Source organism: Vidua macroura, chromosome 7 (genome assembly GCF_024509145.1).
Source record: "Vidua macroura isolate BioBank_ID:100142 chromosome 7, ASM2450914v1, whole genome shotgun sequence".
Classification (NCBI taxonomy): Eukaryota; Metazoa; Chordata; class Aves; order Passeriformes; family Viduidae; genus Vidua; species Vidua macroura.
The window spans coordinates 16811122-16955300 of NC_071577.1; the positions used below are offsets into that span (position 1 = coordinate 16811122).

The 144179-nt window shown below is 38.2% G+C and overlaps 3 protein-coding genes across 6 annotated transcripts; 2 read left to right on the forward strand and 1 right to left on the reverse strand.

The window, feature by feature from the left end:
- Positions 1 to 1020: 1020 nt before the first annotated feature.
- NEUROD1 (neuronal differentiation 1) lies at positions 1021 to 3455 on the forward strand. Of its 2 annotated transcripts, XM_053982279.1 has the most exons (2): positions 1021 to 1180; positions 2283 to 3455. In XM_053982279.1, the coding sequence occupies exon 2, from the start codon at positions 2292 to 2294 to the stop codon at positions 3375 to 3377; it is 1086 nt and encodes a 361-aa protein (XP_053838254.1). In that variant the 5' UTR covers positions 1021 to 1180; positions 2283 to 2291; the 3' UTR covers positions 3378 to 3455. The 2 variants fall into 2 exon arrangements, with proteins under 2 accessions (XP_053838254.1, XP_053838253.1); XM_053982278.1 differs by lacking the exon at positions 1021 to 1180 and having other exon boundaries at positions 2277 to 3455.
- A 9224-nt stretch (positions 3456 to 12679) lies between these two features.
- CERKL (ceramide kinase like) lies at positions 12680 to 64654 on the forward strand. 3 transcript variants are annotated; one of them, XR_008437882.1, is made up of 14 exons: positions 12680 to 12902; positions 33597 to 33839; positions 41735 to 41866; positions 46869 to 46932; positions 49553 to 49695; positions 55731 to 55805; positions 56864 to 57041; positions 57302 to 57370; positions 57699 to 57724; positions 57808 to 57916; positions 60840 to 60936; positions 62136 to 62302; positions 63120 to 63308; positions 63873 to 64654. XR_008437882.1 is itself a non-coding variant. In XM_053982475.1 (13 exons), exons 1-13 carry the CDS (start codon positions 12680 to 12682, stop codon positions 63199 to 63201), a joined length of 1608 nt encoding a protein of 535 aa, XP_053838450.1. In that variant the 3' UTR covers positions 63202 to 64654. The 3 variants fall into 3 exon arrangements, 2 of the variants coding, with proteins under 2 accessions (XP_053838450.1, XP_053838451.1); XM_053982475.1 differs by having other exon boundaries at positions 63120 to 64654; XM_053982476.1 differs by lacking the exons at positions 12680 to 12902; positions 57302 to 57370 and having other exon boundaries at positions 33555 to 33839; positions 63120 to 64654.
- ITGA4 (integrin subunit alpha 4) lies at positions 64600 to 99660 on the reverse strand. The gene is made up of 28 exons (XM_053982474.1): positions 99476 to 99660; positions 99267 to 99388; positions 93282 to 93388; positions 93062 to 93191; positions 91716 to 91783; positions 90929 to 91061; positions 87468 to 87553; positions 87087 to 87146; positions 86856 to 86993; positions 86093 to 86204; positions 84376 to 84470; positions 83976 to 84066; positions 82608 to 82653; positions 82089 to 82243; positions 80587 to 80741; positions 77389 to 77538; positions 75889 to 75965; positions 73474 to 73624; positions 72671 to 72769; positions 72178 to 72257; positions 71760 to 71846; positions 71080 to 71170; positions 70283 to 70390; positions 69959 to 70078; positions 68454 to 68573; positions 67837 to 67935; positions 67509 to 67628; positions 64600 to 66646 (listed from the first exon to the last, which is right to left on the reverse strand). The coding sequence occupies exons 1-28, from the start codon at positions 99658 to 99660 to the stop codon at positions 66554 to 66556; spliced, it is 3078 nt and encodes a 1025-aa protein (XP_053838449.1). The 3' UTR covers positions 64600 to 66553.
- Between the last annotated feature and the right edge of the window lie 44519 nt (positions 99661 to 144179).

A 144179-nucleotide genomic window follows, 5' to 3' on the forward strand; every position in this document is an offset into this window, starting at 1 on the left:
GCTTCCCACGGAGTACTGGCTGGCTTTGACATAACAAAACGTAGCCGGCTGCCCTCCGTATTTGATTACCGGGAAGGCGAACATCCCCGGAGTCCCCTCCTGCTGCCCCGCCGGCCCCGGGCTATGTAGGTCACCAGCAGGAGAGAAACATTTTAGAAATAACCCGACCTGGAAAGTTATCTTGCAAATCCATCTCCTCAGGGTGGAATGATTTGTTTCGCATTTAAAGACTCAAGAGGTGAAAATAATTTTATTTTTATTGAATAAATATCCGGATGCTGCGAGCCGGTAGCACAGCTATAATGCGAGGGGGCTATCTCCCTCCTTAAAGCGCATCCCTAAGGTTTGGCGGCGTTTGCAAACTCCGCCGAGGCGTTTAAAGGCTCTAAAGCCACCCTACCCGGCGTCTTTCTTCCAAACTTTCCGTTAACCGACAGTATTCCCACCGAAAACCCGGGAAAAGCGAACCGGCAGGTGTGTGTGTGTGTGTGTGTGTGTGTGTGTGTGTGTGTGCGTGTGTCACAACAGCCCCGGGACGTCCGTTTTCCCCAGCACCGGCGAAAACCGGGGAAAGAGGAGGGGGCCTGTGGCGGCGAGAGGGCGAAGAGGACTGGGACAGGGAGTCTCGGGGGGTCGGAGGCGCCCGTTAGATGTAAGGGGGGGCTGCGGGGACCCCCGGTGGCCGCACCCCAGAACAATGGGAACAATGCGGCTCCGCGGGCCAGCGGCTCGGCGGTGGCGAGCGCGGAGCAGAGCGGAGCGGAGCGGCGCGGTGGCAGGGCCGGCGGCGGGCGCGGTGACAGATGGCGCGGCCCGCGGGTCAGCGCGGGCGTGGCGGCTCCGCGGGCGGGCGCGCGGCCGCATACAAATAAGGGGCGTCACGTGGGGGGGGGGGCGCCGCGCGCCTGACGTGGGCGGCCATATGGCGCGTGCCACCGGGCGGGGCGGGGCGCGGGGCGGGGCGCAGGCGCGCGGGGCGCGGCGGCCGCGCGGTGGCCGGGTCCCGGTGCCGGCCCCCCGCCGCGCATCCTCCGTCCCGCTATATAACGGGGGGAGCCCGGCGCTGGGCAACCTCGGGAAAAAAAAAAACACCACACGCACACAGGCGCGGCGCCCCCGCACGGAGAGCTGTGCCGGGGTTATGAGACCGTCACCGCGCAGGAGAGGCTGAGCAACGGAGGTAACGGGAAACCGTGTTTTACCCCCGCGGGACAAGGGTTCGCGGCGGCTGCCGGGGTGGGAGAGGATCCTGCGACGTCGGGGCGGACGGGATATGCCTCTGCCGGAACGGCTTCAGGTTTTATTGTCACTTGCGGTCGTTCCTGCTGGTGTGTGCGGGCACACCTGTATCCATCCATATCCGCACTCGTACGTGTGTGTATACATATATATATATATAAATGTAAATGTGTATGTGCGTCCATACACACATATAAATGTGTATCTGTGGCATATTGCATACGTTAATGTGCTTCCACCGATGCGCCTCCGAACTTTCGGCTCTCTTTCCTCCGCGGAGCGCGATCGGCACGGTCCCAGCGCAGGCGGTGCCTCGGCGGCCGTGCGGCATTGTTTCTTCCCGGTGCGCCCGACGCTAACGGGGGGCGGTCGCAACCCCACACGGGAAGCGGGGGAACCGATGCCCGTTTGCAACAGAGGGGACGACGGAGACGGGAAGCCGGGGCCAGTCCCGCACCTGTTACCACGGGCAGGGGCCGCGCAGCCCCGCTGCGGCACCCAGTGACAGTCCTGTGGACGAAAGCGGGACCGGGGAGCAGGTGCTCGGCGCCCGCTGGGGCGGCACAAGCCCCACGCAAGGAGGAGGCAAGGGGCAGCCGCGGAGAGCGGCGGGGACAGGCGTCACAGGCGCCATCCGTCCCTGCAGGTGCCCTGTCCGTGCGTGTGTCCCCCTTCCCCTATTCGATAAAAATATCTGAAGATTTTTTTTTAAAGCAAAACAAAACAAAACAACCCACGCTTGGTCCACTTGCGTCGTGCCGCCCGAGTTGGCTCCCGCACGCATAATCTGCTTATATTCCCCGCTAATATCGGCGAGTTACATAATGGTATTTGAACATATGTCAACTTAATTACAAGGCAGAAATGCGGAGACAATTAAAAGTTTGCCCTGGCACGGTGGGGAATCCAGGGCTTCCCTTGGGAGGGGACGGCGGGACCGGGGAGCGAGGCGCGGGTAACTTCTCCCCGCGGGTGGTCGCACGGGGCCACGGCCGCTGCTCCGGGTGCTGACACGTCTCTTTCCTGTCTCCTCCGCCATGCAGAGGCTCACCATGACCAAGTCGTACAGCGAGAGCGGGCTGATGGGCGAGCCCCAGCCGCAGGGCCCCCCGAGCTGGACGGACGAGTGCCTCAGCTCCCAAGACGAGGAGCACGAGCTGGACAAGAAGGAGGAGGACCTGGAGGGTCTGCACGCCGAGGCCGAGGAGGACTCCCTGCGGAACGGAGAGGAGGAGGACGAGGAAGACGACTTGGACGAAGAGGAGGAGGAAGAGGAGGAGGAGGAAGACGACGACCAGAAGCCCAAGAGGCGGGGCCCCAAGAAGAAGAAGATGACCAAGGCGCGCATGGAGCGGTTCAAGCTGCGGCGCATGAAGGCCAACGCCCGGGAGCGCAACCGCATGCACGGGCTGAACGCGGCCCTGGACAACCTGCGCAAGGTGGTGCCCTGCTACTCCAAGACGCAGAAGCTCTCCAAGATCGAGACCCTGCGCCTGGCCAAGAACTACATCTGGGCCCTCTCCGAGATCCTCCGCTCGGGCAAGAGCCCGGACCTGGTGTCCTTCGTGCAGACCCTCTGCAAGGGCCTGTCGCAGCCCACCACCAACTTGGTGGCCGGCTGTCTGCAGCTCAACCCGCGGACTTTCCTCCCCGAGCAGAGCCAGGAGGTGCCGCCGCACGTGGCGGCGGCGGCGGCGGGCGCGCCCTTCCCGGCGCATCCCTACCCCTACCAGTCGCCGGGCTTGCCCAGCCCGCCCTACGGCACCATGGACAGCTCCCACCTCTTCCACCTCAAGCCGCCGCACGCCTACGGCGCCGCGCTGGAGCCCTTCTTCGAGAGCGGGCTGGCGGAGGGCGCCAGCCCCGCCTTCGACGGGCCGCTCAGCCCGCCCCTCAGCGTGAACGGCAACTTCTCCTTCAAGCACGAGCCGGCCGCCGACTTCGACAAGAGCTACGCCTTCTCCATGCACTACCCCGCCGCCGCCGCCGCGCTGGCCGCCGCGCCCGCCCACGCCGCCATCTTCCCGCCCGCCGCCTCCCGCTGCGAGATCCCGGTGGACGGGCTGGCGCCCTACGAGGGCCACCCGCACCACGAGCGCGTCCTCAGCGCCCAGCTCAACGCCATCTTCCACGACTGAGCCTCCCCGCGCCGCAGGGAGGGCCGGGGGAGCCGCGCCCCGCCGCCCGCCACCGCCTTGTTTACAGCGGGCGGCCCGGCGGGTCCCGCCGCCGCCTCGGGGCCGCCGCGGCCCCGCTCACCCGCTGTCTTTGCTTCCGCTCCTCGGAGCGACGCTGTAAATTGGGGTAGGGGCATTGGGATCGCGTCAATTACCTGATCGGGATAACAAAATCACAAGCAATAATTAGGATCTATGCAATTTTTAAACTAGCGATGGGCCAATTACAAAATATATATGAAATCTATATTTTTCAACCAACGTTTTACTACTTGTTACCTTTCCCATGCTGAATTATTTTGTTGTGATTTTGTACAGAATTTTTAATGACTTTTTATAACGTGAATTTCCTATTTTAAACCATGCAGCTTCATCAATTTTTATACATATTGGAAAGGTAGAATTATATCTAATTTATACAAAATGATTTAACTAATTTAAACCAGCAGAAAAGTGCTTAGAGAAGTTATGTTGCCTTAGCACTTCTTTCCTTTTCAAATAGATTAAGAAGAAGAAAAAAATGCACAATCCGGGCAATTTCTTTCCCATCCAAATCTCTTTTTCCATTTTTTTTCTTTTTCTTTATTTCTTTTTCCTTTACCCCGTACAATAAGAACCAGATCCCCTAGGTCTTGAGAAGATATAAGAACGATAGACTTATTTTCTATTAAAACATATCATTTCAACACATTACTTGCACAAACTTGTATATAAAGATTATAAGCAAATGCCAACACCCTTTTTAAATCGAAAGCTGCTTGACTATCACATACAATTTGCACTGTTTCTTTTAGTCTTTGAACCCCTTGGCATTCCGTGTTTTTGGTTTATTGGATTTTTTGTTTGTTTTGGTTTTTCTTTTTTTTAAAGATAACTGGAAGATGTTAATGTTTCCAGGCGCTATAAATGCATGATTTTATACATGTTCACACAATCCATGGTTGTCATATGCTCATTTTATAAATCTGAACCGAAATCTAATCAGGTTGTTAAAGTCGGGCTATATACCTATTGTAGTCGATTAGTACGGTAGCTTGAAACAAATTCAAACCATTTAATCCGTAATTAGAACAATAGCTATTGCATGTACAATGCAGTCCAGAATAAGTGCTGTTTGAAATGTAACGCTGGTTCAACTGGAATCAATCTGTACTGTAATTTTGTTTGTAATCCTGTATATTATGGTGTAATGCACACTGGGATTTTAGAAAAAAACATCCATCCTTTGGCAACAACATAGTATTGAACATTTGGTCGAATGTTGCATTTTTCCTTAAATGTGATTTTTTTTTTTTTCTTAGTGTAAGTAATTCCTATGGGATTATTGTTTTATTCGGATAGCTCATGAAAGGTGCAACACTTATTATTTGTAGAATAAAATTGGACTAAAAAAAGGACACGCATTCTTTGCTTACCTTGAGAAAACTCGAAGTGGGGGTGGGGGGGCGGGGGTGTTCGTTTGTTTACAGCGAACCCGGCTATTTGCAATGCTGATTTGTTGAATGAGGGGAACGGGGCAACAGCGCAGTTCGCCTGGGAGCTGCGGCTGCCAGGTCCCGCACTCGCCCCGGCAGCTCAGCCCGGCCCTGCCGCCCGCGGCTCTCCCCTCCCGGCCGCGGGATGTCCGCAGCCGGCCCCGGCCCGCGGCTCTCCCCTCCCGGCCGCGGGATGTCCGCAGCCGGCCCCGGCCCGCGGCTCTCCCCTCCCGGCCGCGGGATGTCCGCAGCCGGCCCCGGCCGGGACCCGCACACCGCGAGCGGGCGCCTCGGTCCCGGCGTGGCGGCAGCAGGTGCGCCTTCCCCCCGGCAAGGCAGACCTGAACCCGCGCTATCGATTCATCGTCCCCTCCTCTTCCCAGACGGGAAATGTATTCCTTTAATCTTCACTGATTATTCTGAGGCTTAAGATACCCGGAGATACAACCTGCGGGAGAGCAATTCCCCTAATGACCAGGAACAATTATCAACAGGTCTTTGCCTCCGACCATCAGAAACAGATTTAAGACGTTACCTGAAATACTGTATATGAAGCCTGTCACAAAGCGGAGGTATTTCATAAATATTTCAGCTAAACCCAGCAGAAAGTAAACAAGCTTTCCTATGGATGAGGGCATTTTCTTTCCCCCAGGAGAAATCAAGCTTCTGGCGTCTATTTTAAAGGTGTTTGTACCTCTGGAAATCCAACGTGTAAGCATGGCAAACCTGTCTTAGCAGTTCAGCAGCCCCCGCTGCCAGGCTTCCCCGTTAAAAACATGCTAAAATTTAATTATGATGCCGACTGATGCATTTTGCAGCATCTCTCTGCATTTTGCCAGAGCCTGCAGCTCCACACTAGAAAACTGTTGCTGAATCTGAAATGAAAGAACACAAAAGGCAACTTTTCAAGCACCCATTAACCTTTCACAATCAGTGGCGATACAGGTAAGAGTACCTCAGATAACCCGAGGGGGATAAATGATGATTTTTCAGATAAAATTGAAAAAAACTGACCCAGGCTTGCTTGCCTTTTGGTTATGTGCCTTCTTCCTAAATACAAGGATTCTTCTAGTCAGTCAAGGGGCAACTCACATGCCACCATCTTTTATTCAAAGGCAGGCACAGATGTTCCTTCTGCAGGGGAGGTTTTAATTTATGAAAATGATATTGTTTATGCATGAATGCACTCTGCATAACACACAGTACTTCCATCTGATGAGAGAAATACCACAGAACCAGTGCCAATGTCAGGAACATATTCTGCAAATTTAGTCGCTTAAATGTTTAATGAATATTTGGAAGGCATTTCCAAAGCACAAGAAACCTTTTCGATTACCTTTTCTTTTTCCACTGTTGATAACAAAATTCAACTCCTCCAGCCAACACAACCTACTTAAAAGATCTACCTAGGCTACCTCAGTATTTGCTACTGTGATACTTCAGAGAAAGTAATATTTTAATGTTATGAGCAATCTAATAAGGAAAATTAATTAGGCATTTTCATAACTAGAGGCTCTATTTTACAATTCACTTGCGAGTTTTCTTATTTCAATTAGTTTTGGGTGGTTTTTTCCCCACTACCACCCTTATAAAATACTGGAGACCTTCCCCCCTCCCCCATTTTGCTGATGCTTCTAATGTCTCCATGGTATTTCTTTCATACTATTAACATCAAGCCAAATGTTGAAATTTCTGCTCCTGACTCCCACAGGAAGATCTATCAAGGTCTCTTTTAATGGAAAGAATTACTCACACTGTTCCTGTCCTATGAACATATCGCTAATTAACTACGGCTATAGTGGGATTATCCAACTTCCGCATGCAGAGAAAACTCTGGGGTTGATTTGTACCCACACACACACCGGGTCAGCCAGCACAGGCCTAAAACTCTATTTCTAGGGCTGGTTGTGACCAATGGCCTTTCCCTTCTTCTTTATGACATACTTCTGACAGCAGAAATTGCTCTGCCACCAGTGCATGCTTGAGGTTAAATGGGCAGGTACGGTATACAAGAAACAGTCACGACTTGCAGCTGTTCCCTTCTTGGTGTTCTGGAACAACAGAAGAGGATCCGTGGAGGTTGCGGACCCATTGTTGGCTGTGACAGACACAGCTGAGGAGTCTGAAATGGTGGAATTCCAGGATACGTCCACAAGATGCCTGGGAGACTGAACCCTCTGGTTTTACCTAGCCCAAATGAAAAATGTGCCTGAACAACATCAGACCTTGGTCCAGTGCACTCAGAAGGACACTCCAGGTGAAGGGAAGCAGGTTGAGAAAAACCAAGATTCCTGAATTCACCAGAAGAAAACAGAGAGCCACTTTCTCCAAAAGATACTGTTACAGAATTTTAATAAACTCACATGGAAAAGCAACACGCAATTCCAGAGGTAATAAGGATTAATAGAAATCTTAACTAAGTGCTGAGAGCAAATAAAACAATTCTTTTCTATCTTCTGTTACAGTAAAGAAATCTTGCAATTATTTCAATATTGTAACTGATTAAAACTAGATCCACCATGACCTTATCAATTGCTTTTGGCATATTAAAAACATGAGTCTCTTTTTTTAAAAAATACAATACTTCTGGTCAGAGAACCATCCTTTCAAATAGTTTTAAAAACTACAGAGTTACATTTAATTCTCTTTTATATATATAAAAGATATCTTAAGATTAAAAAAATCAAACAAAACCCACTCATTTCTCACTCATTTCTATTGAGGAAGAACAGAAATGAAACTTGGAGTTCTGCCTGGTGCTGTATCAGGGAAAATATGCAGAAATTGGTCTTTGTTTTTATTGACCAAGATGGGTTCTATGGTAATTATTTCAGAAATTATAAATCATCTACACTCTTTCCTTAGCTGAAAATCCCATATTATAAAAAATTCTTGAAAAACATAGTACATAAATATGTACTGAAACAGTGAGCTGAAGATCTACAAATACACTAATATCTACATAAGTGTTTTTTAAATAATTCATATATGTGTTTAACAAACTGTGAGAAGCTATGCAATACAAAATTAAAACTGACAATACTCTCAAAGCATTCTCTTAAGTATTTAGGTTGCCTACAGGGTATGTAAAACATAGAATATCAGCCCTAGTTTTCAGTTCCCTAGTTTCTAGTAGTTTGTAGCATAGACTTAACTGCATTTTGCATGAAATACAAGCAACTAATATTCACATGTGTACCAACACTGTGACAGAGCAATAGAAAATAAGATTCAGAGGGAAAAAATTACCTTAAAAAGATAGAATACCAACCTTAATGCAAAGAAAAGACGATATACTCTGATCAATACATTCTCATTTCATATTTTTCCTAACACCACATTTTTCTCTATTGTTCTGATTAAGAATAATTTCAGTTCATTGTATCAGGGAATATCCAGGAATGGCTGCAACTTCAGACTGCATTTCTGCAGCTTCTTATACCTGCATAATAATTTCACTTGTCTTTGTTCTCTTTGCAAAGGTTTGTCCATTTCCTTACCTACTTTTCTTTCTCTGTTCTTTAAGGCTTTCCTTCTTTTGAAAATTTGAAGATGTTTAGCAATAGTAATGCTCTCTTCTACAGACCATTTATACCATTTTCCTTCAGAATAATTTATGGCTTTGCTTATCATGCAAAAAATTTGGTGTTCTGCTTAATGTCACTTCTTCATGGTAAATCAATTCAGAGCTGAATTAATATTAAGAGGTACAAAAGATTATTTTCTAAAGTAGAAATGTACGAAAGGAGCATACTTAGGAGAGCTAATATCTGTGAATGAACAGCTGAAGTATAACTGACTATACACTAAACTCTCATTGTATAAACACATACTGTAGCCAGAAAAACATACAAGCCAAGGGTATGCTGCCAACTTCAAAATTCAGGTTTCTCCAGAAGGAAATATCCATTAGCTACAGAAAACAAGTCAGCTACCAGAAATGTTCAGTCAAAAGCTCTGAAATGAGGATAAGATATTGTCCCCAGACAATATCTTATCAGTTCTTGTCTAAATTCCTGTTCCTTAACTTAAACATCACATTTCTTATGAATCCAAAACTGGCCTACTTACCTCATTGCATTTTTACAGACACTTTTTTTGAGGTGGGAGGACATATTTTCCAATAGCAAGTTTTACCTGCTTGCTGTCCTTCAGTTAACACTAGCTGTACTTCCCTCACTCACTATTTCTGTCACAGGTTGTCCTACCTCTTTCTTCACTTCACAAGGTTCTTCTGGAAAAGAGTTCTGAGGCTCTCACTACTTAGCATCTAGAGAGCAAGGGATGATTTCCAGAAAGAGACACTGTTAGTTAAGGAGAGCTTAGCTCCTCTCCTCTCCTACAACCTCTTGGTCCGGAGGATGCTTCCTTCTCCTAGGCCATCTGGTTGTGCTCAAGGCCAGCACCCTGACCTGGGACAAAACCTCCCCTGGGTCCAGACTGCTGAGAACAAACTCTAAGAAACCACAAGGGAGATGTCCCCTCCCTCATGCAAGATCTGTGACTTAGAAGAGGCTCTTAAGGGTGGTGTCTGCCTTCATCTTATTGCAGAGCCATGTCTGTGCCATATCCAGGTCCTGACCCACAAACTTGATATTCTTGTCTGACTTTGGACCTGCCTTGATAACACAAGCTTCCCTGGTGGTTGCTGGGCTAGTACGTGGCTACTGTCACCTGACCTCACCTGATGACTCTGCTTTTCAGCTTAATGCTGGACCTACCTTGACACAAGGGGTTTGTCTGGCTATCTGGGCTCTTGTTGAATTTAGCTACACACCGTTCTGTTTGCCTTGGTCAGGTATATGGGATCCTACCTGACTTGTAATCACTCTAAACCCCATTTCCTTTATGAAGCAGCCTGCTCCTACTGTTCCTCAGAATTTTTCCTCTTGTGCTTCTGGCTGCAAGGCCCATGAGGTTACTACTGAGCCTTAAAAACCTTGAATATCCACACCTATAACCCCCTCACCGACCTTACACATGAGCTTGGAGCTCTATTCAAGTTCAGTCTGGGACTACAACTTTTTCAATTACAGATGCTGTGTGATGCTGGTCTGCAGCTCAGCCACAGTCCTGATCTGGCTTTGGACCCTGCTGATCCAGACCTGCCTCATCATTATAAACTTGGCTGATGATTTGGGTCTTTGATGGATTCTAACACCCTCCCCAGACTTCCTTGCTTAGGTACCATTGCATGTAGGCTCAGTGCTCCATGCTCTTGAATACCTACTATACAATTCCTACTGATTGTCTTGCATCTTCTTTCTCTGATACAAGAAAATCACAGAGGATACTACATTAGATCATCAATACACACAACCATTTCTTACAAGAAAGTTAAAGGGAGTTTTATGTGTGAGAGTTCCAGACATAGCCTAGAAAAACTGATAAAATTTTATTGCTGGACTATTCCATGCATTTCTAAATTCTGTGTGCAAATCTGAAATTTGTGATAACTAAAAATAAAAGTCTGTTAGAATAGACTTGTTTGGAACCTTTCCCCCAGGAAAAAAGTGTCTGTCTAAGATTTACAAAGAATTGTGGACATTGAGGATTTGTGAACATCAGCAAAACACAATGAACAGAATTTTATTGTTTTTGTTACTATGTAGAGTTCTCTTACTATTTTATGTTCTTATCTAATATATTTAGTACCTTAACTGTTACTGTTTTAATAGACTTTTCAAGTAATGACTATAAGAAGGTGTTAGAAGTTTTAATTACATCAGTTGAAGGATATTACAAGTCTCTTAGGAACTGCAGTAGTTTCCCACTGGTGGTGCTGAAAACACTATTATTTTAGGGTTCTAAGCCAGTTATCAGTTTATCCTTTCCTCTACCTTAAGAGAAATTATCTGGTCATAATATATAACATACACTAAGTGGTATAGGCTAATAAATTGTCCCAGAAACAAATACAAATGACTGCAGGGAATTATACAGGGCATACGGCCTCAAAAGAGATTTGACTACAGCTTCATATTATGCTTTATCTTCCAGTTAATGATTTAACTTTCCTCTTGAATGACATCAGGGCAAACACATAAAGATCACTAGCATCAAATAACAGTAACAGATGAACTGGTTCATCTACTGCTGTATCAGAATGATAAATGTTAAGGCAAGCTTGTTTGGCTCACAGTTTTTCCTGCCTCATCACTCATTTCTTTTGCACAAAACTTCTACACTCCACACATAATTTCAATTATTTATACCTTATTCTATCTAATTACTTTGCAGTTGAGATATTTATATCCCAACAAAGAAGACCTAAGGGACAAAACAAAAACTGACATAATTACTAAAAGCTTTAAGCAAACATAAACCTTATGTGGTCATGTGATTGAGAAATCCAAATTGGTGATACCTGCATTTCAGCAAAAGCTGTATTAATGGCTTGATGCAAATTGAAAATTGATTGCATATTTAACAAATATTCAGAATATACTTTAAACATGGCAAAGTAATAGATGGAAATAAGTATCAAAAAGTTGTACCATGATAACTTTTAAAATGTGTCTTAAACCTGTCTTCTCAGCTACATAATAAGTAGCTTGGTACTGGTTTTTTATGGAATTATGAAAGAAGGCAACATGCCTTGAGAACATGCATCATCTCGTGAGCTCTTGGCTGGTTTGATTGCAACCAACATTTCTCTTCTACAAGGCTAAACATCACAGGATACTCCAACATGTGGCTTAAACTGTATCTTGTATCCATCAGAAAAGGGCAATGTTTTCAATGTATTGTTTTATTTCTCAGAAGGACAATTACATTTGTATTGTTACAAACATTAAAAATAGAATTACTGAACTTCTTGTTCGAGAACATCCTTTTACGGCCTAGCAAGCCACTATGACATTATAAAACTTCATAAATGTACAAATTTAGCCCTTACAGGCTCAGGGAGTTGGCTCTGCACTCTAACGTGATTGTCATCAGTGAATCTTACAGCAGCTGTGAGTAAAGCTGTTGTACTTCCAAGCAGTAAAGTCTATAATTTACAGAGCAAGAGTAAAGTGGTCTTCCTCCCCTGCATTCAAGCTTTGAGGATGAGGGATGACTATGCAACCCCTCTGGGTATTCTTTCTTCATCGGCCCACTTGATAGCGGATCTGTTCTAGTATGAGTCAGTATCAGACTTCGAGTCACTGTTTTAGTCGGTCATTACGAATGAAGGGTATAGCTGGGTGATGCCTCCACACGGGTTTATGGCAATAAATAATCTGTTTTGCAGCAGGAATGCCAACATGGTATTTACATTAAGGCTCTGTCAGAGTCACAACTTGTGAAAGACTCAGCCTTTTTAGTATGGAAGGGCTATTAGAACTTCACGTCGTAGTTTTCTGAAGCTAAGTAATAGCAATATTGTTAATGATAACAGAAAAGTGGAAGACATGGGACTCTGACAAAGAAAATGAATTTCTGTAGTGGGAGCGTTCCTTCCTTGGAGAAGTAACTGAGGAGAGCACAGCGCTGAGATGCCCGAGTACCTTCGGGCCGCTGCTCCCCGTGGGCAGCGCACCAGACGCGGGTCCGGCCGGTGCCGCCCTGCGCTCTGCCAGGTCCCGGCAGCCGAGCCCCCTGTCCCGCCGCTGCCGGCGAGGCACGGGAGCTGCACCGGTGCCGGCCGAGGACGCGCCCTCGACTCCGGCCCGGGCCGGGCGCCCTCCCGCCGGCCCCCGGGCGGTCCGGCCCCGCCTGCGGGGCGGGGCGGGCGCTGCTCGGCCCGGCGGGCCGCGGGCGGTGCGGCGGGGCCGGAGCGGAGCGGGGGGTGCCGCCGCCGCCATGCCGGACGCCGCCGCCCCGCTCCCCCGCCCGCAGGGCCGCGCCCGGGCCGCGCCCCAGGAGCGGCGGCGGAGGGTGGCCCCGCTGGCCGTGGCCCGGCCGGCCCGGGACGGGGACGAGCCACTGCTCAGGGGCATCTTCGAGATCGGCAAGAGGAGCTGCGACGTGGTTCTGAGTGCCCGGCGGCTCCGCTGGAGCCCCATCCTGCCCGAGAGCCCCACAGGTGGGACGGGGCAGGGCGGCGTGGCCCGGGGCGAGCTGGGCTCCCCGCGGCGAGCGGGGAGAGGCGGCCGGGGCTCTCCGGGCAGCGCGGGGCAGAGTCACCCTAAACCGGGATTGCGCTAAAGTGCTTAAAGGCAGTGCTGTCGGGCGCCTCTTTTCCCTTCGAAGTTACTTTGCTGACTGAAAAAAAAAGAAATTGTTCATAACGCTTTGAGTGTCTTGTACCTGAAGCAGCTCTCTGTGGCAAGAGTCTTGTCTTCTTGGTGGGTCATACGAAAGGGACAGAAGATAGAGAGCATGTTTTTATGGCCTCTTAGCCCCAGGCAGAGCAGTAAGAGGATTTGATTTTGTTTCTGCGGCATCAACTTTTCCTGGCTTATACTCTTTGGCAGGTACATAAACTAGAGCGCAGAGAGGAGAGTATGGTTTTGCGGGATGTGCCTGAGTTTTGTGATGAGGCTTCTGTTGCCACGTCGTTGCTTTGTGATGTTCACACGGCGACACGCTGAGAAAGTGGTTACAGAATTTGATCAAGTGAAATAAATTATGTACAAAAGTTTAAGAAGCAAAGAAATGCTGCTTGAATGTATCCAAATAGATATTTTTCTCCTAGAAACTGTGAAAACATATACGTAGTTGTAAAACTGCATACACACTCCTAAACGTGCTTGTTTATTTCAGTGACCTTCCAGTGTTTGCATGAAAGAGGAGTCAAAGTTGTATTCAGGAATGCAGTTTCCAGGCAGCCTGTTTGCCTTCCGGGATTGCATGGTTAGGTTGTCCGGGCTTAAAATACCACGTTTATTTTAGAAGCGTATTGGACAGAACTTAAAAGTTCCTCTAGGTAAGATCTCATAGCCATAGAGTCAGCATTTAGAGAAGTAAAGAAGTTCAGATGCTTGCAGATTAAGTCATTATGGTTCATTTAATGTAAGCATGTTGGGACACCAGAGCTACCGAAATTGAACAAATACACAGTCATGCCCTGCTGTTGACTCCTCTCCTCTGCATAGTGTAACCGCGTTAATGCAGTGCTGCCCTCACACTTAAATAGCTGCTTTTCAGCCGGACCGCTGAGTTGCGATTGCCCCTGCAGCCGGTGTGGGGACACAGTCCTTCCTCTTGGGGAGCCAGTCTGGGTGCCTCAAGTAATGCTGTTACTTAATGCTGAAGGCTCTCTTCCTTCTCATTTGGGACTATCTACAGGTCTCTGTGTATGTGATCTGTAATGTGGTTTATTAATTATTTACTTCTGTGTGTAGAGCTCTGAGTGTCACTTTATGTTCTACCTCCTTTAATGTAAGCTGAATTGCCATATATCAGGAACTAGGGTCTGTACTTGTAAATGTCTTGTAATTGTCATCATTGAAGGATATTAAGGCTCAGACAGGAAGAATAAATTCTGGTGTATATTGCTCCATGCTTCCAGAGATGGGGAGTATATTCTGTGGTTTGGGATTTGTGTGTTTTTTTATTTTGTTTAGCTGATTTGGTTTGTTTGTTTTCCTAGGAAAAATTCATCCATCTCAGTTGCTACTTTCATACAGACATCAGAAACTTTTCATAGCTCCTGAAAGGTAATGAAGTACGCAGTGCCTACAGCCAGACCTATAGCAGATGACAGGACTTCAGGAGTCCTATGGAAAGCAGCACTGAAAAGCTGCTGCCAATTTTATCAGAATTTGGGCTTTTGCTGCACATGTATTAAATATATGCTGATACTTCTTTCTCTGACAATTTGGTTTTATACTGTGTGGCATTGAGCTGCTGAATAGTTTAATTTTTGAGAGGCTGCAGTTGCAACAGTCAAAAGCAGATTCTGGAGCTTGAATGTTTTTTCTCTCCCTCATTCTTGCCTCCCAGTAGCACTTACCCTGGGGTGTTCTGTACTGGTGCTGGGACGAGCCATCTGTGGTAGGGTCTCATTCATAGACAAGTACAGCAGTGGAGTGTTCAGAGATGGCTAGTGGCTCTCTGGGCAAGTCTTTCCACAGGGATTTGGCTTATGCATGTTCTCTCCAACCCAAAAGCTTCCTAATGTAGTTTGCCTGAGGCTCTAGGAGGTCAAGCCAGGTCTTCACACTTTGCAGGTGCTGCTGGATGTCTCTTGCTTGGACTCACATTTAGTAATTCTTCCTATTTTAGGGAAAGGTCTTCTATGGCAATTGCTATAGTCTGTCAAAATCAGAGAACTATAAGGTAGTTGCTTTGTTCCCTTTTTCCTAATCTCCCATCCCCCATAGTTCTCTAGATGAATTCCTGTCTTGCTGAAGTTGTCATTTGTCATCTGCAGCTCTGCGGTTCCAATTGTTTGTTCTTACACGTGGTAGTTTGTGCAGCCTTGGCTCCTCCAGATTCTACCAGAGCTCAAAGCTGCAGCTCAAAGTTCCCAAGCAGGGAACATCTGCTGTGCCTGGGCCCAGTCATGTCACAGTGATGTATGTGTAGTTCTGCTCCACTGTGCTGTTCCTGGGGGGCTCTAGGCAGCCTGATTATCAGGAGGACTTCCTTCTTTACTCTGTCCTGGAGTTCCGCAGCTTCCATCTCCAAGAGGTTTTTGGCTACCCATGCTTGCTGATGATTTTTGATGGCTTCCTTCGTTGTTCACTCTACAGCAAAGTTGCTACCTCTGAAATAAGCAGGACCCATTATGAATTTTGTGTGTTATTCTCATAACAAAGCTTATGGCAGAAGTGAGTCTTGGGCAGGTGTGAATGTGCCTGAGGGAGTGAATGTGTCAGGTGGGAACGTGGACAAGTGTGAGGCATGTCTCAGCTGCCCCCTTGGAAAGGCTGCAGCTCCAGCCTGGGTGTGGGGCTCAGCTGAGCATGTTCTCCTCCCTGGAGGCACAACCCCTCTGACCCATAGCTGGTTGCTTGCTTTTAACAGTGCCCTGGGTGCCCCAAGGAGAAGCAGAGCTCACAGTTAGTAGTTGGTAGTTTTTTTCTCTAACTTCTTTCAATGTGGCATTCCTATGCTATAATCATGGAAATTAAGAAAAAGGCAAGACTTCTCTATTAATATTCCAGCCGTGAACTGTGGAGGTTCTCATTTTGAGTGCTTCAAAACTATAGCAGAGAAAACTATCTTAAGTACAGATTTGAATATTATATGTGATTTTTCTAAGTTCCTGGAAGATCATTTGTATCCTCTTTTTGCATATGATTTTTTTTTGTTGCTAAATAAAGTCTTTAATTTTGATAATTTTTAAAGCCTCTAGCATGCTTTTAAAGTTTGCTACAGAGTTTCTCAATTAACAATAATTGTAGTTTTTCGGCAGATTTCTGTCAGGAAGTATAACAAAACTGGCAATTGTCCAGTGCTTTACCAGTATGTGAAGCCTGGAGGATTTTGATCATCCTGAAAAACTTTTAAAGTGAATTTCTTGTGTGTTTAGTGTACTAAACTGAACGGTATATGAAGTTATTCTCCGACTGACAGCTTGCAGGTGGGGCTGACTAAATAGTCAGGATAATAATAGTAATAATCTGGATAAAACTTGCTTTTTAAGTATAAGTAATTGAACATAATTTCTAAATTAATTAATGAACACGAAAATAAGATCTTGGAGCAGTCCAGCAGTTAATGTACTGTTGAATATATATTTCACAATGAATAAGATAAAAATAAAAAATATATACTTTATAATGAATTAAAACTAATCAATATATTGTTTAAGTATGCTATTCTTATCTATAGTATGCTATAGTTCTTGTTGATATTAATCTAAAATATAGATTTACAGATATTCTATGTAAGTGCAGCAATAGGGAAAAAGAATCACTGGTGTATTTCAACAGTGAAAGAGTCAGCAATAAAGGACTTAAAATTAATTCCGAGTGCATAGTGGCCTGTTGCCAAGGCTATTTAGGAGCAGATGTGGCTGAAATAGATACCAATAGTCTGTTTGGGATCGCTAAAGTAAGACATCTGTCAGTCTATCGGTCAGTCAGGAATAATGGCAATGGAAACTGGCTGTTACAAAAAGTGAATTACTGAAGTTCCAAGAGGACCGAATTCAAAGCTTTTGGTTCTACTTCTGACACGTAGAGAACATATTTTCTCTAAGTGGCTTATCTACTATCCAAACAGAAGAACTATTTTTAAGGAAGGGACGTAAAAAATATGAAGCGTAACTGAAAGTGAGGTATTCATGTGCCACATTAATACATGGATTAAAGCATGCAGTTTTAAACAATCCCATGGTGTCTGAACTTATAAGACACTCAAATATTTTCCCAGGAAGTCTGTAAAATTAATGTATTTTAGAAAAATGCTGCATGAAGCTGCAAAGTAATTTACTAATCTACAATTTATTGTGGAAATTAAAAAATATTTATGGAAATAGGATACACTAATTAAAGGAGTCTTAAAATTTGTTCTTTATTTCAGGGGACTTTTGAACATACTATCTTGATTGTCCATGTGGGTTTTTTTTCCTTTATCAGAAGATCAGTTCACATGTTTGTGGTACAATTTATGTTGTTTCTTTCTGTTCTTTCTTGTATTTGACACATTTATGCACCTCTTTGCTTACATTGAAAATGGCTAACATCCTCTGGAGCTTTAGGCTTGGATTAAGGTGATGGGCTTTGCTTTTGTGGTTGGGTTTTTCTCCTTTGTTTCTCCTGTAGCACTGTGTAATAATTAGGGCTTTGCCATGTTCTGTTATTACAGATAAGACTGTGCTTTGCTTTATTCCTCTCCTCTTCCTGCCTGGGGAGCGAGGCTGGTGCCTGGCTGGGTGCTTGGCACATCGTGCATCATCGGGCATTGGCACACCGGGAACAAGCCAGGCGTGGCTGGTGCTGGGCTTTGGCTGCTGAGCAGGAGGATTGAAGGAAGATAGGTGGGGATCAGGGGGCAGCCAGGAGCGCTGTGTGGGGGTGAGCTGATGTTTTATGGGAGTGTAGGGGCTTTGGGGCAGTGCCCTGTGGCTGTGGGAGGGATCTGTGGGTACTGTGCAGAGGGCTGTGAGCGAACAGAGGGGACGCTGGAGCTGTTGCTGGTCAGACAGGGAGACATGCAGGGTGATGCTGTGGTGTGAGGGTGTGTGCTACAGGGTGGGGAATCACTGAGGAGTTAGAGGAGACATAATAAGGTAATGAGGAGTAAAATGTGAATTTATTTCAAAAAAAGGTAACAAGGTTCCGTAATTTTCTTGTTCACAGAGTAGTTGACAACTCTTGACTATGCCTTTTGGGCAAAGGTGTGCAACAGTCAATTGATGGTCCTTCTTATGTAACATGATGAAGAGAATCCAAAGGTGTATATTAAAAAAAAAGTTGATATGTTAACCAATCTTTGATACCCATGCTAGGGATATTTTCATATCCCCAATAGTGCTGTAACACTGAGTCTCTTTCTCAGTGTAAATTAGGGTTATTTTTAAATTATTAAAGAATATGCAGTCAAATCCCTTAACTAAGTAGAAGTCTCTTATCTCAGTTTCTTAATTATCCTGGTTTTTGGCCCTACAGAAACACTAACTTTTTTCACCCTTCTTTCAGATCCTAGATGCTGTTGTATTCTTTCTTTGATTATCATTTTATCATATCATCCCTGAATCTGTACCCCTCTATTATGCACCTTTGTCTTTTTCTATTGCATCAAATGTTGCCTGCTTATCTTAACTTTTAAGCGTAATTAATTGGAAAATGCATGAAAATGCATTTTTTTCTGCAGTTGCAAAATAGAAATAAAAGCAGGGAAGTGTGTCACCTGCTTTTGTTGGAATCAATAAAATTAAACTTAGAGAAACAATTTTTCTCTCCTTGTAAATGTCTTGTTAACTACGTATATCACAGAAGCAGCAAGTAAATAATAGATACTGTTTCAATTATGTAAAACCCAAACAAATAGATATTGGATAGAAGAAATCCCTTTTTGTTTGCTGTTTCATTTAGGTATATCTGGCTATATTATGCACTGCCTTTAGAAGGAAGTTTTTATTTAGCACATGCAGTACTCCAAAGGTATTTTTATCCTACTAAGACAATTTATTAAAAAGCTTAAGTGGTTGAAAATCTGAGAACATAACCTGAAGAACAGAATAATCTGTGTACCTTAACATTTGTGGGTTGTGGAATTAATGTTTTCCTTTTGAGGAAATCAGTGGTCCTGGTTTTTATGACTTATGTTGTAACAGTATGTGCAGACAAAAAACCATAATGTGTTGAGTATCTGATACATGTATTACCATATTGCCATAAGGAACTGCTATTATGTTAGACACCAACTGATTTTGTGATAGTGTTGGATTTCTCTCACATATGCTTATGTTTTTGTACAGATGATCCTTTAGGAACATCTGCTAGTTTTGTGTTGGTATCTGCTGTTTCCTTTCAAAATTTGACCTTTTCGCCATTTAGTGCTGTGACTGCTATAGAATTGTGTTTTACCAGGATCATTTTCTAAATTGATTCCTGTCTCATAGACATTAACTGTCAGTTTTTTGGGTTGTAATTTTTTTTTTAACTTTTTAAACTGCCGGCTTGAAGTAAGTGACTGGAATACCTTCCTTTCAGTTGTTCAGGTTGTTTCAAAAATGCTGGTGTCTGTGGACTAAAGGTGTGGATGGTACATCTCAAACTGTTTCTCTAGGGAAGTAATTTTGGAACTCTTGTCCTGTGATTTAGGAACCCTTCCCTCTTTAGTTGAAGAGCAGATTTGAACAGTGAACCCAGATGTTATAAAAAAAAAAAAAAGGAAATTGTAAGCCTGAATTTTTGTGTGAGACTTGATGTCTGGTAGCCTGCCTGTAAGGGATTTGATGAAACACAATTCACTTATGTTTAAGATCTGGTGCAACTTCCTTCTTCCCCAGTTTCTCACTTAGTTGTCATAGGAATATGTTAAATCACTGACAACAAATTTTTCAATGGCTTGATGTAACTCACAGGTCTCTAGTCCAGCATGTGGCTATTTTTCACCTGTGTGTTGCAAGTTTAAATAAATGGTCAGTTCATTAACAGAATTCAGCGCTGAACTCTGAATTTCCTGGCTTTTGCCTGTTTGAGCAATGTCAGATGGTAGTTGGATGCTTTTCAGTACTGAATAGTTGCTGTAGTTGTCAGTTTATTTGAACTGTGACAATATATATCTGTTCTGCCTATATACACTCAAGTGAATATAGGAAAGTATTCTTTGTGAGGCTCTCAAAATGCAAAGCAACAGATGTTATGTACTGCACAATTATAGGTATCCTGGAAACAGATCTTTACACAGAGCAGACAGTCTTGGAAAAACAGAATTTGACACGTGAATGATCAAGTTAAAGGTAACAGCAATAAATCCTTACGACTAAGTATAATGCTGTTTTGCACATACTGATCTGAGTTTGGGTAGTTAAGTACTCATTGTTATATCACCCTCCTGTCATTTGACAAAAGTTAAAAAATTATCTTGTAGTTATATTTTTCTGCGTTGTTTTAGTACAGCATAGTAGAAATAGAACAAATATTCTCACTTAAAAATAACATATGAAAATGGCTTTTGAAGAAAGCCCTATGTAATTCTAAGGAGTGAAAATTCTTGTAAATAGGTTGCTAACAGTAAATAGGAAAAAAATCAAGGTGATTTGCTGGGTTTCTATGTGAAAATAGCACATATTTGCCTGGCTGATCTGTTGACTGTTCTGAAGATGGTTCAAAATGACACTGCTCCTGTCCAAGTCCTCTCTGTGCTCTCCTGTTTGTTGCATGGCCTTTTGGAGACTTGTCAAAATGCTCTGTCAAGAAAGGTACTGAAAGATTTCACACTTGGATGGTTTTGGGTTTCCCAAAGGCCTGCTCTGTCATATCTATGTAATTTCACTTGGAGTGAGGTGATTAGCTAGGGATCAAAATTATCGTGGTGCCAGTGAATAATACTCTAACAGTTTGATGGCTGTATGTGGTGGTAACTCATGTCAACTTCAAACTTCGAACAGATTTGTGGTTTCATTCCGTGGATTCTGCAGCTGACATTCTCTGGTAAACCTAAGTGTATTGTATGTTACCATGATTGGGAAAAGATTGTATATAGATGTCTGTTTTTAATTTTATATTGTTTTTATTTAAGGAAAAAGAATACTATGAGTATTTAATGTCAAATGTAATGTTTCTTGGTCACTTGACTGCAGCACACTCATTAAACAGGGCTAATAGTAACTGGAGTTGGTTTGGAAAACAATGCTTAGCAGAGAAATGAGTACCTGATCAATGTTTGTTTCTTTTTTTAACTGTAGTACAAGTTAAAATTAAATAAGAGCTTTTTTGTAGTTAATTATTTTAAAATATGATGGTGCTTTTGAAATTTTGTCCCTAGGTCTCACTTGTTTTATGGAAACCGTTTGGGGAAGGTACACACAGAAATTCAGTACTGAATGTATCATGATTTATATAGACACAAATGTTTGTCTTGCTTAAAGCAGATGCTGGTTTTTTTCATTAGCATTCAACAATACTGATTTTATGCGGGAGCAGAGCAATAAAGTAAGTTCTTTCCTACAGCACAACTTCAAAGGCATGGCAGTTTTACAGATTTGACTAGACAACAGGACAGTGAGTCCAAGAGTGGGAATAATTACACATAGTGTAATTATTAGTGTATCAATCTCTTACTTGAATGCCATCAGCTTGGAATAAAGATCAGCTATACCGTTCCTAATGTGCATGATTATAGGTTTATCATGTGGAAAATGTCATCTGTCACTTAAACAGTTGTTAGGATTATTATGTTAAGGATAATTCGAATGTAAGTAGAGACTAAAGCAGATGTTTGTATGCTCTATAAACCAGCAGTTATTTAACCACATCTTGGATATTGTGTGCAGTTCTGGTGTCCTCAGCAAAGGCGATGTGGGACTGGAGAAGGTTCAAGGGGTGACAATGCTAAAGGTACATAATGGCTTCTGGATGAGAGTGACAGACCAGGCTGGCACTTTTTGGTCTGAAAGGAAAGTACTTGAGATGGAGTCTGGACCAAGTAGGTGGCAGTTTTGCAGCATAAGAAATAAGTTGCTTCTAATAAGGCTGAGCAGAACCAGGCTGAAAACCAAATGAATAGATAAGAGAACTGTAAAACTTACTGCCAAAAGATTGTTAATGCTAAAAGATTTTGTGGATTCAGATGAAGATAGAAGGCCTCATTTTACTGCTCTTAAATGTGTAGAAACCACAGTCAGTTCAGGGTGTCCCAAATGAAAACAGGTGGGGAATGGAAAAGTACTAATGGGAAACAGAATAAATGCTTCCTTTATTCCTTCTCTTCTCTTAGCATCTGCTTATGGCTATGGTTTGATATAAGATACTGGGACAGATGGATGTTTGCTCTGTCCTGGTATTGCTGCTCTTACATACCAGAAACCATTTAAATTATATTTAAATGATATTTTGAGTGAAAGCACACACATCACTAGTCTGCAATTCCACCAGTGTCTGCAGTGCCAAGCAAGATTTGATGATAAAATTTGAACTGCAGCATGCCTAGCCTTCCATTTGCAAGGTACTTCTTTTTATTGGTGGAACAGTACCATTTAAAGAAAGTATGTTCTTTGCCTAACAAAATACCAAGGGATTAATTTTATTAAATGTTGGTTAAGAATTACAGTGCAGGAGCAGACTGTATAGGAAACTTGAATTTCTTACCCATAATTCCCTTGAAAATATTGTTCATATGACTGCTTCCAATTATTATAGTATTGGGGTTTTTTAATAGATTTATTTTTGTTGTGGAGAAAGGAAGGTAAATTCCAAAGACATAGGATAGGATAGGATAAGAGTCTGAAAGAGTCTCTTGTATAGGATAAGAGTCTGAAACAATTGCAATTGATTTAGTTTGATCAACTTCAGATAGGGAAAAAGTGTAACTTCAATATGCTTTGATGGTATTTTTCCATAAATATATTTATGGAAAAAAATATTTATTTAAATAATTATTTATGGGAAAATTTATATTTATTTATACACAAATATATTTGAGAAGATTTCTGATGTTCACAGAAGAAAACCCTTAATATAAAACATCCATTCCCATTTGTTATGTCAGCCACTTAAAGATGTGTGCCAAGATATCAATACTGATTATTTCTTGAACACAGGTGGTGATAATTTTCTTGCACTAATTCACTTTATGGCTAAATCAGAGATTATTGTATGATGTGTAATGTGCTGCTGGATATGTGTAAAAACGAATATTTCTTAAATTTACTTTTAAATGAGGAAAAATAGGTTTAATATTGTGATAAAGTAAAATATGCATGGAATAGTAACAATAACACACTGTGCAAGTGCGTGCTGAAGAGTCTGAAGATGCATCTTGCTGTTTGGGTGCTCTGAATGGGAATTGCTCCCTGACTCTGCAACCATATGCAGGATTGTGATGCTGTGAGTAAAATTCATAGGATCTGCAAGTAAGATACTTACTTCAGCCTCATAGTGGTAATCCCCGTGCATATTGGTGTAATGCTAGCATTTAAAAATTTGAGGAAGTAAAACTTTTTGTATATTATGGGAGATTTTAAGTGCATCTTTGTCATCTGACGTATTTATTCAACAGTGAAGACGGATCAGAAACTGATCCGCTTGTTTGTTTGTTTTTTATATGTCAATCAGTAATCTCTCTGTTTGATTTTAGTACTTAGTACCAGGATTAGGAATGGATATGTAAATGTGAACTGCACATGCAGTTACCGTACTGGAGACAAGAGGAGTTGGTGGTAGGTGCCAAAGAACTTGCTTAAAGTACATTGGAGAGATTTGTTTGAAGTTGTTGGTGCATGCCAGGATGCAAAGCAGACATTGTGGAGCACTTTGGGGTGGGTTTTTTTGGAGGGTTTTTTTGATGAGTGGCTCTGTTTTAAAACAGTCAGAAAATAGGTAGGTTTCTGTATATGTACTTAGTATACTAATATAGTAGTTTGATATAAAAGTGAAAGTTATCTCTATACTTAATTTTGAATTTCATGGTACTCAGTGGTGATGTTTTATTCATAAAGCATTTTATGAATTCTGCATGTTCTCTAAAATGCTTTAACTTATTCTACTTTATGCACTAGTTATGTCACAATTCAAAATGGAGATCTCCAGATTTTTGAGACTCTCATGAAAATTTCAAACAATATTTTAAATGGCTCATTAGCATTTATTAATGTAATTTCTGAATGGTATAACAACATAAAATATTAAAACAACTCTAAGGGCTTCACCTGATAATTTTGAGTGTATTTAAATTTTCAAAATAGCATTATATATAAATTTTTATAGACTAATCAGATATTCCCTAGAATTATTTTTTCTGGTGAACATTTTGTAGACCTGTTGATAGACTTTATAAGTGTCTGATGCGGTGGACCAAAATTTAAGCTAGCTCAAAGATATTTCTTATCAGTTTTTGCTTGACACGGGTGTGCTGCAGTGTGTATGCAGCGTGTCTGCTGCTCGATGCAGTGAGCGTGCCCTGAGCTCGGTGCAGATCCACGGGCACAGGTGGGTGTCCTGGTGGCACCATGCAGGGAAACACATGGCACTACACAACATGGGGCAAAGAGCACGCAGTTGGAATTCGAAATCATTTTATGGATACCTTGGACATTTGTGCTTGTTCATGTACGGGTTGTAATTTCTAAAAAGGGTGCGCGTGTTGTTCTATCGAACATTTGGGAGACAGACAGCACTCTAATGTAGTTGTCCTTACTTTGTGCAGAGAGGAGCTATTGTATGAGCTTGTTTATGTCAATATTTTAATAATTTATCTTTATAACTGCTTTTGACTATATTTATAGTAACATTGGCACCCTGTGTACAGAAGATAAAATCAGTGCTGAAAGGAAACTTGCATCCATCTGGAAGCAATAAACTTTTCTAAAAGACTGCACAGTGTTACTTAATCCTGTGATTTCTCACTGTGAGTGAAATTAAGGTTTGGTTCAGTTGTGTCACATCATATTGGTATCAAATCTTTTGTGAGAGCTATGTCATAGTGTTAAGCTACAAAAAAAAAAAATTAAAATTGATGACAGAGAATGTAATTTCCTCAGTCAAAGAATTATGCATCATTGCAAATAAAGTCAATTCTATATAATAAAAATAATTGTAATACCAGAAAGCTTCTGGAGTGTTGCATTTTGTAAGCCTTCTCTTTATATGAAGTGCTAATTTGTATACTGCACAACTGACTGAGAATATCTTAAATTTGGTGTTGCATTCCAAGTAATTTTTGTATTGTACATCTATAGTGTAATATAAATTATATTTTTGATATGACAAAATATTTTATAAAGTTAGAGAAATATGGATGCAACATGTCCATAAGGAGAAAGGGGGAAAAAAAAAAATCTATATTATAAAGATAATCTAATACAATTCTGGAGGTTTTTTGGTGCTTTTCTTTTAAGTTTGTTACTAGTGTGGTATACGTGAACAAAATAGGTTTCATTCATCCCTGCAGGCAAAGTGGTGTAGCCTGCATTCTTCCTGTTCCTAAGTGGCAACTGAGCGTTGGGGTGAGGGAAGGGTTTTATGCTTGTCAGAGGGTTCTGGTGGTGCTATTGCCATCTCTTGCCCTTGGGCTAGTGCAGGAGATGCAGATACAATGATACAAAGGATCACAGAGTTTCCTTCATAAATCTCTGTAAAAAAAGAAATAGACCAGAGATCAATGAGGATAAAGCCAAACATATAGAAGTTCATGGATGAGCTCATCTAGCAGCTGATAGCTATGCTTTGATAACTAAAAGCATCACTTGCTAGGGTACATGAATTATCAACAGTTTACAGAAGGAAATTGACTTGTCTTTAGAATGGGCTGCTTGTTCTTTTTTCCTGAAGAAAATATTTCTTGAAAACCTTTTCCAGAAGAGACTGAAATTCAGATATTTGAGACATAATGAATTCCCTGAACACTGATATTTAGCAATATGGATGGTTTCTAAATCTGTATTTGAGGCTGAGGCAGATCTAATGCAAGTAAGACTCCAAGTAAAAGTAATTGTTAACTTGTATTAATCAAACTCAGTAATGTTATGTGGCCATAAGAGGTCATTTGTTTCCCCACTTCCCCTTATTTTCTGAAATGACAGAAGTAATTGCTGTGATTGTAACATAAATTAGTAGGTACAAAACACTGTGTATATGTGAGATGCTTTCAAGGAAATGTAAAATTAGGCTCATGTTTCCTCTTTGGGGATTCTTTAGTATATTTCAGCTCTGCTAGCCCATCCTATTAAATCATGTAGGCTACTAGATACCAGTCTTCTCTTTCTTTCAGAAATCTCTCGCAAAATAATTTCCATTTTATGGTGGGTGTATGGTTGGTCTGTGTAAGACCAGTCATTTAATCTGATACATATGTTTGCAGAGGTTTTGGGAAATGATGGAAATCAGTGATACTATTTACCATGTTGTTACTCTGATGTTTGTACCGTAAGTCCTCTTACTAAATGAAAAGCCTCAAAGTTTAAGCCACTAAACAAAAGGTTTGCAGCTACTTCTCAAATCATATTATGAAATCAGGCATTATGTGGGCCATATTCTTAATATAAAATGTAGAGCTTTCTATAGTGCATTTCCAGTGACCTCTTTCTTGCTCTGGTGTTAATAAGAAAGTGTAATTATTAAAAGCAAAGCTTTTGCTTTATGCATCCTTTCAAATGCTTCAGGATGGGAATCAGTCCTTGTCTGCCTTGCTTCCTTTCAGCTTACCTTGTTCTAGCATTATTCCCAATAGATCTTTATGCTATTTTTAAATTCATCATCTCCCTCAAATGTATTTGTCGAATGAAGGGGAAACTCTTCATTAAGCTGAAGCTTTTTCTCTGGAACAGCATTAGGCCTTCTGCTAAAGCTTCAATCACACTTTTTTTTGCAGAGGTATTTACTCAATAAGTTATCTGACTTCTTTTCAAACTGCCAGTGTCAGTATGTTTTTCTAATGAAATTCTGCCATTAGCCTGTAGTTAATAAGCAGCGTGCTTCACTGCTCTGTGTGCGAGCTGAGTCAAGACACTAATGAAAGCTTGATGGATAGATGTCTGATGAGCCTCATTACAAGAGGAAGGGCCTTTTCCATGGCCTGCTGACCAGGATGCAGTGTATGAGCATCACTCTGAGATGTGGTCATGCCCAGAGGGGAAGTCCCCAGGCCTGGCCTTTCCTCACAAGGCCTCAGCTCCAGCAAAGCCAGCCTCTGAGCTGTACTCAACTATGCTCTTACAGTATGGGATCCTCTTTTCTTTTGGTTCAGCCACAGCTAAGTAGTTTGGTGATGGTTGTTCTTTTCAGAAGTTTGCCTATTGCCATCTTTTAAAGCTATAGTGAAACTCAGCCAAATTTTAATTGCTTGAGTCTGATCCAGATCAAGACTTCAAGGACTACACCAAATGTCCTCTAAAGCTGCCCTTCTTTCAGTTGCTGTGCACAGGGGCTGTATGTGCAACAGCCCCAAGGTTTGGTGGGGATGTTCAGAAGCTTGAGGATTTGTTTTTAACAGATATGGTGGAGAACAGGGGCTGGAATCAGCTGGTTGTGGTGTCTTGGGGAAAGAACCATTTGAAAAGTAGTGAGGGACAAGAGGGGAAGATGAAAGGTAGGAGGTTACAGTTTTACATGGATTTACCCATGCTGTGAATATAGTAATATTGTTTAGAAACAAGTGAAATTATTCTGTTATGTAATGTAAGCCTCTATCCCATGACTGAGATTTGCATTGGAAAATTACTTGGGTTTTTTGGCTAGTATTGTGTTGAAAAATTGAAACCTGAAGTACAAATTTGTTTTGGAATTTTATTTTTAAAATATGCCTATTATTCTTCATAAAAATATTCTTTTTAGAGGTAGGTATCTGTGATAGTAGTTTAAAATAAGATGACTTCTTTAAGCTAGAATAGTGAATAGCTCCTTGTCCAGTGAAACATAATTGAATGTATCATTATTGTTTTGTAAAGTGGAATTTTATTCTGAGACTTATAATTTATTTTTTAATGTATAAGATGTCACTAGAGCTCGAAAGAATTAAGAGAAGCCATTGTGCATATTTTCCAGTTCTTACTGACTCTTGTTGATCTGTGTGATCTTTGGGGAGTTAGCAATTGGAAGTGAAAATGCACAGCAGATTGGCTCAGGCCATGTTGACTTCCTGCTGATGAAAGGAGACAGTCCCAGTTCTTCCTTCTTCCCTGCTGTGAATTTTCGTAGCACTTTGTAGCATCTCTAGTTTTGTAGGACTTGTGTTGAACTGATTGTACTAAACCATGTGTCAGAAGACTAAGCCAGGGGAACAGAAAAGCGGGCAAGCTCTGTTACTTTAGGAGTTGATTTGACTCAGCTGGGTTCTGCCCAGAGCCAGACTTCAGGGAAAGGGCTGGACTGCACAGTCATGGCAGGGGAGTCGAGGGTAGGTGTCTGTATTGAGAGAGGGATTAGCAGGAAGGAATTGCGTTTGCTTGGCAAAATACATCACTTCTCCCTAAGGTTCTCTAGAGAAGGAGAAAGAAAATGGGTTGTATTCCTGTCAGATGTTTTTAAGCTCAGTTTTCTGCCCTGAAGGAATACAGCTGCTGCTGCAAGTGAATAGCTGCCATTAAAAGGTGAAGTGAGTAGCTGCACCCTGCTTTTTCTCTCCAGCTCTGCAGAAAGTGAGATGCAGTCCCTTGTAATACTTTCTGAGCTCCTTGCTGCTCCCAAGCAGGTCATTGCATACAGTCTGAGAAATGTATTTCTGGATTAGGGCCTTGCTTGTAACACCTTTTTAAAGGACTAGAGTAATGTAAAACTAATCTTCAAACAAAAACCAGTCCCTCCCCAACCTGGCCCTGGCTGTACCACCTTCTCCTCAGCTTACTGTTTGATACTTTTGGCAAGCAGAAACTGGAATTTTGCTTTCTCTGCTTGCAGAAGAGAGTAAGAGGCATAGCATCAAATTTTGCCAGAAGTGTTGCATGACCTATCTTTTTGAAATAAGAAATAATTCAAAATTCATGTGTTTTGAAATAGCTTTTCTGTCTCATGTTTAGAGTAGTTAAATAAGTGCTAAATAGCCAGAAAAGCTTTACAGTTTTTCTTGGCTTTTCTTGCAAGAATGATCATATCTGCTTTTCTCACTGCCAGCCCTTCTTAATCAATAAGTAGCTGAAAACTGTAGAGGTTTTATGAATCAGCTGCATGCTGCTTTCTGTGCTTTGCTGATTTACAGTGAGGGAAAAGTGGGCTTAGTAACTGGTGGGCTAATAGGTGCAGGTTTATATGCAAGAGACATTATATTAAATATTCCTAAACATAGATTTATACACATACTGTCAAAAATAATTTAATTTTTAATTCTATTTATTTTATTTTTAGGTTTATATTAATATAGTTATGTTTTATTGTAGGTCGCGAGTGGTTATTTTGAAAGTAGTGTTCATACGGTATAGGATGGTCTGTAATAAATTTTATAATAAATGCTTTAAAATAAACCACTTCTTTAATAAGTACTGATCAGTGTATTTTCTTTAGTATGGTCTTGGTGATTTTTTAAAATTTCTAATTATTTCTGTTAAGTTTCACTGCACTCAGCTATATCAATCAACTATTAAGGAACTAAATTTTGAGAACGTAGTGGGGCAGAGAGCCTAAAATGTGTAAAAGATTTATTTAATCATTATAGTCAGGAGGGCTAGGTAACTTGCCAAAGGTCATAGGAAGCATTTGTGACCAAGGGAGTATAACACTCTTTGCTTTGTGTCCAATTCTTGTACTTTTATTATAGTCACATTTCATGTGTGTTGTCTGGTATTTTCCATGTACTCCAGATATTTGTTATGGAAATCAAGTCCTTAAGTACCACATCTAGATGTTGGGCTTCTGTGGTAAGGTAACAGTCCAAAAAGTGGTTCCTTGTTGAAGTGTTGGTGTTTATACTTAAATACCACATTTTCTTTAAAACAGTTTTATTTTTCAGTAGTACTGTTTTTTTTTTTTTGTGTATATTTTCATCAATTTTGCTGTAAACATGAGGTAGTTAACACTCTTAACAAATTAAAATTTGGTTTACTATTTACAATTAAACTCTATTTGAGTGTATTAATTCCTCATCTTTTGATTTAGCTCAGTATGGTTGATTCAGACATAATTTTTTTGTTAAATAAGAGATTTGACTACCATAAATAGGAAAAAGGTAGGATAGTGTCATTGCTTGAAATTATGAGATGATAAATAGGGGCATAAAACTTCCTAGAAATTCATCTATCCAGGCAGGTTTTTCTTTTTTTTTTATGCTGTATTTGGAAAAAAAAAAAAAAGTGGACATGTGCAGAAACTGTGAGTACAATTAGCGTCAAGCAGATAAATCCAACTCTAATCCTGTTTACGCTCTACATCAGACAGATGTGCTGAGATTGATTCAGACAAGCCCTTGGCTTATAGTAACTTTTTTTTTAAGTGCCATATATTCTGGTTTTGTTAGATCTTTGTTAAATGTTAAGTGCTGTTAGTTTTGCTCTTCCCTAACGCCTGTAACCTACTTTTTGCAGGTTCCTTCTCTGCTTTCATGATGACAGGGCAGCCTGGTAGAAGAGATTATCTTTATTCCTTGTAATTAAATTGACTTTTTTTTTTTTCAGAAGATACAACAATGGGAAGTGGGTACTGAATTAAATAAATAGCATGATATCTAATAGATGTACACTTAAATCTCTTGCAAGAACAGATGGTACCCAATATCTTTCTGAGTAATGTGAGAGGACAGTTAATGTCCTGAAACTGCTCGCAATAACCAATACGATACTAACAAGCCAATATGGTTTTCAAAGTTTAAAAAGTGCGTAATACAGTATATACTTTATTGCAAAAGAAAGCTTGGTTGTAGAAATATTTTATAAATACAGCTAATGACTTAAATTTTCTTTATGTGGGTTGTTTTATAAAATTGTGCTGCATTTGTGATGGTCTTATTTTCAGTAAGCAGAGACAATGAAAATTATGGAATATGCCTGAGATTTTATGCATATTTCTTTACAATTTTAGGAGAAAATGGGCTGTCCTAATCCTACTACCTAATTCAGCATTTTCTCTAGAAAAACTTGAGGATGATGGTTTTTTACAATTCAGCATTCCTGAAGTTTATATCCTTTTCCAGGATGCATCTGTAAATGTATTCCTGTAAAACCAACAAAGTCAGATAGTGGTTTTGAAAGTCTAGTGCTGCCTAGTGAGAGTGTTTTATTTTAAATATAAACAATTTTGATATGCATCTGAGCAACATAAGAATTTGATAAATACAGAGAAAGAGGAAGATGCACAAGCAAGTAAATAACTGGCTGAAATAGTCATGAAAAGAAAATGCAGACCATACCTGGCTTAAGACTAAATATCATTTTATGAAAGCTAGTGAGAAATAAAAATGTTTTATCAGGCTTTCATTTTCCTTGACTTGTGCAGGATAAATAGATTAATGTTTGTAACTTATATGCGGCGCACATTGGCATCATAGAGTTTATGATACCCTCAGCAAAACTGAATTAAGTCCAAAATATTATTTATTTTAAAGATTTGTTTATTTTAAATTAATTATTTAAAAGTATTTTAAAAGCAAGCCCACTTAGAATATTTGTATTGGTCTGGGGAAATGAAAGTTGCAGCTCAGTTATTCCTACAGAATGGTTGTGGTTATATTTTCTTTCTCCTAAAACATTGAGGTTGTATGCTGGCATTTTCACTGTACTGTATGTCTGACAGACTTTGTGGAAAAATCTAAGCAGACCCCCTCAAAAGTTCTGTTTTAAAAATTAAAACAAGTTTTTAACGTAGATATTAAACTATGTAGTTTTAGGTAATTTGGGGCATCACCAGTCAGTTTTTCATTTCAGGCCTACAAAGACTATTTACCCTGAAATTTTTTAGAAGAGCAGTACAAATTTTGACAGAAATGAAGATCTTGGGTTTAGTAATGTTAGTACCAAGTTTGTTTGTACAATGTTCACTTTGAGTTTGTGTAAAATCATAGTTCAAATGGAATCAATCATACAGTATTTTTCCCCCTCAGTTCCCTCAGTGACTGAAAATACTTTTTCAGCAGTTGTGTACAGTACTTCAGGATTTATGTTGGGGTTTTAAAAAAATTATTTAGGTGAGTTTTCTCCTGTTTATTTGCTGTGTACTTCTGAAAAAATGCACTACAGACAATTTCCTGTGTACTATCTCAATGCACACCAACATTTACTTGTCACAGTATTCCTGCTAAGAGTGGAATGATTTCAGTCCAGTTTTACACCTTAGTAGCTGATTTTTGGAAATACTAGGATGATAAAGTCTAACAAGTTGGGAAAAATATGTGGGAAGTATAATAAGGTCATGCTTCTGTTTGTTGCAGGTAATTTGGTACAGAACAGGGAAAAATGAATTTGTTGAGAATTGTGAGGAGAAGTCATACTGACTTGAGCTTTAGCTGTGTTAGCATGGCTGAGGAGAAGCCATCCAGGATTCCTGGATAGAGAAATGATCACTGCATAGCCTCCTTCCAGAAATGATGTTGAGAAATGCCAGTATCAAACTGTTTCAAGAATTGACAAAGTCATCTTTTTCCTACCCAGAAAAAGTATATGACTTTCTGAAACCCTCAGCTTCATGTGGTGTAATGAAGTAGGTGGTGCTGTCCATCTTTCCCTGGGTGACAATTAAAATTGACAACACTCCACTACAGCATGTATCAACTGTTCATCAAACAGAATCTGCTACAGTTTTTGCTATTGAGAAATCAGAGTTGTTGCTAGATTTGGGGAAGTTTTCTGGTTTCTAGCATTTCTTGCCTTGGGCTGAAAAGGGACCTTTATTGATGTGGTGTATGAGATCTGCTGTAATTATGAAGAAAGCAGGGAAAATTTTCAGATTCTGTGTCCAAAGAATCTGATACCTACAGGAATGCCGATATTTTTCCTTCAGTTTGTGTATTTGACTTTGGTTTTGAGGAATCTGAATGCAGCTCAAGAGAGCAGAAAAAGGAGAAGCCTCTACCATAGTGCCTCAGTTGATGCATCTCCAAAAGGCACTTGGAAATGAAGTGGTAGCATCTGCAGCCACAGCATCCATGTAAATAAAAGCCCCAACAAAAAAAAAACTTCCCTTAGCCTAACACAAATCTCCCCTGGGATGAGGATCTCGAACTGTCACAAGAACTTTTTTGAAACTGTTTTTCTTGTCTTCTAAACTGAATTCATAAATCAAAAATGAAAGCAAAAATGGGTAACACAGTTTTGGCTTATTTGTCTATTTTTGCTTAACTGTTTTCTGACACGTTTCTGCTGTAAACACAAAAGGTAATGGTTGTATCAAACAAAAAAATACAGTGAGCATATAGTCAGCTTGGGTCATAGCACACTATGATTTACAAGTATGACTGCTATGATTGCTGTGATTTAGGTGAACAGAATAAAGAATTTGCTTTTTGAATGTGAATTCAAAAAAATTCTTTCTTAGAGTGTGAAATTTTATTAATTTTTTTGAATGCCAGAAAGCTGAGTAAATAACCTCTTTGAAATTGTTTTGTTTGTACAGCTGGGTACATAACAAAGTTGGTAAAACAAAAGACCAGTGACTGAGGGAAATGATACGCCGTAAGTTTCAATGCAGGCATGAACAGATGGAAGAAGTGAACCTAGAGATGAAGCCCTAACAATACTTTTAGTTGTCACTCCCAATCACTGTAGTAATGCTTTTCTTTTGTTTTTTTTTTCCCCTTACAGGTGATTCCAGTGTGGCTTTACAGGCTCAGGAGGAGATTATTGAAATGAAAGATGTATTTTCAGTAAAACTGAAACGTCGTCGTTTTGCAGGGCAGAAGAAAGGTGGTACTTTGTTGGGTATCACAATTTTTAAATGCTTGAATAAAGAAGAGAATAAGCTTACAGACTGTGCTATCCATTTAAATAACTTAAGTGAAGATCATTGTCAGTCATGGTTTAGACATCTGAAGGAGATTTTAAATGGTAAGCATTTAATTGAGGTTGATGTCATATTTATTTCTGTTGGCAATACATGAGGCTGACTGAAGCTCAGAAACATCTTGCCTGTGGAAATTAAGACACAGATAGGAATCTTATTTCTGGCGAATATTTACTACTGAAGTTTTACGTGGTCAAGTGTAAATCTAGGAAAGTGACAATAATTGTCTAATATGTCTGTAAAAATGAAACAAATTGATGTTATTTTTGGAAGAGTTTTAGAAGCTACTGAAAATAAGTGGTTTTCTTTACTCTGACTGAAGAGTCTTCTGGGAAATCTGCTTCTGAAAGAAATAACATATTTAGTTGATATTTTCACTTGAAATTGTATCACACCTGATGGTACTACAGTAGTTGCACTTCTGGAAACTCTTCAGGAACTTTCTGGTGATGGTTTAGGAAATCCCACTTGAGACCTCCATATTCTTTAGGAGCCTAATGGGAGAGACTTTCCTCATCTTCATAAATTCACATGTGACAGTGCTTTTAAGGTTCTGTAGGACTCTTGTTGCATTATTTGATGCAAAATTTATTGACAATAGTGATGGGATGCAATTCTTTACTTTAAAAGTATCTTTCTGTGTTTGCCTAGGCTAATGCCAATTTCAGGATACTTTGTTTAACCAATTGTAGGATTGGTTGGTTGGAGTTTCTTTATTTTATGGAAACTCTACCAAAATTAAGAAAAAATATTCACCATATAGGGAACAGAGCCCCACAAGAAGTCCAAGCCTTTCACTGTAGTTTATATTTGAAAGGCACAGAATGTGCACACTGTTGATTTAAATAACCAAAACGATATCCCTTCCCCAATACCAAACTCTGATTTAACTCCAAAAGGTGTCTCTGTTTACAGATTCTAGCAAATGAGTTTGTTCATTACAGAAGAAAAGCAGTCTATCTTGTGACACACTATTAGAACCCCAGCTGAGTTGTTAAAACTGAGCCAGACTATGGAATTCAAATCTTGTACATCTGTAGTGTTTGTAACAACACTTTGAATAAGAATTTATGGTGTGCTTCTACTAAAGTTTCACAAGCAGATATTAAAGAAACAACATAAGTTATTAATGGTGCATTCTTGCATTGTTTGTTTACAGTATGTGTGGCAAGCACATTATGTACTTACCACAAGTATGCTTTGGATTTTCCCAATGAAAATGTGTATTAAAAAGTGCCTTTCCTTTTCCCCTTTTGAAAGACTTTATCATGAAGTATCTCAGTCTGCAGAAGTGCCAGGATTCCTGTAGATCTCCAGCTACCCATAAAGGCAAGGACATTTGCATAAGGAGCAAATGTCTGTTTTGTTCCTAGATTACTCTCCATCTATCAGGAGCAGTGATACCATATGGTCACAGAAAAAATAGCTGCAGTATCTCTAGCTCAGGTTGCCTTGACCTCGAGGTGCAGCCTCTGTTTTATAGCTTTGTAATTGGAAGCCACCTGAACCTGAAAAAGAAGTGTTCTGTGCAATGCTTTTTCTAGTTCTTGCTTCAGTCTTTCTCCAGAAGCTCAGACCTTGTACAGATGTTTTTTGGATCTCTGATCAGTACATTTTTTTTCTCCTTGCCTTCTACTTCAGGAATAAACAGGACTCAGAGAGATAAATGTAACCAAATGAAACCCTCATCATATCGTCATACCAGTTGCTAATGTCTATGTTCTTCTAAGTCTGAACTAAAAGTATACAATGCAGCTGAGTTCTGTTGATTTCTTGGTGGCTGATATTTCTGTGTGAAACAGTAAAGGATCTTCATAGTTTTTGCTGCAGGTTTTTTCTTTTTCTTTTTTTTTTTTTTTTTTTTTTAATAGTGCTGGAGTAATTCTTGTTAATGAACTCGAATTGGCTGCTTCTGGTTTTATCCTTCTGAGTAAATATTACTTCCCTACCCTCCCTCCTCCTCCAGCCTGTCTGATCACAAAATAATTTTTCATTAACTGCTGCATTATTTATTTGAAGGATTTTTTCATTGTTTCTGGGATGGATCAAATTAAAAGCAGGTGATTTATCAAAGTAGGAAAAAAAATTATTTGGTCAAGAATGTTTAGATATTCTGACAAATGGGAATACATGTTACTGACAGGTGTGTTTCCTCTGCAGGTAAATGCAATTTATACTTATTTACCTTACTTTTTGACAAGTTTTTAGGTTTTTATGCATATACATTAATTAGGGAACAACAATAGCAAGTTTATTGGTGATAATATGAGCCAAAGTTTATCTGGAGGTTTCTAATGAAGATTTTAAAAAAATTATTTTATAATATATTTTATATTTTATAAGTTTCATGTACACAGTTTCCTTTTTACAGTGTGATCTGTGTCTGGCATGAATGTTTCATACATGGTTTTTCCCTGTTCATTTTTGTTATCTTCACAGTGAGTGTCCTCCGTTGCTTTGACTTTGTTCAGAGTACTTCAATTTAAAGTTTAACTGAGCTATAATTTTTTATGAAGCCTATTATCATGTGAGTGAGCACACACAGATATAAGTGTTTAGAATTTAGTTACAGTGACTGCTATTATGGTTCTTTCTGTGTGTGTGTGACAGGGTAATAAAATATATGTACCACCATCTCCCATATTTAAGTAAGTTCTTATTTTCTGCCTGCTGTGGCTGCTGTCCAGTGCATGCCAGCTAGATATGAAGAGCTTGCTCAGTGATAGAGTGTTCCTGAAATCTGATCTGTACATCACATGTGTGTTAAACTGCTGTAAGGTAACCGCTGCCATCTTCATGCACCTCTGGAGCCTTGGCTCTGGTCTGGTTCCTGTAAGGCCCCAAAGGGCAGCTCAGACAGGGTCTAGTGTGCTGTTACCTTGTGTCAGCCCTGGTGCACACCCCACTCTGTGATCTCCATTTATACATCACATCTTTTTGTACAGGATTTACAGGCATAGCATGTGGGGACTCACTGTGTCAGTAGAATTCACTGTTTCATCTGAAATCCTCTGCACCTGCAAATACACAGTGGTTCTGAAAGGGTTGAAGCAGGCTCAGAAATAAGAGAAAATGTACAGTTGTCAATGCTCATGCATTTTTTTAACAAGACTTAGAGCTGATTTGAAAAAGCTTTACTTAAAAACTTTGTAAACTAACAAAAGACAGTAAATGTGGTTAAGAATAAATGATAAGGTAGCAAAATAAGCACAAAGTGCATTTTATTTTTATCTGCTGTTCTGTAGTATCTATCACACGGGTATTTGATATGAAAGCCTGAAACTTCATGCATGGAGTTTTAATTAAACCATTAATGTTAAACATTAACTTAGCTTAGTTAATATTAACAGTGGTGTCTCCATAGTTACATCAACGACTCTGTCTCATATTGTTAGTTTTTCTCATGTATAATTTTCCTAATGTTCTATAAAGTATTTATAAATGTAGGTGGTAATGACATGATTCCAGGCTCTTAACTTTTGTAACATAAACCCATTTTCCTAAGGCTGGGGCCTGAAAGCAGCACAGATGTATGTCTGAGCACAGCGTCTCTGCTGCCCTAGGAGCCTTTGTTTTCAGAACACCCTGATTGACCCACCACCCTTCATGGTTCACTGATTCACTTGATAGATCAAGTTTAAACTAGTGCATATTAGCACATTTGTTAGTACTAGGGGAACAGTTGGCCTTCCTGCTTTAGGCTGCTGGCTCGTTTCAAATGGAGCAGCCAGGGAAAACAATAACAGAATACCAGTTAGGGGAGCCCCAAAAGGCTGGCAGACTGGGATCAGTTGCACACAGTAGTCAATGACATTGATTCATTCATATAGATGTTGTTTAAAGACAATTAAAAGATTATTATTCAAAAACACTTTAAAGAAGCTTCACAATAATACTGTGTGAAAGTTTAATCTTTGGCTGTTACAGGATGTGCTTTCATTAAACTCAGTTGTTTGGTGTGTTCTAACGTGTCCAGTGCACACCAGGAATGATAAAGTAATAAATTTTGTCATGATCATCCTTTCATGTCAGTTGGCAATTATTTGGCACAAATAAAATCATTTCGGTAATATACCATTTCTGCTCAAATGCCTTGTTTGTGAAAACTATTTCCATCAATGAAATATTTTATCTCTCTAAAAAGGTAAATTGATATTCAAATAGTCATAAAGAGAATATTTTAATACTTTGGTCCTGTGAATTAATTTGGTTCTTGAAAATCTTGCTAGGATTTATGTATTAACTCTGATATGCTTTTCAGCAGTAGTCAAATATATGTCATCATAAATACAGTTTCTGGTTTAGAACGGTTTAATGAATTAATTTTTCTTAAAAAATTAAATTCAACCATTTCCTCAAAAATCTAGGATTTTTTCCCCCACCAACTGAAAAGTCTATTTTCTTTTGCCTCCATAGGATTTCTTTTGAAACTTTATATTGCTACATAGGGTTAAATTTTTACATCTCATATGCAAAAACTTTAAGTGAGATAGTGATGTTTGCTTTTCTCCCTTCAGTTTTCTCCTGATGTCTGTTTCGCAGAACTGTAACTCGCACTGTCTGGGTAACAGAATTTTTGACACTTTATCTGTTTTCTCTACTTCTACAAACTGTACTTTCCTATTCTTTCCCCCTGCTTTGTCCATTGCACTCTTATATTTGTATGTTTGGGGGTGTGTTTTTGGTTTGTTTTTTGTAACTTTAAAGGTATACTCAGATATCTATGACTGAAGTCCATTTTTACAGATTTTTAGCTCTGGGTGTTGGTGGGAGGTTGAGTGTTAGGACCAGCTGATCACAGTTTCTTGTAAATAAGGTAAGAAACATGACAGCACATTTATTAATTTGGTTAATCTTTTCTCTTTTGAAGCTGGAGTCCTTGTTCTTGTAAGTTATCCATTTAATTTTGACTGATGTTTTAGGCAAATGATCAAGTCACAGAAGTTTTTTTTTTTTTGGTCTTAGTATTTTTATAACTTCTAAAAGACTGCAACAATACCAGTCAGTTGATTTCAATTAAGACATTGTTATAATGTCTTTATGATAGTTATTTATATGTATTAATAGTATTTGGGAGCTTTTGTTTAGACTTCCTTGTTTGTTTTGTAATTCCTGTAAAAAGACAGTTCACTGCAGTACATACCTGCAGTGCTTCTTTCGGTTTCTAGAGACTCAAGAAGATTTTAGGTTGGAATGGACCTCTGGAGATGATCTGGTCTAGCGTCCTGCTCAGGGCAGGTGAGCTTCTAATAAAGATCAGGTTGCTAAGAGCCATGTCCAGATAAGTTTTGAAAATCTCTAAGGATGGGCAGTGTCATCCATGGCTTAACTGCCCTCATTGTGAAGGATGTTTTTCTTTATTTCACACCAGAATAAACCTTGTGCCACTTGTGTCCATTGCCTCTTTGTCCCTGCACCTGCAGGAAGCCTGGCTTGGTGGCCTGTGACTGCCACAGGAGATGCTCAAGGAAAGATTTCGGTAGATTTTGGCCCTGAGGCTGGCCAGGCCGGCTGCCGCTGACTCCCTGCAGCCTGCTCCGGCCCCTTGCTGTAGTGGCAGCTCTGTGTCCAGCTGTGTTGGACCTGCTGCACTTCATCTCTCTTGTGCTGGGAGGCCTGAACGCGGGGGCAGTTCTTCAGCGTCAGGCTCAGGAGATGCTGAGAACAAGGCTGTGGTGATATGCTCTGGACTGCCGGCTGTCCTCCTGTTCCTGCAGCCCAGCGAGCCCCTGCCCTTCCGGGCTGTCCTGGCACTGTTCACTCGTGTTGGCTCCGGTCCCTCGGGAGCTGCCAGCGCTCTCTCAGGTGCTCCCTACCGGAGCTGCCGGTGCTCTCTGAGGCGCTGCCCACTGGGGATGTCAGTGCTCTCCGAGGTGCTCCCCGCCGGAGCTGTGAGTGCTCTCTGAGGTGCTCCCTGCCGGAGCTGTCAGTGCTCTCTGAGGTGCTCCAGCCTGAGCTGTCAGTGCTCTCTGAGGTGCTCCCTGCCGGAGCTGTGAGTGCTCTCTAAGGTGCTCTCTGAGGTGCTCCCTGCCGGAGCTGTGAGTGCTCTCTGAGGTGCTCCAGCCTGAGCTGTCAGTGCTCTCTGAGGTGCTCCAGCCTGAGCTGTCAGTGCTCTCTGAGGTGCTCCCCGCCGGAGCTGTCAGTGCTCTCTGAGGTGCTCCCTGTCGGAGCTGTCAGTGCTCTCTGAGGTGCTCCCTGCCGGAGCTGTCAGTGCTCTCTGAGGTGCTCTCTGAGGTGCTCCCTGCCGGAGCTGTCAGTGCTCTCTGAGGTGCTCCCTGCCGGAGCTGCCGGTGCTCTGAGAGGCGCTGCCCGCTGGGCCCGGCCCCATCCCACCCTCGCAGGGTTTGGCTGGCTCAGGTGCTGGGCTTTGGGTTTGTCTTATTGGACATCGTCAGGCTTTTCTCAGACCTTTCTTGTAGCTGATCAGGGCCCTCATGAACAACAGCCCTACCCTCCAACACATCTGCAGTCCTCACCAAGTTGCCTATTTTCTTTTTTCTCCTTTTTGAAAGAGATGCTTTTGAACATAGGTGCTTGTTCCTGCAGGCATTCAGGATTCTCCAGGATTAATTTGCTGTGCAATGACTTGGGACTTTGTGCAACATTTTGACATAAACATGGTTATACATTTTTTTGGTGTATGATTTTGAGGTTATAGCAGCAAACTGATTCAGTGATTTCCTAGAGTATCTTTAAGAATTCTTCTAAATTTTCTGACACAAACTGGATAAAGAGCTAGTTTTGTTTTCAAGATTCTTTGATGTGATGAAGTAAATGGAGAAATTATCTCCGTGACTTCTATAATTATATTTTGATCTTAAGGCATACTTTCCTCTTTAATGTTGAAATAGTGTTTAGCTATAATTTCTTTGTGTAATTGTTCCTGTTCAGTAGTCGAGGTACAATAAGTGGAATGAGCTGCTGACACTCTGAGGGTACATGTGGCTGCAAAAATTGAAGTAATATTCTTCATGGGCAAGGAATATGTGATTTCATTCTTGGCTCCCTTTGGAGTTGTGGGCTACTACTAATGTTGTTCTTGAATGTTCAAAGCAGTACATTTGCTAAATATTCTAGCTTTTATTTGGCTAAGAAAGTGATAGTCTACCCTGATACTGAAACAAAGTTCAGAATTGTTAAAATCAAGTATTTTAAATAAACACCAAAAGAAGAACAGTATTGCGCACTACTGCTTGCTTCTTGTAGCAAAGCAGCCTCACTGGACCATGGCAATTGTAGGAATTCTAGGAAAGTGAATTTGAAAAGTTTAATATGAGTTATTTACTCTTCAACAAAATGCCATGTTTCAAATAATAAAATTACTTCATGGGATCAATGTGCAAGACAAGGTTCAGCTTTGCATAGCAGTATTGCTCAGTGTTACTTCCTTGAAGTTTGTTACTCCAAAGGCCTAAATGAACAATAATTCTCATATTTCCAAATGGTACCGTGAATTTTCTATTTCTTTATATTTTTGGACCTCCTTTACAATGAGAAAATTTCCTTTGGACTGTTTGATTTGCACTCCCAGAAAAGTGTTGGATTGTTGCATCAGTTTTGTTGAGTGTTACTTTTGTATGCCTGCTGGGAGTGAGTCATTAAATTCCAACAAGGATACATTTTTGTGTTTGGGTTTTTATCTTTTTTGGTGCCCAAACTTCACACTCACCCTGCTCCTGAATTAGGGTTTAGCTAGGCTGTGACATAGGCATTTTTTCTGGTTCCTACAACTGTTTATTAGCTGTATACACAAAATTAATAAATACTCTAATTTAAAGATCAGTAGTACACATGCAAGAAGAAATTGAGACTTTTTTTAGACTGTAATTTACTTATCCTGTCAAAGTATTGTAATGGTTCTGATTAAAAAAACCCCAACATTTAAGCTGTAAAAGTAGTCGGGTTGTGTGTAATCTTGAATATTCTGTTTTCTTTTTAGGTTTTCAAACCAGACCTAAATCCTTGAAAGTGTTTGTTAATCCAAGCAGCCACAAAAGAGAAGCTACTAACATTTATTATGAAAAAGTTGCACCTCTTTTTAAACTTGCTGGCATAAAAACTGATGTCACAGGTCAGTTGCTTCACAGGTATAATATAATCCTTTGTGAAACTAATAGTTAAGCATGTGAGACTATTTGAATTTACTGCTTATCCTTATTGCCTTTGTCTGCAAGTACTGCATTTTGAACTCTAGTTAATACAACAAAATATATTTTTTATCAAAAATATATTTGTATTTTGTCAAAATTAATAATTCTCTTATTGATTCAGTATTTTTCACCTATAGCAATCAATACTAGTAAATCTAGTCTTTTTTACTATGTCTATTGTAACTGACTTGAAAAATTATCAGTCTCAGCTTAAACAAATTATAAAAGGTCTCACCTTGCAGTTGTTCCTTAAATTTCTTATGAAATGATGACTAGTTCAGGTTGCAGGCCAAAAATTATTTTGATAAAATCAGATTTAGCCATGAGAATATACTTGTGCAATAATGGTAGATGAAAATTATCTTGCTAATTTTATTCCTTTTATCCATGTATTTTTTTAACTACTTAGCCCACAATTTAAAATAAAACCAATTAAAGATTAAAGACACATTAGAAGAAATGTGAAAAAGATTGTCTGTATTAGAATTCTGTAGCAATAATTTCTTAAATACCCTGAACTGAGAGGAAATGCCAGCAGCTTTATATAAATTTTAATTCTCACAGACATATTTTTCCACCTGGAGGGCATGGATCATAGTGTGAACAGACTAATAATGCTGTCATAATAGAAATTGACTTAGCCTTGTTCGGTCACAATTTTAAAAAAAGTTTTAATACGAGTTGTGAATATAATTTGTAGAGGTTTCAAACACATTTTTACTAGTGGAATAAAAGCAGTTTTAAGTTTATTTTTTAATTATTTGTCTTTGAAATCTTAATAGGAAGCTTCTGGGTTGAGCCAGAAAAATGTTTAATGGCCTGTCCTTCAATTGAGGTTATTTTGGCAATGTTGAAATACTCCTGTGCTTATTAGCTGCCTAACACTCCTCCTACAGGCAAAATGAGAAAACTACATTGCAGTTTTCAATGCTGGTAGAGAACTAAATAATTAAGAATTATGTTTTTTTTTTTTTTTTTTTTTAATAGAGGGTGGTGGTAGGTGCTGAGTAAAAGCCCTGTCTACTGGTACTCTATTCTAATAAAACCAAGTGCTTTATTTCAAGTAAATTGAACTGGGCTTTTTCCTCCCATAATTGTTTTGGATTTTGTGAAGTTGGAGTGTGCATCTTGCTGTTCCTGCTGTTTTGGAACCTGGCCAATATTTACAAAACTGGTGGTGTACAAAGGTGTATTAGGTACTGAAACTGTGAAGGCTTTTGTACAATTTTTGCGCTGAAGATAGTTTACATTTAGACTTTTCCACATACATATCTATAAAATTCATCGAATGCCAAGTTAAAATTTGTTAAGCACAAAAATTTTATAGCAAATTCGAACCTCTGAAGTGGCTTCTAGTTCATATAAAATAAAAAATTCGCAGATTACTAAAAACACTTCAGAACATTAAAGATTGACAGTATAGTGCTGGAAGACAGAGCTCTACTCAGCCAGTCTTGTGCATTGGTAGCTGTTGCTTCCTCTCTGATGAGGGTTTCCAGATCTTACTCTTCATTATAGCTTCTCTCAGAATAAACTTCTGATGTGTTTAGAAATATTTTCTCCTACTCAAGGACATATGGCAATCTAAAGACATGTATGTAAATGAGTGATGAAGTAACATTTACTTTTTTCTAATTATTTCAAAATTTTGTAGAGTTTTCTGTTTTTTTCTCCCCCAGATGGCTTTGTGTGCTACACTTTAATAATTTCAGTAAAAATAGCCAAAGGTGTTATGGAATGGATTGTGTTTTGCTGGGTTTTTGGGTTATTTTTGTCACATGCAGTAAGCAAATCTTTTGAAGTAAGCAAAAAAGTGCTTAGAGCTCTAGAAAGTGTGAATTAGCAAATTTAAACTGAAGCAGTACTTTTATCTGTGGCTAAGGTGAAAAAATAGTTAAAATCTGGCCTCTTTTAAGAATTGGGCAATTTTTTGTGCTGCAGCTGGGATGGGGCTCCTAGGATAAGAACAGTGACTCTTCCAAAAATTGAGTTCTACAAAGTCTCAGTCCACTGTTGAGATGCCTGCAAGTAGTGGCAAACTGTGATAATTGGAGCTAGTATTTTAGAAATACATTAGTATCTTGCAAAATCTTACACATATTTATAAAAAAATTAAATAAAAATAAACAAAGGAAACCCTGACAGAATCCTGGCTTGTCTCACTTATCTTTCTAGTTTTGACTTTTTTGCTTCCATTTATGCACACTTACAGCCTGGTCTTTTAGACAAAAATAACAACCTTCCCAAACTCCTATTTTTATGGCAGAACCACAGTAGAAAGGAATGTTTGAGAGTTGGATAAATTGCATTGATTTTAACTTACCATATGGTAAATACCAACAGATAACTGGTCTTGATGCTGGATGAGAAAGAGCTGTTATCAGTAACAGTTAATCCCATTGATTTTAGTCTGTGACAGGAGTGCCAGTGTGTTTAGGTGTCACATGAAAACATCCCTTGTTTCAAAGTGTTGAACTAATTTTATATTGCTTTTTCTACGTGTAGAGGCCAAGCCCTTGGTTCTTGTTTGCTGTGTGAAGGGGATGTTAAAGTATTTTTGGAGTATGTGTGATTCTGTTCAAATGAGGTGCACCTTTGGTGTCCTTCCTTCAGAATGCTGTTATCTGACACTTAAGAACAAAAATATATTGAAAAAGAAAATATTTCTAAATTATGCATTAGAAATGGTCAAAAATAATTAAATAATATTCTTATGATAATGATTTTGACAAATATGAGATCTGGATCCTTCTCAAACAATGAAAGAAGCTTTCTTCCTATTACCAAAATACATTGAGTAGGTTTTTTTTGTTTGTTTGTTTTTCCCCCCAAATTGGAGCAATGCCAAATATTCAAACACTTAGTTTTTTTTCCAGCTATCAGAATGATTTATACATGCCCTTCTGGAGGCTGTCAAGCCTGCAGAAAACTTTCTAGACATGGTCTTTTTATGTCTGTGTTGGATTTTTCTAGGTTCTTTTTCTACTTGAATTATTCTCTATATGTTCTCACAAAGTTTTTCATGAAAACCTCATTTTTTTCACTGCCTTTTCGCCATGATGTGTCAAAATAGATCCTCTGTCATTCTGCCATTAAATTTTAAATTTCTTGTAATTCCCCAGTCTTAAGCCTTGGGCAGTTCTTCTACATAATTTCCAACTTAAGCTATTAGATGCAAAGAGGACGGATTTGCTCTCAATCTGGCTAACATTAGTCATTTTTACTGTCTTCATTGATTTCTCTGTAGACACGAGCCCTCTTTATTTTCATGTCCTTGTTCTTTGAGTGAATTAGTTCTGTAACAGTAAGCAGCATAACTTACATTACTTTAGGAAAGCACTGAGCATGTTTTCTGTTACAAAATAAATCTTATTTACTGTTCCATTTTAATTAGACTGTACTCATAACTTTCTAAATGTCATCGTGTTCATTTAAAAAGGCATGTAACCTGGTAACCAACTCTATTTTCATGGGAAGAGTTTCTTTCACAGCTAAGCAATGGTAAGATATTTGAACCTTTCTGCATTTTTGCATGATGCACACTTTTATTGGTCACTTTTCACACAGCCTACAGATATTGATAAAAGCATTGTTCCCATTGGCAATGCAAGGCTGAATGTGGTAGTCTATATAATGTGTTTTGATATTCCAGAGAGGCCCTGCATGGAAGTAAATTCTGTAAATAATTCACAAAAGTTATTACAGTGATAGGTGTTTCTGCAGCAAAATGATAAATCTCTGCCTTCCATATAATCAAAACAACTCTAATTTTTTAAAAATTTTCAAAACACCACCCATTAGAACTTTGCTGGTTCTGAATAGGGGATTTTGATGTTATAGGCAATATAAAAATTTTTTTAGTGTGAAGTTTAAAAATGGTATCACTTTTGTTTTGATTTTGTTTTCCTTCTTATTTTTTAGGAGAAAAGATATATACACTTACTATGTCCACACACATACTTGTATGTTTGTTTAAATAGGAAGAGATAGGGGTGTTTTCAGTTCTTGTAAGTAGCCTTTGAATAGTCTGTAGAAATACTATTGGAACAGGTACAGCTATGGAATGATTGTTTTAGACATAAAGACTAATAATTTTAGCACTGTTTAGGAACACTGGAGAAAAGCCTTGAACTATGTGAACACCAGGGACAGACAAGCATGAAAGATTAATGTAATTTTGCATATAATGATGCACATTCTTACACAAAAAATCCATCTGCAAGTGTCATGTCAGTCAGCAAAAATCTTTGATGGGTGGCTGCAGCTGGGCTGTCTCTTCTGGCAAAGCTGCCCCAGAAAATGCTAAATGTAGTTACGATGCTTCGTGCCATCTGTAGTATGCCAGTTTATCCTGTCTTCACTGGCATTTACAGTACTATATAGGGTATCAGCAAACACAGAGACATCAATGTGGAGTGACAGATTCATTTCCTCCAGAGGCTATGAACTCTGGTGTATACTTGTGCCACCTTCCTCTGTGTGTTATATGCTGTTGTCACTGGTATTTGGCTTGATTTCATACTTCTGTGTTTAACTCCTCTTATTTTTGATTTAGCAATTTGCATATCCTAACACAAAGGCAATTAACTTTGATTGATCCTGAAGTAATTCAATCTTAACTGAGGATATGCTTATTTTCCTGAAGTTTACCAACTGTGTCAGTCCTAGAACTTGCATTTTGATGTGACAAACATCTTCTTGAATTATCTGAATTTAAATGCATGAAATAGCCATGTATCTGTTAGCAGCTGAAATTAAATGTTTGGCCTTTCAGCTAGGATAACTGTAAAATGTAACTTCTCATACTTTTAATGCATTAATGACTTAAAAATAATATGAATTGAATTACTCTGTTTTCCTTCTGTTGGATGGAGAGAATAATTTAAAATTATCTAATCTGCTGCTAATTGATGTTTTCCACAGTAACTGAATATGAAGGACATGCTCTCTCAGTGCTTAAAGAATGTGAACTGCAGGCATTTGATGGGTAAGTTGGTTAGTGGCTATGGAGGTTAGTAAACCTCATCATGTTATACAAATATTCCAGTCAAAATTATGTTAGAGAGTATTTAATGAGTTACACTGTTTCTCATATATATGAAACCTGAGAAGTTCAGTTCTCATTAAATACTTTGGTATTTATTAATTACTTAAAATAGAAATGTATCTTGGATTCATAAATAATGGTAAATAAATATAACACTCTCTGAAATACGCTTTATGAGGGTGCAGTCTCTGTATTTGTAAGAATACAAAGATAAGGGAGAAAACACCTGGATTGTATCTTCTTTCACAAATATCTTCTACAGTGAGTCATATTTGAATAGTTTCATCTTCAGTCTTTGGGTAGAAACTTAGAACTTCCCCTGTAAGGCTTTCTCCAGTAGCGAGATCCAAGCTGGAAGAATAGAACCCTTTTGAAAGACCATAGGCATGTGTCTTATATACGCTACCTTTTTTGCTATCCAATTTTTTTTAGAGACACAGAAATGTAGAAATGGCAAGACAACATGGTTTTTTTATTCATTGCAGTATGTAAACAAGATAGCAACATGCCATTTCTGGGCTTGATTTTCTCTCTAGGAGAGTTATGGTTCCTTCCATGTTAACAGAATATGAAGTAAACTGAAGCTTATGATTTGCAGTGATAAACTGCAAGTTTATATCTCAGTACTTTCTGAAAGTGACACTCCTATGTGTTAATTCTTTGTCAAAGCTGTTTGTTTGTTTTTATAATTTCTCTGATTTCCCCAGTCACTATTCCATTTTGAAAGACCACAGGCAGATGTCTTATACACTCAACATTTTTTGCTATCCACCTTTTTTTTAGGGACACTGAAAATTGAGGCACTTTGTCACTTTGGCATTTTACCCCTGACTTGTGGCTGAGCTTTGGTGACAAATAGACTGCATTTGTGAAGCTGCTATCTCAGCTGGGTTTTCCTATCTGTACAGAGAAAGAAATAGACAATGCCCATGCATATATTTCTTCCCTAGTCAGGAGCCTGAAGTATCAAGGATATTTGGAGTAGCCTGGGTTAGTCAGTCCTTAGTGAATAGTTGATTAAGAAAATTGCATCTGATGGTTAAATAGATGTTTCTTTTTCTCAGAAAGATGTTTCTTTCTCTCTTTCTTCTTCAAAGTCTAAGTAAAATTTGTTTGCTCAAGACTTTCTACTCCTTATGCATAGCAAGTTCTCACTGATTAGCATTGGAATCCCAGGTGCCTGATGGTATCTCTGTTTCCAGCCAAAGAGGCAACTCTTGATGATTAATGCTAAAATAGTAAAAATCAAAATTAGCAGCATTTTCATGTTATTCCTTGGACTCTATCTACACAGCACTCCAAAATCAGAGGAAAATATACCTGTTTTCATAAGTTTTAATAGCCAGAAGACAATCCACACAAGTCCTTCTGGGTATACAATTTTTCAGACTTCAAAGATTAACTGGTTTTTCTACTCTGACAGAGAATTTTAAACTTGCGAATAAACAAAAAGTGAGTCAAAAGAAAGGCAATGACTCCTGATTGCAAGCAGGAAGAAAATGTGCTTCAAACTTATATTCTTCAAACTATATATTGTATTTTTTTATTTAATATAGCAATGTTTAGCTATATAGAGGAAACATTCCTAAAAATTAGAGATTAAAAATCAGCTTGGAAATAATAGAAACTGAAGACAAATATTAAAGGGGACGAGGTAATTGAATTTAAACATCTGATAACATTAATAACATAATGAGTGTTTTCTTACAAAGATCTGACCAGTTTTACCTGGTTGAATGACTGGACATAGTTTCACAACTGCATTCATACAGATATGTGAAAAGAATATAATTTAGGTGAATTCCTCCAAAAGTAACTATGATGCTTCTGTCATAAATGCTTGGAATGTATTATTACTATTCTTATCATTAAAATATGTTTACTAATTTGGAGAATCACTGTAATGTGTACTTAAATAAACAAAAACAAGGAAAAAAAAGGTTTGCTGTAACAGAGCTTTTACAGACAAATGCATTCCTCTCTATAGCCACAGCAGGTGGGAGTTTAATTACGTGCTCCAGAAGCAGTGATTAAGTACCTTTGTGCAAAGGATTGCTGGCACTAGGATTTTATACTTTGCTAAATCCCTCAACTGCCTGCATAGTGTATGAAAATAGCTGTTTTCAAGTGTTTTTTTTTATTTTATTGCAATATTTGGTGAGTTGTTATTGTAAGGGCAATTAAAAGGCATTGGAATGTTTGTATGGGTCAGCATTGAAAGATGTAAAGAGCTTTTCCACTGAGGCACTCAAGCATGTGTTTGGTTCTTCCATCTGATCAGTTTATGTGCATGATGTGTGGTAAGGTAAGAAAAACTTCGTAAGTTTTTGAGTATATTTACTCCTACTCAGACAGAAAGCAGAAACAAGAATGCTTAAGGAGCATTCAGGTAACATTTACTGATCTGACAGTGAAGCCCAAGCTTGTTGTTAAAAAAAGAATGTTTTCTAGCTTTTTGAAATATCATTATGTATATGGTGTGGGGTAGCTGCCTTCCACTTGTTTGTTCAGCTATGAAAGAGTTTGTTTTGAACTGTTTGGCATTTTTGTGTTTTACTAGGGTAGTTTGTGTTGGTGGAGATGGATCTGTCAGTGAAGTTGCTCATGGGCTACTGCTTAGAGCCCAGATAGATGCTGGGAAAGACACAGAATATGTATCAAAGCCTGTCAGAGCACCGGTTCCTCTTGGAGTAATACCAGCAGGTGAGAATGAAAGGTACTGTTACATTTTGTCAGTCATCTCTTTTTAGTCCCTCTGGTATGTTTTACAGTTTTGGCTACTAAAGGCAGTTCTTGATGCTAAAGCTTCAGTTATGTAAGGGAGCTATTGAATAAATGTCCTAAATTAGTGATTTGTGTTGATTACAAATGACTTGATTTTAAACTGTAGTGATAATTTATAGTAATGGCACAGATGAGCTCTTTGCCTGAAGGAAGAAGCTGAGAAAGAATAAAAATAAAATAATTCTCAGCTTATCCATACAAGATCGAGTTTCACTCTTATTTCCTGACAGAAATTATACCAAATGAAAACTTTACTTTCTAGATTTTCCTTTTTGCAGCTCCAGTTTTCTTGGCAGAACTCTCAGTTGGATTCATGCTTAGGGTCTATTTTAAAATGGTGTCCCAGAAATACATTGTGTGCATTATATTAAAAAAAAAATTGTGTACAAAAAAACTATTTTCTTCTTTAGTTTTACAGACATGAAAATCTGCCTCTCTTAAAAAGTCATCCTGCTCTTTTATTAACATGTATCTGGTGGTGTGGTTTTGTTTGTGCTGGGGGATTTGTGTGTCCCTTCTCGCCAGTGTTTGTATTTGCCCTCTTTGGAGTGTAGCTGTGCCTAGCAGGAAGGCTTCAGCAAGAGCTGTTGTGGTTTAAGCCCAGCCAGCAGCCCAGCCCCACACAGGTGTTTGATCACTGCCCCACCTGTGGGATCAGGGAGAGAATCAGAAGGGTGAAAGCTGAAAAACTCTTGGGTTGAGATGAAGACAGTTTAATAGGAAAGGCAAAAGCTGCGTGCACCAGCAATGCAAAACAAGGAATTAATTTCCTGCTTCACATGGGCAGACAGGCGTTCAGCCATCTCCAGGAGAGCAGGGCCCCCATCACATGCAACAGTGGCTTGGGAAGACAAATGCCATCACTTCAAATATCCCATCCTTCCCCCATTTTATATACTGAGCATGGTGTCATATGGTCTGGAATATCCCTTTGGTCAGTTGGGCTCACCTGTCCTGGCTGTCTCTCCTCCCACCTTTTGATGCACCCCCAACTTCCTCACCAGCATGGCAGTACGAAAAGCAGAAAAGGCCTTGGCTCTGTGTAAGCTCTGCTCAGCAATAACAAAAACATCTCCATATTATCAACCTTGTGTTCAGCACAAATCCAAAACACAGCCCCATATTAGCCACTGGGAAGAAAATTAACTACCCTAGCCAAAACCAGCAGAAATCAGTACAGTCAGGGTTGATTCTGGGCTACTATATGAATCACTTCTCTTGAAAAGAAGAGAGTTATTTTTGCATGAACACTACTCTCTGGTGTGGATGTTTGCTAAGACTACTTGACATAGTTTCTCAGATGTTTTTAACTGGTAAGGGAAACATTCCTACAGCCAGTAAAACAGCAAATCACTGTTTTGAGTTTTTTACAGAAAAAAGGAGTATGTCACTTTGAGCTGAGCAAACAGATTTTTAAATGCATTGATTTGGTTTGCATGTATAAGAGGAGCTTGTTAGTTGCTTGTAAAGGAGCAAGATTACATTAGCTTTCTCTCACGTTAAAAAACCCTTGCTAAAAGAGACAGCAGTCTCAAGGACATGAAGGTAATGAATTTGAGTACAGAAGTTGGGCCATCACTTACCAGCTCAGTTACTGTGAGTATCTCGATGGTGCTGAGACAGAATCTCTGCAGCCCCTGACTCCATGTAGTGTGTAGGTCACTGTGCCTGTCATTGGTGCTTTTTCTCCTCAGTTTAAGACAAATATGTTGTGATCAGAAAGGACTTGTAAACCACAAAAAACCCCATAGGGTTTCTTACAGAGAATGGCATAGATTTTGTGAAAGAGGATCAGAATAGTTTATAAAATGATAGTGTGAGAAACTCCTAATAGGTTCTTAAAAATAATCTGTTGTTTGTTTGATCTCTATATTCCTGATATTCCGTGAAGTACTCAGCTGGGAATCAGGTAATTATGATACTTGTTCTCATGAGCATGCAACTCTGGTCAGTTAACTTTTTTTTCCTCCCAGAAATCCATTGTACAAAATTATTAGGATTTTCCAGCCAAGTAGAAACAGCAACTGAATTACAGGATCATATTATGTGGGTGGCTTAAAATCTGGTTTTAGCCTCTATAATAAGTACTTAAGACAGCGTTTTGAACTTTCATTCATCTTGATGGGAAGAAGATGCTTTTGAAACAATTTACCTCCTGAAGAGAGAGGTCCAGAGGGGAGTATGTGTTTACTGAAATACTCTACTGAGCTGCCTTACTGTGGTCCAAATCAAATGGATGAGATATGGGGAAGCCTGCAGTTGTACTGCTGGCCATTAGCAAGAGTGTTTGTTGCTATGGGAACTACTGCTAAGAAACTGTATGGAGGGGGAAACGGAGAAAGGGGAGGGGGAACCGTGGAAGGACATTAAAAAAGCTATCCAATTGTTACAGAACAAGAGACAGTCTATATCTGATGCCTGTAAACGTTTTAATCCAAAGTGTTTCATGTAAATAAATTCATGATACCAAATTAATTCAGAAAATAAAATATTACTGAGGGACTGTTAATTTCTGTGATATTTCAGGCAAAGAACCAAAATGTTGGTGCAGTTTTCATCAGAATTTAGCTATGCTTGACTAGGAAGTCATTACATCACATTTATCTGTTTGGATGGGGGAGACATTAACAGCCTTATGAATATTCATGTCGTCTGGTTAATTAAGTTAATTGTACTGCAGAAGTGCTTGCACTTCCAAGGACAATTTTTTTCTCTACAATTTCTGTTTGGTGTCTTCATCAGTCATGCTTTACATGACCTGCAGATACTCTGTTCTTACTGAGATGCTTTTGCACTTTTGGTGGGAAGGAGGTGGTAGGAAGTTGTTTGTAATGTCGGGAAAATCAGTTGATATTTTGAGCAGAATTGCATTTTGGAGTAATAAAATCTTCTTTGTTTCTGTAAAAAATGCTGATGCTGGTTATTAAATAGAGATACTGGAATTGTATGGATAAAACCTTTTCACATTAAATTGAGTAGCTGAAGTGAGAAGTAAAAATGTGACTTGCTAATGTGTGAGCAGTGCAAGTCATGGGCATCAAAGGTTTTTAATCTCTGAAGTAATATGATAGCATTCAGGGGAACAGTTGTTATTGGTAAATAATATCTTGAGCTTGCATAGGGGAAACGAGATTACTTGGGAGTATGAATAATGGCATTAAAACCATTATTGAATCTCCATTTAAATCAGAAAGGCTTGTATCATTATTTTTGTATAACTTTTACAGTTTCTACTTTGTTTATAGGCTGCATGTTTTGGGTTTGCTTGTTTGTTTTGGTTTGGATTATTTTCTCTGGCATCCTGCTTGTATAGGACTTAGTTAATAAGGCACATTTTTCAGTCATTATTGGGATCAAAACTGCTGGTAGGCATGTATTAACTGGAGTTTTTAGAGAATATGATGGTGCTTGCTCCCACAAAACTGTGCTTGATCCAGTTCTTCAACTTGTGGAAGGGTGGATGTGGTGCTTTTTTTGAACACAGAACTTGTTTTATCTTCCTCGGAGTCCTGAAAGGGTGGGATTTTTCCTTGTTTACTTCTGCAAATGTTAATGAGCTCCAAAGATTTAAGAGAAGGATGCAATTACTTGTGCCTATCCAGTTTAGTAGGAATGAGATTTAAGTCTCATTAAAGTCAGTTTGAAGATTGGTACCGACTTCAGCTGTGGTTGTTTGGTATCTTGCTGCTATCTGCATTGATAAATTACTCTTAAATCAGGATTGCAGCTTAAACTCATACCAAGCTTGATCTTCCAAACTGTATTCCACCTTGTGCTCATTAATTAGCTTGATTTCAGTGAGAAGTGAAACACTTTTTTTAGAATAACAACTGCCTTGTCTTGACACACAGGAAGTAAGCATGGTTTGCCTGACTTGTAACAATCTGCTGCTTGTATGTGTGATTTCCTTTTTTTGGAGACATAACAGTTGATAAGAGCTGTATAATAGTGATTGAAGGAAATATTTGAGTATTTTTCAGTTACATCTTTAGCTGCCTTCACTGGCAAAGCAGAACTAGTTGGATCTGGAAGTTAAATCCCCGAAGTCATTCAAACATGAAATAGTATTGAGCATATACTTGTAGGATTCTGGGAAGAAGTGCTTTTTAGGTCAAATGTAGGGGTTTTTGTAGGTTTTGGGTATCTGTTACCTTAAAAGATGTACCTCACTTCCTTCATATAGCAGGAACTCAGAGCTCCTCTCTCTGATATTATGGCAGCTTTCCATGAAGTTCTAAATTACTTTCAGGGGCTAAGGTGCTCTAAGAAGTTAACAGGTGATCTGTGAGATTCCCAATTATACAAAAATTTTTTTTTAAATAAATTATTGGAAAAAATTAAAGATATATTCCTGAATAAGAATGTCATGACATCTTTAGAGCTTTGTAATTATGTACATCAGTCATTGCAAATTCGGTATTTTTTTCTATACTCTGCATGACATAAAAGCAGAATTTGGGGATAAACAAAATTTTTCAATCTGGTACATTATGCTTTAAAAGTGCTTTTTAAATATTGAGTGCCTGTTGCTTGACATGTGGTAGTCTTTTCCTTTCTTCCCTTCTTTCCCCTACTTTAGAAAGACAAGTTATTCTTCCATAAAACTTAGGGCAAATTTAACATCCAGAATTGTCTGTTGCTGCTGTAGAATATTAAATAATTGAAACAAGAAAATTATTTGAAAATCTATGTGAGCTCATTTTTATATGGGAATGTTAGGTTCTAAACTGTTCTTATGTAATTTTTGTTCTTTTAATTAAACTTGTATTGAATTACTCATCCCTTAATCAGTGATATGAAGAAGTCAATATTCTGCCTGTTTGGTGGCAGGCCTTTATTTTTCCAGAGGTGAATTCTTTTGCTGATTGGCTAAGTAATGCCAGAAATGAGAAAAATCAAGATGATATTTTTTTTTTAAAGCAACATCAATTTAGTAAAGACACAACTGCTCCTTCTTGATGATTTTAAAAATAAATTTATATTCAAAAGTCAGCTGATGCACAGTATTTTATGTCCTAGGCATTAAAGCAGAAGGGCAAAATTTACATATATATCTCTCCATGTTTCTTACCCAGGTAAAGTGCCTTGACATATCAATCACCAGCACTCGTGGGCCTTCAGGACTCTGCTTCTTTCTTTTGCAGACTGACAGCTGATTTTCCACTCTCTTTCAACTCTGTGCTGGCATTGCTGGGTTTTGACTTTTTCTTCTATTTGCCACCTGATTTACTCACTCCCTTGTTTCAAAATGTGTTCTTCTCTTCTCTTCTCTCTGGTGGCTGGTAGAACAACTGGCTGCCAGTGTCCAGGCAGCGCAAATAAAAGTGAGATGGATCAGTTTTGGTGCACTGATTGCAAGTCACCTCTTTGTAAGATGTCACATTCTGCCTTCCCTGCTTTTCAGTCATTGAGTTGTTTCTTGTGAAGCTGATGTGCAGTAGTTAATTTTATTCACAATTCCAGGAATCTAAAATGTAGCCTGCAAAAAGTACAGCAGCTATCTTTGACTAGATTAAATATCATTTGGCTTGAAAAATGTACAGTTTTACACTGTCTGGGTGTTATTTTACCAACCTAAAAGTATTCCCCAAATACATCTTATTAGTAATCTGCCTTCTAGTTCCTTAGTACAGCGCTTGGGTACATAAGAGGTGATGATTAAGGAGATGGTTTAAAAAAAATCCAAGCAGGCAATACTTTGAAAAGCTTGTTCCTCCCACTGCTTTGTTTTTATGACACTTATGAATGAATATGCAGAGAAGATTTTATAAACCTTTGGAAGTTTTAAAGGTTTTAATTTAATACTATTCAGCATTTCTGCTGTTAACAAGACAATTCACGGGCAGGCTTTATTTCTTTGAAAATGCAGTAATTAAAAATGCTGTGTATATTTGTTCTGGTTATTCTGTATCTCTCATGGTTTTTTACAGCAGTTTTTCTTTTCACTGTTACAGGTACTACAAATATTTTGGCCCATACACTCTATGGTATTAAACACGCAGTGACAGCGACATTGCACATTGTAATGGGTAAATATTTTTACATTCATTACTAGATTATAAATAATAAAGCAGTGTGTAGAAGTATGTAATAAACAGTGGCTCAGTAAAGGCATAGCATTTTGCTGTGTCACTGTAATCTATATTTTAAGGCTTTTAAACCCAAATTATTCTATCCTGGTTTTAGCTCCAGGTGCATTTATTTTAATTACTAACAGTTTCTATAAGAAAGCTTCATTCATAGAAGAAAGTGTATCATTTGCCGCTGGGTCTGAACAATAAATGGGTTTTGAATTTGAAAATGTAATTATGCTAAAAGGGAAAAGTAGGTTGCTAGTGCAGACCTTATTTTTAGGTCTTGGAAAAGCAAATACTTCATCAGAAAATGTTAATTTTACTCTCAAAGCAGTCTTTAGAACTTCTTTTTAAATTAAATAAAGAGGAAAAAGATTAAGGTCCCTCTTGAGTATCTCTTCTCTTGGTCTTGCAGTTTGCAGTGGAAGAGCCTTTGCTCTATTTCTCAAGTCGTAATACAAAACCCTTTACAGGCAAAATCTAAATCTGTCTTTCTTTAAAAATCAGAGACACTGAATGCAGTGGAAGATGCCCAGGGTCTATTAAAAAAAGTATAAAAAAGTATATATCCTATTTTGAACAGAATTATATGTTTATAACTGTAAACATGAATACATTTAAAACCTATGTTTGAGTTCCCTCCAGTACAATGTGCTGTCATTACATATTTTTGGTGAAACAGTTGCAGAGATATTGGAAATATGAGCGATATTACATTTTCCTTGATTCTTGTTGTTGAAAATGTGTACAGAATTGAGTCAGACCCTTTGCAGCCTTATGAAGTAGCCAAATGTTCTACCACAGCTTTAACATTTTCAAGTATCTGAAATTACTACTTTGATAGAGTCTTAATTTTATCTAGATTGATTCTAGATTTGATTAGTAAAATTCATTTCCTAGAGAGAGAGGAGTCTGGAGGGGTTTCTCCCCCAGCTAAAGTAGACGAAAAAGAAATTGTAAGTTGTGTGTCATTTGAAATATAGATTTTTTTTTCTCTATTTATGAAATTTTAGGACACATTCAAGCAGTAGATGTGTGTACTTTCAGCACTCCAAGCAAGCTGCTGCGCTTTGGGTTCTCAGCCATGTTTGGGTTTGGGGCGAGGACGCTGGCTTTGGCAGAGAAGCACCGCTGGATGCCCTCCAGCCAGAGGAAGGATTTTGCTTTCATCAAAACCCTGGCAGATCTCAAGTATGCCAAGAGATGTTATGTTTTTCTAGTATTTCTCATTTCCTTGAGGAAAGTGAAATAATAAATCTCAAAGACAGAGCAGTAGTTTATCTTAATTGCAGACAGATTTAACTCAGATGTGATGTATATCCCTCTTACAAGTTAAAGAGGAGATAAATTCTGTACATTCAGAATCTCCTGAAAATCACCTTAACTTTGATAAGTGTGTCTAACAGTCAGAATGCTGGTACACATCATAGTAAATGCCAATACTTTTCTAGGCCAGAGGAATGTGAATTATCATTTCTCCCTCTACAAATTCTGCAGGAGGACACTCATGAGAAGGACAGGTAAGTAAAACTGACTCAAGCAATTCCAAAGCTACAGAAATGTGTCTTTGAAGAATAAAATAGTACAGATTCTTTACTTTGTTCAAATTTAATCAACAAGTGAAATAATCTTAAGAGATGTTTATTTTGACAACTGCAAACTTGTACATATTGTAAAGTGTTTCCTGTAGAGGATCCTATAGAGGATCTCGTTACAAGGCATTCTTCTACTCAGTATTATTGATTTTTTTCAGTTCCACTAATATGTTACATTTTTTTATAAAGTATATGTTGCTTAAATGTGCAACTGACTTTAATTTTTTTTATTTACATGTTTCTACCCTTTTAGAAAGAAGAAAGAGAGAGCGGAAAAAGGTGAGTTTCTGCTTTTAGGATTTTTTAAAAGTGAACCATGGCTGATTAACTGGAGTAATACAGAATTACTCTGTTATATTTAGGTAGCAAGGATCAATGGCAGAAAATTCAGGGTCACTTCCTGAATGTGAGCATTATGGCAATCCCTTGTCTGTGTTCAATGGCACCAAGAGGCTTGGCACCTAATACAAGGTCAGTATGGGTTTAGAGAATTAGTCATGTCTATAAATTCTGACATCTTACCTTAAGACCTTGGCTATTCCGAGAATATGAGCCTATGTTTAGGTAGTCTAGTCCCTCTGGACTGGGGGAGGGAGCGTAGACTGCAGCAGACTTGATAATCCCAGGAATTGTAATCAGTTTTTGGATCAGGCAAATAAGGTCAAGCAGTCTAACTAGAATTATGAGTGGATAATTGCTGTGATTAAATTAGTTGGCAAGTCTGACTTAAGTAGTAGTCATGGAGCAGTCATCTGTCATAGGATTTGGCTTTATGGGGAAACTTCACCCTTAGATTTAATTTTATTTTTTCAAATATAAAAGTGGCCCTCGTCTTCTGCTCTACAGCCAGCAAAAATGAAATATGAGTCTTTCTCATGTTATTAAAGACTAAAGTTCACACTTGTCTTTTTCTTATTATTATTTTTTGTTTGGTTTCCCTCAGAATTTGAGAAATGAAGCTTCTACATGCAGGGTTTGGGGAAACAAAGGAGTATGTAACCTGGTTGTTGACATTGACTCATTTTGGCTTTAGCTCCTTGTTGAGAGCCTGCTTTGTGGTGACCAAAGCAGTTCTTAGGTGGTAAATATTTGTACCTGTTGTATCCAGTCGGCAATTGAGCAGAATAGCAAGTACAAACTTTGTAGTTCTATGCAAAGTACAAAATGCTCCCTCAAAAAAAGAATGCAGAGACTCGTGTGTGTGCATGAATGTGTACCAAAAACACCCCAACACTCAAGAAAGTTTATGAAATGAGTCTCTTTTCTTTCATTAGATTGTCACTAGGTGAAATTGGAGAAGAATTGATGAGGTGTTTTTCTTCAAAATTGCTGGCTTATTTAGTAGAATTTGACTTCTTGGAAACAATATAGAATCAAATTATTTATGATTAAACTCTTAATGAGAAGTTTTCTTTGCTCCCATAGTCCTGCTAATCTCACAGTCCTCAAGATAGTGCTCTGATGCTGTCCCATCTTAGGGACTGTGTTCTGCATTTAGTCTTTTTATATTCCAGTTAGTTGGAAAATTCTGATGAGAATTTTAGCTTTGCTTTCTCTTTCTATCTGTTCTTCTCCATTTCTCAGTGACAGGGAATTTCGTGACAACTCCATGCAATTATTGCGGGTTTGAACGAGCCAGTTTCTCTCCCAGTGTAGCTGCTCAGTGGATCTCCCTATTTCTTTTTGTGTAAGAATACTGGTTGTTCTTTCATCTCTTTTAAAAAATGATCTTAAAGTGTGCTCAGCTAGTAGAGTAGGAAAGCTAGACTCTAACTCAAAGGAGCTTCCTTTGTCATAGTGATTAACGTATTGACTGTAAGTATTTTCAATATGGGAAACAAAAACCTGGCACTGATTGTTAGAGACTCGAGACCCACTATGGAAGGAACTCATGTAGGCTTCTTCTCTCCTTTTTTCCCCAAGTGGTTTCTGCCATGTGAAGACATTTGAAGTGGGGTGCAAGCTTTGGCTGCTGCCTGTAACACCAGTTACATTGGTCTAAATTTGCAGAAATGTGTCAGGATACATTTAACCGTCTGTGCTGTGGGAGCCCTGTGGGATGTGTTTTTCACAGCATAGGTGTTGTGCTTCACTCCAGATGGGGCTTTTTAAGGAATTAATGAGAATTCTTAGTCATTTCTAAAGATGAAAGGCCCTAGTGCTGAATGCCCAGTAGTCTGCTCTGCCCTTTTATTGAAGCAAATATAATAAGGAGGCAACTTTTTAAATGTCATCATTACTCTTTCCTGAATCAGCAAAGTACTGCTGTGCCAGGTGACTTACTTAATGTTTATGTAACAATTACCCTCTCAGATAGTGCTGTTACCATAGTCTGAGAACATTCCCGATGCAGCTGTGCAGTAGCTATCTGAACTATCCCTTTCAGTGCTGGTAGCCTGGAAGTAATTTTTTTAACAACTCCTAAGATATTTTCCAAACATAGATGCTGAATAAATAAATAAATAAATAAATGCATATATGTGCAGAAGATAGGAAACACACCATCTCTCTCCAGAAGGCAGTCTCAGCAGGGGTTGCTGAACTCTTCTGAACACTCTCCATAACTTAAATGGGACTTAGGCATGGTTGCATGGATATTCCAGTTAGTTTCTGTGTCCAGGTACATTTGATTAAGGAATGGGGAACTGACACTGGCTCACAGTATGACCCCAGTTCTCAAAGATGCTAAAATACCCATGGAGACTGGATACTAAGAGCCACTGAGCATCTGCACTGTGGGGGCTCTTCTTGTTTAATCTCTAGTACATGACTGTTTTATCTCATACAAAATTCTTAGTCCTCAACTTTTTTTTTTTTTTTGTGAAATGTATAAATAGAACTGTACTAAGAACTGCTATGAGAGTGTGAGTTGGAGATGGTAGCCTTTGTTAGGGCAGCATGGGTGTTGGTGGAGGGGGTGGGGGAACCCATCTGCACTGGGTCTGTGCTGGGGGGGCTTCCATGCACCATGGCACTGTTTTCTGGGTACAGCTCTGCCTCACAGCACTTATGGTAACTGTTATTTGTCACTGGAGAGAAAAATAAAAAGAGAAGTTTGTGATCCCTGATGTTTAAAAACAATCTGTTAAGTAGAAAAGCAGCCTTTTCTTAGATTATACCTATTGTATTCAAGAAATGGCTATTGCTAAAGGACTAAAAGTTATTATTACAATGTAAGAATGCTGAATAAATTCAGTGCTTAATTTATATTGATCTATGGGGTGGAGGTCAGCAAAAAGATTTGAAAAACTATTGAGACTATCCTATTAATTTACTCTGTAGGCTTTAAAAATTTTCCTTTCTAATCTAGGCTATTGAAGAGCCTTCTGTACTTCCAAATTAATGAATTATCTTTTTGCAAATTAATGAATTATCTTTTTGGTCTGCTTTTCAGGTTGAACAATGGAAGCATGGCTCTTATTGTTGTACAAAATACTTCTCGAACAGAGTTTATAAAGCATCTGAAGAGATACAGCAGTGCAAAAAATCAGGTACCATTAATTTCTTTCTGGTGATTATAAAAAGAACAGTTAATCGTGAAAGTAGACAAGCTGCAAGAGTTAATGTTAGCATCCTCGTAAGGAGACTTAGCTTCCTGTCAGAATACATTAGCCCCTTTTTATCTGATTTTTTTTTCTTTTTTTAAATCACTAGACTAATACAGATTAGCCTATTTCAGTCCATCTGTTGTGGTTTAAATTGTGTTTGTGTTGTACCATAGTTTTATGGGTGTAAAGCCCTTCCACCACAATAAGGAAATGCATGCCGTGTCTGAATTTTGTGTAGTACAGAGATGAAGAATGCAGAACTGCAGGGACATCCCACAACTCTGTCAGAAATTGGTAAAGTTGGTAATTTCAGCAGGTCATGGCATGCTGTGCTGGTAGCAGTAGGTTGTGAGCATTTATTTTTAGCAGGTATGCATCCCATCTAGTTACGATGCTTGCAGAACTGTATTTCAAGATTGTAGTCATAATTCTGTCATGGAAGAGAAAAATGAAGCATTCAAACACAGATCTTATTACTGTCTAAAGCCCCACCGCATGGCCCAAGCACACTGGTTCTCATTCAAATGTTCTGGGATTATGTGAAATCACTCTAACAGGAAGGTTTGGGTTTGAATTCATCTACAGCCAGGGAGTTTGGGGAAGAGATGGGTGAAAATTCTAGGTGACAGCACCAATGGCTGAATTGAGGAAATAGCTTAAGCTTTCTGGTTATGCTTTTTGAGGAAGGCCTTGCTTTTCTCTCTTTCTGGTTACAAATCAGACAAGGAGATGTGGGCCCTTCTTTAAGCTTAAGACAACCATTTACTAGAATTCTAACTAGCCTGGTTTAGGACAAAGTGACTGGCAATGATGAACAGACCACAGGAAACAATCTGCTTGGACTTTCACATATTCTGAAAGTATTTGGTATGTGCAAATTATACCCCCTTACCTGCAGGTTGATGGAGTCTTATATGGGAATACAAATGGAACACTACTATTTTTTTCTGAGGCACTATTTAGGATAAAAACCACCAGGTTAATCTATAAAACTAGCTGGCTCATGTGGTCAAAGCTTGAGTTAAATGTTCCCACTTAGGACAAAAAAAGTGCTAGCTTTTTGATTTCAAGTAACCCATTTTGTTTTAAGCTACCACCTGTATCTTTCATCGTCATTTGCTGTCTATCTGTGCTTGGTTTAGTTCAATTTTCCCTTTGTGGAGACCTACACAGTTCGAGAAGTAAAAGTTCAACCAAGGCTTAAAAGTGGACCTGATGCCAAGGAAAATATGTGTCTGAATGCAGAAGGAAACTACCCTTGGAATATAGATGGAGACTTAATGAGGGAAGCATCAGAAGTTCATGTTCGGTAAGGTTCAATAGCCCATGTAGGGACCATATACCCACAACAGACTAGTGCAGCAATCTCAGATGTGAGATTGCACACTACAGAGCACAGTTGGTACCAGAGTTAGGTGTTCTAAATGCTCCTACATTGAACTGCTTGCACTGCAGGGTCTGGCTCTTCCACCATCATTTGGGCCTCTGCCTTAGTTGCCTTGTGCTCACCTTTGGAAAGGTTTGTTATAACTCACATGGCCTTTCCATCCTGGTGCTTCATCAGCTTCCACTCCAGTTCTCTTATTTTTTGTTACTTTACTACTTCTTGTTTCTTTCCTGCTACTTTACCCTTCCATTTCTTAGAGAACAGATGTATATAATGTGTCTCCATGAGGAGCTCCTTTTGGGACAAGGATTCCTACTTGGGAAGCAGCATGTGTAAGGCTAAGAAAAATATGTAGTTCTTCAACTGTGGAAAACTTAATGCTGCTTGAGAATAGTCTCCATATCCAGCATCTAAGAATGAGACTACAAATACATAGGAAATGGGAGGATTATCAGTGGAATTAAGTGGGCAGTGGCTCATTTTTCTGCAATGCACACAGGATTAGTTGAAGGCACACAGCTCAGGGTAAGTCTGGTATGTAAAATAAAAGGCAGATCATGTTGTAGGATATATAATATATTCTCCTAAAGATGATCCTATTGGAATTGTCAAAATGTAATTCACCCTGATTTATTTCCATATAAAAGCTTGTAGATATTAATTCTCCTCACCAACCTCAAGAAGCAGCACACCCATTGCAAGAGTTGATGTGATAAAGTTTGACTTTCTTGCTTCACAGGGTGCATCCTCAACTTATTGATCTTTATGGAGTGAACACTGATGACCTGGAGAGTTCCCAAGTGACGTGCAACTGCATATAGAAGGGACACACTGGAAATTCTGTAATATAGAATCCTGTTCTCACCCCTATGCACAGCTTTCCAAGGTCTAGACTTGTACTGATGTCAGTTTAGCAGAAGTTTAATTGGTAAGGGTTTGTTCTAATTTTAGGTTTAAATTGTTATTAAATTATATATGTTATCAGGGAAGAACCATACCTCTACTCACCAGCTCTAGTTGAAGAATAAAAAATATAAAAATGGCAAAATAAAAATGTATGCATTTATTTTTTTAATAAAGTACTTCTATTTCTAGTTATGATGTTTAATGTTGCCTTAATATATTTGCTCTCAAAATGTTTCTAGTCAAATAATATAAAAGAATATGTTGATGTGCTGTTTGGCTTTCCTTTGTTAAAACGTACTTTAAAAACTGCTCTTTGTATAAAATTAGTATTTGCTCTGTCTTAGAACTGAAACATTATTCAGCATAGTTTTTGTTGTTGCTGAGACTAAAGTTGTGATAAATAAGAGTTGACTTAAATTTTTATAATTTCCTTGTAAAACATAATGTTTGAGTGTTTGTGGTTTTTTTGGTAATTTACTTAATATTGAAGACAATTATTTCAGAGGACAGCAAATGAAGACTCTTTTTTTCTGGGAACTGGCTTCCTTTGAGATGAAAAGTAGCAACCATGTTTTTCTGTTTGCAGGACCATCGATAACGAATGTTTTCCTGGTCACTCCTCCGGGAGTCATTCAGGAGGCAGTGCACAAATGAAAGCTGCATTGTGTCAGGGCAAGAGTGAGTTGTTTTAGGTGCTTTCTTCAGGAAGCAGTTGAGTGTAATGTGAAATCCAGTCTTTTTATGATGTTGCTAAATCAAGGGCTTTAAGCCTTTGCAAGAGATCTATAGCTACCATGATTTTAACTAGCTGTAAAAATTCTTATCTGTGATAAATACACAGGTCTGAGTACTGCACCCAAATTACTGCAGATGAGGATTTGGCTCCTAAACCCAAGCAGTTGCCTGTTGTCCAAATTACAGGGAGCAGTTTCCACTTAAAATTCATATTCTATCCCATCAAGTATTTTTAACATGCTAAGGTAATTCAAATTAAGCTTAAGTTGTTTAAAAAGGTATTCCAGCAACATTTAGTAGATTTAACTTATTTATTAAATGAAATTTAACAAAAGAATTGAATTTGCAGAACAAACAGCATTCATCTGTTTAACTTGTTTGGGGTTTTTTTAATAAAATGCAACTGATTAATACTTTATAATCTTGCCACCATCAGAACATTGTACATTCATTTGTTGTCAACCTGGTTTTTAAAAGCTTCATAATTTTGCTTCATATCCTAAGAAAAGGGAGCCAACATATACATGTTAACAATCAAACCTGAATAAAAAGTGTAAAATTTCCAAGGCATCATTATCACATGTACTGAGTTATGTAAACTATTTCAAAGATAAATAAAATACTTTGGTTTCACTTCCTTGCATTGTTTGTATTCAAAAGAAGATGAATGCTTCTTCCAGTATTTGAGGTATATTTTTCACAGTATGCTGTAATGTCAAACTATTTCTGTTCAAAGGTTTTTTTGCTTAAAGTGCAAAAATTCACAAAAGCCATTTGGAAGGTAAGCATTTTTTGGTATAGTTTTCACACAGATTTGCAAGAAAGTATTTCATTCTTGACATACTTCATTTTGACTTTTAAAAAAAATATATGCACATTCATTTGTCCTTGCACTGTAGGTATTAGAGAAAAACGTACTTTGGAGTGATCCACATCTTTGGCATCAAATAAAGGAAAGGAAGTTACAAAATGGTCCCAAATACCTTTGGAATCTGTGGGCAACATGGCTTTTATGGCACCAAGCACTCTAGTAGCAGAAGTGCTTGCTGAAGGCACTTGCTGTGGGTTTGAGTTTCAGGCTAGTTCCCATAGGATGGTGCAGCTTTGAAGCATTTGTACAGGTGACATTCCATTCTCGGTGCAGTTCAGAAAGACATCCAAGGCCCAGCCTCATGGCTTACTCTGTCCTTCTGGTGCAATAAATTCAGTTACTGAAGAAGTTGAATGTTCTCCAGCGGTTCTGGGGAGCAGAAGAAGGTTTTTTTCCCTTGTGGCTTGTGCTGTTTCACCAAAGCTAGGTGGCAGTGCAAACTTAGCTAGCTGAAGAAACTTCCTGGAGTAGCAGAGCAGTGGTTTGATCCATGTTTCTGTTCAGTCCTTTGCCTTTCTGCCAAGTGGCTGCTGAGGGTGCCTGTTTGGATGGTATTTATCTGACACCTTCCAAGAACCGAAGCTGGCTCTCCAAGTGACTTCCTTATTAAGTACTTTCTAAAGTACTTAATCTAAAGATAAGATTTGGCCCATTATGGTTGGCAGTTGGAGTCTTTTGGGTATATGTGTCTCTGTTTTGTCAGCTGAAGCCTGTCTTTTTTTCAGGTTCTGGAAGAATGCCAGCACTAAATCCTATAATAAGTACTATAGAAAAATCTTCAAATAAATAAAAATAAATACTTGCTTTAAAAAAACCCACATAGAAATAATTCATTGGAGAAGCCCAAAACCTTATGGCAGCACTGTCTGAGGAAAGGATGAAACAAGTAATTCTATCATGCTTGCAAGTACCATGTTATAGATGGCTACAAATAATAATCTCCAATACTTTAATCTTTCTACAGCTGCAGCTCCAGGCTACCCCACACAATTCTCTGCTCTGAATTCACCTTTGGCCTTCCTGGTTCTGGCTTGCCTGGGTGTCCAAGTACCTTCAGTGATGTGGCTGTGCCTGCGAAGCCAAAGGTCACCTGCAGAAACCCAGAGCTTCTGAGAGTTGTTTTCTACATCTGTGTGTTCTACTTACAGTCCTATGGGTTTGAGCTAATTTACCCTTGGTAAAATGCCAGTCAAAGGTGAGAGAGGATTTCTTCTTGAATGCCTGATCAAAATATTATTGAAACTTTAATATAATAACTCATGCTAATGTGTTTGAGATCTTACTTTCCAGGATTGGCCAAAAATTATTACTTTCTGCAAATACTTCCTTTTGGTAAGTAATTCTTCTTCTCTTTATCTTTAGTGTTCTTCTGTCTGCTTGAAACCATATATACATATATATATATGTATATGTATGTATGTATATATATATATATATGTGGCACTTCAAATATTACTGGGAGACTTCAGAACAAACTGGTGTACCATTTTCATATTAGAACAGTACTGTAAGGTGTATCATCCATACAGTTCAAGGAAATAAAGGATGTTTTGTAAGAGCAAATAAGCTCAAGGCTTAGGCTTCTTGTTGCTGATGTTTCTCCTGTGAATTAAACTGAATTTTAATTTCTTCATTTTAAAATCAAATGTTTATTTGCCATCTTAGTCATTTTTGTTCCCACTTTTAAAACTCCAGCTGTCTCTTCTGTTCGTGTCTTGAGGGACCAGTTTGTATTTCCTTTTGAAGAAGCCAATCTGAAATACATAATTTGGAATCTGTTGTCAGCAAATCTTTGTCATCAAATCTAAACCATAAAAGATTAATTAAAATAAAAATGCCTATGTATGGCATTTATGAAGTCTGGTATTTGCCAGTGCTTTGTCATACCAAGTAATCAAGTGTTACTCATCAATCAAAAAAGTAGGTTTGCTTTTTCTTCTTTTAATTTTTGGGAGGCTAATGCTCTCCTGTATGGAGTAAAGACTTGGGCTTGTGAATGTTAACAGTCCACAGAATCCAGTGTTTTTAAAAATATGGTAACAAAATATTCCGGTTAAATTTGTTTCATTTCTACATGTCCATGCAAAAATGATGGATGGAGAAAGTCTTGTTATAGGTAAAGAAGTTAACAATCTCTTAATCACTTGTCAGAGGATCTGCATCCTTATTAGTTCTCTCTTTTACTTAGGCACAGAATTTTCTTAGTATTTATGTTGCAATTTGAAACCTTAAACATTTTATATTGGTATGAAAACGTGTTTTAAACTATCAGTCATCATGTGACAAGTGATATTAAATGTGGAGCACCATCGCACAAAAGTGATCCATTTGATATAATTAAAATACATAAATCATTTGCAAACATGAGATGCCATACAAAACATTGTAAAGGGATTTGTGATGTTGAGCAACAGAAAATGTAGAACATGCAGAAGATTAAATGAAATGAAAAAATGGAGAAATACTTTTGAAGAACCCCAAGTTACAGGAGCAATTATCTTTCTTTAGAAAGGAGAGATCATAATAAAATGTTATTTATTCTTTAACCCAGATCCAAAAATCCTTCAACAGCATGAATTCCTGACTTGAAGCAACTAAGGAATACTGAAAACCTACCTTCCATAATATAAATGAAAGGACCAATAACAAGGTAACACCAACTATTAAGCCGAGGGAAATAATTAGCACAGTAACATGGTATTTTGGCTTTTGGTGGTGCACTCCTTCCAAATAGACCTGAAAAACAGAAAATAAGCTTAATGCTAACTGTTGGGTTTTCTTCCCTAATAGATACTAAAAAAACTGGGAAAATGAATTAATTTTTAAAGTAATTAACACTATATTCATTGCTGGTGTATAAGTATGTATAGAATTGTACAATATCAATTGCTGTTAATTTTTCTACTTTAACATGTTCATCACAAATCTGTAAGAGAATTCTTACATATGCAACTTGCTTGTCCTTATGTAGTTCAATAACTTTTGCATTTTTTTCTGGCCAGACCGTTGCTCTTACTTCAAACTTCAATACTGATGCATCATCCTGATTAAAAAAAAAAAAAAAATCTATCTTTTAAAAAATAACTTTATCACACTGATTCCTGCCCAGCAAAAAATTATAACACAGCTGCTGACATAACCAGAATCCCACACAACACACAATGATGTCTTTTTCTGAGCACAAAACAAATTAGTACCAGGAAGCTGGAATGAAGCCAGGTTGGATTTTACTTAAGTCCACATCCATGCTGCTTTTCTTAGAAAAATGCAATTATGAGTTGAAATTAAATCCCCATCCTACATAACCCAGCCAGAATAGGCAAAGCAATACATACCACAAAGTGACAAGCTAAAATACATATTTTTGTTTTTCATACATCATCTTGAGCCTTAGCACTGGCAACCTAAAATAGGTTAAAACCTAAAATATTAAGATTTAATCATGTTTGAATCATGTTTCACTGTTAGAAAACAAATACTAATACCTTGAATTTATATGCAGGGAATACTGCAAATATGCCTTGAAATATTCCCCTCAAGTATGAAAAATTCATATGTTACCATTTGTAAAAGTAAAGGAGTAGCCTCCAGATGCAAGTGAACAGTTGCTTCTTTTCCACTTTCCATGTTTCCCAGCTTGCAATGTATTTGTAAACAAAGGCTGTCATTTTTCATGCAGTACTGTACAGGGGAGGGAAAGATTCAAACTTAACTTTATCAACTATATAATCTTAGCATTAAAGACAATAGGAACTGACTAAAACAAAAGGATTCATGTTTATTCTTGAAAACTCAGGGTATAACTTGAGGTTGTCATCCATCACTGTCATTCCAGAGGTGCTAAATGTACAGTAACAAGAGACCAACCTAACTGTTATACAAAACACATGTCATTTTTATTAAAAATTCAATTATTTTAAGACTGAAAAAGAACAATTGTCATAATTTGTTTATATATTTATGATTTATTTTTACACTGTTATTTCAAATTAGCTTTTATCAGTAATGATGAATGACAATAACTCTATGTTATCCAGTGCAAACAGTGTAATTGGTTGATCCTTATATTTGTACACTGACAACTAGCACCACTTCACACAGCTTTGGAGAAGACAAAAACACAAGGCTGTACATGATTATATTTATTATATTTTTAACATTATTCTTTATCCAAGACTACCATGCTGAATACTGGTTGGATATTCTAGTGCAGGCTGTATCTCAATCATTGACTGATACTTCCTGTAATGTGCTTACTTAAAAGTCCCAAATTAACAGTTCTTAAAAAATAGGTAGGGTTTTTTTTGTTTGTTTTTGTCATTTTTTAAGATGACAGATCAAATAATGTTGTACTTTATCAAAGACAAGGTGCAGGAAACAGATTTCTAGGAGGACAAAGCCTCAGCAATGCAGTTGTAGTTTGGACTGTGTAGTGGAGTGTCTGATCTCCAGCAGGGTCTGTGAGCAGGAACAGAGGGATGAGCTGGAACAGGCCATGCATGTATGGCACTCTACCAGCCTCCCAAATATTTTTTAATAGCTTCCCAGCCAAATATGATTTCTACATATTTTGTAATTCTTGACTTCCATTAGCTTGTATAGTCTTCCTTGGAATTCAGTTATTTTTAACGTTTGGGTTTTTTTTTTACCTAGCTCCTCTTAGTTATGTTTGATAGCACTGTTTTGATGAGGAAAAGACAACAGTTGATCTGCTTACTGCATATAATTAAAATAAAGCCTGTTTTTCCCTGATGTATCATTTTCTGTTTGTTACTGAATTTCCTCTGCCATTCTGCTTGCCCACTCATTCAGTTCCATACCCCTTTGGCAGTTTTTTTGTAGGTACCTGTCATCCACCCTGACTTCAGCAATGTGTCATTAATCAACTTTCTCCAGTCAATTCTCACCCCTTTCACTAAAGTCACTTATGACTACCCTGCACTTATCACAGATCCCACCACACATCCTTGGAAGATGGCTCTGTGACTTCATTATATAAGATACACTCTTTTCTTAAGGCTTATTCATACAGTCATTTCCCACTGATGCCAAAAGACAGGCCTTACCATGTGCCTCTTCGTAGGCTTTGAAAAGAAAGTGATGACATCCTTTAATATGTTTTCATTTTTGTCTGCTGCAGTACAGTCTCTGGGATATTTATTATAGGAGCAGTGTCCAGCTGTTGTCTGAAAAAAAAAATAACATCATTATTAAAAGTATAAATTTTATTTCCAGAATTCTGAAGCATGTGGGGCTGAAGATTATCCTGTTCTAGTTCACTCTGCTTCACCATGGCTAGCAAATCAAACATAGACTGAGTACCTAGCTAACTTTGTTCTGCTTTTCTTTTTCATAGAATTCATACAGCTACCAATGTAGCCTTTGCTTACCTTGATATCCAATGGGTTGAATAATTTGGAGTCCCTGGGTGGAAAAGCATTCGGTATCATTATCTCTAAGCTGGTGTTTGGAGACATGCTTGGTCCTGCACTGATAACCTTGTGGGGAAGAAGTGAAGAGTTCAACAGTTAAAACTTCAAGGGTAGCTATTCAAGAAACAAAACCATACATATATAAATACATAAAACTGCACAGAATGGGGTAGCAGCTGCTCTGTATGCTGTCACAAAAGTGGATTGTGCTAGGAGTGTTAACATCTTGTTCATTCATTCTGTGGGCTTACTGAACCCTTCCCTCCTCCAAAGCTGATGAGTAAGTAGTGCTAATCTGTGATGAGTACCTGAGGTCATGCAGACTGCCTGCCAGGAGAGTATGCAAAAGGAACTAGGAGAGATTTATGTCCAAACTCCTGCTTTTAGTCCACTGCAGACAAATTTGATGCTATTTGATGCTCTTACAAGAAGCTCCTAACTCCTTTTTCTTACTATAATTCCTTTTGAAGTGTTTCTGAAAGGAAGAAGTGGCCAGTCAGAACTGTTCTACCACTTTCAATCCTGCTTGTGTTAGGAAATTTTTCTTTGATCATTCAGTGGAAGATTTGCCAGGCCAAACAAAAAGTGTTCTAATAGGGATTAACAGCAACTTCCCATCACTAATGCACAAAAATTACTCATGGTGCCCTTGTACTCTTAAAAGTTTCCTTACTGACTGTCTAGACTGTCATTAGATGCACTAAACATTAACCTTCAAAACAAGGATGACAGGCCTTACAAAGGAAAACTCTTACATGGAAAGTGAAGTTGATATTTTCCTTCATACATGTCATTGGTGAATCTTTCTCTTCTGCTCCATAAACAAATGAGGTTGGTGACACAAACCTACAATGGTTTAGAAATTGTTAATAAACAGAATTCCTATATATCATTAGCATAATTTCTGCTTCACACTACCTCCAGTAAGACTGGTTGTAAGAAAACACCCAAGTTTGCTTTTAAGTAAATCTAGGAACATAGAGTAGAAATCATCTGCCTTTGGAATAGAAACCCTCTACATTTGAACTCTTTCCTCTGAAAAAGGCAGATCAACCATAAAAAGTCATAAATCCTCACCCAAAGCTATGCTCCATGAATACCCCATAACAAACCCAGAGCATGACTCATGTTAAGCAAGGAGTCTGAGGATCTGCTATGCTCTTATTAAACACATCTTTCTGTAAAAAATATTCCACTTTCTAAAACATGTTAGTCTGTTCAGAGACAAGTTTGAAGCACCAGAGATACCAATGGTCTCATCTCACAGTAGTGGAAAAAAACTCTTGCAAGGGTCTAAGAGCCCAGGACAGCTGTGCTAACTCAGTCCCAGGATTTTTTAGCTATGTCACACTTCTGCTTAAAAACTTTGTGAATTTAGAATAGTAACAAGACAACAGTTCTGTGGATGTGCAGGTAATACCAACAGGTGACTCACCCATGAGTATTTAACTCGATCTCATATTTTAGAGGTATAGATAATGTTAGCGTGTTATCCAGCAACATGTTTCCATCTTCATTTTTACTACAAAAATGCAAAGAGAGAAAAATCTGTATTGAAGGCACTATCACAAGCTATACACTATTTCTGTAAAAAATACTAAGCAGACCTTTCAGCTTATTAAAATAAAAATACTTAATTGGTAAGAACATGCCAGGTATTAATGCCACCCACATTTTTTACAGGCAAAAACCTACTTATTATTTAAATATCTATTACTTATTTTTCGATAGTTTCTCTATTTGATTTGCAGCCAATTTACTCCCTTGCAATCCTTCTTTGCTAAGCCTTTCCAGTTAATCTGTTTTCCAAAGCTAGTAGTATTTTTCATTGAGCAATTTTTATTAGACTTTACCAGGTAGCATTAATGATGATGTTGAGGTCCTCTTCTGCTCTGGTTAATGAGCTTGCATCCAAGAGGAAACTATAATCCAGCTGTAGAACAAAAAAAAAATTTCCTTATATTAAGTGATAGTATATCTTGACACAGTTTCAATGCAAATATTTTATTAAGCTCATTTAGAATTTCCTGCCCTAAAAAATTCAGAACTAAAGAAATATTCGCTTTTTGTGTCTTCTACTCCCTTTCTATTGACCTAACACATATGTCCATGGCATTAGTCAGCTCACTTGTCTAGAAGCCAAGCACATCAGTCGATGCTCAATACAAACACTGTTGTCCCTTAATGAATTCGTTTAAAAGTTGCAAGAGACATACAGACACCAACATGTTAAGAGATGTTAGTTGGGAATGAAGAAGATATACAGAGATTTCCCCCCCCGCCTATGAAAATCCTCATAAGATATTTAGGGTGTTTCTAAAGCTAGGAATTTCATTTACAGCTTACCTTTGAGTTGTGATCCACATATAAATAGCCAACACTGCACTCAAGTGTCACTGCATTAATTTCTTTATCTAATACTGCACAATGTATCTGTTTTTCTTCCTAAAATAAAGGACAAGTTACTAATGTTTAAAATAAAAAAGGTGGTTTTTTTCAGACATTTCAAATAACATGCACACACTAAAACTGGGTGCTTTATATTTTCCTGAACCAGGTGTTTCTTATTTACTGATGCCAATATCCAGGATGCCCATGATCACGTTAAATAACAGATTATATTGATTATTTTATCAGTTACTTCATCCGCTTCTTGCTTTTACTGAAGCTAAGGCATATGCACCAGATCCAAACCCACCTTTGTTAAAAATCAACTCACAAAGGTGGATCTGGGGGATTCTACATGGAGAACAGTAATTTTAAAAAGCAGAAAGAGCACAATTATAATATTTTTATAAGCTTGTGTATTTGGGAAAAAGATTCAATGAGACCTTTGTGATCAATGAAAACATGATCATCAGCCAAAAAAACAGCTGTAACATCCTGAAAATATTTTTTAAAATTTATTTTAGTTGTTACTGAAATTATATAAGTCATTTGTATTGATTAAATTGCACTTGATTTAGGTAGCTAAGAATTTTAGATTTAGAAGTCTAAGAATTTAAAAATTGATGTTTTGGCAGCTTTTGATGAAGGGGCATAGGTTCAGTCTCTAAAGAAACTCAACAATTCATAAACATAATTTGAAAAACACCAGAAAAAGAAAAATATCAAAGGATTACTGTTTGAGATAATTTTTTTTTCCTTACCAATTCTAAAACTCGAATGTAATAAAGACCTTTAGGGATGTGAACATGGAGGAGAGTTTCATATGCATCATCTCCAACATTAAGCAGAGAAATGTTCAACAATAAAGTCTTCGTACTTCCAACACCAAGGTACGTTTTCTTATCATGAGGCCTATAAAAATAATGATCATAATGTAAATGGAAAGTAATTTTAGAAACAGCCTGTAGGCAAAGCTGCTCTTTGAGGTAGTTTCAGTTGGTTCTGACAAAGCTCAGCTGGAGATGTAAGGGAAGGTTTTACTCAGTTCTGTAACAAAGGTACGAGACCAGTTATGTGATGGTCACCCCTTAAAGCCTGATATGGTTAATGAGAGAGCAAGGAAATTGTCATCAGTCCAGTTGTGCTTCTGGCCTTTACAAGACCAGTCCTTTCCTTTACAGGCCAGAATAGCAATGTATCACTGCTACAGTACTTTCAGACATTACTTCAACATTCACTCTTTGCACTCAAGATGTGGAATTGAAGAGGGGCATAGTGAACACACCTCTCTTATGATCTACGTAATGTTCTATAATCATGTTACAAGTACAGACACCCTGTCGGGGGATAAAAGTAAACTTCAGCTTGACATTAAAGTTTAATTAAGTCTTGTAGAAAGGGTGCCTAGAAATAGACATTTATCAGAAATTCTGGCTTGAAACCAAAGCATTAGTCACTGAACACCTTTGGGAAAGAAGCTGGCACTTACAAAAGCAACAGAAGGCAAAAGCACTGCATAAGCAGATAGGTTCCAAGACAAAAGCAAATTAAAGAAAAACACAATGTTAACATTTTGGTAGCTTGTCAAGTTTAGGTTAAATTGGAACATTGTTTTAGCACTTATATACCCACCACTCACTCCTCTTACCCACGTTAAAGCCAAGCTCATTAACAATATGCTGTCACAAAGATGCCTCCCAGCTTAACACACAAGTACACAAAAGCACCAGGTGCACATCTGGGACAACAACAGAGCTGAACTAGAGCTTTTCCCTGGTAATCATATTTCATTCTTCATTAAAAAATGCATGATGCAGACTAGAAACTTACAGAGCAGGCCAAAATCTAAGCAATTTAAACAAAACATGATAGTGTATACATGAAAACTTGTTACTCAGTAAATAAAGCATTACATTGCCATCCCTATTTGATTTCATTCTTTTAAAACCAAAGGTGTTTGTTTTGCTCTTCAAGGATAATGAATGCATTCTGTCAAGACAAAATAAATTATCACTTCACAGCTATCTAGTTTTTAATCGAGATTCTAGGGGCACAAGGTAATTTAAGGTGATACTTCACACTTTATCAAGATATTTAGACTATTTATTTACACTGCAAATCTGCTACTGGTGCCTAATGTCATAGGCACCAGTAGCAGATTTGCAGTGTAAATGTCATGTATGTTGTAATCTGTTTTTCTTTCTTAGAGCTTGGAAGTGCTTACAAAACTGCATTTCTAATGTCACAAATGAAAATGCTGCACAACCATTCTTTCTGAAAAGTTTATGAGTCTTTAAATAAAATAACCATCCAGCCTAAGAAAATGAAAGGGCTTAAGACTCATGCTACAGGCCACATGTCAAAGTGGGCAAAAAGATATTCATCTTACTCTGAAATCTATGAAGATGACAAAGTTTCTGCTCAGGATCACACAGGTGTGATTTATCTGCATTACATGACTGTCATCATCTTTTGATGACATTTTATATTCTTCAACCTAGTATTTTGACTTAAGTAGAATCAACTTTAAAAGTGACGAATGACACAAGAAAATCCAAGTTTCATGTAAAATATCTAAATAGCTGAGATTCAAAATAGGTACATGTCCTCTTTTTCACCTGTATTTCTTGCTTTGAAATATAATAGTCAATAAAGAAAAAGGTTGTGTTGATAAAATACAACTTAAAACAGTTAAGTGGCTCTTCTATTTAAGAATATTATATCTTCAGTTTTATACTGCTGATTGAGACTTCATACAGTGCAAGTAAATTATATCCATAAAGAGCAGCAGGGAAAAACAATAGCTTGTCAATTTTACAATTTTAGTTATGATGTCTGCATATTGAGTATGCATTGTGGAGTGTTATCTTATCCCAGTTATATATGAAGGGTAGAACACAAATCTATGGTTTTTTTAAGATGTATTTTATGAGCTGTAAAATCTTCTAATTATGCAATAACAGTTCTTCAATCATATAGATTTCTGTTACATTTCATGGAAGATTTATGATTTATAAATAGTCTTCAATTAAGCACAGCCTTACTCCTTTTTTTTTTTTCAGGGAGTCCTGAGAATTTGCAAATTACTGTTATTTATAAACAAAAGATTAAGAAATAATTTAAATAAAATCTTACTAAATCTTGTCCAAAAAAAATGAAAGCTACATTCTACTTACTTTGGAAAAACAACTTTTCCAGAAACTCTCAAGTCAGCTGAACAATTTTCTTGGGAGCAAAATCTTGCAAAAATAAACTGTAAAAGCCAAATAAAAGGAAAAGGCACTTCAGTATCTTATGCTTCCAATAGTGAGTAACAGTATTTCCAGAGAAAGAAACCCATCACCTAGTAACTAAGCACCAGGAAGTGTCTAATAGCTCTTACTGCTACCATACAATTCTATCAGGCTACGATTTTCCATTTTCCAAACACATTTTCTGCATCCAGAGTAACAGTGAAGAGGCTTTCCAGACTCAGTCTGTCACAGTAAAACCTGTGGGTGTATGTTCAGACAATTTTTACAGCAGTACATCAGGAGTGCAGAATGTTTTAGAAGATCCAGAACTGATGTCTGTACAGTCTCTCCTGTAATACAGCACATTAATTTTTGCAAGAGTTTAATTAAACAGCCCTTAGCCTACTGTTAGAAAGGTTTGATGAGAGCAGAGACACCATGATTTGCAGGTGTCTGTGCCTTAGTTATCAGTATGTTACAGAGCACATTTATGTCACTGTATTCAACATCACCCTCTTTCTTTCTCTATAACTCTGAGGTTTCTGAAACAAAATTTGGAATGAAAATGAGAAGTCAAAGCATGCCATTTAAAATAAGCTTTTACATATCTCAGGAGTTCTGATGGCCAACTGTACCTCAGCTACACAAACCACAGAGAAAGCTGAGTTGGAAGGGACCCATCAAGATCACAGAGTCCAGCTCCTGGTCCTGCACAGGACATCCCCAAGAGTCACAGTCTGTGCCTGAGAGCATTGTCCAAACACTTCTGGAACTCAGGCTTGATGCTCTGACCACTTTTCTGGGGAGCTTACCATTGTGAAAAGTTAAAAATTCAGCACATTCTGACTTTCACTCAAGTCAAAGTCTCTTAACAAGTTGGGATTCTTTTGGAAAAAAGGTAAATTTCATAGTTACTAAAGGATAAACAATATACTCTTTCTTTCCCCTCACAGACTTTGTATTTGAAAAGCTGCAGTACCTTTACAGAACTAATATTTCAGCAATATCAACACTTCAAGATTAGTACCAACATGATATTATGTATTTAACACAGAATTATTTTTAAAGTACAATTTGATATTGGAAAGTGACTCATACACTTTCATAGTGTAGTTGAATGGATATTTCAAACAGTGATTTTCATGTATGGGTTCTGAGATACATAGTACTATTTATGCTGGCAAGTTCTCTGCACATACCTTTTTAATTTTTATATCATAATACAGATTGTATACAAGTTCTGTAAAAAAAATTTTTTTAGTAAAAAACAAGGCATTTTTTTAGCATTCTGGTTTATTAATTAATATCAAGACACAATCCCTAGGTGTAGGTCTGGAAAATGCATTCTTTCACACACTATGAATCAGTGAAGCTTTTTAACTGGAGATTAAAACATGAATATTTACTCACTGCATTGGGAAAAAAGAGAACTCATACACTAACCTTGCTTTTTATAACATCTTTTTCTTTCCTGCGCTGAAGAACAGGCTGAAGTGGTGGAAATTCTTGAACATTTCTTTTCTGTAGAATATGATGCCCCAGATGATAACTTGCTTCAACATGTACAGGAGTCAAGATATCCCTTACATCTTTCTATGAAAATTGGAAACCTAATGAGTTAATCATATAAGACAAAACATGTATGCTTATGTTTTAAAGTTACACGGTTGCCCAGAACTCACTAAACCAGAAAAACTTATTTTTCACATGTAAACTAATTCCAGACATCTTTGTTGCTGAAGGAGGCAATCAGAAATGCATAAAGGCATAATATGCTCAATGACAGCATCAGCCATTTCAGAATGGATGATTCTTCTATGAGGAGAAATCTCACTGAATAGTGAGCTTACATCTGTCCATAATCCTGCCTCACACACCTAGGAAAGGCTGCACTGCCCAAGTAGAAAAATAGGCAAAGTTGGCTAAAATGAAGAAAGTTAACCAGTGGGATGAGGCCAGACAAACCCAATGGGTAGTTACATATGAAATCAAAAGGAGTTCTCCCACAGTACAACTAAATCAAGTCGTGACTGCATTTTATTTTTCTGTCCCTTTATTTCCCATTCTGCATTAAAAAGATTGAACTCCTCAATAAATGACTATTTTGTACATGAAACCTTATCTGCGTAGGAATGTTCAGATCATAGCCCAAACTACCTTCTTGTGAAAACTAAACAGCTTGAAGCATCAACAGTAACAAACCTGATTAAATTACTCCTTAAGTATAAGGGATAGACAGATGCTGATTGTCCTTCCACATGGCCACTATTTTAATTCTTATCTGCAAGCTTTTGTTGGCCAAATCACATATTATCTAATTTGTAATAATTTTCCACAAGGTCTTCTCTGCATCTGCTTTATATAACTTCCATTATACTAATTAGCTATTAATTAGCCTTTACTCAAAATATAAAATTTATATTGTCTCTTGCAAAGACTGTACTTGACAGACATTCACACTTAACTTCAGGAACTTCATACAAGTACAAAAACCTCAGTGGGTGGAAGGAGATGCTTATAATACTACTAATTAAGAATTGAAAAGAAAATTTAATTTGATGGAGGAAAAATAACCCTAATGATGGACTATAGGAAGTGATGAGGCAAATCAATTCCTTCCTCCTACACAAATATCTGCTAATGCTGGTACAGCAATCTGTACAAGGTCAGCTGTCAATCACATCTCCGTTAGTTTACAAAATTATTAGAAAGTAAGTGGCAATTTGCCATTGCTCCTGTAAGCAACACTCACTTAGGTGCAACTATCAGTTGAGATGCATCTGGGAAATTTTCCAGTAGGTAACATAAGCTTTCCTTTCTACCCTGAAGCTTTATGATGAAGAATTGGCTTCTAATCATGTCACACACAAAAAGTAAGGGAAACCAAGGAAGAAGAAAAATACATTGAAGAATATTTCCCTGCAGGATTTTTTTGTAGCTGTAGAAAATAAAATTTATTTTCCAGCCTTTGTGCAGGACCGACTGCATCAGTCACCTTGATAGATATTTGTTTCAAAAGGTCACAGAATTGCTGCCTTGAGGATTTCAAAGAAAACACTAGGCAAACTAGTCCATTATTTTATTGCCCTTATTTCCCCTTACATCTAAATACTCCGTCTCTTCCTTCCTAGATAAGCTCTAACAGGAGAGAAGTCTATTTTTTGTGAGTTTAATAAAATGTGGTTCCTTTGTGTCCACTGATTTATATTGTTTGTTGTGGTTTAGGACTTCCAAGTTTTTACAAAATTTTTGTTTTGGACGACAAGCTTCTAAGATGTTTGATAGAATAAAAGTGATTAATTTTTTCTTGTTAATTGAATGGCCTTAAAAATAATATACCCTTGTCCTGATTACAGGTTTTATTCCACTTTCAAGACATTCATCTTTCAGAGGGATTGTCACACATGAATACGACATTCCATTCCTCCAGGGCAACACCACTTTGAGAATACTTTTGTAGTTAAGATCTTACTGATAGATTCCTACTAACTTACTTCTGGGTCAGTACCATGCTCAGTTTCAAAGGATGGTGGCTGTTGGATCAAACTCTACTTCTGCAGAAACCAGCAGCCAACCCAGCAGCTGGTGCCATCTATTCCTGGTGTTGGTACAGGCTCCCTGGCCGACACCCTGCAGGTCTCCAACAGCCTCCTGCTGTGCCCATTGCCCTGGCACAACTTCTGCCTCAGTGGCTTCTCCTCTGAAGCACTTCTGTCAGCAGATTTAGCTACAGCAAAATTGTCTCTGCACCATCACAGAGGGAGAATGTGACCACATTCATACTAATCTGGTCCAGGAGAAAGACATATCCGCACAGGCTTCACATTTGTAAGCACAGAGATCCCTTCTTCAGCACAGTGCACATTCTTAATATTGTTCAGCTCTGAACTCATTAATGGAACTCTAATGAGTGCTTTTCCTACCCCATTTCCACCTTCAGATTATGGGTGAGTGCTGCATTCCTTGAAGGGAAAAAAGCAAGCAAGCCCAAGCAATGCTCTTCTTCACACCCTGCTAGCCTTTGGCTCCTTGCAGCAAATTCACAAAGCACATCACACTATAAACCTTGAACTACAGACTTTTCCAGCAATCGTCTTCATTTCACTTCCTATGAATCAGGAATGGGTTCTTTCCTTTTTAGCTGAGTCTACCTTATGTACTCACAATAAAAACAGGACCAAGACCATACACTGTTCTTTGAAATAGTTACAGATGACAAAACATAGAAGTTACACGTTTTAAGACTTTGCATTAAGGAGTACATAAGAAAGTTCCATCAGAAATGTTCAGCAGAATATGAATGTTATATCTTCATGGTTGCTCCAAACCAATCTCAATTTATATATGATCTGTCATCCATAAAAATTATGCAGAAGTTTCAAGAATGCTCAAGGTCCAACTTAATCACTGTGGCTATTATTATTATACATCTCACCAATATAAGAGATGGCAGACCTACTGACTTCCTCAGAGAAAGCTGAGAAAGCATCAGAATTAAAATATATTAGTTCTGAATACAAAGATTTTACTTCCAAAATTATGTGATTCAATTGTAAACAGAACAGGTTCTTTTGTAGCAGGTCTACTTTTCAAAGGAGAACAAAGGATTTACAAAACAATACATACTGAAAACTACATTACCCTCATAAATGCTGGATGATCTTTGCAGGCAGTAATATTGCTGTAAATCTTTACTTTTCCTGAGATTGTGTCATATGTTCCATTGGAAGAAAAATAAAATCTTGCTTGTGTATCCTCTTTTCTGTTCACATCAACACTCAGATTATAAAGCAACACTACAAAATAAAACCCAGGGAAAATAAAGGTTATAAAATCTTTAAGTGTTGCAATCTTAATGAATTTATGGTAGAAATTACAATTTCTGAGTCATTTCCATAAGTATATTCAGTAACATCCATTTTAAAATGCTCTGCTTAAAAACTGACATAAATCCATACTAAGAAAAACTTCCAGTACCCTGAAAATTGATTGCTTCATGGCTGTTCCCTGATACATGCATTTATATCAGGGCTAGTTTTTCAGGTTGTATTTATATTTTCTACCAAAAATCTATTTATAGAAAACCCACTTCAGCTAGAGGGCTGACAGTAACTTACAACAAACACTTAAGTCAATTAACACTGTCAAATACCGTTTAACTTCAGTTTTTTTCTATTTAAGTAAGCATGAATTGCTATGATAACAAGTTGTGAGCAAGTTTCAGAGCATTACAGATCTATTATTTCTAAATTTTTGCCAAGGGTTAGGTTATCTACAATTTCTACTAGTACTTTTTTTTAAATTAAAAAGTCTTATGTACAAGTCCAGCAAGGGTGACCCAGTCTGACTGCTCATCTTTCAAAATGAATATGAGTTTCAAAAGATTTGATAAAGATCAAAAGACCTATAACTTTACAGTTCATCACTGCATGTGTTCTCTGTAACATGCTCCCCAAGGTTATTGTCTGTTCTCACACAGAAGAGTTGAGCTATTTAATTTTATATACCATGTACTTGCAGGGCTGTTTGTAGTTTACAAATAGTACATGACAAGTAGGTTAAAAGCACTCAGGCAATACAATCAAATTTAGACAATAAGATATGTTAAATTAATTCACCATGATATTCCCTCTGATAGATAACACTTCTAGCAATACCAGTTTTTTGCAAAAAGCAAAATATGCATTATATAAAATACAGTACAAGATTTATTTTTCATTAACTCCCTCTCTTTCACAAAATGCCCCACAATGGTATGAGCAGCTGCGTGAGCTGGTTTGTGAAGGAATGTTTTCTCTCTATTGCTAAGTGGAAGGCAGCATCCTCCAGCAGTCCCATGTGGTTTGGTCCATGCCTGAGAAGACTGCTGTTAGAAGACATCTAAATATCACCCTTTTAATGCTGCTGTCTCTCCAAGTAACTCCAGCAGTTCTAGCAGGGATGTGCTGTAATTCCAAATTGAACAGAAGTGTAATGGCTTGATGTTATAGGGTAATAATGATACAAAAAAGATATCCATGTTTTCAGCTTTTCATTTTATACTGAAGTCAGATTAATGGTCCATTAAATACCAGTAGCATTATTCTGTAAATAGCTGCATTTGAAATGAATACATATAGTGGATTATTTTTCCAGTAGCTTACCAATATAACCAGGTACCTCTCGTCCTCTATAGGTAAAGCATAACTTCAAATTCATACAGGTGGCAGGCTGCTCATTTTCCATGCAGTCCAAATTAGTTGTATTTATTGAATTAGAATGTTTTAAAGAGGCTTCAACAATTATCACTGGTTTTGTTCTAAGAATAGAAAAGAGTAACACAAATAATGTCCAGATAAAGCTTACAGAATCTGCAAAAACTAACCATCCCTGACAATCTATTTTTATGTTTTAGAATTATAATTTTAAAGTTATCTGCATTTTTCAGATAGTTTCAAATAGTTGTATGCACATGCTTTTTTACGTCAAAAAGTTACAAAATTATATTTTCATTTTTTCAACATGTTTACTTAAATGTTTAATTTGTAAAGCCTTCTAGACTGAAGCTGAAGATATCAAGAATATAACGAGGTTAAATTAAACTGCTGAGTTTTAATAAATTCCACTAAAAAATAGAGTTAAATTGGATAGTCTTCAAAAGTACTGAAACATGCCAATCTCACCTGAGCACCACAGCAGAATCAGAGAAAAACGCACCAACTGCTACATCTGTACAAAAAGAATGTATCAATAAGCATAATTTGTCAACAGGAATTACTTCCCAGGTACAAACATTTTATAGCATATTCACCTTCTGGTGACTACTAAGACACCATTTGTCCTTTATTTAATAGAAAGAATATATTAGTATTCAAAGGCAGTTCCTCAAATACTTGTGCACTGTCCATAAATGCTGCATGCTAATTTGTTGGACTTCCAGATATTGATAATGTGATGATTTGATTTCCGTTCTGTATTTAAGTGGTTGATACTGAAGGACAACTCAGCTAATTGGGCGATACTTGCCTACTTCTTCATCCAGATATTCACTATTGCTATACATGCACATACATACTGTTTTTTACATAGATAACTGATTTGCTTATGTCTATTATATGTATGAAATTATACATAGACAGAGACAGAGAAAAGTATTTCCTTTATTCCAAATGAAATGAAATCTATTCATGCAAGAAGGGAAGAAATACAGACAGTATATATACCTCTCCAATGAGGTAGCAAAAGTGAATTGTAAGATGACTAAATGATATAAGGGCCTGAGAATGTGACTGCCAGATTATTAAGCAACAGCTGACCTGTGAGCAGACTACTTGTAACCTACCTTTTAGGCCAGCATTACAAATTAACCTGGATAACATATCCTGGACAGAGCAGCCAGAACACACAACATGGCAACTTTGTGCTTTTGAATCCCCAAGAGCAGGACAGACATACCTGACCTAAGACTTATCTGCAAAATGTCAAAATGCTTTGATGGTATGTATAAAGCAATTAATATATACTTGGCACCAAGTTAGCACTGCTTGGTCATGGCCACAAGAACTCCACAATGGTCTTAGCTCAGTGCCATGAGCCCTAAGTGAGGTTAAAGTATTGTTCACTCAGATTGAGAGTCAAGGAGCCCATGACTTGTGTCAAAAATCCAGACTCTGGGAAGGCCAGCAATATATTTAGATTAGCATACTAGCCTGGACAACAAACATGCTTCCAGTGCCCAAAGCAGCTCATTGTGACATTTGTAGATGAGACATCTGCTTTAAAAATATAAATCACATTTCTCTTCCCCTTGTGCACTATGATCTCACTATTACATTGTTCTCAGTTCTTAAATAATAGTTAGATGACCGTGAAAACTGACTGCCTGGCCTCAGCTTTACCTCTTCTTTTTTCTTCCCAAAATATGAGATGTGACATGTCATCTCAATAACAGATTCTGCTTCTGTTAAAAGTATCAAGCAGCACAGTACGGTTGTTTCCTATGAATTTCTGTTCCTTTAAAAATTAAAAATAAACAAAATTGCTTAATTTACCTTGATAGCCATTGTCATCTACATCAATGCCACTTGATATGGATTGTCCAAACATGCTTAAAGAATTACTGACTTCTTGTCCTTGTATCCTCTGAGGAGAAAAATGTAAAAGAGAAAATTATTCTTGCAAAGCTAATGTCTGAGTTACAATTTCCAATGAAAAATGTTAGCAGAACAATCCTGCTGCTGAATTAAAATCCCATAAACCATTTTAAAGCTCCCAAAACAATTTTTTCTCTCTTACAGGTTATATTATGACTGGAAATCACAGACCACGTAAAAATTTTCTGAAGTCTTTTAATGTACTTCAGATGGTCAGACTGTTAAATGAAGGGAAAACCCTCTCAGATTTAAACTTGGGGTTTTTCTGGATTGGGTATTTTGTACTGAAAAAGCATACCTGTGAAAATGATGGTGTTATTCCATCTTTCCTGCCATTGTATATATAAATAGCCCCTTTTAGATTATCTTCGTGCGGAGCTCCAATTGCCACATCTGTGGAAAAACAATTCAGCAATGATCGTTGACTAGGAAATATGACCACTGAACAGCTGAAGAAATGCAAATCTTGGTGCATGCAATGCCAGACCAGATTTACTTGCCTGAATTCAAAGGCAGCGTTGAACACAGATATAAAGCAAATGAAACAATACAGACCAGCTCAGTAATCTGATTCTACCTTAATTACTATGTGTGAAAAGCAACAGTCAAACACTGCCATTTTGTTAAAGACAAAGTCTATTTCTAGCAATGCTAATTTTGACTCTTAAGAGGTTAAAAGGTTACCATGAAAGAAGGCAAAATTATCATGGTCTTTAAAAAATTAGGAAGAAACAAGCCTTATATTTGTCAAACCGTGGTGATTTTCCTGCTCTTCCCACATGTATTAAATCACTGAAACACAAGTACTCTTGTTACAGTGCCCAAAATGAACCATTTATTTTTCTATGAAACATCCATAACAGTTAATAATATGCTTGGAAAGGCATTTAACAAGGAAATGAAAGTAGCTGGTTGGTACAAAGGGATATGTTTCATGCCTAGATGACCTAATCCCAGAGGGGTGTGGCAACTCCTAACAAACTGAATTAATGTACCTACTCACCAATCCACCCTCAACAGCCCTTACAAAAAACTCCCAAATAGCCAGAGGCTGTTAACCAAACAGTGAAGGGAGGGATGGGGAGATTATTTACACCATCTAGACAGTCACTATTAGTAACTGGGAACTTGCATTTACAAATAAGCAAAAACTGAATTATCTGCAAATCAGAAATACTTTATGTTGCACTGAACCAAAATCACAAGAAACACAAAGCCTTTGACTCTTTGGTTTTACAGAGCAATTCTCTTGATTGAATTCACATTGACTCAATCCATACTGTGGTGAGTAAACCACATAAAGCTCATTATACATCTCTCTACTGGTGAGATGAAATGGGACAGTCAAGTTGTGCCCATTAAAATTACACATACGTTCTTGAGGTCAGATTCTACACCAACACACACACCATTATCTTTACAGGGCTGATACTGATGGTTTAGATCATTGAAGAAGTTGGCTCTGCTCTGCTTTTTAATTACTACAGAAAAATGCTTTGTATTACCCAATTTCTCTTTATATTTTGCTTCCAGCCTTTTTCTTACATTTTTTTTCCTACTGCCACTCTCCATATTACATCCACTTTTTATTTCAATATTACCACAGCAGTCTCCCAACATGAAGGTTGTTTTCAAAATCCCCATGTATTTAGTATTTACTGGTAAAAAAGAAGCAGATTTTGACTCAATTTTTTTTTGTTTATGATTGTTACAAAATTGCCAAATTGTTCCCCAAACTTCATCTCAGATATTTAACACAGGATTAATTATTCCATTTGAGGTCCAGCACCAAAAGTTACAGATTATGCTATCATTTATGCTCATGCTCTTTATTAGACAGAACCTAGTCCCTTGGTATTAAATGTCAATGACTGTCAATGACTGTGAAGCAGCTGTATTTGAAGTCAGAAAATAAAAACCAAAAGAATTCTCAGACTTCCATAATCCTCCTGTTTATCATGACATTCCACTGATCAGAGAGAATTAAACCCAACAGATTTTCTTTGTATTCTTACCTTCAAAGCCATCATTATCTATGTCTCCTAGATTGGCTATGGACTCTCCAAACCTTGCTGCATACGAGTCACTCCCACTGAGCTCTACGTTCAGCTCTACCATCTTTGCTTCCTGAAGGAAAACAGTCAGTGGTACGTTAATGGAATATCACTCAAAATGTTCAAACTGCCTTGGATACCAATATATAACCCCACCAAACTTCTTGTACAAGTAAGCATTTTCAAATACATTTTAGGATATTTAGTGTAAGAATAGTAAAGTGATTACCCTTTCACTTCTGAACCTTAGAAAGAATAAAAAGAAGCTATTCTAATACATGAATCTGCCCAGTCACGTCATTTGCAAAACTGAGGAGTACCAGTCTCTTTCCTGACTGGTACCAGTAACTGCATGCAAATTTTTCATGCCTTGTTCGTTTCTGAAGGGCTTGCTAAGTTGCTCTTCAGATGGCAGTTCAGTGGAAAGCACAGTAGTGGAGAAGAGCTTGGAAAGGGGCTGCAGTGGCAGACTGTCACCACCTACGGCTCCTAGGAGATGAACCCTGTCTCTTCAGTTCCAACACTGGTGGGAGTAACTGTGCTACAGCCAACTCCGCAGCCTTTGGGGGTGTGCTGTGCACTCCTGCTGGGGCAGTCATCACAGCTCTACTGCTGCTTTTTCCATATCTGGAAACATGGGATAAGAAGAGAGGAAAACTCTTCCTCTTAGCCTGTTAAACCAGAATGGCTGTTTTGCCGTGTGTTTTTAAGAGAAAATACTTACAGAACCTGAATTAATATAGACATAAACTCTTCCCTCTTCTCTGATGGTACTTTGCATTGGAGCACCAACTAGTAAGTCTGAGAAGCCATCTGAATTCAGGTCCACAGCACAAACTGCAGCTCCAAAGTAAGAACCAAGCTGTGTGCAGACAAGAAATCATCATTATTTTTGAATTTTGATGAAGATGTGCTAGGAGTTATAAGGTGCAGAAAAGTAATATGATAGATTTACCTTTTTACCTCTTAGTTCAAATAGAATATTTAGTTGCGCCTCATTGCTAAAGATATATGCCTAAAAGGAAAATACAAGCAGAGTTCAGCAAACTAATCTGAAACACTTCCCAGTGCTTTCTCTACAGCATGTGCTAAAGAATCAGCAAAACAATGCACAACATCACAAAGTACAGCTATCTCCTGCACCTACTTGTACCTTTCTTGAACATAATAGTTCACATCAATATTATCCAGAGTGCCTACCCTAATTCCTTATTCAACTTTTCCCCCATGAGAAATCATATCTGATACTTGTCTTTAATATATTAATCTAAATTGGAAGATCATGTGTTTTTGTGAGATTATAGTCTTTAAGCCAGTATTCTAGACAATTCCTTACTTTACCAGTCTGCTCCTGTTGGGGAGCCCCTCCAATTACTTCTGTACTGGATGGTGTCAGAAAATGTCCAGCTCCAACAGAATATCCTGCAAATCAGAAATGCACTATTCAATACTGGAAATGCTATGTAACAAAGAAAGAATGGGAGCACGCATTATAAAAACAGTCAACACCATAAATTATCATGAGTCTGACATTCAGACCTCATGCAAGTTAGCAGTGAAAACAGAATAAAAACTTACTACAGACAGTAAGTTCCATCAGGCAGGAAAAAGTGTCAGAAACACTCATTTCTTCCCAAGAACTCAATTATCTGCCATACTTCAAAAGACAGTAAAATAAATTGCAAACACCTTCCATTAATGCATATTCTGCAATTGTTCAGTGAGTCCATACTATTAATACAACTGAAAATTATCCAAGTACATGCACTGGAATGTGGAAATAATTGATTCAATTGTTACTCTTCGACTATTATAACTGGATTGAAGAAAAATTAAATGTAGTGCTACTTCTATGTGCACATACATACACAGAGCACCATGGACACACACATGAAAATGTCAGGAACGAGTTGCAAAAGCCTCATTATGAAACAAGAAAACATTACATCAGCTTTTGTAAATAAATCTACATCACAAAGCATTTCTGTATGTGGAGAGAGATCATAAACAGGACCAAATTTTGATGCAGACATCCAGACACAGAATTGCAAAACAAAGGCTAAACCTTAACCTGTAGCTGCACAAGTCATCCTTCCAGAATACATTACAGCTCACTTGAAACAGGGAAGACAGAGAACATATTCCACTACTCTTGCATTTGCTGAATGACTGCCGATGTTCACAGCATGCAGAGAAAATAGAAAAAGCATCTTGGATAGATGAGAACAAGCTTTGACTCTTTTGTCTGTGAAGGTAACTACCTAGAATTCAAGTTCTCACTAAGCCACCTTTTTCTTTTCATATTTTAAGCTAAAAGAGATGAACAGAGCAATTTATCACTTGAAGGTCAACACCTAGTTTTTATTTACTCAACAAAAAATTAAGGATGAACCTTAATTTACCTCCTCTGACATTTACTTTCTAGTTAATTTTTACTAAAGTGTAAACTTTACTGTAATTTTTGTGTATGCTTGACTTTTTTTTTTAGAAGTCCTTAAGAATTAGTAATCACATAAAATCCTCATTTTTCTTTAATGCTATTAAAATATTTGGCAGGGGAAGGGGAAATCACATAACTGACCCTTTAAATTTAAAGGCATAGAGAAATGAAATTTTATTTCCAACTCCACAGTTTTCTCCTTTTTACCATCACTACAGTTTTTCGTTTTCTGAAATGTTACTTGCCCTCCTCAGATTTCTAAAAGGAACTGTCTTCTATTTTATGATTTCTTAAAGGTAGTTTAAGTGACTACGGTTACTTTTTCCATCAGGGCCAGCTGATTTGAAAGACTGAATAACTTTGAAAATTCCTTTTATAGAAGTCAGTTATTACTCTCCAAGAGACTCTGAAATAGTCAAGAAAATATTACCTACTGTTATGTATTACAAATATCCAATTTCCTTCTTTCTTTCAGTTGTCTGGTACATGAACACCTTTGTTTCTTCTAACTTACGGAAAATGCTACAATACTACTGCACTTCCTGTAGTCTCTAGTTTCTTCATTATTATTCTTTAAAAGTTTAATGAAAAACATAAATAAAGATGCCAATATCTTGCTCCCTACCACTGGAAGAAGAGAGTAAGCAGATAATGGTGTCTACTCACATGCTTGAATTACACTCTGGTCACAATATATTTCCACCACTTGGTAGGGATAATTTTATTCATTACTTAAGGGAGCAACAAGCTCAGACTTCTAAAAAAATAATTTGGTAGTAGAATTAACCATGAACAGATTTTTGTCTTCAATAATTACAAAGATGGGACAGATGCTGAGGGAGAGAAGGAAGATACTTTTAAATCTTTTCAACCATACTATGGGGTTTCAACCACATTATGAGGGAAAGGAGCAGAGGTTAAAGTAGCATGAAATTGCAAAATTCCAGGTTTATCACAGCTACTACTGTAAAGACATACAGATGAGTTAATGGTGCCCTTCTTCACTTTCCTGTAGAAGGGCAAGTTTAGAAGACACATGGCTCTGCTGAGCCAACATGCACCAAATCACTAGAGTTAAGCCAACTCCAGCTGATTTCAGCTCCTGGATGGCCAAGGCAACTAAGAAAGACCACATATGTGTGGAAAGGCCTTCCCTAACCTCTCCCCAACACAGTCCTTATGAAGGTTTTTACCCATTTGCCTGGATATGGCTTCTGGCTCTCAATGATTTGACTCATTCATTACAGAAATTCTCATTCTTATACTTGTAGAAGCAGAAATCTGGAATGAACTTTTTTCCCCTAGACAGGTGCAGTACTTTTTCTGCTGATTACTATTGAAGAGCTGGAGCTTTCCATTCTCTGAAGCTCTTATTTTGTCCCATGAAAGGTTAGAAGTTCTGCTGGTTGACCCTAGGGATCTTGGTGTCTGATCCCCTTCTACCAGCCAGTCTCTCTTCTGCTTGACTTTCCCACCGAGTCACTGTGGCCTTTGCAGGCCCAGAACTCAATTCTGAAGTCTCTGTTCACTGTGTTTCACAATAGCTATTTCATAACATATGCCAACTTCCTATTGTCAGAGGAGCGGAATCAGAAACAGGAAATGTTTATCCACGTGAACCGGAACGTTGAATGGGAAAATGCAAAAACCAATGGTCACAAGCAAAAATATTCTTGTTTAGGAGTTCAGAAAGGACAGATGAGCTTTTCTCAGTGTAGTGAGAACACTGAAGCTGCTGTTGTTTTTTTGGCATAAACCTTTCCAAACTGTAGCAGTAAATTCAGCTAGTTACTTGAATATAGGTACATGAGTAGAACTTCATGGCCTTGGTTACAGACATTCATACATGACGTTTGCCTTCTCATATATCCAGACTAAGATATGTTTGGAATAAAAAAAAAAAAAATAACCATTGGAGGAAAGTTTGTTTCTAAAGGTCATAGCATACTTCCCCTTATTGACAATACAATTAAGAATTGCTTGCTTGCAGCATTCACTGTAAAAATCTTTTCATATTTCTGCTATATGCAAAACCACTGTCTTTTTCCATGAAAGCTCTTGGCAGCATTTCAGACTTGAGTGAAATGAAAACCATTGCTAATCAGAAGGATCCCTACCTTCTAAATCAAGAAATGGTTAAAAGTCAGTGGTGAGATGATAAGAATAGAAATCCACTGTCAAGAAGTTTCCTCATAAAAAGAATAGAGAGGAAGCCCCATAATTGAATAATCAGAACACATCTTTAGAACTGCTGCTTCTGGGGTTAATAGTGAAAACAATGAAAAACACTGTGCACTCCCCCCAAGACCAGCAATTTAGCTTATATTTTAGTAAAGTGTTAAATACTTTATAAATACCTAGATAACTGCCGGATCTCACTAGGTTTTTTTTCTCATCTGTGTAATAGTGGATTGTATTTGCAGTTGTATTGTACACAAAAACAGAACCAGTCCAATAGAATGATCCAGGGGCTCCCATTATAATTAAGTCCTAAAAGAAAAGTAAAACACAGCCATGTTATTCACATTGAAATATTCACAAAAATAAGCAAAACAAGTAAAATGCTCTTCTTTAGATCTCCCGTGAATTGTATGAAATGCTACTGGAAATGCATCTGGCTCAGCACTGGGGTTTACCACTAAATTACAGACAATATTCTCCAGACTTCATAAAAATACCATTATTAAAAGCTTTGAATTGTCCCAACAAAATACAGCAAGAATTAGGATATTCTCTTCTCAAAAGAGTTTTTTAGAAATTACAATCTTAGGGTGGAAAGGAGATTAAATAATATAGAATATTACTCTGTAAAGCAAAAAGGTAAGCAATATAAATGTTACATCAAACAGATTAAAGAGAATAATAAAATTTCATCCTCTGCTATATCCATGCCCTTTTTCCAGATGAAAAATAACTTTGGATTTAGTAAGAAGTAAAAGTATTCTTGGGAATAAAAATTAAAGTCTTACTTGGGAATTTTCATGCAAGTCATAGAAAGATTAAATTAAAAATAAATAAAAAAGTGATTTTTCCCACCCACAATAAAATACAGTGTTGATGTTTGCATTTACATAGTCACTTTTAGATATTATACATAAAAGTAAGTATATAAACAGACTGACTTTTGGTATTTTTAATACACACCTTAATGTAAAAACTAGACATTCCAGCCTGACATGACCCATGGCTTTCTCCAAACTTTCGTGCATGATCTGAGAATGGGCAAGAAATATTAAAAAGGATGAGAAACATGTAGTTCCAGAGTTTTGTCATCAGGCTTTCAACAGAAGCTGAGACAACTTAGGAAAAAAAACCCAAAAAAACCAAAAAACACCTCCCCCAAAAAGTTGGTTTTCAGTTCTGTAAGAAAACTAAAAACACTGTTTTCGACTATATTGCCTTTAGGTGCAATACAGTATTGTAACAAACTCAAAACACTATGTATCACTTGATCACACCTGCCTTAGAAATATTGTGACTTTAAAGGCTATACTTTCAAAATTGTTCCATGAATGAAACAGCCAAATAGTTTGAGCACCACATCTGGATACTCTTCCACTCTATCCTTCAGGCATACTCTGACAGGCTTAATGTATCTTGATTGAACTTGCCCTGTGCTCCACTGGTGCCATGAAGGGTTTGTATTGTAGCAGTCTTAGACATATTGCTTTCATCCTAGCAATCCAACACAGTCCCAGCTGTGTTTTCCTGCAGTTCTTTGCTGACTGCCTGCCATCAGGGTTCCCTTCATTCCATACATAGATTTGTACACTTAAAGTCTCCAAAGATAAAAACCATGATTCCACCACCCCTTGTAACAGTCTCCAAAGCCAGCAGTGGGACATTTGATAGCATTATTCTGTCTGCCCAGAAAGATCAGATTGTCAGCTGATCCTTGCATTGGCAAGGCACAGGGACATGGGATCATTCTCCTGGGTGGCAGATAAGAATGGCAAAGCGTGAATGGAATAATTTGATAGATTCAGGTCTTGACTCTTATTCTGCTCCTGAAGTTCTCTGAGGAAGAACCCCTGAAGGTCTCATGCCACAGAGCAGCCTTGGCAGAAGGCAAGTAAGGGACAAGGACATGCACTGTATTACCTTTGTATCAAAGGCTAAGGAGCAGATGGCAACAATCACTTGCAGGTATTTCTGCTGCTGTGAGACTCTAGAACAGTGACAACAGTAAAGGAAGGAAGGATGTCCTCTACTGGCCTGGTTTTGAGGAGCACATATCTTTCAGCAATGAGAAAAAACTGAGAAAAAACTATGATGCCCTGTTCCAATTATATTTTTTGCCTTTTGAAAGCAGGTTTTCTTTGAAGTGATAAAGATCTTTGCATCACAAACTGGGCTCATATCAGCACTCAGCCTCCAAACCTTTGGCTGCAGAACACCTACGCAGAACATCACAGGCTTTTCACAAACTCTGCACCATTCAATTGTGTAGCTCACCCTTCCCTACAAAAGGACTCAAGCCTTTTGCTTACCTATATAGCATGGGCATATTCTTCTGCTCAGCTCAGTTCGAAAATCAGGAGGGATGGCAAAACAAATACCATGTGGCAGTTTGTGCTCATTTTTGGCGTAAAACACATTTTTCCATCTATGTCCACAAGCCTATGGATATAAAACAAACACAGCATTTGACATGGAAGCCTAAGAAAACTGGCTGCAGTCTGACACACAGGTGCAGTGGTTAATACATACAACGATAGATCCGCCCTCCTTTGGTTGCCTCGACAAGCTGACACCCAGCCACTGATTATCCCGCTCTTCCAAACACGTCTTCCCACAGCGCTCGCCACTGGGATGGCCTAGGAGACAAAGACCAATGCTCTGAACAGAGGGACAAGGTGAAGAACAATGTGGTGGGCAAGAGGAGCACCCAAGAACTCTGGGGGGAATATGCAGCAATTTGGGTGTGGTGGATCTGACCTCTGTCTCACACAGGTCACGTAGACTTTTTACTTCCTTCTTGAGCAAAGGTATGCTTGTGGGTAGCCAAAGGGAATATACTGGCTCTGAGTGTGATAGGCCAGCAGTGAGGATGGGCTTCTCCATCATTACTCAATTCTGGTGAAGGGCTGTCCCTGTAAATGCTTTTCAGCGTAAATGTTCGTAAGAAACACAACTAATACCTGTGAGTGCCACCTAAAGTCTAGCAAAAGCAAACATCTCTCCAACTATGTGTCTATTGGTAGCAGATCCTAAAACAATCTCTACTGCAAATGGATATCAAATAAAGGTTGTATAACTGCCACCTCTACTGGGGATTACCTATGCATGTCCTGCATGCTTCTTTTACTGTTGCAATTATTCACTAGCAGCTCTTAGTGTTAGTTCTTAAGTAGAGTTCTTTTTTAAAACCTTGAGAAAACACACTGAAATGTCTTCTAACTCTGCCCCACAGCCCAGAAAGCTACAGTATTGCCAAGTTAGCAAACATTTTCTTTCTTCTGGAAAGCAGCAGTGATCCCCACAGTAAGAAGAAGCTACCCATTTATTCTAAGTTATATAAAGGAAGTTTTTACTTTTTAAGATGTTTGTATGAATAAGCATTAATCAAATTGTTTAAATGGTATTTTCTATGCATCAGCATGATAGTTTATGAAAAAAAGGTCTTATAAAATAAGGAAGCACATTAGGTCATTTGAACAAACTCTTTTGCATAATTTAAAAAACTTTCTTAGACTGAATACAGCTACAGGTGAGCACAAAATGTTTGAGGTTTAAGGGTTAGTTTAGTTACCCAGAAGAGGATGTCAGTACAGACCACAGAGTACTAATGCTGATGGGATACTGTTTGCATGCAAAAAAGCCCCGTAAATCACACCCCACATCTTCTCACCCCTCGCCACACCAAAAACCCTGCAAAAATTAACCCACCAAAAAAAACCACCTGTGCTGAGGGCAGAACTGGCATTTATTACTGTCCAATGCATTAGAGAGTTTAAATGAATACATAGATTATCCTATTGGCCAATGTCAGAGAAGTGAACTTCCAAGTACTGAATATATACTGCTTTTCAGAAACAAGTGTGGAATTTAGATTCAGAACTGAATTTTGGAGTTATGTAATGGAAAACGTCTCACTTCCTAAGGGAAACATTTCCATGGTTTACATGAATTATAGAGCACATTAATCTGATTGAAATCTCCTCAGAAAAGAAAACTCCATTACACTCCCATGTGTAAAAATTAGTCCTCCTTTAAATCGCACAAGGCACTTCTGGTAAATCCCTTCTAGCAATGTGTTCCATCCTCTTCTAACAATGACTTACCTGGGACTTGCTTTTATGTGGATTTGCAGAAAATGGAAGAAGTAGAGAAGACCAGGGCAATAAATTTAGACCCCAAGAGACTAAGACTTTTTATCAGTAAATCAAATAAAACCAGACAATGATGATGTGAGAGATAAGTAAGTTCAGCCTGTCCCAGTGTTTCCTTCCTGTGCCTCTTTCAGAGGTTTGTAACAAGAAAAAGCACCACCACTCCTCAACACTCACTGGACTGCATTCCCCTTTTCCTTTGCTCCAGTACATATTGATTCAGGATTATTCTGGCCCTCTGCTGACATGCTGCCTTACGTTTCCTCTTTCTCTCTGACTGGCAAGTATTCAACCACCTTAAAAGTACAGACTTTTTTGGGAGAGAGAAGCAAGAACTTGACATCCCAGACACCCTGATGAGTCCCTGACTAGGGTATGACATTATAAAAGCTTTATCAAATGACAAAATGCAGTATTCTACACAAGCAACAGAGCAGCACTGCATAAGCTCAAGAGGACATGGCAGCTTGGTTGCCTCAGGGAAAAGGAGCACGTGCTATCATAAAGTCACTGAGAAATAAGTAATTGCCCATGCCTGTGTACATTACACAGCTGGAAGATCCACTTCTGCTATAATCCCCTCTGAACACATCCACAGAAACAATGCAACTGCAGACAAATACGGTCATAACTTATAAAGCCACTTCTGGTTTTGTCCTTAAGGATCATAATACAGATGTTTGAAATGTCATCTGAGAAACCATTTTTATATAACTTCCTCCAGTGTTTTCCATCCCCAACAGCCTCTCATCACCCATTTTATCCTCCCATAACTCCTCTGGTCCTGTTGCTAACTGATGAAAATGATGAAGTCTGCTGCAAACACAATAAGCCTTCTGACATCCTGCTCCTAGGTGTCAGGGCCTCAGAGTCTATTTTTACTCACCCAGGAAGTATTTTCTGTTTTCACAGATGTGATAGGTTTTATTCCTATCTCAAATGAGTTTAACCCCAAACATTTTAAATGATACCTGTTTCCATCCTTCTGTAACAGACCTAGGTCCAGAAGATCCCATGTTCCTTGGAATAGTATGGCTATTTGAAAGAGGTCACTTGCAAGGTGTGAGCAGTGCAAGCAATATTAAAAAGTCACACTACCAAAACTCAAAGTTACTGAAATCAAAGTTGAACAGACACAGCTTTGCCTTTGGGGAAAACCATTAACTGTTCACTTTTCCATTGTAATGATTCAGCTGGGGGAGCTAGAGGGCAATTTGTTCACAGGTTAATTGTAGCAGAGACTTAAAGGAAGGGAGCAAGACTGAAACTGCAGGCAGAGTTTTCTGGCCTTATGTTAAACAGTATGCACTGAATTTATTGCATTCATTTGTAGCTAAAACTAATTTTTTCTTTAGACTGGATGGCAAATTGCACAAATTATTTCCTATATACCTTAACCAGTCAATCAGTTTCAAATCCAACAGCAGTGCTACTGAAGAATTTCTGTAACATTTTATATGTCCAAAATTCAGTAGGTCAAAACATATAAAGAACTCAGTGTAAATTCCTCTGCATTAATCCGTGAGTACCCCAAACTGATGTGAGCAAGGATTTGAAACTCAAGACTAGAAGATGGACACTTAGTGCTTCAACCTGAAGCACTGTATTTTGTACTTGTGCCTGAAGATTGATTACAAGCCTCTGCATCTAACATAAGCCATTATTTCAAAATACTCCAAATACAAATAAATCTGCAGTCTAGAACACTTGACACCTTAAACAGAAGTACTAGAATTCAAAAAGAGACTGAAAACTCTTCTATTCATCTATCAGAGAGAGATTTAAAAGTGCCAATGAGGGGCTAGGAAAACAAAGACCTGCTAGTGTATCTCATTGCTCTTTTCAGCTCTTAACCAGCCCAGGGCCTGCAACATCTTGAAGAACATTAACATTCTTTAAAGTATGTCTGGATGAGTTATCCCAGATACTGTGATGACTGCAGCATAAGACTGCTCCCAGCAGCTCTTTTACTACTGAAGAAGCAGATAGGAGCTTGTGACACATAAAAACACAACAGCAGTTTTGTGTGATCGGTGGCTTCCTAATTGTTCATGAATCCTTCATTAATTAGTTATGGCAGTTTCAAGGCTACTTTAGCGAAAAGGAGCGATAAACTATTTTAACATATTTGTATCTCTAAGTAATTCACACCCATTTAATACAGAACCCCAACATTTGGAAAGCCACTTCTATTGCCTGTTAGCACCTCTACTTTTTCTTATATTATGACTTATAATTAGAAACTTACCACCTCAAAGATGTTTTTACCAGAAGAAAATGTGAATTCAACTATTTAAGAGCAAGATAGAAACACTTATTTCTCATTGTGCCTGTTCAGCAATGCAATATACTGCCACACATTTTTCTAAGGAAATTCCCTATTCTATGAGATCAGAACCCAAACTTGAATGAGTTAGACGAGAGATAATTAAGTTCAGCTTTGTAATTCCAAGTTCCCCTGCATATTTCTCTGACCTCAGATACTATGCCACTTCATTCACATCCCATGTATCACAGCTGCCTTTGGCTTCTTCGCTGACCTCAATGACCTGTTTTTCAATACAGCACTTCTTTTCAGCTTCTGTTTAACTTCAGAAATACTACAGACAAACCTTAGTGATGCAAAGATGTCATCTAGCAGTAATGGAAACCTAGCTTGCAAAAATCTCATATGGTATAACTATTGTTTTAAAAAGTATGTTGTGTAACCTGCAGCCTTTAATCCTGGGAATAGAGGCCATGTTAAGCTAAGCCTTTGGAACCACATAAACTTTTTCATATACCTGTTGCCTCATTTCACTTAGAATCCCTTAAGCTATTGAAGAAAAACCCATCATAATATTTCTTTAGAGATTTTGTTTCGCCATTGGCGAAATGAGCAAACTGAGAGGCACTGCAGATGTTTGTAGGTTTCAAAGAACCTGAAAATTTCAATCCTTCCTTTTCTTCCCTCACACAGTAAAGGACTATTTTTACCACCAATCCAGGAACAGGGATTTATTGACTCTTAGCATATGTTACTTCACCACTTTAGTTGACCTCTTAAGACTTTTTGCAAGCCTCCTCACAAGAAACAGGCAGTCCAAAAAAAAAAAAAAAAAAAAGCTCTTTGTTATATATAACTTTTTAACAGATATAGTACTGGAATGAAATTAATCAACAAAACCCCAAAAAGCTACTTGGGCTGGTATAAATTTAATTTCCATTCTTTCTAGCAGCAACTGCTTGTCTTTTTCTTATAGGACTACATGTAAAACACCACTGAAGTACCTCAGGTTTTTGTATACCAGTTACAAAATGAAACTCTTATACTGATTTGTAGCCAAAAAAAAAAAAAAAAAAAGGGATAGAACCTGTCAGTTCTAAGTTTTATGCACAGACATTTAGAGAAATAATTGTTTTAGTATTTTTTTTGGTCACAGAATGCTGAGCTCCACCCTGACAGCCACCAGTTCATGGTGCACTACTGCTTTCAAATATTTTGGTAGCCCTTTTCCCGCGCTGCTTCTTACTGGGCGGCGTGCTCATAACGGATGGGATACTCTTGGTCAGAGGGTGGCAGAGTACAAGTTGAGGAGGATTCTCTCCATAGCATATGAATAGTGTGAACAGTACTGTATGCAAGTGGGACAGGAAGAGAACCCAAAGCAATTCACACATGTTCATGGCAGCCCAGTGCAAAGCCTTCCCCTTTTTAAGAAGTATCAAACGCTTGAAAGTTAAGTTCAGCCAGTTACATCTCCCAAGTATGGAGACTGTGGAGATAGAGAGAAGTTAAATGCAGGATCCATAAAAACTGATTCAGTCAAAATATAACTGTTTCCCTGCAGCTCCAATAAATCTGCAAGCAGGGAGAATCCATCAGCAAGACAGCTGTGGTTCAGAGTTACTTCAGGGTGGCTTCTACAAAGAGAAGGCTTTGCAGGGGAATACATGATTTAGGCACATACTTCCACTCTCCCATCCCTGAGCTTATTACATTCACCCACTGTCCTGAAAGCTGCACCAGCTCTTCTCCGCAGAGTAGGCTCAGACCGAAACTCTCATGGGGCTTTTGACTCGGAGGCTGAAACGTGCGAAACGGCTGCGGGAACGACATCTGTCACACCTAACTTCCCCAAATCAAGTTTTGGTGCGTGTTATCTCTCTTGATGCCGCCGCTACAGTCCTTGGGCAATAGCGCTGATCTCGCCCTTTGGCGAGAAGCAGAGCACTCTGCAGTTTGAGCCGGAAGGGCCCAGCACATCCCGCAAGGCAGCGGAGCGGAGCCGCGGTGCGCGCACGGCGGAGGGCACCGACCGTCCGTCCGCGGCCGCCGCCCCGCGCCGGGGGTTTCCCCGCCCACGTCCCGCCGCCAACTCACCCAGCTGGAGCTGCTCGCACCCTCCGCTGGAGCTCCCCCCGATCCGGCACCGGAATATGGCCCCGGGGTTGACCACCGACTCGTTGGCGGGCCAGCTGGCCCGGGGCGCGCCCACCACCAGCCTGCGGGGCAGAGACGGCAGCGTGAGGAGCCGTGGCCAGGACAAGGCGCGACGGGCCCCCGCGGGGGCGGCCGGGCCGGGGACTCACCATCGCTCCTCGCCGTGGCGGTGCAGGAGAACCGAGTACCCGAAGAAGGTCCCGTTGCTCCCGCTGAAGAGCAGCGCGTGCTGCGTGTCCAGGTTGTAGGGCCGCGCCGTCGGCAGGCACTGCCAAAGCAGGAGCAGCGGGGCGGCCCAGCCCGCAGCGCCCCGCGCCCTCCCGCAGCTCCGCATGCCTCCGGCCGACCGGGAGCGCAGCGACGCCGGCTTCCCGCCTCTCCGCTCAGCGAGAGGGCAGGGCCGCGCCCCGCCCCGCCCCGCCCTGCCCCGCTCTGGGTCACCCTCCCCGCAGCCCTGGCTGGGGGTGTCCCCGCGAACGGGGGACTCACACGGCCACGCCGCCACCTCCTCCCGCGCGGCCGCAGCCCCTCTCCCTGCCCAGGCGGCGGGGGTCGGGTTTCTCCCCGCCCCGTCCGCGCCCCTGGGGACGCTGCGGAAGGGACATGGCCCCAGTGTCCCCGGGCAGTGCCCCCGTGGGACGCGGCCATCCCGACACCGGCGGAGCAGAGAGAGCCGCGTCCCCCTCTCTTCGCCTCGACACACTTGCCCGGCCGGGCCGGCAAAGGGGGAAGGAGATACTGGAAACTTATCCTAAAATCTCCCGCCGAGCAGCGGGCGGGCAGCTCAAGCGCAGGACCGTGTTCCGAGAAAGGAAGTGTGGGGAAGATTTGAGTTTTCCTTTTAGATTTAAGAAGAAACCCAGTACCCCTGTGTTGAAAGCCCTTCCCACAGCTGCTGTGCTGAGGGAGTCTTGCCTGCTGTCCCCCAGTGGGAGGGTGTTTGGTTCCTGAAACCAGTGCCGCAGAAGCAGAGCACAGTGAGCCTGGCCTACCCATGTTGCACAAGACTGCTCACTGTTGATGGCGCCTTCCTTTCACGTGTGATGTAGTCAAAACAACCCCCCATCGCTTCTTTTACATTTTAGAGTAACTTTTTCACATTCCTGTTCATTTCTTCAGTTGCTGACAAAGTGAGCAGCCATGCCTCCTCAGCAAAGGAACAAAGGAAACTGAGCATTATGCAAGAGATCTGGTATTTGGCAGACTTTGTAAGGGCTCCCTTGATCTTAGTGAGGAGCTTTTCTGTGTGTCAGCAATCAGTCGCTGACTCTTGATTTAGCTCATACCGAGTTGTGTTCATCCTGAAATCAAGGCTTTTATTTCTATCTGCAAACCTTGCCTTACTGAAATCCTTTGATTACCAGGGCTTCCGTGTTGCTATAATCATTCCTGTATATGGATTACCTATGTATAATGGTATTTTGAATCTCAAAAACAAGAATAGAAGAACTTCTAAAAGAAAGTTTTAGTTACAAAGATTACCTACTGCATCTGGAATAAAATCCAGTATGATTGCAACTATTGAATATTATACACATTAGAAATAACGTGAGATTTCCGTAATGGAAATTTAGAACATGGATTTTAAGCTCGGGAAAATACCCCCCTTTCATTTCCACTAAGTTAGTGGAAATGTGGAAAGTTTCACATTTCTGCAAAATGCTGAGCAACTAGGGGCACTGAGGCAATGCAGAGTGAAACATCTTGTCATCCTGACCACATACAGATGTGTAGTTTCTGGAATGAGATCAGCACAGTGGAAGATCTGACAGCCAGTCAGCAGTGTATCTTTTTTTGATTCCTCATCTCTAGAGCCATCAGAGGGCTTCTCTGGATGACACTGATATGGAGCAGTGGCTGTTTCGTGCAAAGGAGGCAAACAGCTCCTCAGCTGCTATTTATCTTCCTTCCAATTACTGACATCAAAGGAGTTAAAACAATCAACAGCAGCTGTGAATCTGCATTTCTACTACTCAAGAAGTTTTCATCCTCATTTTCAAAGCAGCAAAACAAACATGATTCAAAACTGAAATGCTAAATTGTGGTTTAGTTGGTGAAAAATTGTAACATGGTTGTAGCACCACGATGCAGGAACCATGTTGAGATGGTGGCTGTGTTCCTAGCTGACAGGAAAAGGTAGATTGTAAAGTTGTGGGATTCAATTATTGCATACATAGCTGCTTATCAGCTATGATATGAAATTGAGAGCTCTACATCACCTGTCAGGAAGAAATGTGTGTGTTGTCTCCTAGACTCTGCTAGAGTGGATGTGATCATGATCCCTCAGGCATCAATGAAATCAGTGGAATATAAATTGCTGGAGAGTCAGAAATCCATATTTTGAGAAATATTTGTAGGTTTCAGTACCATTCAGATACTAGGCAGAGATCAGAATAAATGCAACTGACAATATGGAGTAATGGAGAGAGAACTTGAGTTTTATTAGGGATTAAGAGAATTTGCAGAAAAGGTGGAACCAACACTGGAAGCCAAGTACTTGTATTTAGATATCAGTTATGTATCAGTTTATATCCTGAAATAATAAAAAAAGTTCTCCCCAAAACATCTTGCTGCTATTCATTCGCAACAGCACATCTCCCACAGTCCTCTGTGGGTTAATAACAATAGAAGCAAAATATCACAGTGACTTGCTCTTGTGCTTGAATTTGGTTTACCATCTAAGGCAATTTCAGAGGAGCCAGTGGGATGATTTGTTAATTGTATTAGTCTGCAGTTTGACAATATTTTTTACAGCAGATGTGTGCATTTCATCTGACTGTCCTCATCTCTTGCTGCTTGTTCTGGAATCATACAGTACCCCTGTTACACTGATACTGTTCAGTGTCTGAGCAGTGAAACACATCAGAGAAGTGATCTGAGTTAAAAATAACTCAGCAAAAACCCCCAAACCTAGATCACATTTGTAGCTGGCCAGTTGTATTGGTTGTATGTATAGGATGGTTTGTACTGATGCTGCAGCTTTAGGAGCTTTCTCAGGTAACAGCCTTAGTTTTCTAGAAGTAGCAAGTCTACAAAGTTCAAACCTACACATCTAACTTAAAATGAAGCAGTTTCTTTCCTTTCTTTTCACCGGTGCTGGTGAGAAGAAGGGTAAGAAAATTACTGAAGGAAGAACATACTGATTTTGAATGTCTGTCAGCTTTCTTTGGAACACATACTTTTTGATTCCCTAAGCTGGAAGGCATTTGTATTAAATTAAGTCCTGTGTATAGGCTGGTGTTGGGTAACTGATCACATGACTGCTTTTGCTGTGTTATAAATACATGAAAGCACATGTTGCTAAAAATCTTCATGGATATGGCTGCTTTCAGCTGTGTCTGTCCCTGGTCTCCTGTGTGCCATGTAAGCCTACTGCTGCTTATGGAAGAGTGTCTCCAAATCTACTCTGAATTAGAAATAAAAACAATCAGTGGTTGAGATCCTGTTCCTAATTAGAAAGACATGAAAGTTTAATTTTTAAATTATCTAAGTACTTAAATAATGCTATTTCAAATTTGAAGTTTCTAAACATTTCTGATTTACTGAAACATGGAAAATCTAGGGTTTTGGTCAGACCATAACTACATCTTCTTTTTATGTAAATTTCTCCTCCACCACCCCCCAACAATGGCAGTGGGCCACAGAATCTATTATTCATATGCTGTCATCTGAGAAATTATAGAAGGCAAATACACTCTTACCTCTAAGGCTGTTTTCAAGAAACTTCATCTTCCCTCTGCTGTAAGATACATGTGAGCTCTCATGAAGAGGTTGCATTGTCCAGTGACAAATATAATTAAGCACAGATGTCTGAGGCACCAAAAAGAAGCAAATGTTAGCAAGGGTCTTAATTGTATAATTTTGCTTATGTTCTCTTTAGAGATCTGAATTTCATTTAGAATCAGTTAAAGAGAAACAATCTTTTAATTTAATCAGCTTATAATATATTTACACTCATATGATGTCCTTTTAGGAAATACTTTAAAGAAGTTTTTTATTCCCTTGAAAAATTGAGCTGCTGAAGTAAAGACTGATCTGCCAAAAGAGCTTTCTGGTATTTAAACATATAATAGTGTCATACAGAAAATGACTATGGCAACCTGACTAGAAGAAGCAAACAAAAGATAATTATAGTTAATAACAGTTTAACTAATAACTGCATTTTGATTTACAGATAGGTAGGACTGGAAATTAATCATTATATGTATATGTGTGATTGATGCATTGCATATCCTTTTTTATTTCTTAAAATTTTGTCAAAGATTCTTGAGTTGCAAGATCAGACACAACAAAATAACTGGTTCTGAGCAGAATTGGGCAGTAACTTCTTTTCCCATCCCAAAGGAATTGCTGAACTTTTGAAACTTTCCCATCTGCAATTCAAACAAAGAGTGTTTTCATGCACCATTTCTGTGTCTTTCTTTGTAAAAGTCTGGTTCAGCACAGTTGTAGCATTTTTTTTTCATTATTATCACTTTTAAAAACAAATATTTTAGTTAGATCTGATTTCTTTGAGATAAAAAGGAATTATGTATGTTCAGAGAATTTCAACATAAAAAGTAATTTTATTTTTTCAAAATTAATAATTTATTTAAATGAACACTTTTTCATGATTAATTTTCCATAATTAATCAACATTTCAACACATTTATCTCTACACTGAAAAAATTCCGACCACTTACTGATATTGTGTTTCCATAGGTTCCACATGTCTGCTGATGAGATTGAATGCAATGGAAATGGAACAGAATCTGAAAAAACTTTGCGTAGATTTATTTCTTAGCTACAAAGCAATTTTAAGTTAGACATTGGTCTGTTACATCTGCTAAGCAAGATAAACTGGAGCACAAAGTAAAAGCACAAGCTTGGTTATTTAGACAAGTAGATATTAGTTTTGCTGAAAAGAAGGATCAGTTCTGTACTCAGGTATGAATTTATGGAGCGCTTACCATTAATGTTAGTTTCAATTTGCATCAGTGTTTAAGTATGTGCATGTATCAATACAATGACAGTGTTATGTTGCACAGGACTGCCTGAATTGTTTTTATTTTACAAAGGTTTCCATAAGAACACTTAAATTAATATTTTGAGAGGAATGTAAGGTTCTTTGTTGTCTCTCTCATTTATTTTTAAATTTTTAAAAAATAACTTCTAACAAAAAATGTGCATGGTCAATGATTGGTGCAAGTTGGGCAATTAAGAGTTTAGAAACTGAGTCAAATGATGCTGAGGCCGAAAGCCTTTGGCTCCATAGAAAAACTAAGCACTATGAAAACAGCCCTCAAATTAGAAAGGGTGGATGTGTGTGGACCATATTCTTCCAGCAGTGACAACAGCTAATATTTCAGATAGGAAAAATACCTCACAAGACCTCCTTATTTCTTGAAAATAATCCACCAAAAACCCAAACTGAAACAGTTGTTGGAAGAGAACTGTTGAAAGGAAACATCTGGAGGAAATGCCATTCCAATTTCAGTCTTGTCTTCAGTATACCATAACATACATTTTTCAAGATGTGATACTGTGCTTCATCACACAACATCACAATGAGATCATAACTCTGAATATGGACTCCAGGTCACCTTTATGAAGGATGGTAATTATTATGTCTGATTCTGCTTCCCGAGAGAGTATATTAAAAATATTTCTCATCAATTTTCATTTCTTTGATGCTAGCATGAAGTCCTGTATATGATCCAGTACAGCAATATGATAAGAAGGAATTATGGTAGAAGGCAGTGAAAACTGAGTGATTTTTTATAGTCGTATGAACAACATGACACTTTTGGAATTCTTCAGAAGAGATGAAAATAAAAGATTTTTCTAGATTGTTATGTTTCTCATGTATGTATATTAATATTTTTCTTGTACTCCTTTCATGGATACTCTTAGTATGAGTTCAAAACCCAAACCCCATCCATTCTCCATACTGTGTCTTCATGAATTTATTAACCTTTTTAAAAATTAGGGAAAGCAAAAATTATCTGGAAAGCTATCAGAGCTCTGGTTGTTAAAATGTCAACTTAAAATGCCCTTGGTACTGGCATTACATTCGTAAGTAGTCATCTGCCAGTTGTGTATCTGTGATTTCATAGTTATCAGGTCCAATACAAGTTTAGACCCTGACAATTTAAGCATTAAGAATTTTTGTTGGCTTGTAGGAGCAAAACTTAATCTGTATCATTGTCATGAAATTTGAAAGAGAACTTTTTTTCAAGTTACACTTGCATTAAAGGAAAATGTAGTAGCATTGAGACTAGGCAGACAACAAAGTATGTAGAGGATATACTACCAAGAGTTCATCCACTTACAGGTAACCTTAGTTGTTCCTGTTATTTTGACAGAGTAGGCTGTGTCTATTTGCCTGTTTGTTTGGCTGTTTTTTTTTCTCTGTATATATAATGGACACTATAAACCATGTTACATGTTGTTGCTAGAAAACTTGTAATGAAATAAACCAATGAGATGCTGTTCTACTTGACAAAGTTTCTCTGAGTTGTCCTTGCTCTGTTTTAGAATACTGCATGTAGTAGCTTTAATATTTTCTTTTTTAGGTTAGATTTTCACATGTCCTAATTCTCAGTTTATTTCTGAAATGTTTTAATTATAGCTGGATGTATTTGAAATGTATATGGCCTTTTGTGCACTTGTAAAATCTATAGACTTATTGCCCAGTATTCATGTATAAACCATGTACATTTGTATTTTAATATTATATTCTATGGGCTATGTCTTCTGTTGCAAAATAAACCTGAGAATTCGTAGTATACTCATGCTTTTCCTTTCCATTATTCTAAAAATTTACACATTCTAGATGCATTGGGATCATGTCTGAAAAACATTTTCAGTAAGTGCTTATTATAACTGAGCAAGTGCACCACAGTATATCTGGTCTGAGAAGAGAATACCCTGAGTGCATTTTTTCTTCAAAGAATATTGATATTCAGCTCTTGTGGCTAAAATACACCAATCCCAAAACAATTGTGTGTTACAGCAACACAATAAATAAGATACCTTAACAAATTTCAGTACAGGAGTCTTCCCATAAAAACAACATATTACAATTCAAAGATGCCATTGATTTCCTAAGGAAGGAATAAGATCTATAATTTTCTTTCCTTTTAATGAAGCCGTACTCCCAAAACAATTGTGTGTTACAGCAACACAATAAATAAGATACCTTAACAAATTTCAGTACAGGAGTCTTCCCATAAAAGCAACATATTACAATTCAAAGATGCCATTGATTTCCTAAGGAAGGAATAAGATCTATAATTTTCTTTCCTTTTAATGAAGCCGTACTTCCAAAAGTCAAAGAAAGGCCATGTGTGTGTCTTGCACAAAAGTGGTAGTTTGCATCCAACTACGCTTGCTGGTCTATGTCTTTGTGGGGAGATCTGTACAGACACATGGAGCAGTTACTCTCTGCATACACATTTATAAAGGAGTGGAAAGCACGGTGAAACTGGCTGTTTGATAACTCCAGTGAGACAATCACTCATGTCCTGGAGGACCATGCAGGTGTGTGCTCAGCTGTAGCATGGCTCTGAATTTTAGTGAACTGAAAGTTCAGCTCATACATGAGCTCTTTGTTAGAGACCCAGTGCCTGAAGTTGTACCAGTTTCCAGCTCTATCTGGGAGCTGGTCCACAGCTGTATTTCTTTTCCCTCAGCTGCTGCGCCGGGCACGTCAGGGCTTGGCCATGTCCGCCACACGTTCCCTGTGTTCTTCCCCATCTTGTCCCGAGGCCGAAGAGGCTCGGCCGAATCCATGACGCCTGGCAGGGAAGGTGTTGTGCCTTGAGCCTTGAGGGATTGCTGGCAGGTCTCTTAGGGCGTCCCTGGCAGGCCGCGGGCACCAGGGCAGCTGCAGGCACCCTGTGGGAGAGGCTGGCGGCCACCCTGCGCTGCACACAGCCGGTTCCGGCCGGTTCCAGCCGGTTCCAGCCGGTTCCCTCAGTAGCTCCTGAGGGCTGTGCCGGGCAGCCATGCTGAGGACGCCTCTGGCAGTCCCTGACAAAGGACAAAGTGCTGCTCAGGTGGTGAGGTGTGACAGGAAAAGAGTGAGGGACAACCCTGCAAGCACCAGGGGTAGGGCAGGAGTGGGAAAGGCGCCACAGGTGCCAGAGCAGAGACTCCTGTGGCCCGCAAAGACGAGACGCCATTAAAGGTACCCAGGCCGTGGCTCCTCCGGGACCTCATCCTCATCCAGTGAATATGTGGATATGGCCTGGAGGAGCTACTGACTGTGGAGAGCCCATTCTGTAGCAAGCTTTCCTGAAAGCAGCTGTGGCCCTGGAGAGCAGACTGGTGCAGAGTTTTCCTGACAAGAACTGTGGCCATGGACTGCCCATGCTGGAGCTGGTTCCCCTGACAGGAGCCATGGCCCCATAGAGCACACATTGTAGCAAGTGACGGGAATTGCACCCAGGCTGGAGCAGGTTCTCATGACAGCCACTGTGGCCCTGAGGAGGCTACACTGCAGCAGCTTCTCCTGATAAGAACTGAGACCCATGGAGAGGAACTCCAACCCATGGACAGGAACTTGCAGCCTGTGGACAGGATCTACACTGGAGCTGGGAAAAAATGTGAGTAGGAGGGAGAGGCAGGAAGGGACTGTCATGTACTCATAGTAACCTCACACTCCCCATCCCCTCTGCACCTCTTGGACATGGCTGGGGGATATAGGGGACCTCAGAATGAAAGAGTGAAATTGAGTGGGTGACAGAAGTGTTGGTGTTGGGAAAGGTGGTGTTTTAATTTGGCTCCAAATCTATTAAAACTGGCATGAAATTATTTTCCCACAACTGGATCAATCTTTTCCTGATGCCAGTGACTTGTGATTTCCCTGGCTTTACCTTGACCCAAAAGCTTTTTCATCATACTTCCTGCTCTTATCCTCTTTGAGTGGGACAGTGAGAGAAGCTAAGTGGCTCTCTGGCAGCCAGACAAAGGCAACCCAACACAAAGTTCCAGGCCTTTTCCAATTACACAATAATTGCTTTCAATGTAAATAGACTGGAGCTATAAATTTTGATGTATAACCAATATTCAGGACAATTTTCAAGGTATATTTAAATTAATTTATATCATATCACAACTATATTCTCTATTTAGCTCTCTTACATAAAACATGATTTAGTGCTTTTTTAAAAAAATGCTTTTTTTGTGCAGTGTTCCATGAGAGTCATGAGAAACGAAGACTTAATCAAGGTATAAGCAAAGGTTCCAGCTCTTGGTTATACAAATATCTCACTGGGGTTTACAGCTGTTACAATCTCAGTATTATATCTTGTGATCTCACCTCTGGTAGCCCTTTCCTACTATGTCTTCCCCATGACAGTCCTTCCTGGGACTGTGCAGAGGGTTGCAGAATTTAAAAACAAGTGAGGATCTTGTCTTCTATGTGTGAATTTTATCAGTTTGAGATAAGGTGAGTGGAGAATCTACAGCACTGTATTTATGACATAATGCTCAGAGATATGAAAATGCACCATAATTTTAAGAATAAAAAGTTTTCTTCTTTTAGGCAGAGTACAGTTATCTTTTTATGGTCATGATTTTAGAGCAAGTGAAAGGATTACTTATAAAACCCCATACCTATATTTAAACATCATTATAAATCCTATGTGATAGCACTTTTATTTTTATATGAAAAATTATGTTGGTATTAACCTACCACGTAAGAAAACAGCAAAAATAACTTAGCCTTCTTCTTTCTTGTGACATATCTGAATCACTGTTCTCTCTTTATTCTCTCAGTCAGGATTATTTCATGACCATAAATGAGCATACAGTTTGTACCACAGACACGCCTGTGTGGTAATAAGACATAATATCTGTTTTGAAAAAAGAGTGTTACTGATCTAAAAAAAAAAATTCTGCTTACTGAGATCACAGAAGGCAGTTTGGAGAAAAATAAACCAGAATTTAAGTGTCATCACAGATGGATAAAAATAAGATGCTGAAAATGTACTTTGTGTAGCTAAGACAGAATTGTGTGTTTCACAGAGAAACACTCAGATCTAGAGCTACCAATGGGCCATGTCTCTGTGACCTTCAGTAGCTGTTACAGCTGTTTGGCATTTCACTTAATGAAGGTTTTTTCCCTACTATTCACTATTCAAGCTTAGACTGGGTTTGAAATTCTAACTCTTTTAATAGCTAATGGAGTTTTTTCCATTGTTTTCAACCAGGCCACAATCTGTGTATTCATCTGGGACTGCGTGAACACTAAAGTATGATCATTAGATAAAATCAGATTAATGTGCTTTGCAGTGTGATTTTTTTTTTATTCTTTTTTAGGTTTTCTGCCTAATGAAAATTAATCTTCTAATTAAAACCCTCACAAAAATTCTGGCATATTTATTTAAAATAGGATTATGTAAATACTTGATACAATGTATGAAAAATGGGTTCTCTAGTTAGATGAATTTTCCCAAAATATTTGTATTTTGAAATGATTCAGTGTGTTATATTGTCTTTATTGTGTAGTATCAGTGTTATAAACCTTCTGTTTTGTGAAAAGATGCTTTTTCTTCAGAAGTAGAAGGAAGTAGAATATTGTACATCTCTTTCTGAACAAATTTTGTTTCTGCTATTGCAGATACTATGAGCACAAGTCAATAAACAGCCTTCCTCATGTCCCAGTGATTGTAAATCTTTCAAAGTCGAGTTTAAAGGTCTTTACAAACATAAAACTTATGAAAATATAGAGTTAAAAAGGCAGCCATCAGTTTAAAAAGAAATCTGTTTCAGATAATTTTGACCATTTTACCACTTAGTAATTTTCAAAGTTATTGCTTGAGACAGTGAATAATACATGAGCAAACCTGATAATCAACCAAACTTTTATATTTTGGAAAGCTTGACTTGGGCATATCTCTTCGTGATTACACTAATAACCTTCTGAACCAACTGAGTCACGTGCAATGCTTTTCTTTCTTCTTGTCTAGATCCTTTCTTTTATTTATCTTTGCTTTTCAAGGCCAGAAATGTCTACTTGTTTTGAAATTAAACACAGATTTGTGTCATCTCATTTTTAGAAGCTTTTTGAGTATTCATCTTGTGTTGGCTGCTTCTTCTCCTTTCATGGTTTAGCTCTTGAAAATGCTATTAGACACAGTTTGTGCGGACTGTGAAATCAAATAGCTCTGTTTAGTCACATGTGTCAGTCAGTAGCACAATTCTGCCCCAAAACAGATACTGGGGTCCAGTGTTCACAGTCACTCAGCTTGATGTAGCCATAAAATGTTAAGTATTTTTTAAAGTTTCTATAGAAAGTGCTTTTTAAACCATTAGCAGCTGCAATGACTGCTGGATTTCAGGTTTATTCTTCAGAGAAGGGTAGACCAATTCCAAAAGTTAATGGTAGTAGGGGCTTGCTTTCCTCAAAAGAAGAGAATTGTAGCTTTTCAAATGTCTTCGTGTTTAAATGGAACAAGTTGACTGATGGAAATCTCAGTGCAAATGTTAATGTTCCCTGAAGTTTGATTTATTGTAATTTTCTTCTCTTAATCATGGTTCATGTCTGCTAGCTGTTAAGTATAAGCAATAGGTAATTTTTCACGAGGGATTTTGCTTTTCCTTATTTTGCATATTAATTTCTACAAAAGGTAAAGCAAAAAGAAATATTGGCATTCAAATTTCAGAGAAAAAAAGTAATCTGGAAACAAAAATGTTACATTTGCAATCATTAATTGTTTGGAGTCTATAACTGTAATGAGTCAAAGATTCATAGAATCTTAGAATACCAGATTTGAAGGGACTTCAAGGATCATCTGGCCCAACCATTCTTGGCAAAAGCACAGTCTAGACAAGATGGCTCAGCACCCTGTGCAGCTGAATCTTAAAACTGTGCAGTGTTTGGGAATCCATCACTTCACTGGCGAGACTATTCCAATGGCTGGTTGTTCTCACTGTGAAAAATTTTCCTCGTGTCCAATTGGAATCTCTCCAGGATCAACTTGTAAGCATTACCACTTGTCTTTTCCATATGAGTCCTTGTGATAGGGGAATTTTCATCTTTGTATCCATCCATCCATCCATCCATCCATCCATCCATCCATCCATCCATCCTTTAAATATGGGAACACGGTGATAAGGTCTCCCCTAAGCCTTTCTCCAAAGCTGAACAAGCTCAGCTCTTGTGGCACTTCCTCATATAGCAGGCTTCCCAGTCCTTGGATCATCTCTGTGACCCTTCTCTGCATCCTCTTCATCCTGTTGATGGTTTTTGGTTGTTTTTTTTTTTTTTTTTGGTGTGTCAGGGACCAAAACTGAACACAGTATTCCAAGTGTGACCAGGAAGTAGCACCTTCAGGTGGAAGATAATGCTGGGATACTGAGTGGGATAATGACTTCTTTCTCTCTGCTGGTGATGTCCTTTTTGATGCAGCCCAGTGTCCTTCCTGCTGGCTTTCTTTGCTGCAGCAGCAGCACTGTTCACTCCCACTGACCTGCTTGTCCACCAGGATCCTCAGGTCCCTTTCACAGAGCTGCCCCCCAGGGAGATCCCAGCCTGTGCTGTGCTACTGCATTATGCTTTACCAGGTTCAAGACCTTTACAGTTATTTTTAGCCCACCCTCCCAGGCTATTCTGGCCTTCCTGCAGCATGACTCTCTCTTCTGAAATGTCTACTTCCCTCATCAGTTTGGTATCAGAAAATTTCATCAGGGTACACTTGATCCTATCACCCAGATAATTTATGAAAATATTAAAGAGTAATGTGCTCAATATTTATCCTTGGTGGCCTCCACTTTAAATACAGGAAGATGTAGAATGTAGATACAGATGTAGCTATAGATACAGTTGTATACACACACATACACCTATGAAAGGGAAAATCACTATCTTTTAAAAGGGTTAAAACTTATGCCTATGCATCTTTTAAAATTACATTTTAAACATGGCAAACGTTGTAGCTATAAAGAGAGAATGCAGCATGCACTGTGCTACTTACAAGTAGAGAAAGGTTAGTTTAAGTCTGGGGTGATATCTGAAGCAGGTCTATAAACACAAAGGAAGTGTCATGTATAGTTCTGGTATTTAGATCAGAATTGCAGCTCTGGATCCAATCAGTTGAGCACAGGGTCTGACTTCAATAGATGCATGTGTAGGAGTGAGTGTTTGCCATCTAAGGCTGTAACAGCCAGCTGAGCTTACAGTGAGCCGTGACTTGTAGAGAAATACACCATAGTAAATTATGCAGATCATATATTAAAAACTGTAACATGCAGCAATGCCGTTTGTTAGGGAGACTGCAGACTTTTATTCCATGTCTCAAAGCTAAATGGTGTGTGCCTGAGAGAGGTACACTGGAGTTAAACTGATTTACACCTGCTGAGAATCTGGTATGGTGTATTATTTTCAATCACTCCTTGAGCAGCAGGTATTTATTTTTATGTTTCTAAAATATTTCCCTCCACTTGCCTCTGTTAGCAGTCATTGCTGACATGAAGTGTTTGAGAGCAATTTTGCCACAAGTAGGACCAGTTTCAGTGACAGCTGAAGTTTTCCAATAAACTTGTGTGGATTATGCAATTTAAATGGACAGAATTCAGTCTTAGCTGCCTGTCATGTTGATCATAATCACAGTTACTTTTTAGAGAGTATTTTCGTAGTCTTTGCACACATGATCTCTGCAACTCAGAGTGTTTGCATACCACGCAGCATCTGGCTCGGTTTTTACAGGATCTTAACAGATGCAGTCAGGAACTATGTACAGCTCCCCGATGTCTAAAAATACTTGTATTTCAGTAATCTCTTGTGCTATAATCACTGTCCCATACAAATGTAATAATCATAAAGCATTGGAAATAACTTCAAAAAATCAGAGCAACTGTCCACAGCATGTAGCCACTGAATCTTTTCTTTAACAAAGAAGAACTATTGGAGATAGAGAATGCTAAAGAAAATGCTTAGTTAAGGAAATACATTGAAATCTTTGTGTCAGGACAGTTTTAACTTAAATCTTATTAGAAATACTTGGAATATCATACTGACCCCCCCATATAAAAGATATAAATCACATATTTTCTTAAACTATTACTAGTATTTGGTCTGCACAATTTCACATTAAGGAAACTACAAAATTTCTTCTATTTTCTTCATATCAGAAAGAAAGAAAACTGTGTTTAGTTTCTGTCTGAAATATAGATACACCATTGTAACATGGTGGAAGGAAGTCTTGGGCTCACACTTTTAGTTCTTCCACAAAAGTATCATTGACTGAAGTGAATGTTTTGCCTGAATAGAAAGTCAGAGACCAGGATGAAATGCCAGATGAAACAGACTGCTTATAGTAACTTTAACATAAATATAATGTCCAACAACTGTGAGGAACTCCAAGTACAAATCATGTATAACTCTTTCAGATCCATGCAGTAGATCTGAAGCTAAAATTCATCCTCGAGATAATTGCTGAAAAGAAAAAATAATTAGGTCGTGAAAAGAAAACATAAATAGGTACTGAAAAAGTTGCAACCACTCATCAGTAAAATTATGTTTGGAGATCTTTGTTGCAAAAGGAATCATGAAGCTAACATTTGTCTAGGTTTCCTGTCTCCTGTCCAAGTTTTCATTGGCAGGAGGAGAGGAGTATGGATGTTGTTTGGGATTCCCAGGGTTCCAGCAGGACTCTGGGCTACAGCCTTTGGAACTGGTAGCCACTAGTCAAGTAACCACCACTGGGCTACACCCACTGAACTGGTAATCACTACATGTAGGTTTTTTGGTCCAGGACAGGTATAATGAGTTCTAAAGTGAGCAAACTAAGATCAATATTAGGTATGACTCTTCAAGATAATACAAAGGGCAAAAGTTTCAAGGCAAGGATGAAACAGGTGTCTGAAATGGTGTGCCATTGAGGAGGGATAGAGTGAGACAAGTGTGCACATATAGGTAATCAAAGTGAGAGCAGGATCTGTGAACAGTCTATATGAATGACATCAAGCATGTCTCTCCTATTACATGAGACTTGTATGTCAAGGAAAAAGGAAATGAAAAATTTGTTAGGCAGCTTACTCAGACCAGAATGAGCTTTCAAATCTGACGTCTCCATAAATTACCAGGAAAGATGTCTCTAGTTAGTCAGATTATACCCTGAGCACAAAGTAAAAACAAACAAACAAAGAAAAAAAAAAAAAGCCAAACAAAAAAAACCAAAACCAAAACCAAAAAACTCAACAAAAAAAACAAAAAACAAAAAAACAAAAAACCCCAAAAAAACCAAACCAAAACAAAACAAACAAACAAACAAACAAACAAAACAAAAACAAAACCAAAAAAAAAATCCCAAAAAACACAAACTCCAACCCCAGCCCCAGGAATTGGATGACTTAGGGATTCTAACGGTAAATTTTCTAAAGGTAAATTTTCAGGTATGCTCACTTTTATGGAACAGAGATCAACTAATTAACAGCTAAATAACATGTGACTTGAGTGATCTATCACATATAATTATGTGCAAATAATAGCCTTAAATTTCAGATAATCCATAGGCAGTAATTTGTTTGGACAAGTGTCAGTGAGCAGTGATGAATAGCAAGCAAATTTTGTAAAATCATTGTTGGTTTGTTGTTCAGTTCTAACAGGAAAAATGACATGTAGTAAACAGTGTTATTTTTGAATGTTCATCTAATTCTGCTAGAAGGGAAAAGATGACAAGGTTTCAATTCTCATTTTCAGCCATTCATTTCTGTATTGCAAATAAGTCATAGATAGGAAGTCAAGAATGTGCTTCTGACAACATGAGCAACTCTAGATGTGTGTACAATAAAACATTCTTTGGTGACGGTGTTAATCCAAAAATGCCAGATGTATAATATTTTCATGTGTGCTTTTCTTGTGAGTTTCATGTTCCAGTTTTTGTCTCCTACAGGTTTTTGTTTTCAGGAGCCAAGGTACACTGGAGAGCAGTTCAAATTATCTGACATCTTTTAAGTATGAAGTTTCAGAAATTCAGAATGAAAATCATAGGATCTGAGAGACATAGGGTAGCATAAATTATTTGTTAACATGCTTTAATTATTATGGGTACTGAATCCAGCCTTCAGCCAACAGCTAGTGATGCTGTTTGTCCTTTTTTCCATATTACACAAGTTTGCTCGTTCACATTTTGAATCACGCTCAGATCTTCTACAGCCATCCTTGGCTTAAAGAGTGCTTGCATGACAAACCTTTGCTTAATCATTTTGATCATCTTGTGTTAGAGAAATAGTGGCTGGATGGGTTACTTAGATGCTGCTTTTGTGGACCCTGTTCCCAGGTGACCATCCAAGGTTAAGCATGCTCTGATATCCATGTAGAATCAGTTTTCTTCATAGAGGTACAGCTTTCAACACTAGAAGTCTCAACTGCAACCTCACAGAAATGGTGTTTCTCCTATCTTCTTGCAAATGAGAGCTGTCATACACTGCTGCATCTCAGTTATCAGGATAGCATATGGTGGGGGTTTACTGATTTTTCTACCCTAGTGTAAATTTCATGCACTTTTTAAGCAGAATGAATCTGGGAAGATTCCTCTGAAAGAAAAAGCACCATTTCTGCTTTAAATGGTATTTTTATTAAGGCATTCATCTGTACTAAAACAGTCCTCAGTTTTGTGGTCTTTCAGTGCAGATTAGGATGTTCTTGAGCTGAAAGTAAAGCATAAAATAGAAAACAAAGCAGATTTCCTCTTTATTATGTTCTATGATGCATATTTTTCTCTTCACTGCAATTTTATGGTTTTCTTTACTAACTGAAAAATGTTGTCATTTACTCATTCTCATAGAATGTAGCATAAAACAGCAACACCAGGAAGGCAAGGCATTTTGGATTGTTTTATCAACTACAATAAATAGCATGCATACAGGAAACATGAAAAAACTCAGTATCTTAACTCTGTATCTAAGCTTAGTCTCTTATCTCTATCTTCTGTTTGTACAATAAAACACTTTTCTTATCTCTTATTATGCAGAGTATATTTGAAGCAACCAAAGCTAGGCATTTACTGAATTGATTTCTAAACTTCAGCAAAACCAGGTCCATCAGGAGGATATAATGTCAAAATATTCATGTTTATTTTGGTCTTTCTGAAAGTGATTAAAGCAAGAGCAATTTTGCTGTGGGGCTTATGGAAAAATAAAGCTTGCTCACTGCTAGGATTTTAGATTCTTGAGCTAATTTCTTATTAACTAGAATTTGCCAAGTACTTTAACTATCTCAGAGGGCAATGACATGGCACAGCAGCTAAAATAAACTATTTCTGTTTGGTCTGCTTCAAACATGTAGTTTGACTTCATCTATATGCTCAAATAAGCACAGATACTAGCTAGCTTATGTTTCCAGGGATGTTCAAGAAAAAAGGCTTCTGTCTTGCAAAGGCCTTATACTAAATAGTATAAAAAGCATTAAGGAAGGTACAAGCAAACCAGCAGCTCAGCCTGTACAAAGCTGGGAAAGTTGTGAAGCACTCAAACTTAAAACTCCCATTTCAATACAGCAATATTCATGCAACAGAATTCGCTGTTTTCAAACAATAAAACATAATTTCCCTCTTCTTTACAAACTTACAATTCAAACAAATTAAGAGAATTCTATTTCCAGCTTTTGTGACATTTTTTAAGGGAAGGGAGTAGAAGGGATGGAATGTCTTTTTTTTCAGATTAATTTTTACCAATTCTTCCTATTTCCCATTAGTGGCTTTTTGTTCCTACTGTCTTCTGACTTGCCTAAAATATCCCCTGAGAGAATCTAAACTCTGCTGCCCTACAGAGTTCATAGCTGAGTGCTTTTTGAAAAGATTGAGGGAAAAGCCATTCCAGGCCACTTTTCCATAAGGCCTGGGATTTGGAAGACTGAGCATTTTCATCCCTATATACTTTGGCAATGGATAAAATTTTGTGAAGGGGCTTGGATATAACTGAGAGACTTTAGTTACAACTGACAATAAAGAAGACTTAAAATTCTTTAAAGACTACTGAGCAGAAGCAATGCTTATATATCAAAGTTATATCTGATTTCAAGTGAAGATCAAAGAGATTATTTTATTTAAGTGGTAAAGTGGGCTGATTTCTGAAGGACACAACAAAATGGGTGAGAGAATGGGGCAAAGGAAGAAGTTCAGGATTGCTGGTACATAGTATTTTTTGGTGTATTCAGATGGAGGTTGTGTCAGCATTGTTGTTAGATATTGGTTGCTATCAACAGAAATTAAAATGAAGTTGAATGGGCTGAAAGCACAGGAACAAGTTTCTAACCCAAAGGTTTGATCAAGTCATGTACCCATGGGTTAGAAATGAAGCCAGGTGGAAGTAGTTTAAGATAAAAGCTTCAGTACCACCAGCTCTCTCTAAAATATAGGGAGGCAACAGCTTTCATGAATATGTGGAATAAATCTGAAACTGTGCAAACCACTTTGGTTTTGAACTAGAAGAAAAGAACACAGCTTATTTATTCCCTGTTTCCTACACTGGTTTATTTTCTCTCTGAAGATAAGACATTTTCTAAGCAAAAATTTGAGGCATTATTACAGTAATTGGAGTTATCTACATGATAACCTTCATGAACTCTACATGAGAAAGGTCCAGATGATGTCTGCTCTAAGCATGACTCCTGTTCTGAATAGGAAGCAGATACAGAAAAAGAAGAAGAGAAAACGTTGAGGCTGATACAGTAATTTCTCCATTATCTCTAGAATTCTTTTCTTAACATAAGTATAATACGGTGGTTCAGTAGCAGTAGTTGGAAAAAGGAATGAAGGACATAAAGGAAGGTAGTTCATCTGCAGATGAATTTTTATCTAGGAGGTCATACCTGGCTAACTCACCAAATAAAACCTCTTATAAAATGTTTAATGTCTTGCTTGCTATAAAAATAATTTTATTATATTACTGAACAATGTTGCAACAACGAAGCATTAAAGAGAAGAAACAACCATGAACATTTTTGCAAAGTTACTTGTTAAGTATTTATAAAAATATGCAAACTGCAGAGCTACTGTATTAAATTGCCACCATTTGTGACAAATAGAACGCATATAATGTAATTATGTGATTTTAAACTGTTAAAAAAAATCCAGATAAATGGTAGAGACAAGACCCTAGAGTTTTTCCCATTGAATTTAAAAAAGTCTAGGCTATTGTTGAAAAAACCTTAATTTAGTAAATCAGTATTGGTGATATATATGTTGAAAAAAGCTTGATACATGGAAAAGCTAGAAAGAAAATCTCTCTCAGTCATGAGCAGAAGTTACTGTATCTGGGCAGAAATTTCCCATGAGAATCCCTTTCTGTTGAGACATGCAATTTTAGTTTGGTCAAATGGACTGAAATTTTTAATATTCATTACAATTTTCACAGGACAAATAAAAAAGGAAGATGTGGTTCCTTGGATTTGTGAACCCTTGCCTGGTCATGTAGCAAAGCCAGAGTGGAGCCAGGGCTGCTTCAAGATGGGACTCTGAGCCTGAGAGAGGCTCATCCCCCTTTGCCCTGGGGACTTTGGCCACTGCAGAGCTGCTGCCTTTCAGAGTGGGAAGGCTGGAAGCCCACAGAGCTGGGTGACCTGCAGGGACAGCCAAAGGCCCACTTAATGGGGTCACCTCATCCTTAGGCTCTGGCTCCAGAGATTCCCACCTGTCCCCTTTAATGACCATGCTAGGGGGTTTAATAAGTGGTTTAATAAGGCCATTGGTGGCTTTTCCTGACCATCCAGCTTAGAAATCAGTAAATAATGGAAAAATAGTTTGCCTGGGCACACCTCCTCAAACTCTAAGCCTGTGCTGAGCCAGAGGCTGGAATACCATACCTTGAAGTCTGGGTGGATGTGGGTGTGTTGGTTGTTGGAGCATTGTGCTCCTTTGAATCGTGAGGCAAGCCCTTGTCAAATGTGTGGCTGCAAAGGGTGTGACGTGGAACAGAAGTCTTGGAACAGAGATCACCATGTACCTGCTATAGCCATTTTACTTAGTAGACACATGGGAGCTTTTGTGCCACTGAGTGATGTGGTTCTCTTCTTACTGCTGCTGTTTTCTTAATGCCCATGATAGAATGAAATAGCCTGACACTCCTAAATTGAACTGAATGGATGGACCTTCAAATATCTTTTTTTCCTGTTCCAGTTTCAAACAGTTCAACTGGAAAATATATTTATTCAGTATTAACAAGAGTATCTGTTGCTGCTTAATTTAAAGTTAGAATAAACGAATAAATCAGTAATGGAATACTAAAAAAATATAAAGCCCAGGCAACCCAGGAAAGAAGGGATTGCTAACATTATGATTGCTTAGTTCTGAGAGAAAATTTCTCAACTCTGCTACCAGTTTTTAATCTTAGGCTTTTTTTTCTATAATATATGAGCAGAAACAGATGTTCTCCAATACTAACATTTGATCTGTGTGTAAAGAATTAAGGGTATTATGTACTGTCAAGGCAATGAGTGATATTTAACCATGCAGAGTCCTGTTAACCTCAGAGAGAACTACAGTGGTAAGCATCTGTCTATTGTCCACAAACCTTAGAGTAACCTATTATGACAGTCAAGTCTCTATAAATGATATGAAAGTATTTAAAGAAACAACGAGGTTAATTTAGATAATTCCCAACAGAGGAAGGTTTTCCTTTCCAGTAGAGTTAGAGCTATGAAATAGTTTTCTTTGTATAATTCACCAACAATTTCAGGTATCAATCACACATTTTAAAATTGAGTCATTTTCTTAAGTATTCCAGCATGTTTAGCTTCTTTTGGTTCTGCAGGCCAGCCCCAGGGTGGGCTTAAAAGATTGTTTCTGTTTAAGAGGATCACTGTCTGATATACTCTTTCTGTTGTTCTTACTCTGATTCCCTTCTTGACCCGGATCAAAGAAATTAGAAAGTTATGAAGTCAGCTTTTCACTTCAAGTTTCCTCAACTACTCAGCCTGGAATGCCCAAGGGAAAAAGCATTCAGCAATGATAGCTCTGTTATTGCTGTCTCAGTACTAATCTTCTTGGCCATCAAGTTAGAATAAATTGTGGCAGGGACAGAGGCTGTGTAGATCAACCTCATGGTTATGGCAGAGCAGAACCATGCAACAGCTCTTACCCTTCTACAAGGATGTTTTAAGTAACGTTCCCCTGGATCTAGCATATTTAATAAATAGCAGATCAGATGCTGTTACTTATAAAGTGACAGGGGCTTATTTTATATGGCCTTTGTGAAAGCTCATTTTTGCACATCCAAGTATTTGCTCCAAGCTCCCTGTACTTTATACAGTCAATATTGGTGCCAACAAGAGGAAATTCCCCAGAGCAGCCAAGTTGCTTTAATTGAAAAGAATGCTCAAAATTACTTCTCAAAGCATTTTCCAAAGTCATAGCCATAAATCTGCCAGATACATTCCAAACTAGTATCTTATGACAGATTATTCCCCTTGTTATGCCCAATGGAAAAGACTATAATCCGTGCCTTCTTTGCATTAACCAAAGAGGCATACTGAAGAATGTTAATTTAGAAAAGATGAGCATGATACAACATTTCATAATAATTTTCAGTTTGGAGAGTATTTATGTAAAAAAACAGTCCTAAAGAGCTGGATGCATCAATGAGACCACACTTGTTAACAGATGTAGCACTGTAAATAAGGGATTTGTTATCAAATGCTGTATGTCTGTCAATGGACTAAGTTAATTTGTAGTATGCATTGATTAAAAAAGAAAGTTCTACTCTAAATATTATAGAACAAACTCAACTATTTCATTTGATGGAATAGTAGAAATTATAAAATCTGAAACCTCTATAAACCTTCAGGAAAATGTGTGCCCAGGAAAAAAGAAAGATTCTGTGAAAATTTCTCCAAATCGTCTGGATTTTGATGCCCTGAGCAGTCATTTCATAGTCATGAATGCCTCGCTGCTAGCTCCAGTCATGTAAATTGGAGTTGTACCTAAGATGGAAATGTTGGATCCATATTTGCAAAGGTGGACAGGCTTTGCTCATGTCTTCAATAGTCTTGTGAGACTCCTTTAACTTAAAAAGAACAGGCTACATTCTGCTCTTTGGAGGAATATCAGAGGAATGAGATGAGCAGAATAACTATAGATAGAAATAGACAAGGATTAGAATATACATTACTATGACCTTTGCTGTTCTTGAAGTGAAATTAAACAATACAGATGTACTGAAAATTGAAGTACGACTTTGTTGTGTGCCCTATGAAAAAATTCAGAGTCCACTGAAAAATGTGAGTCTCTCAAAAATGTGAGACACTTATTATCACTAAGGATTTTCTGGATTCCCTACGTACCCTCACCACTTATGATAGGGCTAGGTACATGATCTCTGAAGAAGGAGAAGAGTAGCTGTGGACCAGATAATGTACATGTGTTTGTATCTGGATTTGCTATAAAGAAAACATTGCTACTTGCTTTGTCAGGGCTTGTGGCAAAGCACAAAGGCACCACTCTGTGAAGAGATTTGGACAAATTTCTGTCACTGGAGCACATTATTTAAGAAAAACAACATAGAGAACAGTGAGTGAGGTGATTTTATTTCATAAAGCTCTGTGTAATATCACCTAGATGTCGACACTTATGACAAGAAGCAGATTTAACTATCTTAGCTGATCCATAAGGTCGTGTGGCTGTCTCTTCTTATCTCCCTAGGGGTGGCCCCCCACACCCTCTGGGGTTAGTGCCATGCTTCTTCAATATGTCACAGAAGGGGAATTCAATTAATGGCTTTCATTGTTTTTCCTGGAAGAGAGGCAAGGTTTTTTCTTATGAGGATAAGCTATCCCTTGTCAAGGGAAACTGGTGTGAAATCTCCTTCAGGGTGAAGCTTTGATCATTATTCTTACTCTTTTGGAGTTATTTTGGTACTTTTTGTGTAGCAAAGGACAGGCAAGACTGTAACAGTCAGTTATAAATTCCTTCTCATCGAGTAAGTGTAGTTTTTCCTATGTGCTAAAATTTTGTGACATCACCTCTTAACCATAGTTAATCACTCATCCTGGTATAATTCAGCTGTGTTTGGACACTAAAGAAAAATCAGTTAGACATACTTACAATTTTTTTTGGTACCAAAATTCTTTTCTGCATTTCATTTCCCTATGAAGTTAGCTCCATCTAGAAGGAATGGCTGCTCTCAGTCGTCTACCCACCTACAGATGCATGCAAAAAGCAGAAAAGCTTAGTATATGATGTACTAGGAGATGGTGAACAGCAGACTACATTCCTCCTTGAGATAGAAGGAAACAATAGCTGGGGGTTTGTACTAATTAGGTTATTAGTAAATATCTTCCCAAGTTTCCTATTTGTGTGTGTAAATATGGCCTCCAGACTAACAGCAACTCTTTCTCATTCTTTTCTGACTTATTTTTAGTGATAACCCCAGATTATTAATTAGCTCAATCACAAACCTGGATAAATGAGGTTGTCACGGTCAACTCAGTTTCCATGAGACAGTTTCAAATACAGCACAATATCATGGCAATGGCTGTCACTGCACCATCTCTATCCCCAGCTCTGGCTCTCTGACACTTCACATGTGATATAACCCTAGTATGGGTACTTAAATTTACCGTAAGATTCACTCTAAATTCAAGACAAACTGAGCTTGAGCCCAAGAATTGGCCTGTAGCTAAGCAGAGCTGCACATAAATCCCTAAAAAAGATGTTAAGTTAGAGATCTCTTGTTTATCCATTTCATGGTTTCTTTAACATTTAATGCTCCAATTAATTCTTCTCCATATTAATCCACATGTCCTTTTTGATTCCCTTGGATTATGTTTTCTGGATTTATGCTTTCTTGAATTTTTTTTTTAATCCATGAAGAATAAGGTCTCCTTAGTTCCACATAATTATAACTATCACAGTTATTTAATTTCCACAAGAAAAAGGGAAAATAATTTTTTGCCATTAGACACCTACAATGCTTGTAGCATTATTTTTCTATGGTATATTTCTTTGTTTGCTTTGTAGAGGTTTATAAAAGCAAATTTCAGCTTGCATTAAAATTTGTTGAATACCTTTAGCAGTGCACAGGACGTTACACCTAACATATGCCATCCCATGATATCTCTTTTTGTACTCTGCCTGTGGAAAAAATTGCATACTGTAAACATTAATTTATTAAATATTAGTGAATGTTAGATGTGCGATGACATATTTCTTGCTAGCTCAGGGCCAAAAGCTAGTGCCCTATTTGCAAGATATTATTTAGCTTACCTAGTTAGTTCCTAAGCCATGATCCATTTAAGCCTAATTGACATCATGTTTTGCTGTTTTCATTAAATTTTTGTTGTAAATTAAAGGATACAAAGAAAACTCACAATTTTTGGAAGCACACAAGTATATATGCAACAGACTTCCTGCCCTTGGAATATTTTTTTTCCGTGGGTCATATACGTACCTGTTAAGCAATTATAGGAACAATGTTAACCATTCAGAAGTCCTTAACTTTTTCATTCTATAATTATGATATGAGGATCTGTCTTTTCATAAGCTTTGTATTGCATATAAAATGCACAGCAAAGTCTTAAAGGCATAAGATTAGCATGAAAGGATTTACCTCTAATGTAATGTAGTAGCAATACTGTAGTAGCAGCTTTCACAGCCTAATGTCCTTTTGTTGGTATTTTGGTAGTAACAGGAGCAATTTGAGCAAATTCTAGTACACCATCAGTATTGCTTAATTCTACCTCTATGTGTGCAGAAATATAAGTGTAATTGAAAGATACTAGTAACCCTGCTGCTTTTCAACTTTAGCAAACTGATTTGTCAAAATACATTTTTTTGTTTAAAAATGAGATGAAAAATTCATGTTACAAGTTTTCAGTCAGCAATTAGATCTTGCAAAGTATTTTTTGATAAAATGAAAGAGGCAAAAATCAAGTGGCAAGAGTTTTACATAGGCAGCAGTTATTGAGGCAAGGATTTGTGGGAAAATAAGAAGTACTGCACAGGAAACATCCTTGCTGATCAGCTAGAAAGCAGATTCATATTACTCTAATGTGTAATAAATGAGAACCCCACACATTTGACAAAACAAAGGTAAGCAGAAGGAAAATGTGTCCTAGGAGAGCATGAGTGAGCCCAGACCCAGAGGCTATTCCAGATCTGTTAGCACAACTGCCTTTAGACCTCTCCACAAAGCCAGATGTTGCTGCTAGAGTCTTCCCAAGCTTGGCATCTGGGTCCTGGCATGCCCCAGGAGCAGCCTGAGGTGCTACCCCCTCATTAGGGTAGGTGAACAAACATAAAGGCTGTGTGAATTGCTGCTTGTCTCAGCTGAAAGATCTGATTTGCTTCAGAGTATAGATCCTGTAGACCACAGATGTAAAATATTTGAGTAAAAGTGCCACAGATTAAATATTTTTCACTCTATATAGAAACATGTACATCTATTAAATTTGATTTCCCTTTTTTCTATTGGTAGGAAGCTCTTCACACACCCACCCCCCCCTCCCCCAGGCTTCAGGCTCTGTGTAGTAGTACTTTCTCTTAATTTATAGGAATTTCTAATGGCATTCATGAGGTTTAAAAATTGTGTAAGCTATCAGGCTAAATCTTACGAGGTTCTTGTAGCCTTTGCACAGGATATGTCCATCACTGGTTGCCATATTCTGTCCTAAACAGATCAGATTTCACACACACAATAGGGATACTGAGCAGTAACTGTAAGCCAGATCTTCAGCTGGCACAAGCTGCACTATGCTTAATCAACTTCAGTGTGAAGCTATGCCAGTTTGTACCAGCTGGGCATTTAGCCCTTTGTCTGCCCCCACATAAAAACTGTGTTTATCTGCTTTTATTGAAGCTTTACATTTTCTATGTGAGCATAAGTAACATTTTCACTTTACAGCCAAAACTGACTTTTTATTTCATTTCCCATTTCTGCTCCATCTCCATCCATCTTGAGAATTAAATACACACAGGGGAGGGTAAGTAAACTGCTTAGGAACATCTGGGATGCATAGAGTCTCTGTTCCAATCTCCAGGGAGAGCAACCCATTTGCACAGTATGTCTGGTGAACATAGAGCTATTACAGGAATCAGTGGTTACTTCAAAGATTTAATGGGATATCCAAATCTTGCTGTGCTCCTTTCCCTTTGCCCACCTTTGGTGGCTCCTGTCTGAGACCAAATAGGTCAGTAAAGGACAGATGCTACATGAGGGACAATGGACTTGGTCTCTGTGCCAAAATCCCGAAACAGCCATGTATTTGTAATTTTCTGGGTCTCCCTGCTTCAGACTGGATGAGATTGCTACAAAGTCAAGTCAAACCTGAATACATGAGCAGTCATGTATCCACCAGTGCTATTGATTTCAACTTCAGTGTCTAAGTGCTCACCACATGAGTAAGGCTTGAACATAATAGCTTTCTGATAGTGTTCCAAGTTTGGGGGGATAGATGAAGGTTAATTGAAGCTACAGACTTGGCAACTTGCCTCAAATGGCTGTGTGCCATGGTGTTTGGGGATTTTAGCTGTTATATGTATAAGTAATTGCTCTTTACCAAATGCTTTAGGGAGAAGAAAAATCACCAAATCTAACAATTTAACATACAAAATTCTCCATGCAAAAAGCTAAAGCAAACCCAAACCTTCAATATATGTAAGGTATGCCTTGCCACTGGGACTGCTATCTAGCACCAAACACCCTGTTCCTGCTTCTGAAGGCATTTATCAGCAAATTATTGGCTCAGTAGATTTAATCTTGCTGTAGAACAATGATATTTATGAGAAGAGCCAGGCTCATGTTGCATACCTGGAGACCTGGCATACAAAAAGGCAGCAGGCAGACTGAGTCTTTTTAAACCCATACTTTTCCCATCTGTCTGTCCTTCTGCAGCATTGAGGTTTACTGGCCCCACACCATGTTAGCAGAACAAAATGTGTGCACCAGCCACTCTAGGAGGGGGTTTGATATCCAAAGATTCAGCAGATAAGATACACTGGGTGAAGCATTCACAAGTCAAGCTAATATGGTGAATTGTGAATTGTGAAGTGAAGGAAAATGTTCATTTTTCCCATCCCTGCTATACAGGTCTTAACCTCCAGCAAAGGAGTCATGTGGACAGTCAGAAAAATAGTGACTGATACTAAATCCAACAAAGTACATCTGTTAGGGCCCTTAGCGAGTACTGCCAAAGAGGGTAAGTTTGTGTTCACATGATGGGCTTTAGACCTTTCCTATAGCAGTAGATCTTCTCCCAGCCACTGCCCTTGACACTGTGGGGTACAATGGATTTCTCAGCTAGGTTATTGTTGCTCACATTTTAACAGTTGAAATACTTTCAGTCAAAGCCTGATCATCTGATAATGTATAACAAGAATATATTAAATATTCATGTTACTGTGTTTAGAGATAAAAAAGGGAGTACTTTGAGTCAAAACTTCAGAATAAATACTAATCAACATATTCCCAGGATATTAGGAATATCCTTTGGACTCCGGCATCAGGAGAATGCTATAAAATCAACGTCTGTCTCTTTCTGAGGATGGCAGCATTAGCTCAGCTGTGCCAGTCTGACTGCAGCAGTCAGCAGAAGTTGTGTATGCAGCCATAGAACTGCAACAGAGTCTGATCATCATCCTGATGAAATTACACTGATCTAATTTGCACGCTGTGAAGACATTTGGCACTGGCTGGATCTGAGCCGTGACATCTTCATTGGAACTAAAAGTACACTAAGAAGTGACATTACATTCCATACTCTTTTGTGCCAGATTGTGGCATTTCTTCCTCTTTAAAGGCATTATTTCAAGAACATTTAATTTGGCTTTGATATGTCTGCCATTTTGCTATGCAGGAATGTACTGAGCCAGAAAAGCTCAGCTGTAATAAAGTTTGGCACCATCAGCCCACCATATACCTGCACCATCCTGTGCAATTTAATTGGCATTCAGTGGGTTGATAAATGGATTGGCTTAATGAGACAATATACGTGACATATGCAGGACTCTCCTGAGGAATAAGATTCATTTTTGCACTTCACACATCAACATGCTACAGATACCAACACAGTCACCTCTAGCAGCTGTGCTATAACCAATGACATGCCTTCCACTGTGTTGACCAATATCTCTGCTATCTCTCAAACTAGCTTTACATAATTTTCCATTTAAGCATTTTCCTTTCTGAATTTTTTCATTGTCTTTCTGACTGCAAAAATAAAGCAAGATATTGTAACTGCCTTTGAAAGCTCCTGTATAGTATAATATCCATATATTTTTCTGGTATAAATCAATAGCTTATCTTCATAGCTTTCTGAGGATCTCTGCCTCTATGTTCAGAAAAAGCTTCAAGTTGTAGTTTGAATAAGTAAAAATGAAAAAAAAAATTCAGTAAAAAACCCCATAAAATAAAGATCTATGTTATGCAGTTTTAAATGACTATGAGTAAGCATGACCTGTTTCTCTCAAAGGCTCATTTGTATGGCAGAATTAGATTTATATTAGAGCCATCTCTGAACCGAGTGTGAAGATGGACTCTCTGGGAAGTTGCAGAGTAGCTAACAAAGGGGAGCATTTCAGTGCTATTACAGTACAGAAATTTCTGATTGCTGACAAACTTTATTCAGACTTTTTTTCAAAACAAACCTAATTTTGCCTTAGTCAGGAATGAACAAAAGAGCATCAGTAACATCAGGGATCTGGTTCAGTGTGTAAAAACCAGAAGTTTCATGGTAGGTCTTTGAATTTTGCCTTTCAGATGTAACCATGAATGTAATCAACATCCTTTGATGTTTTTCACAGTCCTGCATCTTGGGGTTAGAGAACCTTTAAGAATTAGGATTTAACAACAATCCAGAGGGCTAATCTGTCTTGCGTGGACAAAAGAGATACATATCCAGCTTTCTGGGATTTTACAAAGTCTTGGAAAACAGAGACAGAAAACATTAACCCGCTTACACAATACACACAGAGACTTAGTTTCTTAGCTGACCTAAAAATGTATGTATATATGTCCCTTATTTTAGGTAAGAAACATTCAGTATGACCAAGTTCTCAGTTGTCATTACCACCAGGATAATGAAGATAAAATGTAAACAGTTTTATTGCTCTTTCTCCTCTGGTGTAATTCTGAGGACCAGATTCAGATGCTTTAAGTGAACCAGTTGTTTATGAAGATATAGAAAGGAATCATTACCAAAAAGCTGGGGAAATTTGTCAAAATCATGTAGACATGAGGAAAACTGAGAGCCAGAGCACTGTTTTCCTGTTTTGCCCTTGAGAAACTGTGTTAGGATTTTCAAAGGAACCTTAGGGAATAAGGAGGCAAACTCCTGCTGAATGTACATGCATATTAATATATTAAATTCCTTGTTTCTGTTGGAAACAAAAGCTAGTCCACATGCCCAAGAATGTACAGACTCACACTACAGGAATGGCCAATACTTCAACCTGGAAATAAAATTTGGCAGAGGCAAAGAGGTGAGCGAGGCTGTTGCTGAGCTGTGCTCTGGGCTATCTCAGTACCTGCCACTGGCTTCTTGTCCATAAGGTAGAAGAAGCCCACATATCACTGCCTTGGATTTCAACTGGGTGCCAGTTTGATGCTTGCTGTTCTGCTCTAAGGAAAGCCTCATACATGCAAATAAGCCCAAGGAAACTAAAAAATGAAACGGTGTGTGACAGTTTCTAATTACTGCGTAAAAACAACATATGGAAACTTCATTGTCCATTTCATCCCTCAACATGTACTATCAAGTTAGATTTCTTTTGCTCAATCATTCTCTCTAGAGCATTTGGAGCTGTTCCTCTTGTATTATATGAAGAAAAACAGCACTTGATATGAGCAATGTGATGGTTCTACTTTCTCTGTCTGAGCTTGTTAATCTCATGGAGGGTTAAAAAAAAACAAACAACCTTTTTGGGTTGGCAAAAACTGTAGTGTTAAAAAAAAGAAATAATTTCTAAATTCTTTTTCATAAATATTCCATCCATGGTAATGAATCATATTTGAAAATGTATAAACACTGAGAAACAGGGGAATAATATAGTATTTAAACACAGCCATGGTAAATGCTAACAAGTAGAGAACATCACTTACTGATGTGTGTTGATGGGGTGCATTGTTGTAGATCAATGAAGGAATAGGAAGTATGACTTCTTTTTTCTGTACAATTAAATAGGAGGAAGTATTCTTCTATGCTTTAAGTGTTTTCTCCTAGATTTCAAATTGAAATATTTGTGGAGGCATGGGAAGCGTGGAGGCATAGGAGAAAATTTAGAGGATATGGTTGGGTCAAAGGAACAAAGCATACATCGAAGTCCCATTTTCTATGAGCAAAAGTCTTGCAGCCTTCCCTATCAAGCCCTGTGGCCACAGAAGCAGTCAGTTAATGAATCAGAAAAAAGCTGGTTACCAGATGTCCTTACTTATTAACACACACATTGCATTCTGTAATGGCATTCACTAAACAATCTGTGTGGAGCACAGATCTGCTCTGTTTAAAGTCCCTTTTTCAAAAAAGCATTTCTAACTTTCTTCCTCTGTGATTGATTTCAGGTTAGCTGTTGTTTAAGATGCTGCCAGGCGTTTTGTCTAATTGAAATTTCTCCCCCGTTCTGAAGGTTCCTAAGGTACCAAGCAAAACAAAACTGTTTTCAGCATTTATCCTTTTACTCTTCCTTCCAAAATGATAATGAAATAAGATAAAATAAATAAAAAATATTAACTTAAAAGCAAAGCAGGAGAGAAACCAATTCTCTTTGATGGGTTTCCACTGCTGCTAATTTTAATGCCACCCATTGTTCAGCTCTGCAGTCTAATTTTATGTTAATATCCTGAAAGTTGTCAAATCTTGGCAAAACCTATGCATAAATTACACAGAAAGTAGCTCACAGGAGGGGGAAAGTAATGACTGTCATGGTTAGCCAAACCCATTAATAGTCTGACAAGCAATAACCCAAGAGCTCTGGTCAACTGCTGCAGACATCTGTGAAACTTTTGCAATTAATTTTTTTTGGAGGAGGTATCAGCTGTGAAATAGCACATAAGTGACTGATTATTATCAGCTCTGCTGGTAAGGGCAGAACTGATCAACTCTAAGCATTCATCCTTCTACCACATTATTGGTTTATGAATACAAAAGTTTTATTTTTTTCCTTATTTTTGAGGCACTCTAATCTCCAGAAAGGGAAAAGGAGGAGTAGTTGCACATGAGTGGCACTTATACATGATCTTTCATATCAGCAGTTTGCAAAGAACTTTACAGAGGTCATTAGCATTATCTCTCTGTAAAGTGAAGAAACTGAGGTAGAGTTAATGTCTGTGTGCTCATGCACATAACAGAACATGAGTGAGGCAGACAAATGGATAGAGGGGCTTTCCTGAAGTCAGCTATTAAGCCAGAGATATGTCTGCTCTATCAAGCACTGCTCTAGAAAACTGTGATGTCATCTATTTAAAAGCTGGAAAGAGCACGCTGTGAACAATACAGCTCTTTGGTAAATGATTAATCAAGTTTTTGATCAAACAAGTTTCCCTGAATTCTACTTTACAGGCTGAAGGGTCAGCTGAGATCTGTTCCATGATTCCTCCTGAATATAAAATTCATGAGGGAAACTGCTTTATAATTGGGTTTACCTGATAAAGGTCTGCTGCACCAAAGTGCAGGCCTGTTAAAATTGAAAATGCATACATTGTAGTTTCTGAATTAATACCCAGCATGGCTGACATGCTCACAAGTAGCGCTGGATCTGAAAAGAAGTGTGATGTGCTCTGTTGCATTACTTTGCCTGGTTGTTCCCTCTGCTTTTGTATAAAATCTAAAATCCTGATAAGCATTTGTCACTGGTACATAGTATTTTTATCTTTAACAGGAAGCCATTCCTGGAAGTTTTGACTGAATTGAATGCTACGTATTTCTTTAAAAGCTTTTTCTTAGGCAAGGAAATTCAGTTTTTTTTCTAAGTAGGTTGTCTGAAATGTTGTCACTACAGTACAAAATAATCCAGTAGATGCTAAAACCAAAAGCAAAACCTCTAAAAATCCTCAGGCACCATGATTTATATGGAATGCTATACCCCTAAAGAAACTAATTGCTCTCACCAGTATTAATGAACAGATAATTAACATGATAAAATACATGGGGCATATAAAAGTGCAGCCATATCTTATTTTTTGACTACAATATAGATCGTTATGTATTGTTATAACACAGCCATTGCATTTCAGATCTCTAATTTTTATATTTCACTTTTTTCATTCTGCATCTTGAAATGTGCTAAAGCTTAGAGGACAACACAGAATAAGCAGGCACTTTAGCATGTGTTCTGGAAAAAAAAAAAGAAATGTTACTCAAAGAATGGGGTTTTTAAAACCAAACTTATCTTGGAAAATACAAGAAAAAGGGACATGCTAAATGTAGCACATAAACTGATGCCCACAGTCTGGAAAACAAGTTTGCTACTGCCTTGGGACACATAATTTTTAGAAATAATGGACCATTTGGCAGTTCTGCACATGTCACCAAGCATGGTTGGAAACACCATGGGTTTTGCTTTATTAATATACATGATTTTAAATAAATTCCCTCTGAAATGCTGAAGAAATCCTCAAAACAACTAAGTCACGTGACCTTTCATTATTTAAGGCAGCCTTTATACTCAGGCTGTCCTGTGCTCTCAGAAAAAAAGAAATATTATCTAGTCTACTGTTTTTCATCCCCAGACCCTGGCAGAAAGCAGTTCTGTGGGATAGATTGCAGTGCACAGATGGGAAACTATCAGTGGGCATTTACTTGGGGTGCTGCCTCGTTCCAGTTAGAAGACAGATAAAGGAAAAACAGAATCTTGATCTTGATTCTGTGAGCCACTTCAAACTGAATTTAGCAGACCTTCCCACTGTAAAGAATCTGTTTCTAACAGGATATCACACACTGCCTTTTCTAGAAGGGTCCTTGAAAGGAACCTGAGCAGCAGCAGTGACAGTGGAGACTTCAGGCACTTCCCACCGTGCCACAGTCAATGCAATCCTAGGAATCCTAAAGGTGAACGTGACCAGTACAGGCAGAAGTGCTAAGGGACCAGAAAACTCCTTCAAGTCCAGTGGTATCCATGGTGCAGTAAAGTGGGTGAGGGCGACCACTTCTTCCACTTTATTTCTAGGAGCTCCAGCCCTGCTGAGCCCTGGCATTCCAGGAGTACAATCTCTGCCATTGTGCTCGACCCTGCGCCGGGGCTGGATGCCTGAAGGTGCCCTTCTGCCCTTGTGTATCTCTGCAAAGACATGGACACAATTTAGCTTTTAGTTCCCCAACCGAGCCAATCCTTGTAATTCAAAAGCCTTTTTTCTCTTGACCATAGGTTATTTCGAGGAGAAGGATTTGAAGCACCCCCTTTTTTGCCCTTTGACACAGAAATTTCAATAGAATGTTTAGGTTGGACAAAGGCCTGCTCAGAATTAATATAGCTGCACTTTTTGTTGAGAAGCTTATTAATAAATTAAACATATGCATTTTAAAATGGTCTTTTTCTTGATATCTATCTACAAAGTAGGCAAAAAACCCAAATTAGATACAAATAAACAATTATACATATATATACATACATATATATATATATATATATATATATATAAAACATGGACAAGGTCAGAAGAAATGTCAGATTTTCCTAGAATCAAGATGAGTGAAGGGGATATTCCATTTTAAAAATTATGGTTGTTTAAACTAAAGAATTGGTTTTTGTCCCCTTCCCACCCTTTGCCCCTTTTCTTCCCTTTCATGAAGAGAAGGTCAAGATTTTGATTTTCTCTTTTGATCTACACCAGTTGTTTCTACACCAGTAAATTGACTTAGTTGTGACTGCTCTCTGGCATATGGTGCAAACAGGCCCACATCCATGCTATGAAACTGTCTCACTTGTCCAAAGGGTGTTTCTGTTCATGCTACCTATGGGGAAAGGTCCCTGAGAATTGTTTGGAACTGCTGTAGCTGGGAAAAGCCAGGAGTATGTCAGGGACTCTTTTAGCAATTTAACAGTGCAGACAATCAAATTCCAGTGCTTGGAAGCTTTTCCCTGGCACTTTGAAGTCTACTAGTCTAGACACAGCTACTGTGGTCAAAATCTGCTTCCCCTATTCACCTAAATAACTCCAGTGAAGTCATCTGTGAGATTGGCTGTAAAACAAGAATTCTGTTTTGCAAATTATTTCAAGCATTTGGCCTTCATTCTACATTGGGGAAAAAGTAAACAACCCACAACCTTGTGCTTTCAAATTTTTAAGATTAAACAACATAACTGAGAACTATTCAAACAACAAATAACCAAGTGGCCAATATGTTCATCTAGAATGTAGGGTCTCATGTTGAAATCTCTATCTTCTCTATGCAAGAAAGGTTTTCTCCTGATGAGTCATATTCCGCATGAGCTTGGAAATCCAATATACTGTGAACTCAAAATATCAGAAATTCTGGTCCTCCAAATTGTTTTATTTTTTACATTAGCATGAAAGCTTAGCCTGAAGCTGAGGAAATTCCAATAATGAAATACCTTTACTATGAAAAAAGTGTTTTTTTAAAGATATCCTGGTAATTTACAGGATGTGATTCCAGAAATTCAACCCCCCCAAAAAAAACCAAACCCACAAAACAACCCTGACCCCAAATCAACTCAGCCTAAACTTCAGTAGTGGCTGACATTTGCCTAAGTAATGTCTCATCCCAGAGCTCACAGGAGTTCAGGTAGGTCAGGAATTTTCCCAGACAAAAGTTTTAATTTTGGAATTAAATTAATCTGTGCATAAATTTAGTGAAGTAAAACTATGCAAAAATATACCAGCTTTAACAGTAATGTTTTAGAAAAAATACTGTGAAACATTTGATAATATTTTAAAATATAAAATACTGAGCTTTTGTTTTGAAAATATTTTCATTTGACTTTCATCTCATAGAAGAAAATCAGAAAACAATTTTATATGTTACTATTCACATGAAAAATATAAACTGATGAAACATTTTGGGGTTTTAGTCTGAATATTTTATTTTAATTCTTGCTTGAAAAATTGTTAATTTTAGTTTGCACCTTTTATTGCCAATTGAAAAATAAAATCAATCCCAGCTTTAATAAAGTCCTTTTTAATGGTAGTATAGGGTTTGCATATAAAGCTAATTATCTGGAAAAACAATGACTAAAAGAATATTTGTTAAATTTCTCTGAAAAATATTTTTAATGTTAATCATCTCTTCTAGACATGCATTTTCATTATGATTTTCCATATGTCAGTTCAGATTCATATTTATTTACTTCAGTTGTTTTCTGTAATGTTTCCTTATGGAAAGAAGAGACAAATAGGCCATAATTGTAATATTTTGCAAAAAAAGAAAAAAAAAGGCTTGATATATGATTGAAAAAAATTACCTCTTATTAGAATATTATTTGTGTAAAATCCATTTAAACAGCACATACTGGGCACAACAGACCATACATGAACCTTCATCAGAGACACTTTAACATGTAAATGGTCAGCCTCACACTAAAGCATCTTAGACACAAACCCCATCAGTCCATCCACAGTCGCATATTAAACTCACATTCTGTGTGATCCAACACATTAGATGTACATTTTTGGAATTTTGGGGATTTTACAGCATTAACTGTAAGCACATCCCTGTGCACCTTGAATCAAGCTGTCGCTGAGGACACTGCTAACGCAGTCAGATGTGGCCTGAACACAGGTATAGATGCACATGCTGTGCCTGCCTTCAGCAAAGGCTTGCTGAGAGTCTGTGCATGATGAGTCAGTCTCTGTAGGCATGGAACCCCTCACCCAGGATAAAAGTAGGCAGTAGGTCTACTGAATTTGCTAATTAGTCAAAAGGAAAAAATAAGGTGAATCATTTGAGCAGAGAGCACAGAAAAGGGACTTCTGTTTTTGAAGCTATTCACTGGTGTGATTCCGAGAGCAGAGGGGAAAGGGGATCTTGCTCATTGTGTGATATTCATTCCCTGGGCAGAGAGCTGGCTGATGGCCACTCACAAGCACCCCATTAATTCACAGGTCAGCTGATTTCCTACAGCCCTCCTAGACTCAGGCATTTTATTGACACTTGCTTCCAAAGAGAATGTGATGGTTGGGTATGAAAGACTTGGAGAGCGGCAGCTGACTGAGGGCTACCTACAGCAGCACCCAGCACTGAAGAGAGGATCACAGTGTTGCTGTAGCCACACAGAGGTGGGGCTGCGTCTTTGGAGTCAGCTGGGGGCAGAGCCAAAACCAAATCTAAAGTGAAAAATATAAAAAATATAAAGGGGTTTTTCTGCTTGGAAGATTTTTTTTTTTTTAATGTACCTGATATTAAACTCGCATCCTTTGTGTGTAATACAATCCTGCTGCATTTGACATCATTCCAGACAAAGATATGAATGATTCAGAGAAAAATACCCACTGAAGCCTACAATGTTTGTCACTGACAACAGTGTAGCCTAAGTTCACGAATCCTGATTTTTTGTAATTGCAATGATCTCGGTTGATAAAATACATTAAGCAAACTGGTAATCCATTTACATTCTAGTACAGGACTTTCAGTATAAAAAATGCAGGTTGGATTGAAAAAATGTCAGTCATTGCAGAAGGCTTAACGGCTTATGTTTTCTTTATTATTTTGTATGAAATTACTTAGAAATCCAAATTCTACTATGAAATGGAAATACTTTGGAAGGAAGTATCCATGATTAAAAGCAATATAGAAAAGCTGAAATATCAGGGTTACACATAAAACAGCTAGAATGAATGCACAGTATCTTAACACAATGGCATTCTAACCTTTTGATTTTCTTTTTTTCACAAATGAAGATGTATTATAACATCTGGAGCCAGTATATTGTTTGATTAATTATCATCATCCATAGGAACAATCATATAAGTATCAGAACTCTTTTTACATTTTCAAAATACAGCTATCTGCATCCTTTTTTAGGGTATAGTTTAATATATAAATTATATGATATAAAGGGCTCTCAAGTATTCAGCTTCAATCTACTGGAGTTCTGTAATATTTGAGTTAATTTACAACATAATTGAAAACAGAGCTAGGTTGTCTTATTACATGGTTATATACTTTTTCCTCCAACTTATGAAAGATAAGCAAATTATGGTCTCTTCCAGATTTTATTACTTAATAGGAGCTATCTTGCTTGCTTGCTATCACATTCTAATTCTCATTTATTTCTTACATATATGTGTCTTCATTAATTATAATTTAATTAATTAAATCAGAATGAACAATTTTTATCCTCAAGGTCACTAAATGCATACTAAAATTGATGAATGTTTTTTGGGTTCAACAGCAGGTTTTGGAATGTCTGAGAAGAATGCTGTCCTTACAGACTTGTTTATCAATAATTTTCAGATTGATATGTTTTTAATTATTAAATTTTAAAGGAACCATTATTCAAGACATATTTTATGAGTTGTGTGTTTCCAAGTCAAATATTCTGATTTAGGGATGTGGATCTAAAGAACTTCAATATGAAGTTAATCTTTGGAAATCAGGCTAGAGTGGATTTAAAAGCAAGAAAGGAAAAAACCTTACTACAGGTTAATGAAATGGACTGAATCTAATCCAAAAGAACCTAAGTGATTATAAATTGAAGATTACTGCAGAATAAGTCCCCTGTAATCCTTCTATAGTTGACATTGGATGTGTGACTTTCTAAAGGCAGGTCTTTTAGAGTTTAATTCCTCCAGCGATTTTTTTTTTTTATTATTATTTTCCAGAGAACTGAATTGTCTTATATAACTAGGTCACTAAAGTTCTGATAGGATTGAAAAAATCCTTTTCCACTTTGTTTATAACTCATAGAGAAATCTGCACCTTGATTATTTTTAAGAAGAGGGTTGAGTATTTTTTGTTTATTTTTAAAAGCAAAAAAAAATACTTTTTCAACATCTCTCCCTGCATTTCTTTCCTTAAGCAATTTAAAAGTATAAGTTATTAGAATAAAATATTTTGCATGTCTGGCTTTGATCAAAACATGTTGGGTGGGTTGCATGGGATGGGTTGCATGGGATGCAGTTGGCCGTGTGTGCAGTTAGGACACACCACTGGTGCATGCTCAGCTTGCTTCCCCTCAGGTGCCACAGCCTCTTCTGCAGGCTTGCTCTCATTACTGCTGAATGGCAGTAATTCTGGTCCTTCACTCATGCAAGGTTCAGGGAAAAGAAATAATAGATTTATTAATGTATTCTCATTCAATTTTATTGGACTAGGAGAAGATTTAAATAAGCAAGAAAAACCAGCATTCATAGAAGAAGAAGATAGAGTAATAGGAGTATTTGTTCAACAGCAGTTCAGTAATGCTGTATCTTACCGGATCAGTGCAATTCACTGATTGCATTGAAGCTGAAGTCAGAGTGGCTAACAGCCAAAACTCTCTTTCAACTGTAATTGTGTATTTTAAATCTTCATATACATTAATGTTAATTTCTGCACTAACAGAAAAGTTAGCTACATAATTACTAGACAAAAACTTTTATTTTTTATAATAATGCACACAGAAACAGTGGTGAATTTAGAAAATTCTAGCTGAGAAGAAACTACCATGTTAGAATTCTCATTGCAGTGAAGATGTAGAATCAAGACAAAGCACACATGATTAAGATACTGATCTTGTTCTTATTTCTTTAACTGCCTTTAATATTCCAGGCAAGATCCTTAACTATTTTATTCTCCAGTCTCTCCAAGTATTACCATTCACCATAGTTACTTATAATTTCTGTTGCAATATATGGTATTTTTGGTAAAGAGGTGATTTTCGTATGAAGGTTAGATTTTAATCCACATAGGGCACTGCCTATGATCTGGACAGCATCTTTGTCAACACAGAATTGTTGGCAGTATGCGTTAGTAGAAATGCAATGTGTGTTGATGTCCAGAAACTTTACGTCCCATGCTCCAGAAATTCTGTGGCTATTTTGCAGATGAAAGGAGGAAGAAAGAAGACACTGTTGCAAAATTAAAGGGCTCCTTTCTTTATCTAAGTGAAGATTTTATAAACAAGAAATGTGGAAAGAATTTATAAACAAGAATTGCATATTATAATAAAAAGTAATCCAGGGTCCTTTAATATCTGTGAGACTCCTAAGAGGAAACATTTCCTTGCTTAATCCAGTAAAATTTCAAAAACTGATGACTATTTCCAGACTGCTTAGTGCAGACCAGTTCTTTGTGGCAATCAAACAGGCTTTGTATCATCAGAGGAAATATTTCTGCCTCGTGTTAAGGGGCTGGGATTAGTCTGAAGGGCGAGCAGGGAATTTAATCTCACTAGTATTCTCTACATGTACTTTCAATGCAAAGACATAACGAACTTCCTGTACGTCAGGAAACTCACTGGCACAATAAAGCAACAACACATTAAGCATTTTAAATCTCTAGGGCAACAGATATGGTGATGGATGACTCATACTCAGCTCTTGAGCAATCAAGTGACTAAACCTTAAAGTGATAGTGGCTATATTCTTCATTAGAAGCTCTCACACCTGTGATTGACTTGATGACATCTAAGATCAAGAGCTTAAGGGTTTCTTGAAGGGTTTCGATGTGTAACCTCTTGTAACTGTCCCCAGTACATTTCATGGGTTATTTATGGCCAGAAACCACACCATGCTAAAGGTCTGCAGGAGTCTGTGCTGCAGCAGCTTTGCTAGTCATTTGAAGGCACAGAACAACATTCGGTCATCTGTGTGACCAAGTGTGTATGCCTATTACTGTAACCCTCATTTGGTCATCCTCTGACCTCCATTACTTCTTCCAATATTTGAAAAATGTTGCTGACAAGTTGCTCCTTCATTTGATATATTTTACTGGAATCTCCTGTGTGCTTTGCATGCTTTTAGTCTGTTTCACAGAGTATGAAAACAAATCTCATTGCCTCAAGTTTAAACCAATGTAACCCAAGAGAAGCCTTGTCATTTTTTACTCCTAGTCCCTATTAGAAGCATGAATCCCAAGGCTGCTGCATTGGAAGGTCAGAAAAGATGATTCCCTTTGATCACATCACATACCTGATCTCTATTTAACCTACTACCATATGCCAAGAACTGTCAGTCTGAAGAATTCTTTGAAATGGCTCAATCTATTTTCCACATCCATGTTTTCACTTCTCACACCAGTCACCAGTAACCTTAAGTAATCCAGAGTAAATTCCAGAAACTGGATGTTTTTAAAAGTATATGAATTTTACCCTTAACTTCTTAAGTTAAAATGATGCTTCTTTACACACATACAGACACATACACACACAAACACACACACACATATATATATATACACACACACACACATATATATGTTCATGTGTTACCAAAACACTGCTTAGTAAAATCATAAATAAGATAGCATCTAAAGAATGGAACTGTTCTTAAGGATTATGGACAAGGTAAATGTGAAAAAAGGAATGGTTCCTTCTCCAGGATGCTTTAAAAAAAGGCTGTGAACCTTATTAATTGTTTGGGATTAATTTTAGCATAACTCAGAGGCTTGTAAAATGGTTGCAAGCTCTCTCTTTATCTAGTAAGGATAATCTTAAAGAATAATAAAGTGCCTCCATAGCCTTTTTTTGCTTCACCTAACAGTATATTCAAATCCTTTATAATTTACAGAGATGTTCAGGTTCTCAGGACACCAAGGGTTTTTATTGCTGTAGAATCAGTGAACACTAATTTACAGAAAGCAGAGATTATGCCTAAAGTTTTGTGTCTCAGAATAGATCATCCATAAGTTGTGTTTTAAAATATAAGACAAGTTGAGGGATACCAAGATGTAGCATTGAACTTCTAGGATGAATCTGACTTAATTTAGACTGTATGGTTATGAACGCAGGGACATTTTTAGCTTCCTGTACTTTTAGCTGGTTTTCTCTATGAAAAAAAAACCCAAACCAAATGGAAATATAAGTTAAAATGACAAGAAATAAGAGTTCTGGTCCAAGGCACAGTTTAAAAAATATTCAGATACCAAATGACTGTTGAAGATACATAGCCCTTTATAAAAACAAGTGTGAATCTACAGTTCTTGGAAGTCCAGGCATTTTTGTTATTAACATATCATGACCTTGCCCGCACAAAATTTTTACATGCAGTATCATTAATCATTACTACTATTAGAGATCCAACACAACATAACTAAATTAATCTCAATTTACTAAAACATTAACATAGCAACAGCTACCAACTTAGTTAAATCATAACACTATGACAAAATGACTAAATCTCAGGACCAGTATAGCAAACAATGTAACTGAAGTTTAAACGTATTTCTACACATTTCCTTTTTTGGAAAAATAGAACAAGTTATAGGCTTTACTATGGTGACATTTTATTTTGTGATTAATTTAAAAAAAAACCTTGTAAAAACTATAAACTCATTTTAATTTGACAAGCATTTGGTAATTAATTTTCAAACAATGCTATGGGAATCTAAGAAACACTCTTCATTTGACATGTATTTTATAATTTATTTCAAAACAATGCTGCACAAATCTGCAAAGGCATTATTCATTTGAGAGTTCATTAATTATGCAAATGAGTTGCAATTAACAAATCTGTTCTGAGGATGGCATTTGCATAATAATGAACTTCATGTTTGTGACATTATTTAATAAGATACCTTTGTGCATTTTTAAACAAAACACCCTTGTGAATAATTCGGATAAAAATGGACAACCAGTCAGTAACATTAAAAACCAAAATACTACCAAGAGAAACCTCACCCAAATAAATCACATTGCCTAAATTCTCTGTAATAAAAAGGTATGTAAAAGCTGATTCTTTTATTAGCCTCTGCCTTCCAAAAAAGAGACTTTTTCATTCATGGTGTTTTCAAAATGGTGCTAAGGAATAGCATTGGGAAAGGACCGGTACTTATCAAGACAGCTGGAAATAAACAAATGAATGCAAACACCTATTTAGCATTGATGCTCTGTGACATAGATTGAGTTTCTGCAATGATGGATCTCATTACAATCTTATATGCAGCATGTGAGCCAAAAGCCTAGAGATGATCTTTTCCTGGTTGTATGGTTAGGAAATGGTAGCAGCACCAAAAGCATAATTTGAGTTAAATGTTCTTGCAAAAGCAGAATGACTGAGTAAAGGCCTTTTGTTTACACCACTGCAGTAGTGAGTTACAGCTCATTGCAGCCAGGGATCTGAATTCCCACACATCCCATGCAAAGGCTCCAGCAGCAAAGTTTTTAGGGCAATGTGGACTTCCATGGTAACTGAAGGCAAGATTTTCAGCATGAAGAAAACAGACTTCAGTCAATCCTGATGCCTTTGTGATACCTGTATTTGTATTTAGCCCAAGACGATGTTGCTTGGCAACGCTCTGGCAGAGTCTTGGTCCTCTGATGGAAGCAGTGAATCAGTGATGCGACTGATAAATTCACAGTGGCACCTTCTAGGTGCATTGCCTGAAAGCTCAGAAGGCTGGAAATCCTTAGACAGGGCTTGGATCATTCCCTAGTGCCAGTGACTCTCCTCTGGCATCTCTTATATTTATTATTCTGCCGTCTGTCACTGATGAGGAAGTATTGTTTAGCATAGCTGTGTGTGAATTCTCCAGGACTCGGTCAAGTGCTTTGAAATGCACCCGACAGCAGCTTCCATCTGAGAAAGCATATGCAATAAAGGCAGGCAAAACCAGAATAAAGATATATAGAAAAAAATGAAAGAAATGCCTACAAAAGTTCTCCAAAATCTGCAGTACTTGGAAAACAAAACCTTAATTGGCTATTTTTGGTGGAATACTTTAAAGTAAAGAGCAGGAGGGAAAAAAGGAGAGAGAGTGAGAAAATTTTTTTAATAAAAGATTTGACTGGTGTTATATTCTTATCCATATTTATACTTAGAAAAGTCCAAGATAAGGATTTATTAACATTAGCATTTACAATGGTGGCAAGGAATTCAGTAGAGAATGATACTTCTTGTGTCAGACAAGATATGAGAACTTTCCATCTGAGAGAGCTTACAGTTGCATGGACAAGACAGGGAGAGGATTTAGGTAGGAGGGGATAAAACAGATAAAATAGTGATATTTTGAGATGTCATATTAATACCACAACATTTTTTTTACCTTTATAAAGCTCAAAGAGTAGGGTTTTGTTTGGAGACAAAAAGGCGTGGAGATGGGAAGCAAGAGAAAGGGGGCCTGAACAGAAAGGTGAGGCAGAATAAAATGATGGTATCAAAGGGTTTGGAAAGGCTAGAGAACAGGACATTAAAAAGCCAGGAGGACTCCAAAAAGTACTACCAACCACTGATTCATGCTTAACCATTGTCAATCTAGCCCTTAAACTCCATTCCAAGTGGGATTTTACTCAAAACAGCTCATCATAGAAAAGCTAAACACATCTCACCTAAACACTTGAGCACTACGCCTAACACTTCCAGCCACGTCATTTACTGCATCCTACAGCCTACATATATCCTTGCACATGTACTTAGTAAGTGTGCAAAAGTCATTCTTGGCAACATCCAGAGAAGGCCCTGCTGTAGCTGTTCCCCCTCAGTTCCTCAGTTCCTTCTACATGGCAATTAGCTGATGTCAACAGCAACTTCTGGATGTGTTCTGAGTTTTGTTGGATTTTTTTTTTTTTTTAAGAGGCCCAGTTTCTAAGCTCTGGCATGTAAAAAAAAAACCACAAACAAACCACTTATGTTTCACCTCAGGAGGGATGAGAGGGAAAATTCTGCATTTCAGCCCATTCCATCGGGGTGTTGCAGTGATGCCGGTCTTCAAGGCATCCCCAGTTGGTATGGAAGAGAGATCATGCTGCCTCTTTTGTGTGAACAATTGAACAGGAGTTATCCCTCAGTACAAAATTAGTAGGGGAGGAAGTTCTAACACAGGTTAGAACTTCTGAATGTCTGTTATTTTACATTATGCATGAATACGTGACAGTGTGAAAAGAAAAAAACAGAGATATGGTTATTAGATCATAAAATGATCACTCCTGAGGAGTAGCCATGTCACCTTGTTGCTGCCTTTTCCTCTTCTTTTTACAATGTTTGTACCTTTAATTGCCAACTCAGCTGCTCATATTTCTTCTGAGCATCCTTCTCCAGGTGCCCAGCCATGCAACGGTGTCCCACAAGAGTTTGGGATGCTGCTAGTGCTCCTGTCCTCCCTCAGAGCACAAAGAGGCTGCTGTTTCCTTCAAGTCTGTCCCACTGCTTCAGCTTCAGTCTAGTTCCATTCACAGGCTTTAAATGATTTTGAAAATCTTCTCCTTTGTGATCCCACTGCAGGAACTAGCCCTTCACTGGAATTAATCAATGATGCTTTACGTGGGCAATTTACCAATGCTACCTGATAGCTTCTTGGTCTTTGTGTCTTTCCCTGCTTCTTACTTCCTGACAGCTTTAACACAGTTTTATTTTAGTCAGCCAGTTATGTGCTATCTCCCTCATTCAGTATAAAAAGGCCAAGCAGTGACTTTCAGAAACTTTCTGACGATATTAATTTTTATTTTTCAGAAATTGGTTGTGTCAATCAAATAATTTACTGGATTGTTAAATCAGCATTTAGCACAGTTTTCTCTCTGTTTTGAGATAACTCCTCAGGTGGGATTTCCACTTGTTATTGAGACCATAAGCAGAGCATTGCTATATTAACATAGCATAAGTGAGCCATCTTTGGACAGTTTAACACATTCATAGATGTCTTGGTTAATAAAATAGCTGGGAAGCCTTTGCTGTGCTATATAAATTTGAGATGTTATCTCTAGTATTAAATAATAACCAAGGCTCCTCTCTCTTCTTTGTGTTTTGAGCTCTCATTAACTTTTGTTCTTATAATTTTGCCACACACGGAGTAAAAACAAGCAAGTCTTAAATGTAGACTCATCCACTTTGATTGATCATCGATAAAATACT

Excerpts from the sequence above, each read along its gene's own strand:
- NEUROD1 (XM_053982278.1), top strand. The coding sequence starts at position 2,277 with ATGCAGAGGCTCACCATGACCAAGTCGTACAGCGAGAGCGGGCTGATG.
- CERKL (XM_053982475.1), top strand. The coding sequence starts at position 12,680 with ATGCCGGACGCCGCCGCCCCGCTCCCCCGCCCGCAGGGCCGCGCCCGG. Across the intron at positions 60,937-62,135 it reads ACAGCAGTGCAAAAAATCAG|TTCAATTTTCCCTTTGTGGA; the intron begins GTACCATTAATT and ends TGCTTGGTTTAG. Across the intron at positions 62,303-63,119 it reads GCATCAGAAGTTCATGTTCG|GGTGCATCCTCAACTTATTG; the intron begins GTAAGGTTCAAT and ends CTTGCTTCACAG.
- ITGA4 (XM_053982474.1), bottom strand. The coding sequence starts at position 99,660 with ATGCGGAGCTGCGGGAGGGCGCGGGGCGCTGCGGGCTGGGCCGCCCCG. Across the intron at positions 68,574-69,958 it reads AGCCTACGAAGAGGCACATG|TACTGCATGAAAAATGACAG; the intron begins GTAAGGCCTGTC and ends TCCCCTGTACAG. Across the intron at positions 67,936-68,453 it reads CTCCTTTACTTTTACAAATG|GATGATGCATCAGTATTGAA; the intron begins GTAACATATGAA and ends TTTTTTAATCAG.